The sequence below is a fragment of the Loxodonta africana genome, chromosome 16, assembly GCF_030014295.1.
Source record: "Loxodonta africana isolate mLoxAfr1 chromosome 16, mLoxAfr1.hap2, whole genome shotgun sequence".
NCBI lineage: Eukaryota > Metazoa > Chordata > Mammalia > Proboscidea > Elephantidae > Loxodonta > Loxodonta africana.
Window position 1 is genome coordinate 82,630,998 of NC_087357.1, and position 144,179 is coordinate 82,775,176.

Consider the following 144,179-nt stretch of genomic DNA (forward strand, 5'->3'; position numbering starts at 1 on the left):
CAGGTCGGCAGTTCCAATCCATCAGCCACTCCTTGGAAACCCTATGGGACAGTTCTACTCTGTCCTTAGGGTCACAATGTGTTGGAATCCACTGTACAACAACGGGGTTTTTTTTGGTACCAAATCTGCTTCCCAACCCCTTTTTCCTATTGTCCGACTTCAAGCTTCTAAATGAGGAAGGCGTTTACCTATCCAGGCCCCAAATATCCTTCCTCCAGCCACCTCCACGCCTATAGGACTTTGTGGCTCCTGCTCATGTATAATTCACCTTCTTGAGCTGCCCGGTGGTTCAGCCACCATCCATCACGGGTTTAGTGTTTCCTCTGATAAAGCTCAACCTCTCGCCTCTGTTCTGAACCTACGTAGAGACACTATTTCTTCAAATGCTCCAAATTAAAGTTCTCACCTGGTTCAAAATGTTCCCTACCTCTGAGAGCTGAGGACAGAAATTAAATGATTGATACAATTCATTTATGTAGGCCCACCATAGGCACCTCGTGGGTGAAGGCGGAGCGCGGGCCCACGTATAGATAAAACGTCTCCCTATTCTTCGCCCATTGACGGATGTGCCAGGTGTCCAAGAGAGGTGATAACTCCTACTGCACGTGACTCTTGAAATATGCGGCACTTAATAGAATTAGCTCCCCTTCTCAAGCTTATTTTCTCTTTATACTTCATGGCTAATTGTAAGCATTTACATTTGCAGGGTCTTTTTTAATTCTTATAACCGCCTTATTAGCGAGGTATTTCTACCAGCCTAACCCAAAGCCACACAACTAGTCAGTACACCCTATATTCCCACCAGATCCGCAGATAAAGGGCTCTTTTCTTCCAACTACCTGGCTTCACAGCCGGTTGCAAACACCCCCGCACACCTGCGCATGCGCCACCCGGCTTCGTCCCCGGAAGCCCGAGTCGGCGTCCCTGCTGGGGGCGGTGCTTCCGGCGGACCGGACGGCGCATGCGCCTCGGCGATCCCGTCTTGCTCCGCGGCTTCTGGCGGCGGCGACGGCCGAGCTGCGCGGCTCTGAGGTGAGTAACCGCGCAGCCGACTGAATGTCGGGCGGGCGGTGTCTGGGCCCCTGCTTGGTCTCCCCGGGCGGCCGCGGACCCCGTCCCGGGCCCCGGGCTCTGCCACCTCGGTGTAGCCATCGGCGCGGACGATCGGGAGCGGCCCTGGGCGCGGCGCGCGCCTTCGGCTCGTCTCACCTGCAGCCGGAAGTGACGTCGCCGCGCGCTCACCTGGGCGGCTGGGGGCCCGGCGGGCCGGCGAGTTAGCAGAGCTGACCCTTTTTCCGTTCTTATCAGCTTCTGCGCCTTGGTGTCAGGCCCTCGGGGCAGCATAGCCCGGGCGTGTTTGATCTCGGTTGGAGTTGTGATTGAAGGAGAACGGGGAATGCCGTTGGAGTCACGTCGGAGCTGTGGCCCTCTCACCCGGCCCCGTTCACCCCGATGTCCACTCTCACCTCCGGAATGGTTTCCTCCAGTCTGTTCTCCGTGGACTAGCCCAGCTGATCCCTTTCAGCACAGATTAGTCATGCCATCGTCGCCCTGCTTAAAACTCTGCGGAGTCACTCCATTGCACTTGAAGTAAAATTGACGCTCATGTTTTCCCAGCCCGGTGCCATCTGGCCTTGTCTGCCCCTCCATCTGCACCGCCTTGCCCTCCCCTAGAGCTGTGCACTTAACACAGCCAAGCCCTGCTCACCAGAATGCAGCTCGCCCCTGGCCACGGACGCCCCGGTGCTCGAGGGAGAGGATTGTTGGTGTTGCGCCATCCGTACAATCGTTGTTACGCTTGAGCTCACTGTTGCAGCCACTGTGTCAGTCCACCTCGTTGAGGGTCTTCCCCTTTTCCGCTGACCCTGTACTCTGCCAAGCATGATGTCCTTCTCCAGGGACTGATCCCTCCTGACAACACGTACAAAGTATGTAAGATGCAGTCTCGCCATCCTTGCTTCTAAGGAGCATTCTGGTTGTACTTCTTCTAAGACAGATTTGTTTATTCTTTTGGCAGTCCATGGTATATTCAATATTCTTTGCCAACACCACAATTCAAAGGTGTCAGTTCTTCTTCGGTCTTCCTTATTCATTGTCCAGCTTTCACGTGCATATGACACGATTGAAAATACAGTGGCTTGGGTCAGATGCACCTTTGTCTTCAAGGTGACGTCTTTGCTTTTCAAGGGAGAGGATAGGAAGACTGTTATTTGCTCTGATAGTTAAGCTTAGCAGACCATTAGAAGATATTCTGTAGGGTTTACACAATGAGTGGAGTCCTTATTAGCTTTTTTAACTCAAAGTTACTTGTGTAAGTTAAAAAAACTCACTGTGTTCCATCTTTCTTCCATTTTTCCGAATGCACCAGCTCTTTTCTAGTCTTATGAATTGCACATGTTGATTCTTTGCCTGCGAGATGTTCACACCACTTTTGACCTGATTAACTCCTGTTCATTCTTCAGATAATTGGCTTAAATGTCACATTATCAGAGAGAGGCCTCCGTGACCTCACACCTACCTCCACAATGTAAATGAGGTTCCTCTGTTACTTTGTGGTAAACAATCTTATACTTTTAGCAGTTACATTTGCATATGTATACATGTGACTTTTTTAATGTGTGTCTTTCTGGAGAGACTCTAAGCTCTATGGGGCCAGAAACTAGTTAACCTAGTGCATTAAATCCCAAACCAAACCCATTGGCATCAAGTCGATTCCGGCTCATAGCGACCCTATAGAACAGGGTAGAACTGCCCCATAGGGTTCCAAGGAACACCTGGTGGATTCAAACTGCCGACCTTTTGGTTAGCAGCCATAGCTTGCTGTAGCTCTTAACCTCTTTGCCAGTGGGGCCCCAACCTAGTACATTGCCTGCTGCAATTTACTTTCAATAAATATTTGTTGAGTGTATGATTTGTTTCACTTCTGAAACTCTAACTTTACCTTCTGATGACAGACACCTGGTTCCCAATTCTCACTCCCAGGATACTGGCCTTTCAGGCCACAGCCTGACTCCCAGTGGTCTTGACCTCTTCTTCTTTCTCCTGAGTCCAGTCCCCTTCTGGGTGCTTCTTCTTTAACCTGTCCAGCTTGGATCCAGATGTCAGTTACTTCATCTGCTTTTCTCAGCATCTTCAGCCCCATGGCCCTTTTGTCCTTCTGCCACTTCTAATCTGAAAAACCCCAAGTGACATTTCCTCCAAGACTGCTAATTACTAAGGAAGGAAATTGTACAGATTTCGTGATTGTTGGTGTATCTAGGTTTTTGGGATCCGACTTCAGGTGGGCCCATTGCACCTCACCCGTTTGTTCTCTATCAGCTCGCTTTTCTGCGTGACATTTATTCCCAACTGTCACTCTTCTCTAGCCCCCTTCCCAGCTTGGTTCCCTGACTCAGCAAATGCCCGAACTTCCTTCCATATGGGGTATTTTCTCTATAGTCCACTTTTCCTTTCCATCCACAAGTTTAGGTACATCAGGAGTCCCCCTGCTGGAGTCAGAGAAGGATATGTTGTGCCTTCTGTTCTTGATCTTTCCTGGCTCTTATCTCTTCTTGTACAACTTTCTGTATGTTGTCTCCCGATTTCTCTTCCAGTTACTACATTCTCTAGTTTTTGTGGCCTTAACTTCCCTCTATTGTCCCAACCCATTATAACCATTTCATTCCAGGTGTCTCTTGTACACAGCCAAGCCTCCATTTCCCCATCTCCTACTCACATCTTAATCCACTGCAGTCTGGGTTTTGTCCCGTTTGCTCCACTGAAGCATGTTTTACTAAGGTAACCACTGACCTGCTAGTTTCCCAATCCACTGGCCCCTTTCTGGCTTCCTTATGGTAACTTGCCATGTTATTTTCCAGTTTTGACCATTCTTTCTTGCCCCTTTTTTATTATTAGAAGTTTTCCCCAAATGTCATTGTTTTTTACCTTGCCTTTGTACTACAATACTATTAATATGTTTGGTTGAATTGATAGTTTTTTTTTTTTTAACTTTAAAAGGAATCCTTTTTCACATACAGATAAGAAAAACGAAAACAGAATTTTTAAATTCCAGCTAGGTACGAAGGCGTTAGTGGTTCAAGGGTGGAATTCTCACCTTCCATGCGGGAGACCCAGATTCACTTCTCAGCCAGTCCCCTCGTGTGAGCCACCACCCTTTTGCCAGTGGAGGTTTGCGTGCTGCTGTGATGCTAAACAGTCTTCAGTGGAGCTTATGGACTAAGACCAGGAGGAAAGGCCTGGTGATGTGCTTCTGAAAATCAGCCAGTGAAAACTCAGTGGATTGCAGCAGTGACCCCTAACCTATCAGGGAGATGGCACAGGACCAGGCAGTGTTTTGTTCACTTGTACATGGGGTAGCCATGAGTTGGGGACAACTCAAAAGCAGCTAGCAACAGCAACGTGAAGGATCTGAGCCAGAATCCTGCCCTCTCTGTTGAAAAGGTAGACTAGCTAATGATAGAACACCAGGCTGATCCTTTTTCCTGAAAATAGTCAAAAGGGCCTAAAAAGGAGTAACTTTCTCACTTGGTTGTTCACTTTTAGCCTTTTCAATGGTAGCCTCCTCTTACCATCTAAAACGATCTCTGGTACCTATTGTAGCCCTTGGAAACACTGAGGCTGCTCACTCTGTGATGACATCCAAGTCTAGTCGGGACCTTTCTCTGGAGCTCCAGATTGGCATTTCTGACTGCATACTGGGCATGTGACTGGCGGCTTACAGACTCCTCTCGCAGCCTACCATCATACTGGGCATGTGACTGGCGGCTTACAGACTCCTCTCGCAGCCTACCATCAGCTCTGTTTCAGAGATTTCCATTCTTGTGACTGAATTCACCTGTGACGCAGTTGCCCAGACCAGGTTTTTTTTTAGTTTATACTCCTCTGCCCCTTACTTCCCTTAAGTAAATACTAAGCACCTGCTGTGTATCAGACCCTGAGCCTGGCCTTCCACCCTTCCCTTCTCCGTGATGCTTCTTGAACCCTAGATACAATGCCTTGTTCCCTCCACTGTTCATGTGGTCTTTTGTCCAGGCCTCCACTGTGTTACTGACACGCTCTCCTCCATCCAGGGGCTGGAGCTGTCTTCATGGCATCTTTTTATTTATAGTGCTAGGATTGTTTTCTTTAAAGAGGAATAAACGGGCTCCATTGAGGGACCTTGTGGTCATTTCAGAGTATTTGGATGGTGCAAGTGATTAATGTGTTCGGCTGCCAACCAGAGGTTGAAGGTTCGAGTCCACTGAGAGGTACCTTGGAAGAAAGGCCTGGCAGTCTACTTCTGAAAAATCAGCCATTGAAGACAGCGTGGGGCACAGGTCTGCTCTGACGCAGATAAGGTCTCCGTGAATTGGAGTCAGCTCAACAGCAGCTGGTTTTTTAACTGGTGGTTGTTTCATAGAAATGAAATTTCAGTGGTGAAAGAAACCTTAGTTTTCATGGTTAAATACAAAGCAAAGCTGTCTCTTGGTTGCTTTGTTGATTTGTAACGCGTTTATTAGATAGCGGTTAAAAGCTACAGCAAGCTGCGGCTAGCTCTGCTAACCAAAAAATCAGCAGTTTGAATCCACCAGCTGCTCCTTGGAAACTCTGTGGGGCAGTTCTGCTCTGTCCTGTAGGGTCGCCGTGAGTCGGCATCGGCTCGACGGCAATGGGTTTGGCTTCGGGTTTTTTATCATCACACAGGTAATGCGGTGAGTGCGTTCCCATTCAGACACTTCCAGCGCATGTGTGGTAAAACGGGGACATTCCCCTTTATTCCTCGCTTTTCCTTTGGTGCCTGCTCATACCACCGTTGTTGTAGGTTCAGGATGCATCTTTCCAGATTTTTTCATACACGTATCTGCAGATACAAAATTTTTTAAACAAAAATGGGCCCCTACTATGTGACTTTTCATTTAACACGGCTTTTATATCAGTACTGTTGGAACTTTGTAATGGACCCATTAAACTATTAAAAGCATGCAAAGTAAGCATTCTTGTACACATGCGTGAGTATTTTTTGGAATAAATACCTGGACTTGGAATTTGGGGGGCAAAGGTCATGTGCATTTAAAATTTTGATAAATATTGCTAAATTGTCCTCTAAAATGGTTTTACTAACTTACATTCCCACCAGTAGTGTCTGTGAATGGGTTCTCCCCCTGGTCAGTACATGATATTATCAGACTTTACATTCTTGCCAAACCGATGGGTGAGAAATGATACTGCATACTGAAGTAGAGTTATTTTTGAGAATATTTTAATCTTTCTCAGATTCTGATTTGGGTAGTGTGATTATCTCTTGTTTAAAGTTTCTCTTTATTTGAGTAGATGTTAAAGAAGTTTCCAATGTCAGATTTGTACAGAAGTGCTTCACTTGCATCGCTAAGCCTGTACGTTACAGTTGACCATGATGCCACTGTAATACAGATCATTTGTGCCCTAACGCAGTGAAGTTGCCGAATTGGCTGACGGCAGCCAGGTGTCTTCAGCTGTTCTGGAGGCTCGGGGTGTCACTCAGGACTCTGGTTGCTGGCGTTGTTAGCGGGCTACCTGCATGTCCTTTGTGGATGACGCTGCATTTCTTCTTTTTTTGTTGATTTTTCCTATTTATTACCAGTACTTAAGAAAATATATAGTTTGTACCCTTGTAAGAAAATTTACGTGTAGAAACTTGAATTTATATAATTGGAGGGTTGTTACTTGATCTTTTGAGAAGTCAGTTTGCCTTAGTTATAAAATAGCTGAGAAACTGTATAAACATCAATTCTGTATAACCAGAAGGCTTATCATTTTTTTTTCCTTTCAGGTAGTCTGGAGTATGGCAAACGAGAGACTCCCCCACCTAGGTCGGACTCAGGAGCAAGGCTGTTTACAAAGTCAGCCTGTCAGCCAGGATGAAGAAATGGCAGTCCAGCAAGGAAATGGCGTGCCAGACACAGGGCTGGAGGAGAGCCTCCCGTCGTGCTCCTCTGGTGATGGGCTCTCAGCCTTGGCCCAGGGCCCGTTGGGCTCCTCCGGTGATGGGCTGTCCGCCTCGGCTGAGGGTGGTGCCCTGGGAGCTCCGAGGAGAGGGCCAGCCTTGTTGCAGATAGACAGGCACCAGATCCAGGCGGTGGAGCGGAGTGCCCAGGCCCTTGAACTGCGGGGTTTGGGTGTGGACGTCTATGACCAGGAAGTGCTGGAGCAGGGTGTGCTTCAGCAGGTGGATGACGCCATCCATGAAGCCAGCCGTGCGGCCCAGCTTGCCGACGCAGAGAAGGAGTATCGGTCGGTCCTGGACGACCTCACGTGAGTGTGTACCAGCATTTCTTTCTACAGTCTGTGAGAAACTTGGATAGTAGAAAGCTGTGGTATTCCAGAAATTTGGGAGATTTATAGAACTTCTTGTTTGGAGGGGATAAAAGTCTGTAAAGGCAGCCATCACCCCTGTGATTGAACACCCCCTCTTTCTCTCAGAGCAACGTCGTACACAGTAGTTAGGGCTCAGTGTGGCTCAAGAGCCTGTTTTACCATAATACCCTGAAGAAAAGTGCTGTTCGAAGAACTTAGCGGCACGTGCATAAAATGGTTCTGGAGAAGTGCATCTGAAGTTCTGATGTGTCCACTGAGTCGGGATTCCGGGAACACATCCCTGCCTACAAATCATTCTCTGTCCTGTGGCTTCTTTCCAGCCTCCTGTCCCTAAACGGGATATTCCGTCCTTTGACACTATTCATGTTTGAATTCCTACTAGTAAAGAGAAATAGCTGGAAAAAAAGAACTCCCTCCGTGTCCTTTCTTCCTTCCTACTTTGGCCTCCATAAGTAAACGGGAAGTTCCGTGCAGATGGTTAAGGCAGAAGTCAGACTATTTGTCATTTAGAGGAGAAATGGACTTGGGTTCTGTAAGCAGAACACATGGCGGGGGTGGGGAGACGCTCTGCCCTGGGCTAAAGTAGGGGTGAGGAAGCAGGGGCATGGAGGGTTCAGTGGGCCTCTGCATCAGTCACCCACATCCCCTTCCCACTCCCAGTTCCAAAGACAGTTGTTTGAGGTGCTCCTCGCAGTAGTAGCAGGTGTTCTTACACAGTTGAAGTCGGACCTTCAGGTGTGTTTAGGACCCCTACTCCTTGTGTCCATTTTGTACAGAGGTGGCAGGTAGGAGGGTGCTGCGGAGTCCACGGCCAGGTAGCCTTAGACGATGGTGACACGTGGGGCCCGAGGCAGCCAGTGACTTTCTTGGAAAACAAATTTTATTCCGAAATTCACAAAGGATACAAATAGCAAATTACACAAGTGTCAAGAAGATTGAATTTGTATTTTGAAAATTGGAAGCTATAATTCTGTGGTCTGTTTTGGGAGTAATTTCTCATAAATTGATTTTTTTTCCTTTTCACCACAAAGTATAATGCTACAGTCAATAAATCTTCCAGTTGTGTGAAATAAAAATATGGACCCAGATATCTAACTAACATAAGTAAATGTTTAAACATTTCTAGGACTTTTTCAAACTTTAGGAGGTTTCCATAATAGACTTTAAAAACCTGTGTGTGTGTTTCTTCATACAAAAGGGACAACTTAGTGCACATCGTCCTAGTACAGTGTCTTGAATAAATCAGGCACTTAAAGAAATGCTGACTGAGTGAATCAGCCTACAAGTGGTAATGAGCTGATTTAAATCAGCCAGAGGAATGAAGAACACTAGCCGTCAATCTCAAACTTCTGATGACCCTTCAGGTTATATTCATGATGACAAGAATATGCATTCTGCTTGAGTTTCTCTTATCTTTTAGTTAATAAGAAGGAAAGGGTTTTTTTTTTATGTTTTTACTAGTTCTCTTTTTATATTATAAAAATGTTACCAGAGTGGGAACAAGACAATTTCTCTTATTTTTCAGGTCATGCACAACATCGCTCAGGCAAATCAATAAAATTATTGAACAGCTTAGCCCTCAAGCTACCACCAGCAGAGACATCAACAGGAAACTAGATTCTGTGAAGCGACAGAAGTACAATAAGGTGATTTAAAATAACATACTGAGTTTTGTGTTTTTGAAAAAGCCATCGTCTAGGCTCATTAAATGATTTAGTAAGTATTCTGAAAGTACTTACAAGATTTGAAGCAAATATTTAAAATTGCAGTACAGAAATATTGAATAGCTTTTGTATGTGTAATTTTTTCAGCTGTTTCCCTTTAACATGTTCTGTTACACAGCTTTAAAAAAAATACACACACACCCCCCTATTTGCAAATGTGCTCCTGCTTTGGCTCTGCCTGTCTCCTCCCTCAGTGCACTTTCGCAGTTTTCCTGCTTCACCAGCTTCCTTCAGCCTGCGCAGGCTTCTGTGGGGTGTGCTGGCATCGGACTCAGTTTCTTTATTCTGTATGAACTTGCTTGTTGCCCTGCTTAGCTCCCGCTCACACTGATTATCTACACCACTCTGCTTCCTGCTGATACTCATGGTTGCTGGCCATAGGACCTGGCCCCCTCAGGGATCATCACCTGAGACCTTACAGTCATCACACGGCCACAGTGGGGCTGCACTTAGGGTTGTAGAATTTAAGGGTAGGGAATAGGTGTTACTTATGCCATTGTTTTTATGAGGTTTGAAACCTTTTTTTTTTTTTTAAGGAATTATATACACTTTTGTGAGTTTGAAGGATGTTTTAGGATTTATGTACAGCTTTGTGAGGTTTGAAGCATATTTCAGGATTTATGCAGCAGTTTATGAAAATACTTTGCAGTAGATAGGAATGACTAGTTTTGATCATTTCAGTTCTGCCGTCCACAATGACTAACACGTGTCTTTGGCTTGCGATTGATCCATTGCAGCAGGCGGAGTCCTTGAATCTTCTATTTACATTCTAGTAGTGGGGGTGTGTATACACCTTCGCACTTACCGACTCTCTCGTTACCTGACATTTCACATTTATGACAGTAGTAAAAAATCTACTGACTCTTTTGCACGTTTACGATGTATGTCTGGCAAGAGTAATGCTGGCTTCAGTGGTTAAAGTTATGTGTCAACTTGGCTGGGCCTTCGTTCTCAGTGGTTTGGCAGTTATGTAGTGATAACAGTCCTGCATTTTGTGATCTGATGTGATCATCCTCCATTTTTGCATGACACCGATTTCACGTAACAACCTAACCATGTCACTGAAGAGAGGATGTATAGACTTGATCTATAGACTGGGTAGTGGAAAGCAAAACTCCTTTTGCTTTCCACTATCCAGCCAATTATCTTCACTACCCCAACATCTTCTGCTCAGTCAACTCCACGTAGCAGCCCAAAGGTTAGAGGTGATTCTGTTCCCTCCCAGCGGGGACATCTGGCCTGTGTGGGAGCACGTGAGTTATGTGTACAGGCTCTCTCTAACCTTGGGCTTTTGATGGGCTGGGATTTCAAGGGGTGGGGAAGGTCAGATTTTAGGCCAGTTAGGTACTAGTCTGACATAATTACATATTTTTGTGTTACGTATTTGTATTTTTCTGTAGCAACTGTGTTTAGAGATAGACTAAAGGGAGAGGCCATTTTAAATGTGATGTTGCAGAGAGAGAGATTGCAAGGGAATGTGAATTGCCAGTTACTGCAGTGTAACGCTCTTGTTTGGGATTTCTCCTCCTCCCACGCTCCTGTTTGTAGGTTAGACGTTCTTGACCGTTGGGAAGAAGACCAAGTACCACAGGCCCAGTTAGTGGGGGAGGCTGTGGGAGTGGCCATATACCCATGAAGTAGGGTAAAATATATTTTTCTTTCTAAATTTTGTGATGGATTTGAATACTTTATAGTGAAACATAAATATGGTAGGTCATCAAAGGGGCTGCCTTTTTAAACCGTGTGAACATTTGTGCTTGTTTCTTATCCCTACAGCCCATAGGCCTCATAGCTCATTGACTGCTAAGATTAGAAATAGGTGTTTCCTAGTTTACCCAGTGTGTTAACGGGAAAAACAGAGGAGAACAGTGTCACCTCCCAAATCAGTGCGAGTCAGTATGTTTGTAATTCAGCGCTTGGGTGCATGTGAAGCTGTGAGCTGCTTCGGTCAGGGGAGCGTGTGGGGACCGCGGGCCCACCTGATGGGAATGCCTTGAGACCTGGTTGCTGCTGGGAAAGTGGCAGCTGCTCTAACAAGGCTCTTTGTAGTGTGAAAAGATACGAAATTTCTGTTTCGTTTCTATTTTACTCTTGATTAAAGTGTTTACGTTTGTAATGCTGTCTTTTGTATTTAGCAGTAACTTCATTGCTGTTTTCTGTATTTAATATTTGCCATTTAAGGAACAACAGCTAAAGAAGATCACGGCAAAACAAAAACGCCTTCAGGCCATCCTTGGGGGAGCAGAGGTGAATATTGAAATGGATCTTGCCAGTTTGGAGGAGGATGCAGGTGAGGGTTCTGTGAGCCGTTTCTCTGTGTTTCTGAATTCACACCGGATGCCTCTACCCAGTGGAGGGTATCTCTTCAGTCTCTGCTAGGTTTTGAGGAATATACATTTATTCGTCTTTACTGTCAAAATGAATTTAGGAAAATTTCAGTCTCCACACCTGCAGAAGCAAATCTTTTAAGTCATATGGGGTTTTTAGAGAATGAAAGTAAAATTTTAACTTAATTCACTAGAGGTTACTGGTGTACATTTAGTATTATGTTTAATAAATTAGAAATCTTAACATGTTTTATGCAGTTAATTTGATAAAGACAACTAACATCTTGATTGAATAACATACTGTAAGCCCAGCATCATCAGTCAGCTTTCATAGAATTGCCCTCACGTATCTTTGTGGGACATATTTAGCAGACTTTCCAACCACCCGTTTTGTTTTCTAAGAAAAGGCGTCTTCATTCCAGTTATACGATGTCCATACCGCCTGCCTGTGTCACTGCCTTGAATGGCTGTCTTTTGAAAAAACTTTTGGAAAAATATGTAGGCTCTGGAACTAAACATGTGTCGTCATTTCGTGTGTGTGTGTGTGTGTGTGTGTGTATGTGTGTGTGTGTAGACAGACTAGAGGTTATTTGTAGCTGCTTAGTTATTTACAGTTTGAAATATAGATTGTCTTCTTAGTATTAAGAGTTTCAAGCAGATATTTTCTACTTGCTCCAGACGTTTATTAAAATAAGACAAGAGAATTATGAAGAATTCATTGAGGCAATAGAAAAAATATTAGAGAGACACGCTTTTAAAGTTCAGAGTCTGAATTCACTAGGCCTGCGGCCAGTGCTTTCTGCTGCTGAGTGCTGTGTTCTCACTGGGAGCAGTTTTGTCTCCTCTCTGGCTGTTTTAAAAGCTTCTACTGTCTCTCACCTCATATTGCTGCTTTAGTCCAGCTTTGCCTTGGGTTAATAGTTACCTTCCCAAATCCAAACTCCCCTTTCACTTTTGTCCGTCTTGGCCTTCTACAGCACCTGACACTTCCTGAGCCCTTTGGATCCCTCTCTCCCCTGGTTTTCCTTTCAGTCTTCTGACTACTTCTGTTCAGTTATTTATGGCCAGCTGTTCTGGCCTTATTGAAATGTTGATGTTTGTCAGGGTTTCTTAGGAGCCGTCTTCTCGATCCTCTCCCTGAATAATCTCATCTGTTCACCGTGGCTTCTGTAGTCTCGGTGTTCTGGTACCTAACCAATCTGTAGACCTCTGGCCTGGACCTTTTTCTGAGCCCTGGTTACTAACATAGCTCTATCTGGACATGAGCAAACCCTTAAGATTTGTGGTGTCTCTCGTCACCCTCCCCCTATGCGCTCTCTCCTTCCATGGTGCTCTGAGCCCTGTGTGGGGAGGCTGTAGAACCTAGCGTCTAAGAGCCCAGGCTTTGTGTGCCCAGCTCTGCTCTTCCTAGGTATGGACCTTGGTGATGTTCCTTAAGCTCTCTGTTTTGTATCCATAAAATAGGCTTAAATGTGGCTGACCTTCACTACTCTGCTCTCACGCTTCCCTGAGGCTTCCTTTCCCCTGTTCTCTACATGGTGATCCATTTCAGGAGGTTGTTGTGAGGATTACCTAACAAGGAATCCTTTCCTAGAATTAGATCCAGTGAAGATAAATTGGAAAACAAGAAACTTTGTAAAAATTGGCTTTGCCTTCTGTGACATGGGATGAGACGGGTCTGGCACGAGACAGTTGTGGTCACCGTCACCCCTTCTGTTCAGCATTGTACTGGGTGTTCTTAGCCAACGTAGTGATGGAAGAAAAAGAAAGAAAAGGCATGTGGATTGAAAAAGAAGAAATAAAATCATCAGTATTTACAGACTACATGATTGTGTAGAAAATCTAAAAAAATCAACTAACGCTCTATTGGAGTTAATATGTAAATTTTACAATATCATTGAATACAAGGTCATCATATAAAAATGAGTTGTATTTCTGTGTACCAGCAAAAAAAAAAAATGAAATTTAATGAAGATGCCAAATACAATAAAAATTAAATACCTAGAAAGAAGTCTTAACAAAAAATGTAGTTTTCTGCAGTGCTTTCTACTTTGAGAGGTATAAAATGTCATTGAGAAAGGCCACCTAAAAAAATGGGAAGGTACGTTCTGGCCATGGAATGGAAGATACAATATTGTAAAGATGTCAGTTCTTCTATCAGTCTATGATTTCATTGCAACCCCAATAAAAATTTCAGGTTTTTTGGGGGGCGGGGGGGAGGGCAGTGGACTGGGGTGGAGGATTAGCAAGCTGATTCTAAAATTTACATGGAAATGCAACGGGCCAAAAATAGCCAAGGCAACCTTGAAGAAGAACAAAATATCAAAACCTGTTCTAAAGCTTTAGCAATGAAGGAGCCCTAGTGGCACAGTGGTTAAGAGCCATGACTGCTAACCAGAAGGTCGGCAGTTCAAATCCACCAGCTGCTCCTTGGAAACCCTATGGGGCAGTTCTGCTGTGTCCTATAGGGTTGCTCTGAGTTGGAATCAATTTGATGGCAACAGGTTTTGTAGTAATGAAGACAGTACAGTATTGGCAGAAGGATAGGCGGGAGACCAGTGGGACAGAAAAGAGTGTCCAGAAAAGAGAGCCACCCATAATGGCCATTTGATTTATGACAAGGGAGATAGTCTGGTGCAGTGAAGGAGAATGGAGAATGGTGTTTTTAATAAATGATGCTGGGTTAAACCATATGAAAATGAATTTTGACCCCTCACACTACGTACAAAAATAAATTCCAAATAAATTGTAGATCCAAATATGAGTGGTAAAACAAAGCTCTGAGCATACAGCATAGGAAGGCATTTTTGTGATCTTGGGGTAGGCAGAGACTGCTTGGACAGGATACAAAAATGCTCACTGTAAAGACAAGATTTGTTGAATGGACTGCATTGAAACAAAGAACATCTATTCATCAAAAGATAGCGTTGAGAGAGTGAAAGGGCAAGGTGCAGCATGGGAGAAGATATTAGCAATACATCTATCAGTTGAAGGACTTGTATCTAGAATGGGTAAAGAGCTCCTAGAAATCAATTTTTTTAGGAAGGCAGACAGCTAAAGAGAAAAGTGGGCAAAATATTTAAACATTTTCTTTGTGAAAGAAGCTATCGAAAACATCAATAAACCTGTGAAAAGGTATTCAAATTCATTAGTCATCAGAGAAATACAGATTAAAGCCACAGTTTGATACCACTACAAATGTACCAGAAGAGCTAAAATGGAGTGGCAAGAATGGAAACAATGGAACTCTCAGATACTGTTGGTGTAACTGAAAATTAATACAGCCACTTTAGAAAACCGTTTAACATATCAAAAGAATTGTGTACATCATTCCCAATGGACGTATACCAGAATATTCAGTAACACTGTTCTCCTTAGTAAAACCTGGAAACTACCCAAATGTCCATTAACAGTGGAATGGAAAAATTGTAATATGTTCATATAATAGAATGTTAGCAATGAGAACAATATCATTATCACATGCAAGCAAAATTTTGCTGAAGATCATTTAAAAACGGCTCCAGCAGTATATCAGCAGGGAACTGCCGGAAATTGAGGCCAGTTTCAGAAGAGAACGTGGAACCAGGGATATCATTGCTGATGTCAGATGGATCCTGGCTGAAAGCAGAGAATACCAGAAGGATGTTTACCTGTGTTTTATTGACTATGCAAAGGCATTCGACTGTGTGGATCATAACAAACTATGGATAACACCGTGAAGAATGGGAATTCCAGAACACTTAATTGTGCTCATGAGGAACCTTTACATAGATCAAGAGGCAGTTGTTCAGACAGAACAAGGGGATACTGATTGGTTTAACGTCAGGAGAGGTGTGCGTTAGGGTTGTATCCTTTCACCTCTATTCAGTCTGTATGCTGAGCAGATAATCTGGAAGCTGGACCATGTGAAGAAGAACGGGGCATCAGGATTGGAGGAAGACTCATTAACAGCCTACGTTATGCAGATGACACAACCTTGCTTGCTGAAAGTGAAAAGGACTTGAGGCACTTAATAAAGAAGATCAAAGACCACAGCCTTCAGTATGGCTTGCACCTCAACATAAAACAAAAATTCTCACAACTGGACCAGTGAGCAATAGCATGATAAATGGAGAAAAGATTGAAGTTGTCAAGGATTTCATTTTACTTGGATCCACAATCAACAGCCATGGAGGCAGCAGTCAGGAAATCAAATAACACATTGCATTGGGTAAATCTACTGCAAAGGACCTCTTTAAAGTGTTGAAAAGCAAAGATGTCACCTTGAAGACTAAGGAGCGCCTGACCCAAGCCATGGTATTTTCAGTCGCATCATATGCGTGTGAAAGCCGGACAACGAATAAGGGAGACCAAAGAAGAATTGACGCCTTTGAATTGTGGTGTTGGCGGAGAATGTTGAATATACCATAGACTGCCAAAAGAACGAACAAATCTGTCTTGGAGGAAGTACAACCAGAATGCTTCTTAGAAGCAAGGATGGTGAGACTGTGTCTTATATACTTTGGACATGTTGTCAGAAGGGATCAGTCCCTGGAGAAGGACATCATGCTTGGCGAAGTACAGAGTCAGTGGAAAAGAGGAAGACCGTCAACAAGGTGGATTGACATAGTGGCTGCAAGAATGAGCTCAAGCATAACAACGATTGTAAGGATGGCGCAGGACTGGGCAGTGTTGCATTCTGTTGTGCACAGGGTTGCTATGAGTCGGAACCAACTCAGCGGTACCTAACAACGACAACAACAACAGCAATGAGAATCAACTAACTCCAGTTACGTTCAACAAGTGTAATATTGCAAGTATAAGGTGAACAAAAGAAGCCAGATACAAAAGAGTACCAACATTTCTATTTACATAAAGTTAAAAGCCAGGCAGAAGTCATCTGTAGTGTTAGGAGCCGGGGTAGCCATGACTCTTGGGGTGAAGTAGTGACTTGAAGGGCCACAACAGGCATATCCGGGGGTGCTGGTAATTTCTGTCCCTTGGTCTGGAATGCTGGCGCGTGGGTATGCTCTCTCTGACAGTTCATTGAACTGTACTTTTAGGGTATAAGTTTTACTTCATTGCAAGTTTCATGAAAATCTGGTCTGTAAGAATCCTGCATTTTAGGGTATGGATTCCTTCTGATGAAGCCATTAGTTCTTTTGGTGTTTTGGCTGTATGGCGAACTAATTTTGCCAGAGATTAATCTCAGCCAGTGAAAGTGGGATTGTTTCTAGGTTGCTTTATACTTATTATGGCATAACTTTCAATTTGAATTCATTCCCTCAGTCAGCTTCTTACATCTAATACAGTGCTGCCCACTAGACCTTTCTGCAGGGGTGGACATGTTCTGTGTCAGTGTTGTCCAGTATGATGGCCACTAGCCACGTGTGGCTGTCAGGGACCGGAGATGCGGCCAGTACAGTTGAGGAACTGAATCTTTAAATAGCCACCTGTGAGTGGTGACAAGCATATTGAGCAGGGCAGAGCTGAAGTTAGGCTTTTCCTACTTGGGCGCATGGTGGTACTTTGGATGTCAGTTTTCGGTTTTGCCATCTCTTGAATTTGAGTCCATCTGAATGCTGGTATCGGCAATGACAGGGACATTTGGGAGACTGTTTCCTCATAGGCTACTTCTCATGGGTAAGGCAGCACATTGCTGAATTCATCTACTTATGTCTGTGTGTTATATATCCGTAGGTCTGTCTTTGGATGCACAGGGGAGTATGTTTATAAAGCAATATTTTGCAAAAAAAGGTATTGAGAAATCTTTTTGAACAGGAATACGTTAAGTGTACATGACAAATACTGTAATAAAGTGTACTTTTCTCCACATGTACTGTGGTTTGGTAGATCAGTGATTTTTTTTTTTAACGTGAGTTATTTGCAGGTGCCTGAACTGGGTAGTATATATTGGAAGGAGCCCTGGTGGCGCAGTGATTAAGTGCTTGGTGGCTAACGGAAAGGTCTGCAGTTCAAACCTACCAGCCATTCTGTGGGGGGAAGTTTTGGCAGCCTGCTCCTGTAAAGATTACAGCTGTGGAGACCCTATTGGGCAGTTCTACTCTGTCCTGTAGGGTTGCTATGAGTCAGAATCGACTCCACGGCAATAAGTTCAGTATACACTGAGTAAGTGACTCTTCTCGGTGTACTCCTGGGCAACCTGTGCTCACGCCCATGCATTGTCGTTGCTCTTGTAGAGCCGGGGCCATCTTGTCTGGGCAGCATGCTCATGCCTGCTCAGGAGACTGCGTGGGAGCAGCTCGTCCGCACTGGCCAGATGACGCCTTTTGGTACCCAGATCCCTCAGAAACAGGAGAAGAAGCCTAGAAGACTAATGCTCAATGAAGCATCAGGCTTTGAAAAGTATTTGGCAGATCAAGCAAAATTGTCTTTTGAAAGGAAGAAGCAAGCTTCTAATAAAAGAGTGAGGAGGAAAGCTCAGGCCTTGGCTACTTCTGAGTCGAATCCAACACAAAGTGAAAACAAACAAAATGAGAGAAGTGCAGTTCCCTCAAAAACGGAGAAGCGCTTGAAAAAGCATATCAGGAAACTCCAGAGGAGGGCTCTTCAATTCCAGGGGAAAGTAGGATTGCTGAAGAGAGCGAAACCAGTGGAAGCAGACGGCCAGATAGGAGATGGAGCCTCTGAGAGCGAAGAATCTGAGGACTTACCTGAGGCAGAGGAGGAAGACCAGGTGGCCGAGGCCAACCTGCCTGAAGGTGGCGCCGATTATGAACTGAAGCCTCTGCTCAAAGGTAGGAAACGGCAGAAGAAAGCCACGGTGCGGGAGCTTGATGAAGACTTTATCCCAAGTTCTGGAGAAGAAACTGAAGCAGGAGGAGCAGGCCGCAAGGCAGCGAGATGGCGAGACGATGGAAACGAAGATTATTACCAGCAGCGCCTAAGGTCAGTCTGCAGGGACCGCACACAGCTTGTACTGCTTGTTTTGTCTCGCAGCAGGTTTATTAAATTAGAATTCTAGATACAGTCTAATATATTATTCTCCCCACCCCCAAATTTATCCATACTTTGGACTTCCTGCAGCCTCAGCCTGCTGGAACCAGTGGACACCCTGGGACCTCCGCAGAGCTGATGCACACAAAGTGCTTGTACTTCTAGGTCTTCATTCAGAGTTGGGGGGCAAAGCTTAGGGGAAGAAAACCTCAGGGGAAGAGCTAGGGCAGGGGACGAGCAATGGCCTGAAGCCTGAGCTGAGCACCTTTACACTGAGGACGGTCATGCTGATCAAGGATCAGGAAAAGGAAACAGTTGACTTATGTTGTGTATATGTTTTTTTTTTTAATTTCAAAACAGGAAGGTGTTTAAATCATTTTCGAGGACTTTCTTTCAAAAAAGAGCTAAGTGTATGAAAGAAAAAGTTTACTTACTTAAGACCCTCCTGATCTGCAGAATTATAAACTACTGTAGTGCCAAAACTGTAGATAGGTGATGTAATATGCCCTTCCTTTTCACTGTGCTGCTTCTAGCGTACAGCGTGCTTCCTTTTCACTGCGGTTCTACTGTACGGCGCGCTTCCTCCTCCCTGTTCTGGTGTACGGCGCGCTTCCTCCTCCCTGTTCTGGTGTACGGCGCGCTTCCTCCTCCCTGTTCTGGTGTACGGCGCGCTTCCTCCTCCCTGTTGTGGTGTACGGCGCGCTTCCTCCTCCCTGTTGTGGTGTACGGCGCGCTTCCTCCTCCCTGTTGTGGTGTACGGCGCGCTTCCTCCTCCCTGTTCTGGTGTACGGCGCGCTTCCTCCTCCCTGTTGTGGTGTACGGCGCGCTTCCTCCTCCCTGTTGTGGTGTACGGCGCGCTTCCTCCTCCCTGTTGTGGTGTACGGCGCGCTTCCTCCTCCCTGTTCTGGTGTACGGCGCGCTTCCTCCTCCCTGTTCTGGTGTATGGTGTGCTTCCTCCTCCCTGTTCTGGTGTACAGCATGCTTCCTTCTCGCTGTTACAGTGTACGGCCTGCTTCCTTCTCGCTGTTCTAGTGTATAGCGCACTTCCTTTTCCCTGTTCTACTGTACGGCGCGCCCTGCCTTCTCACTGTCCGAGCGTACAGCACGCTTCCTTCTCACTGTTCAAGCATACAGAGCATTTGTTTCTCGCTATTCTAGTGAACAGCGCGCTTCCTTCTCGCTGTTCTAGTGTACAGTGTTTGCTTCTCACTGTTCTGGTTTATGGCGCTCTTCTCCCTGTTCTAGTTTACGGCAGGCTTCCTTCTCCCTGTTCTAGTGTACGGTGCGCTTCATTCTCGCTGTTCTACTGTATAAAGCATTTCCTTTTCACTGTTCTAGTGTACAGCGCGCTTCCTTTTTACTCTTCTAGCATACAGAGTGTTTACTTTTCACTGTTCTAGTGGACAGCACTCTTCCTTATCACTGTTCTAGTGTACGGCGTGCTTTATTCTCACTGTTCTAGTGTATAGAGCGTTTCCTTTTCATTGTTCTAGTGTACAGCGCGCTTCCTCCTCCCTGTTCTAGTGTACAATGTGCTTCCTTTTTACTCTTCTAGCATATGGAGTGTTTACTTTTCACTGTTCTAGTGTACGGCAAGCTTCCTTTTTACTGTTCTACTGAACAGCATGCTTCCTTTTCGTTGTGCTTCTAGTGTGCAGCTTGCTTCCATCTCGTGGTAATTTTTATCCGGAGGCTGGCCCTGCCTTTATTTCAGTGACTTGGTCGGGATATGATGCAGGTAACGCGTAAGAGAAGGTGAATGCACGTGTACCTGAGATCAAGACCGTGCGTCATACATGATGCAGGTAACGCGTAAGAGAAGGTGAATGCACGTGTGCCTGAGATCAAGACCGTGCGCTGCCACATGGTTTGTGAGCTGTGCGGAACAGCGTCTTGGAGGTTTCTCCAGTGTAACTTTGCACACTACACTGGTGCATGACTAGTCTTGCTTGCTTGCTAAGGACTCTAAGAAATTCAGGGTGAAGAAACAATCTGTTTAACTTTATTAGCAGATTATTCTTTTATATTTGCTCCTGGGATGACTTTTTCTCATTCCTCAGCAGTTTTTTCTTATTTCTTCATTTGTGGAGACCTAGTTCATTATATTTGTCATAGTGTTCTACTGTCCTCAGTGAATAAAGACTAGCCTCATACTTTTCCTGTTATTTAGAGCTGCTGATGGCCCCTGTTCAGTGATCCACACACATTCTATAACATTTTTGAAGTAGATGTTTTTAAAAGCCTTGTAGTAGACATACTGTTGTTGTTAGGTGCTGTCAAGTTGGTTCCGACTCATAGTGACAGAGTAGAGCAGCCCTGTATATCTATAAAAAGGGGCAGCTATAATACAGGTTTTCACAGGATTTTTGTCAAGAATAAATGAATTAATACAATAAAATACTTAACACGTTGCCTGGTACATGTTGTTAGGTGCTGTCGAGTCGGTTCCAACTCATCGTGACCTTGTATACAACAGAACGAAACACTTCCAGGTTCTGTGCCACCCTCACAGTCATTGTTAGGCTTGAGCCCATTGTCGCAGCCGCTGTGTCAGTCCATCTCCTTGAGGGTCTTCCTCTTTTTCACTGACCCTCTACTTTACCAAGCATGAGGTCCTTCTCCAGGGACTAGTGCCCTCTGATAACATGTCCAAAGTATGTGAGATGAATATATTAGGTCTTCAAATTATTTAAAAAAAAAAATACTGTGCTTTTAAAAGATAATTTAAAAAACCTAATGTATTTGCAGGAATGACCTGTGGCCTGAGTTCAGTTCTTCAGAGCTGATGGGTTCACATTCTGGCACTACCTCATGTAGTGATGTGAAGTCGAGGAGCCACTTGTATTTGTCATTTCTCCTTGTAACTTTGAAGTTATTTTGCACGTGTAATATTGGTGAAGTTGTCTGAGGAATATTGCTCACTCATGAACAGTGAAGAGTGTCAGCGTTTCTCTTAACTGTTGTAGAGAATTAATAAAAGGGTTCATCTCAAATTATTGATTATAGATGGAATGGTATATTCTTCCCATTGAATCGAGTAAATATTAAATATATTTTAAATATCTCGGTATTTTGATCAAGTGCAATTTATTTTGATTGAATTTTAAATAGGGGTTTATTTAAAATTCATGGCAGTTTTTCTTAACAATGTTAAGATTGTAAAATAACTTATTGTTTCCAAAACCATGCCCTAAGCCATTTTTTTGTTAAAGTTACAGTAAAATCTCAAATGAATTTTAGAAATACCAATAACTCTAATTATCACCAAAATACTATACCACTTAAAATTTTATGACTGCGGTATTAAGGCTTCTAAATTGCAGATATCCGTATTGAAATGTTTGTTCTAAATCTCCTGTGGTTCTTTTTGACTAGGGACATGTTACAAGAAAATAAAACCTTCAGGACTGAGAAGCATATTCAGAACGTTAGAACTGCCAGTCACTCTTCTGTATATTTTACTTGTTTTTCTTTGTAGACTGATGGGAATTAAAATGGTGTTCCCATGAATGAAGAAGACGACCTTTATGGCTATTGCTTAGCAAGGGTGTGGTGGTGGATGATCAGAATAAAGCCATATAGTTTACAACGTAGAAAATGAGTTTTCCTTACTGATCAGACTTTAGGACTATATACCCAGGCCAGGCACCTTATACTGAGCGTAACTCTTGGAAGTAAAGGCGGTGACTTTGAGTCATCTCACCGCTTGTTCTCTCACCTTTAGAGCCCTCAGCCTTTCCCTGGCTCTGAGTTAACCCTAACTAGGCGTCCTTAGCCGATGCACAGTGGGCGTCTCCTGCCGAGCCTTTCCTACAGGCCGAGCCTTCCCCACAGTTTAACCTTGTCTGGGACGGGGTAATAATGCTCGTGATTTTGCTGTCTCTGGTTAGCCTTTAAAGTCTTAAGCGTTTTTCAAACTTCCCCACGTTTTTAACCCTATTTTCTTTTGTGTACAAAATTGCATTTGGAGGCCGTCTCCTCAGTGGCAGTTTCCCTGGTTTTCATACCTCTGTGAACACACCAAGATGGACGTGCCATTTCTTAGAAATAAATACTCTTGTCAGTCCTTATTCGTGTCAATGGTATGCAGGTCTTAGAAGACTTTATGTGTGTGTGTGTGTGCGCGCGCGCGCGCGCATGTGTGCACGCTACTGAAGTTTCCATTAAGATAACGGCTCTCAATTGTGAGGTTTAGCTCATTCCTAAAATAATACTGCAGCTTTAGAAAGCAGAGCCTGGGAGCTTGAGGGGCCAAATAAGGACTTACTAAGGAATAACACACGTGTGGCGTTTGTGTGATGCGTGTCCCTGGTGGGCACTGATGTGTCCCGTGTCCAGCCCCCTCAGCCCAGATAGCCCGGAGTGGACCAGCAGAGCAGACATGTCCTGTGTGTACCTGCTGCTGCGAGGTGGTGGAGATCAGTGGTGCCTTGTTCTCGGTTCCTGTTCCCTCCTCACTGTTGGTAGTTTGACTCCTGTCCCAGTTGAGATGTGAGGCCAACTCCCATTGCTTCATATCTGCTTTCACTGCATGAATGCATATCTGCATTGTAGGACTGAGTCCTAAGGTTTCTGGCAAAGGATTAGGGGCTTGAGCACAAAGAGGGTCTAAACCAAGTGTGTAGGCAAACATAAATTCAGACCAAAGTAATTAGGGAAGTTGTCATGGGGGAAGCTGCATCCCAGCCTAGGGCCTTGTTTATTGAGTAGTTCAGATACATTGATGAGTGTAAATAAAAACGTTTCCACATTTGCTTAAAAACTGCAGAGGCATCATTGAAAAGGAAAGAACATGCTTTGCTTTGGAGGTGCATTCTTTCCTTAGGGGTCTCATGCCGTGGAGGTTGGTGTAGTGGCAGCAGCCTACAAGGAGCCCTGATTTCCTGATTTCTAATCTGTCAGTGTTGAGATGGGGTGGCGGGGCGGGGGCACGTGGACCTTTCCTTACCAGCCGGCTGGGTCCCATCTCTTGGTAGTGGTGGTCTGATCTGCTTTGTTCAGATGGAGACTGGGGCCCAGTTTGGGGTCCATGGGAAAGAGTGCCGTAACACATGTGTGATGTCTACCATGGGCACAGGAAGGGGCGGCAGCAGCGTTCCTGTTAGCTGTTTGCCAGCGTTGAGATACCAAAACCAACACACAGTGTCTCTAGCTCTTGCCTCTTAGCCCAGCAGCAGTCAGTCAGGATCAGTATTGCATGGGTCAGACTGGTGGCATAGGTCAGGATATGTTCTGAATGGGAGGGTCCACTTACAAAGAAGCCTTTGTCTCTGCTCACTGGCAGGACTAGGGCTAGCGTTTACCATTTGACTTAAATCCATACTCTGAAGCTCTTATTCTATTCTGTTTTCCAGCTATTATTGCATTGCTAACCTAACAGCCCATATTTCCTTGGCAATGAGCAGACTAAAACAAAGGTTCTGAACCCGCAGACTGATTTTGCCAGACCCTCTGGGAGCCCTGTCACTGGAGGCTCAGGTTCAGTAAGTCTAGCCTGGGGCTATCAGGCTTTTACAAAGCTTTCCCAGATGATGCTGTTTAGGACTGCTTGGTTTACATAAGCTGATTTTATGCATTCTTCCTGTCTAAGGACGTGGCTTTTGGCAGAATCAGTTTGTCATCAGTGTCTCTAGAACCCTGTTTGAGGTACCTGCACAGTTGTGTTTACGTGGGAGAAGGGCTGGAGGGGAATCTCAGGGTCAGTTCATTTATGCATTCTTCCTGTCTAAGGACATGGCTTTTGGCAGAATCAGTTTGTCGTCAGTGTCTCTAGACTCCTGTTTGAGGTACCTGCACAGTTGTGTTTACGCGGGACAAGGGCTGGAGGGGAATCTCAGGGTCAGTTCATCTGCCTAAATGCTGTACTTAGATCAGAATCATCTAAGGGGGACCTTTAGAACACAGGTTCCTGGGCACAGCCCGGAGGGTGTGAGGTGGCACATAGGTCAGGCTCGGTGGAGCTGGCACTGCCCTTGTGCTTTGACCTAGCTCTCAGAGTTTCTGAGTTGAGGTCTGTGACTTTCTTCATTTTCACAGACCCTTGTTTAGAAGGAGCCGTGATGGTACAGTGGTTAAGAGCTCAGCTGCTAGCCAAAAGCATGGCAGTTTGAATCCACCAGCCACTCTTTGGAAACCCAATGGGACAGTTCTACTCTGTCCTTTAGGGTTGCTATGAGTCGGAAACGACTGGATGGCAACGGGGTTGTTGAGAAAGAACTGTTTTGTTCCCTTTTAGGAGGCCTCTGAGGCATTTGGGAAGAATTGTTGATAAGGGTATTGGGGTTTGAGAATTTCCGTGCTTTTTTCTTTCCTCTAACCCAAAGTCAGCTTGGTATTGGTGCTGGGAGAAATCCCCATCCCCTCCTGCAGTCAGTTTTCAGAAGCAGCCTCTTCCGTAGGTGGTGCCTGAGTCTCCCCAGATGACCTGGTGCATCGGACTGCTGAGATCACAGCAGAAGTCGATTTGGAGTTTCCCCTCAAATGGTCTGAAGGCTTTCCATCCACCCAGCCCCTCACCTTTGAACACTTGCGATGTTTCCTTGTTTTTTTAATTGTAAAAATATGATAACAATATTAAGATGAAGAAAACTACCTCCTCCTGTACTGTTTTGGTTTTTCTATACTTCATTCCACCCTTTAACCCCATGCCTACATATCTTTGTATTGCTCTAGTAATAGTAGACTGTACATGCATTTTGTCATGATTCTTCAAAGTTAAATTCTCACAACAACCCTAGAAGATAAATATTATTTGTATGAGATATCTCAATTATGTGAGGCTTGGAGAAGTTAATCAACTTCCCCGGGGTTTGACTGTTGAGAGGTAGAGCTGGAATTTGAAGCCAGGACCCAGCTGTGTAAATGTCAGCTTTCTTCCATTTATTGAGTTGGGTGGAATGGGCAGTATCCAGGTGTGACCACCAGGTGGTGCCAGAAATCAGCACATGGCCACCTCCACCTCCGTGGACTGGAAACCAAGCCAAAGCCCAAGCCAGGGACCTGGGAGTTGGTTGAGGATTTGGGGAGATTGCTAGGAAGTCTAGAAGACCTGATGAGTGTGGTAAGAATGAGGACAGAATTTGCTTCATGGCCCTGTGTCGCCTGAATCTGTAATCATGATTCCTTTTGTTGTAACTGGTTTTTAATACATTTTTGATCCTAAATGTTTTTCTTCTGCTCCATATTTTACACGAATAACTTTGGCAGAAAGGTCTGATGAGGGCTCCATTTGTTGTAAATATTACAGTGTATCTACTCAGAGTCTACAAGGCTTATCCTCTGGCAAATAACAGTCTTCAGTGTCTTCCCACTTGAGCACGGGGACTTCTGTGGCCAGGGGTAAGCTGGATCCTGATGTTGTATACGTGCATAGTCTGAGGAGGGGGAGGCTGTCAGCGTTTTCAGACACTGCGAGGAGTCAAGCGAAGTAGGATAAATGTTAGAATCTAATGGATGTGGAAGTGTGGAGGCCTCGACGGGCTGAACAAGGCTGGCGTCTGTGAGATTGTGTAACAACCACCATCACACTGAGTGCTTACCATGTGGTGGTGCTTCACTTTATATTGATTATTTGGTTCAACCTTCACAGCCACCTAGGAAATAGGAACCAGAGCCCAGAGAGATTAAGTAACTTGCCCAAAATCTCGTAGCGAGTAAGTAGAGGGACCTCAAAAAGGGGAAGAGGTCTAAAGATGGTTTGGGTCAGGTGGGAATGAAGCCCACCAGCTTGGTCTGGTGCGATGGACTTGAAAGAGCATCACTGCCTCAGTGACTGGTTTCTACCATCGTTTGATGGGGACCAACTCCAGCATCTCTTGGGTTGCCTTCCTAGCCCCAACCAATGCTAAAGGCCATGTATCCAAAAACCACTGCTGTCCTAACCATCCTGTCTCCATTTTTATAGTCTTAATGGAGCCTCTTCCTCTTCCCTTTGCCTAGAGCTGGCTCCTGACCCTGTTTGCACTGGTATTGTCCCCCTCTGTCCTTGACTGTATCCTTGTTTCCACTCCGTGGAGATTCAGGACCTTGAGGCTATACGGAAGCAAAGGCCAAGGAAGCAAAGGCCAAATTACATCGCAGAGCTTGATTTGCATTACTCTTTTAAACCCAGACAAGTCCATCTCTGAACCTCTGAATTTCGTAAAAGTTTAAATCCAGATTTGATCCTGAAAAATACAATGATACGACGATTGTTCTAATCAGTTTCTGGGAGTTAATTTATTCCTTAAGAAATAAGCCTGTGTTTGTTTTTTTCTTCTTCTAGGACTCTATATTTTAAAGAAAGAAGGAAAAGTTACTCCCTTAAGGATGTTTTCGTAGAGAGCGCGTTGACTTCTTTTAAATGACAAAGCTAAGACACAGATGAAGACGGATTCTGTTTCCTGCTCTGCACACACCTTCCCCTCTCAGCTCGGTTGCATACTTGTCAGCAACAGTCTTAATTTACTCTGTGAGGCTGGGCCCTGACTGAGGGTGTTCCATCTGCTCAGATGTGCCAATTAAGCTCACCCAGATAGACCATAAAAAAGGCAGATAAGAAAAGTAAAACACTGAGTGTCTCAATTTAGCAAATTAGACTAATCTGTAAGGGATTCCTAACTGTCTGGAAGAGAAAAACCTATTGCACTAAGAATTGCAAGCCGTATTAAATACCCAGCTTGGTGCCTGAGTATATTTTAAAAAATCAGATTTTACTCGTTGTGTTTCTGATGTCGAATTTCTTTCACAGAAATTGCAATGAGTGGGGAACGATCTTGAGATTTAAATTTTACCCGATGTTAAGAGTGATTGAACTGGGATGATCTCTCGCTTTTTCCCTCACGGCCAGTGCTCTGAGGTCAGTGACCGCTGCAGCATGAACGACGCCAGTCTGATCGTCTTTTAATTTCAAGCAGCTCGAAATGGGACTGACGTTTTGGAGAGAGCATGTTCATTTTATTATTATAGGACCGGAGGCTGCTAATATTTGACAGCTCCCATTAATGTGTGTATTTTGTCTTTTTGTGGGTTGTTTAAGCATCTGTGTACATCGATTTCCCTGGTATTAAGTTTATCTTGTGTGAGTGCTCAGCCTGGATCATGTGTGGTCAAAAGACCTTCTAAACCGGTTTTGCTTTTACTTGGAAAAGTCCGCAGGTGGCTAGTGAAGAGTGGGTTTTGACTTAGCCCGCACAGTGCTGAGGTGGGAGGGAATCACTTTATTTCACAGAAATGAAGGTCATCTTTCCCCTCTTTAATCTTTGCACTGACCTTTTTTAAGACAGAATTTGAAGTTTTAGAATTTGGTTGGTTCTTTTACAGTTTTCACTGTGGGGCGATCAAGAGAGATAATTGTTGACCTTTTGACTGGCACTGTGAGAAAAGGGGTGGCTTCAGGGAGCTCAAAAAATACTTTTTTCTCCTCTCAACTGATTTATTATTACTGTGGTAAAATATGTATAACAAACCTTTTGCCATTTTAACCATTTTTAAGTGTACATTTCAGTGGCATTAATTACATTCACTGTGTTGTACAACCATCACCCGCCTTTCCCACAGTTTTTCATCACCCCAAACAGAAATTCAGTATCTTTCAAGCAATAATTTCTCGTCCCTCCCTGATAACCAGACCCTGGTAACCACTAACAACTTTTTGTCTCTGCGCATTTGCCTATTCTAGGTATTCTGTATCAGTAGGATCACACAACACCTGTCCTTTTCTGTTTGACTTACTTCACTCAGCATAATGTTTTCAAGGTTCATCCATGGTATAGCATGTATCAGAATTTTTCTCTTTATGGCTGAATAATACTCCATCGTATGTACGTACCACGTGTATTTATTTAGTCATTTCTTATGGCCATTGTCAGATACATGATTTCCAGTTATTTTCTCCCATCCTGTAGGTTGTCTGTTCACTTTCTTGATAATGTCTTTGGATGCACAAAAGTTTTTAATTTTGATGAAGTCCAATTTATCTACTCTGTCTTTTTTTGCTCTTGCTTTTGGTATCATATCTGAGACTCCACTGTCAAAAGCAAGGTCCTCAAGCTTCATCCCTAGGCTATTATTTCCTAGGAGTTCTAGTTCTTAAATTTAGGCAGTTCATCCATTTCGAGTTAAGTTTTCCATACGGTGTGAGGAGTGGGTCCGGCTCATGCCTTTGCGGTGGAGATCTAGTTGCCCCAGAGACTGTTGCTTCCTTGTTGAATGGACTTGGTGCCCTTGTTGAAAATCAGCTGGCCGTAGACGTGTGGACTTACTTCTGGGCGCTTAATTTCATTCCGCTGGTTGAAAATACTTTTTGGGAGTCGATGTTGTATAACAGTTGGGGGCTCAGATTCTGGAGCCGGATTATCTGGGTTCAGATTCTGACTTCACCACTGACTCCTTGCTGAACTGGGGCAGGCTGCTTTGCCTCTCCCTACCTGCGTTTCCTTAACTGAAAAACTGAGTGAGAAAGAGGGAAGGAGGGAGGGACCATTGCGGCTATAAGGATTGAAGGAATTAATACATGTGAAATACTTAAAAGGAGCCTTGATGGTACAGTGCTTAAGTGCTGGGCTGCTAATTGAAAGGCTGGTGGTTCGAACCCACCAGCTGCTCTGTGGGAGAAAGATGTGGCAGTCTGCTTCCATAAACCTTGGGAAACCTGGTGGGGCAGTCCTACTCTGTCCTTGAGGGTCGCTATGAGTCAGAAACAATTTGATGGCAATGAGTGTAAAATACTTAAAACAGCACCTGGCACACAGTGAGCATTTGTAACTGTTATTGTTTCTTAGTGTTTGTTTTCTGACTCTGAATTAAATGTATATGTGTGTAACATATGTGTATATGTATGATCTCAAAACAAAACTTGGCCAGAGCTGGCAGACTTTACTCACGGAGGCAGTGTATAGCATAAGGATTAAAAAGCGCAGGCCCAGGAACCAGAATGCCATGGCCTCACCTAGTGGTTATGGGGCCTCACTTAGTGGTTATGGGGCCTCACGCAGTGTACGTACTCTCTTCATCTCTAAAGTGGGGGTCGGTGTAGCACCTTCAAAGGATAATACGGGGGTTACAAAAGGGTACGTGTAAAACATTTGGTATATTTCAGGCACTCAGTAAATACAGCTACTCTTGTTATTCACATGCCCCCTAGCTAAAACAATTATTACAGAGATTTCATCAGGGCAGTAGCTGCTTGAAAAAAATGGGTACGTGAGAGCCACGAAGAAGAGCTTATAAGTATATATAAAGAGTAAAAGGCAGAGCAGCAGTTGGTGTTAGTATGCAGGCAAAGCATCAGCTGCTGTAAACTTAGTCTTGTTGGTGCTATGTTTTTCATACCTTGTGTACACTTCTTATATATAGAATTAAGGCCCACTTACGGTTTTTGGGTTTAGTGATAACATATCTATGTGAGCGAAAGTACAGCATTATTACTCTTTGTGTGGGGAGAGGTAGCACAGAGTTTGCAATCGACTGCTAGCCTGAAGGCTGACAATTTGAACTCACCCAGTGGCACTGTGGAAGAAAGGCCTGGCAATCTGCTTTCATCAAGATTAAAAAAAAAAAAGCCAAACCCATTGCCATCGAGTCAGTCCCGACTCATAGTGACCCTATAGGACAGAGTAGAACTGTGCCATAGAGTTTCCAAGGAGCACCTGGTGAATTTCAACTGCCAACCTTTTGGTTAGCAGCCATAGCACTTAACCACTACACCACCAGAGTTGCGTCAACAAGATTATAGCCAAGAAAACCCTGTGGAGCAGTTCTACTCTATAACACATGGTGTCCCCTTGAGCTGGAATCAACTTCATGTAAATGGATTTGGTTCATTTTGGGGGGTGTTGGGGGAGAAGTAAATTATTTCTCCTTTGAACACACTAGGGGGCACTAGACATCTGCCTAGGGGACAAAAACCTCACAGCCTACTCATGGGTTGTGAGTGTAGGTAGGTCAGGATTACATTTTGGTTGCTCACAGTTCTGTCCATTCTAAGGTAGGTGTTCCAGAGCCCTCTTGTGCCTCATATGACTGGCTTTCCCCACCTCTTGCTGTTCTGGACACGTGGGATGGCATACCTACTGACTAGTAGCAGGATGGAGTCCCAGGGCTGCCTTCTGCATCTTGGGGGCTGAATTAACTCATGCCTGCCCAGGGTTGCAGTAGATGTCTTGATCTTTCTTATTTATTCACATTTAACCTGTAACCAAAAAAACCCGGTGTTGTCGAGTAGATTCCAACTCATAGCAACCCTATAGGACAGAGTAGAACTGCCCCATAGAGTTTCCAAGGAGCGCCTGGCGGATTCGTACTGCTGACCCTTTGGTTAGCAGCCGTAGCACTTAACCACTATGCCACCAGGGTTTCCATTTAACCTGTAGTTAACTAAAATTTCTCAACTTAATTTTGTTACGTGATCTCTTGCCAGTAATTATAAATAGTATCTGATGTTTATCTAGTATAAAAAAGCTTCCAAAGTATATTGTAAATATTATCTCAATCAGTCCTCATAAGAAACTGTTATTTTATTTGGCTCATTTTGGGACTGAGGAAATTAGTGCAGCAACATCCGGTGACATTGATAAAGTTCGCTCCCCCCTCCCCCCGCTGTAATGCACCTTCTGCCTACCTCCAACTTTTACTTCTCAGTGGGTGTTTTAAATCTGTGTTTCCTACTGGGCTGTCTGCTAGGTGGCTGCCACCGCAGTCTGACAGGGACTGTAGGAGCTGAAAAACCTGCCAGTGAATAACACACTCACTTTGTTTTATTTGGGTTCCAGCTGTGATGATGACAAGTCTAGAGTAGAAGAATGTGAAGGTGGGAGCATAAGATGATTTACTTTCTAGTAACGTAAGTGTAGTTTACAGCTATTTCAGCTTCTTTTCTCTTTTGTCATAAGAGGAATTCTTTCACTAGAAGTTGAATTTTTTTTGTCCAAACAAACAAACAAACAAAAAAACCAAACCCACTGTCGTCGAGTTGATTCCGAGTCATAGCGACCCTATAGGACAGAGTAGAACTGCCCCATAGTTTCCAAGGAGCGCCTGGTGGACTCAAACTGCTGACCTCTTGGTTAGCAGCCATAGCACTTGACCACTACACCAAACCCTTGTGGCATAGTGGTTGGAAACCCTGTTGGCACAGTGGTTAAGTACTATGGCTGCTAACCAAGAGGTCAGCAGTTCAAATCCACCAGGCGCTCCTTGGAAATTCTGTGGAGTACTTTCTGTCATATAGAGTTACTATGAGTTTTTTTGTCCATTGATTCCTAATTAGCCCCTGGAGAAGCTTGTCCCAAACTAGGACTTCTTATTCTTTGACTTTGGGCAGACTATTTACAGTTGCCATTTCCAGTGGGTCATTCTTTGTGGTGAACCTTAACCATGTCTGTCCAGTAGATACAGCTAGCATTAAGTCATGTGGGTAGAGGAATAGGAAAATGCAGCAGTAAGTAAACTGTAAATAAGATAGATAGGAAATTTCCAGAACTCTGTTCTGGGTGGCCCACTTTGACCATTTTCAGGCCATGTTTTTCTGTCCCTGATGTCTTCCTTATCGCCACCTCAAATCTGAACTTCTTTCATTTATGCATTGTTTATCGTGTGGTTGCCATGAGGCAGGTATCATGGCGAATCTCTAGAGATACAAAATGATTGTCAGTCTTTTTCCTCAGGTGGCTCCCCACCTAACAGGGGAGACAGATAGGAATTTTACAGCATGCTAACACCTGGTAAGTGCTCTGGTAGGGGCACCAGGCATGCCCCAGGTGCCGTGAGGTGAGAGGGTGCTTGGAGAACAGGATACCTAACTCTCTGGGATAATCAGGGAAGGCTTCCTTGGGAGGCGCTGCTTGAATGGAGGCCTGAGGGCCCCGAGGTGTGTGGGTGGGGGACAGTACAGAACTGAAGCTGTATGGAGACGGGAAGGCCACAGATACGGATAATAGTGGCCAGCCATGTTTTTCTGCTTGTGTGTTTTGAATTTCTTTGGTATGCTGGAAATTACCCAAAGAGACAGTAGCTGTAAATGGCAGTAGCTGGCTCTCAGGTGTATCTTGGTGTTCCGCCGACAAGGTGCCCCAGTCAGTAGCTTACACCTGGAGGAAGGGTTCCTGGGGCAGTCGAGCTGGTTATGCTGCACGTATTGTTGGCTGTCTGGCCCCCAGACTCCGTAGCTTCTGACGGATCACTGTTGCAAAAGCAGCCCAGGCCCCAGAGCCCCGCCAGGCTGGTGTTCCTGCCGGATTGTGGGGAAGCCAGGGAGTGTTCTCTCTGCCCGCATCCGGTGTGAGTTCCAAGTTTATGTTTATTGCTGGCTTCTCTTCTAGTGGCTGCCAGTGGAGGCGCAGTGGCTGGATATGGGAGTTGTCAGAGGAGCTGGAACGCTTGCCAGTGAGCACCAGGCCCACTTTGTTTATTTGGTTGCAGCTGTGACTATTACATGTGTGGATTTTGTAAAATGAGAGGGTGGAGAACAATTAAAAAGTTTTTTTTTCTTTTCTAAAAACGTAAATACTGAACTGTTGGACTACTTACTGCCTCCCCACCTCCTCCACCCCCGCCTCTTGAAATCAGTTTTCTGGTTTATTTATTGAAATAACAGAGTTTAGACGTTTTAGGGCCATTTTTATTTTTGAAGATTTTTTTAATTACTTGGACACAGATCTTAACTTTGACCCCACACCTAACCAATTTTAAACCATTCTGTATCTAATTTTTGTTACTGACTGTGCTTCATTTTATGACAGTTTTTAAATTTTTGAAATTGCCGTATCCCAGCACGTACCTTCTGAAGGCTAGGTATCTTTATTCATATAGTGATCACACTCTTCACGTTAATAATTTATTGAGCATCAATTTGGTAAACTCTGAGAGTTTTGTTCTGATGTATATGCTCAGGTGGGTCCGACGGATGTTTCTGGTGCATTGCACCTCTGACATGGTGACAGTACTGGCTGCAGGGTTGTTGTGAGGATTTACTGACAATGTTAGTGACACATTCGTATATGATCACGTATAATGGTATGTTCATTCATTAAGCCCTTTGTGCTGAGTGCTTTACATGTGGCCCCTTATTTCATTCTCCCCAAACCCAGTCAGGTAGGTGCTGCTTTCCTCTTGCCTCACAGTTGAGGAAGCTGAGGCACTAAAGAGATCACATCATTTGCTGAGGGTTAAAATCTCCTAATTGGCAGTCGGGACTTGATTCCCAGACCGCCTGAGTGCAGGTGCCGTACTTCAGCCTTGTCTTTATTGCGTGCGTCAAACCCAGTTTACACCTGCCCCAGAATCTCCCTTCCACCAGCCTTGTCACAGGACAGGCCTGTGAGCACTCAGGAGAGCACCTTTATAGTCCTCGACTGAGCCTAGGACGGGAAGACATCATCTCTCCCAGCGTGCAGGTGTCCCCAGCGTGTCGGTCGCTTTTTGGTTGATCAGCACCTCTATGCAGAACCGCTTCTCTGCGCAGTGTTTGTAGACAGTCAGGTACGTTTTGGCCACAAGCCGCTTGAGGAATTATTACTTTCTATAACAGAAGAATCTCTCTTAGCCTGAGCCGCGTGTACGTGTGGTTTTATAACCCTGATGTCTTCTGTCCTTAATATGTGTGTATGGGCCTACTAGGGTGATTTGTCTTCGCAGTCATTCAGACGCTTGCAGACAGTAATGATTTTCCCTCCCCACCGCTAGTCAGCCTTTAGCTAAACTAAACAAACGTTTGGTTCTTCTTGTCTTTCTTCACGGAGCGGAAGGCTCTGGAAGGCAGTCGTTTTTGTAGTGGTTTATGTGGTTTCCTGGGTGCTGGCTTCTGTGGACAGCTCAGTGCTGGTGTATTTTAGAAGGGAGGGGAAGGAGGAAGCCGAAACCTTGTTGATGCAGAGTGATGTGTTGGGAAATTTAACAGCCACAATGATTTATTGGCTGAGTCTAAGTTTAATATGTGATATTTTTATGTGATATTTTTATGTGATTTTTAATATGTAAAATATTTAATGACCTTTCTGTGTCAGTCTCCTAAAGCCAATATCTTGTGGTATTTTTCCCCCTTGGAGAACTGTCTTTGAGTGATCACAAACTGAAGTATTTTTAGGTGGCTGTGATTGTTTTTGCTCTTCTTCCGAGTTTCCTGTTACCCACAAATTTGCGAGAACAAATATTCTTTGTCGTGCAGATCTGTTTGCTCCTGAATTCTGGTAGTCAGAATTTGGATTCCGAAAAACGATTAATATCTCATTACCTGAAACTGCAGGCCACCTGAATTTCAGCTAACCAGTAGCAAGAATTCAGATGTATACATCGGGGAAATGTATGTTCATTCTTTTTGGTTTCTAAGTTCCAATAGTAAGGGATAGCTGTATTTCTCAGCCTTGGCACTGTTGACATTTGAGGCTGGATAATTCTGTGGAGGGGGGAGGGCTGTCGTATGCATTGTAGGATGTTTAGCAGTACCTCTGGCCTCTATTCACTAGACACTAGTAGCATGTCCCCTCCTTCCAAAAATGTGACAGCCAAAAAATGTGTCCAGACATTGTCAAATGTCCTGTTTTGGGGAGAGGATGGGGGTGTCAGAATTGCTCCGGTTGAGAACCACATCTTTAAACCATTGTACCTAAGTAAAATTGTGGGTAGCATGAAACTCGGAACATTAGCAGAGACTGTCGTAGCCACCTAGAGGTACTACATTTCATCAATTGCGTGGAGATAATGTTCAAGGAAGAAAAATAATAGAGATAACAGATTGTCGTTAGAAGTTAAGTGCAAAGGATCATTAAAATTTTTATGTCAGAAAAGCCTTGTGTTTATATGGTAGCGGTTCCCTTAGACTCGGCCACGTGGTTCCTCTCTCATTTGTGCTCCGACTCTGGAAGTTGCCAGCGGGCTCAGTGACCTTACAAGCTCTCTTCCTGCCCTGGGGTACAATTTCAGATCATCGACTAGTCCTTCCTCATTGATCACAGTTAAGTCTCAGCTCTTCTTGTTTGTTGGTTTTATTTTGTTTTGTTACATTGCAGAGTTGAAATTTCCAACAGCGCAGGAATTTATCAGACTTCTGCTTCAAGGTCCTCCAGCAGGTACCTGGGTGGCACTGCCTGTCACACTTGTATTTTGCCTCGGTGCTGGTTTTGTAATTGATGCTGGAAAACATACCGTAGCTCCAGCTGGGTAGTGTGTGGTTTATTTCTACAATATTACCCTTTCACTTTGTCCTTTGCTTTCCCTTAGATGCGTCATTACTCTGGCGTAGCCAGTTCCAGATAAATGCCTTCCGGCATACCCTGCTGCTCTCGTTCCCCTCCTCTGAGCCTTTTATTTGGAAGGCATTTACTGTATTGCTTTATTCCATTTCTGCCACTCTGGAGAATGCAGAGTGTCAGTTGCATGCCTGCTAGAAGAAAGTCGCCTTCTTGTTTGATTTTGAAAGTGAGTAGAATGAGGCTATTGACCTTTGTGATTTTTTTTTTTTAATCATGATACCAGTGTTAATTGTAGTTACATGAATGCAAAATTACTCTGGTTAAATGGCTGTACTTTCTTAACAATGGACTTATTGCTAAGTCCTTCAAATCTTTAGACTACTGATAATTCTTTTGTTAAAAATACGTGGCGTCAGTCTTCTGAGATGTAAATGTTTCACCTTATTTTATATTTGAAAAGCATCACCTTGCTGGATTCATAACTTAGGCCTTTTTCACTGAACACATTTTTTCTAAGTGGTATAATTATTACGTTTGTATTGTGGGTCCCTCCCCCATTAAGTAATCAATATGTGAATCTGATCTATAGCAGTTTTGACCAAAATATTATGCTGTTTTGTGCTATGACTATCATATCGTTGGCACGGAAAAGGTAATTGTAAATAAAATCTATTTTTTGTTACACTCCATTGCCCGCTTTGGAGACGTTTAGTTACACCAAGACATCCGCCAGACCCCTTCCAGAACTCAGTCGTGCGCCTTAGGGGCCAGCAGAGGAAGCCGCCCTGAGGGTGGCCAGAGGAGAGGCAGGGAGCTTCACGAGTGAGTGCCGGGCCTTGCAGAAATACTTCTAGAGCAGCCGTAATGATTCCAGTAAGAACCGAATTGAGAAGGAAGGAAAGGAGAATTGGTTTTCTTTTGTGAATATCAGCATTTTGGTTAATTATGGCAGTAAAAACCTAAGACATTCTGCTTTGCCTATTTTTTCTTTACATTATCTAGTACTATGTGTTTTAGTCTTTTTGTGACCAAAATAATTGAAACCTAATTTTAATTTTCACGTAGGAGATGGAATAAACTGCGACTGCAGGACAAAGAGAAGTGTCTAACGCTGGAGGACAGTTCTGAGGACAGCGATGCTGAATTTGACGAAGGTTTTAAAGTGCCAGGTTTCCTGTTCAGAAAGCTCTTTAAGTATGTATTGTGTGCTGTGTCCTTTGTGTTCATCATCAAGCCATTATGTACAAATTAATATTTTAAAAATTACACAGCAGTTACCTGTGGGCCTTAAGGTACCTGCAGCAATTTATTGCAAATATAGGCACTGTCAAATGATGTTTTAGCCACATGCTGTTCATTAAAATTAGATGATAATAAATTGACTGAAGTGCATATTGGGTGTGTTTGTAAACTGATGAATCTATATGGGCCTATTTCAGCTGACTAAGAGCAACTCATTTAAAAGCCGTCTGTGTTAAATTTTGTTGTTGTTGTTCTTAGTAATTTTAAGGGACCAACCCCTAATTCCTTAAGTCAGGTTAATTTAATAGGATGAATTGAGTGTTAAAATCAAAATGGGGTGGGGGCTTTTACTTCTACGTGGAAATTAAAAAAAAAAAAAAACTGTTGAGATTATTTTCTAATTGTCTTCTACTGTACCTAAGGGTATAATACTTTTGAGCTGACCAAATGGGTATCTAAATATTTTGTGTAAATGTTCTCCCACCAGAAGAGGAGCATGTATAGTCAGACACCTTCAGGATTAAGTTGCTGTTTGAAACTACGTTTCTAACATAGAGTGGCAGGCACAGTGGAAACCGGATGCTGCCTGATAGATGGTGTGCCCCTCCTATACGAGGCCTGATGAGTCTCTGATGATGAGTATAAACACTGAGGAACGTTTTCAGTCTCCTCACTCCTGGGACTTACTTAACAACATACTTTAGGAAACCTTCTTAGATGCGTATAGGAAGTTAAACCATTAAGCAGCTTCTTTTCTGTCTCCTTGGTGTCATCACTTGGTAGTTGCGAGCAGGATCCAAGCTGCTTTGTCTTGAGCTTCAGCTGTCAGCCATGCCCTAAGCTGATGCAAGATGTCTATTTAAAAATAACATGCTTTTATACTTCGTCTCAAAGAGCTTATCTTATAGTTTAATTGTTCTGTGTGCAGAGCAAGGAGGTGCAGGAGGGTAGCTGTTTTATCCCACTAAGCATATAGGAAAGTTGAATCCTAAAGATGGGAAGTGACTTGGTTAGGTTGCTGTGACAAGGCAGGTGATCAAAACAAAAACCAAACCCGTTGCTGTCAAGTCAATTCCGACTCTTAGTGATTCTAGAGGATAGAGTAGAACTGCCTTGTAGAATTTCCAAGGAGTGGCTGGTGGATTTGAACTGCCGACCTTTTGGTTAGCAGCCGTATCACTTAACGATTGTGCCACCGGGGCTCCGACAAGGCGGAAAGCTGTCTAAAAGTTCAAATTTGAATCGCACTGCTAATTTTGCAGACTAATTGTTTTGTAGCCGTGAGAGGTGGCTACTTTGTTTATTGCTTCTCCCAGATGAAAATTAACTATGAAAGGTAAATAAAGACAACATTTACTGGCAACTCTTCATCTTCTCTAAAGTGGTTGCTTGTTAAGGAACAGTCCAAGTAGTGTGAGTGTGGTACTAGCAAAAGGGATACCCGAATTATAGATTAAATTGATTTAACAGAGACAGAGTACTTCTGCATTTGTAGGTAAGTGATTTGGCAGGTATCCTGAAGAGTCAAGTTGAATGTGTGTTTTTGTTTAAATGTCAGATTTTCTAGCATGGAAAATTCACTGTTACTAGAACCAGTCTTTGCTTACTGAAAGCAGACGGGATTCAGTGTCTTAACCCTCTAGTAGTTAATACAAATACATGTTTTTTTTTTTTTAATTAGTCTTAATTGCACATTCCTGGAAACTATTTTGTTGTTTTCTTTTCTATAAAAACAGTGTTTTAAATATTTATAAAGGTTATAAAACTTCTATTTCTTCTGTCATATCAAAAAATTAATAGGATTGTTAGAGTCTACGTTTCTCTTGTGATTAGGTTTTAACTTATTTAATTTTAAACTGTAGATGTATTTTTACTGTATTTACCACACTCTGTGGAATTAAATTAACAGAGCATAGTTGTCCCCAAGGGAGATAGAAGGTACAATTATCCATTTAAGTGCTATTTTCTGCAAGATAATGTTTAACTTCTAAAATTCTGTTTTGAAAGTTTGCCCCGCAAGTGCGTTCATCTGCATGATTAAGCAATCAGATGACCAACTTCTACCTTTTGACCTTACTTTCAGTTGCAGTAGCGAATGCCACCTTGGGTTAACATGACAGTGCCACGGGATACCAGTTAACGGTGGCTGTTTGGTGATAAGGCCATCTGATGGGGATAGCAGGGCACAGTAATTTTTTTTACTGTTGTAGAATAACTTGTAAAAGCCTTTTTTATCTGCTTCTCAAAGGTTCTGAAAACTAGATTTTAAAACCTACTTTAGTTTAAACTATATATTTGTTTTATTGTGTTTATTATTAGGAAATTAAAACGGTAAAATCAGTCAGTAAGTGGCACTGCTGGAGCCAGACCTCAGACTCCCTACCTGCTCATCCAGAGATTCGTAACTACCTGTGTGTGTGGCAACTTTAATGTGCAAGTAAAATTCCTTTAAACTGCAGCCTGAGAGTCTTCACTCATTGTGGGTGGGAAGAAGGGGCCATGCTTGCCCATGTTTGTGCAGTGTCCCTGGTTGTTGGGGATTTCCACTTAGTGAGGTGACTTACGGGGCTGCCCAGTAGATGTTTTAAGTCATTTCTTCAGTCCTAATCATCCTCCTGTAAACACACAATCGTGTGCTGTTCGAAAGTCCTTGGAGATGACATTTGTAGATGAGGAAACACACCCAGCAAACTGGTACTTTTTGTCCTGGGTCACATAGAGTCCAGATGTCCTGACTCCCTCCCAGACTCCTTCTAGATACCATACTAGTCCTGCATCTTATTCCCCTTATGATGTCTCAATACCTCTTCTCCCAGTCCTCGCTGTTTTAGTTAAGTTGATTGGATCCAAACACAGGGAAGTATTGGGCCTCATTGGCTGGAGGCGGTGTGGTGTAGTGGCCCAACACTGGGATGACCCCTGAGAGACCTTGGTCCCAGCTGTACCCCAAGGAGCTGGTCCCATCATTGTTCTGAACCTCAAGAACAGAGGTCAGTTGGCTAGAATTTAGTGACTCTGGAGACTACGTCAAAACCATTTGGAGCGCTTGTTTTTAGAATGTATATTTTTCCAAAGCAGAGATTATTCCAGTGTACCTGCTCAGTGAGCTTGCATTTGTTCCAGGTCAGGGCTTCCCAGCCTCAGCATGTTTGACATTTTAGGCAGGTAAGTCCTTGTTGTGGGAACATCCTTGCGCCTTGTAGGATGTTGAACAGCATCTCTGGCCTCTACTTGTTAGGTGACAATTATACTTTCCCACTTGTAACAACCAAAAACGTCTCCAGGCATTGCCAGGTGTTCTCTGGGGAGCAGAATTTCCCCTGATTGAGAACCAGTGGCCTAGATTATCTCCAAAGTAAACTTTGGAACCAGGTGGTTCTGGATTTGAATTCTGGCTTGCCCATTTTTTCTGACCTTTGACAAGTTACTTAACCTCTTCGAGCCTTTGTTTTCTCAACTATAATATGGGCGGATAATCTCTGTTTGGAGTTGTTGTGAGGCTGTGAGCCAAAGCACTTGGCCTAGTGCCTCCTGGCCGTAGGCTCCTAAGTGGTAGCCATTATTCTCTGGCTGCACACCATGTATTGATAGAACCTACCCTTCCTGAGTTAAATGATCTTATAGTCATACTAGACTTCATTTTGTTTTCACTTTACACTGTGTATGTACTATACTTAGCAAATTTGTCGTTGTTGTTGTTAGGTGCCGTCGGGTCGGTCCTGGCTTATAGTGATCCTTTCCCAACAGAATGAAATGAAACACTGCCTGGTCCTGCACCATCCTTAGAAACCTTGTTGTGCTTGAGCTCATTGTTGCAGCCACTATGTCAGTCCATCTCGTTGAGGGTCTTCCTCTTTTCCGCTGACCCTGTACCTTGCCAAGCATGATGTCCTTCTCCAGGGACTAATCCCTCCTGACAACATGTCCAAAATATGTAAGACGCAGTCTCGCCATCCTTGCTTCTAAGGAGCATTCTGGTTGTACTTCTTCCAAGACAGATTTGTTCATTCTTTTTGTAGTCCATGGTATATTCAATATTGTTCCGCAACACTGCAGTTCAAGGACATCGTACATGAAGAAAGCAAGAGGTCATTGAAAAGACAGGAAGGAAAGAAAAGACCAAGATGGATGTCAGAGGAGACTCTGAAACTTGCTCACGAATGTCAAGCAGCTAAAGCAAAAGGAAGAAATGATGAAGTAAAAGAGCTGAACAGAAAATTTCAAAGGGCTGCTCAAGTAGACAAAGTAAAGTATTATAATGACATGTGGAAAGAGCTGGAGATGGAAAACCAAAAGAGAAGAACATGCTCGGCGTTTCTCAAGCTGAAAGAACTGAAGAAAAAATTCAGGCCTTGAGTAGCAATAGTGAAGGATTCCATGGGGAAAATATTAAATGACGCAGGAAGCATCAGAAGAAGATGAAAGGAATACACAATCATTATACCAAAAAGAATTAGTCGATATTCAACCATTTCAAGAGGTGGGATGTGATCAGGAACCGATGGTGCTAAAGGAAGAAGTCCAAGCTTCCCTGAAGGCATTGGCGAAAAACAAGGCTCCAGGAATTGATGGAATATCAATTGAGATGTTTCAACAAACGGATGTGGCACTGGAAGTGCTCGCTTGTCTATGCCAAGAAATATGGAAGAGAGCTTCCTGGTCAGCTGATTGGAGGAGATCCATATTTATGCCTATTCCCAAGAAAGGTGATCCAACCGAATGTGGAAATTATGGAACAATTATAGCAAATTTAATAAGCAGTGAATTCTTATTCACTGTTTTCTTTATATGATAGATAATAATAACAATAGTTAGAGTCAGACTTTCAGAACTGATTTCCAAAATACTGTGGGGTGATGGGGGGCGTTAAATATGGCATCTTTACTGAGAGAAGGTCAAGTCAAACTAGTTCGCCGTGAACTGAAATCCGAAGTGAGACTTCAGCTGGACAGATCAGGCGGCAGATGACGTGTGTTTGGGCAGTAAAACGGCAACGACAGCAAATTTTTTTCTTTAAATGTGGGCGCTAATTAGCCTTGTTGTCTTAGTTTTCATTGCCTTTTAACTTAAGTATATTTTGTTTTTTTACATGGGTCACAGTCTTCATATCATTCCATAATGTTAAATCTTCCTTTTGCTCCTAAAAATTTTTTTTGCAGTATTCCTTTTATTTCTTTTAGGGGGTATAGATTAAAGATGCTGTTGATGGAGAAGGGAAAATACCAGCTCCTATGCTATTTATTTATCTGTTTGTTTATTTTGGACAGGGGAATGTATTATTTCCCCTTGACCTACGGTCCTTATTTAAAATGCTAATAGCTTTGATCTTTTTGTATCTATGATAAAATCCCTGAATCAAGTTTTATTTTAAAATATTAAAAAGGCCTTTTCCAAGTTAGCCTGTCAAAGACCTTCTATAGCCTTTATTTCATTTTGTATTGTTGAGTCTTCAAACTGTTCTTTTTTGTATCTGCTTGTAATATAACGATCGTCTGTTACGTGCTAATTTTGAGAGTAGCCTATTATTCAGACTTGTTTATGACCTTAAAATTTAATTTAATTTTTCATATGAAAGAATAATACGATTACCAAGTGACTTCTCAACAGTATAAGCTGTAAATTGTAATGTCCTCTCTCTTGCTCTTTTGATGCTAGTCAGATTGCAAAAATAAACATTAGTGCCCCTTTTTTTGTGGAAAAATTAATGGAACTTTGTAAACTAAAAATACTTGTTTTTTTTTTTTCCAGAAAGATGGTGAATAAAAGATAATAAGTTTATGCTTGTTTACCAAGCTATTTCTAATGTTGAAAAAGAAATGAAATAGCCCCTAATTACCCCATCTATCAGTTTAATTAGAAATGTGTTAATGTTCTATAAAGAAAAATTTGTGATTTTATGCCTAGGTGATCAAAAATGTATGACCTTATAAATATAATACTCATGTAAAACACACATCCGGCATGTTGCTGTGACTAGTACTAGAACCTAGCCAAATGATTAATTCATGAATACTTTCTGTTACGATCTGTATTATCCAACATTTGCTATTTTCTTTTTCCGTGTTGGTGTTTGTTGTTGTAGGTACCAGCAGACAGGTGTTAGGTGGCTGTGGGAATTGCACTGCCAGCAGGCAGGAGGAATTCTGGGAGACGAAATGGGATTGGGCAAGACCATCCAGATAATTGCCTTCTTGGCAGGTCTGAGCTACAGCAAGATCAGGACTCGTGGTTCAAATTACAGGCAAGTGCTCCTCTGCAGACTGTCAGTCTGTGGAGCTCAATTAATATTTCATCAGATGTATTGCTGTGGAGGAGGGTCTGGTGAATTATTGATGACATTTCAATTACAATATTCCTTTAATTCTTTTAGTGGGGGACATCAAAGGAAAATTTTTACGAGACAATAGAGCTGTAGGGCAGGAGAAATTAAACATGTAACACTTGTAATGAATTCCAGGCATTGATGCTTCATTTTGCAGATGAGCCCCACTAGATATTTTGGGTCAATACGATGTCTAAGGTTAGCTTCTACAAATGGACTGTTTACAAACTCAATTATGTTAATATCAATAGTTTACACAATATGGAATTTTAAATTAGACGTAATAACTTTAGTTCCATTTATTAAATTTTACATTAAAATATTTGTTCTGGCAGGAGACCAGGTGAGCATTACAGTAAGTACAAAGTCTGTTCATGGGGGAAGTCGGAGAAGCTGGCTTTGGAGAAACCATTCTCCTGAATGTCCTTTATAATCAGGATGGGTTACAGCATTTATAGATAGCTCTTTTTTCTGTTTAAAATGAGGTTACTTTCTAAAATAGTCTGCTCAGTATGATTTTTACTCCCCTCCCCAATCTTTGAGAATATTACATAAATTCTAAGCCCAAAGCCTAAATGGCTATCCAAAAACAAAGAAAACTATGTTTAGATTTTAATCTTTATTTTCTTTAAAAACCCATTGCCATTGAGTCAATTCCAACTCATAGCAACTCTGTGTAGGACAGAGTGGAACTGCCCTGTAGGGCTTCCAAGGAGCAGCTGGTGGATTCGAACTGCTGACCTTTTGGTTAGCAGCCATAGTTCTCAACCACTGCACCACCAGGGCTCCTTATTTTCTTAAGAAGTTTAAATAAACTATTGGGGTTTTAGTATTCTGAAATAATAAGCATTTAATCTGTGTTAAGTATGGTGGGACTGAAATACTTTTATCTTGAAGTGCTGTGAGAATCTCCGTATTTTAAGGTGTAAATTCCTTTGTGTAAATCAGTTTAGGTAAACATGTTACTGGATAAATTATGTAGAGTATTTATTCTTGAGCCCAGATGATCCAAGAGCCCTTGGGTTTTAGTAGGCTTATCCAGTAAGTAACAGCGAGATACTTATCAGATTGTTGGGTTGTTGAAGCCTTGGCCACTCACTAGACCTGGCTTGGAGACAACTTTAAAATAGTGGTGACGTGCCTGAAGTCGAGGCAGCAGTGAGGTCCTGCTCTTTGGGTTCATCAGCAGATAGCCAGATGTAAACTGTCAAGTATTGAGTCAGGAACAGTGTTTTAGTTTGCAGAGTTTAGTACTTTGTTTTTGTTCCTTACCCTTTCATTAATTTCGCAGATCAACACTTTTGTGAGAGGACTTTGATGTTGTACAATGTTTTAAAGAAACCCAGTTGTATTTACATAGATGTAAGGGGAGAAAGTATTTGGAGAAGTTTAAATGCTGAATGTTTTGTTGTTGTTTATAAAGGAGTTGTACAGAAGCGGGGCATTTTCTTCACATATTAGAATTCTCTCATGTTTTGCCTGGAAATACATGAAAACTTTCCAACCCAAAGGAAAAGTCAAAGTTGAAAATGGGCATTTAGTGTTTTCTTAGCCGTGGCTGTCATTAGTTTAGTATTTTAAAAATATTTGCTATATTCTTAATAAGTCTTCGGTGTCTGTGACTCTTTACCAAGTTTTTTTTTTTTTTGGCAACCAAAATGCCCCAAGCCACCCCAGATGGTTTCTAGGACTGTCTTTCTTTCCTTAAATGGTTCTGGGATTTTCTTATTTCCTGTCTCTTTTCTTCCCTCCCCTTCCCTTCATGTTATCATGAAGCTTGTGTGGGCTCTAATACTCTGGGCCTAGGAAACCTAAAGTCATCCCAGCAGGGTAGTTTTTTGATCTAAAAATTAAAACGTACTCTCTTGAGTAGTGACAGTCCTACTAGGAGTGAAGTCAGGGCTAATAATGAGCAGCAGCTGTAATCAATTAACTATCAATGCCCATCTCCTCTTCTCCATAATGAAATAGTATGGCATGTTGGATTATAGCCCAGATCTCTTTATTAAAATAGTATTTGTAGAAATGGCTTCCCAGAATGTGGTTATATATCAGCCAAACAACTGGGCTATTTATGAATAGGGGTGTGCTAAGGACCGTAGTGCCTCTCCTTAAATGTGCCAGAGTGAATTTTATAACATGTTCATAACTATTTTATGACATGTCCTGTGACACTAAGTGATTTTGGAGTTCTCTGTGTGTGTCCTAAAGAAAAATTGTCAGCCCTTGATATCAAATGAAGTTCTGTGTAAGCTAACATTGCTTTTATTGACTACGTGCATTTTCCCTGAAGTCTTGCCAGCTGTAGATATTTGGGGCCCAATTTGAGCAATTTTAAGGATCATGAACACTAGGGTAGTGCGTCTGGTGGAAAAAGAAGTGCTTTCTGTGTTTTGTATGTGTCTTTGTTTTAAAGGAGACAGAAGCACACTAAATACCAAACCAGCTGCTGTTGAGTCAGTTCTGACTGATAACAACCCCGTGTGTGTCAGAGTAGAACTGGATCCACAGGGTTTTCAGTGGCTGAGTTTTTGGAAGTAGGTCACCGGGACTGTCTTTCAGGGTGGATGGGTGGGTGGACTCGAACCACCAGCCTTTTCAGTTAGCAGCAAAGTGGTTAGCCATTTGTACCACCCAGGGACCCCCAGAAGTATGTTATGTAGGTTAATGCTCCTGGTTCGTAATATGCTACCTTGTTTTCACTTTTTCATTCATATTATTCTGATGCTGTTGTTGAGCTGTCAATGGATTTCAACTCATAGTGACCTTATATGACAAAGTAGAAATGTCCGTAGGGCTTCCTAGGCTGTAAGCTTTATGGGAGCAGATCATCGGGTCATTTTTCTCTCAAAACAGCTAGTGGGTTCAAACCACTGTGCCATCAGGGCTTCCTTATTATATTGACAGTTTCCCTGAATCTTATGATGGAGAGGAAATAAATTATTTGCCTTTCAGACTTCAGTTTGGGTTTTAACATCTTGGATGTCATTTAGTAAATTCCTAAATATGAGTAAGTGGCCTGAAAAAGTTCATAAACTTTCAAAGGTGAATGTTTTATTTGTAATTCCTGCTACATTCTAGACTCTGAGTAGTGGATTTCCATCCTGCCAGCTGAAATCTTTGACCGTGGAGATACTGGCTTGTCCTAAATTCATTAGATAATCAGTGATAGTCAAAGATGAAAGGAATTGTAGCCAGTTTAGTAATTGATGCTAATTACTCTAGTACATTTAGCCATTGCTTATGCTCATCTCACTGGTATTGAAGGTTGGAAAAGAGTACTTCAGTTTATGAGGCAGTTAATGGACTTTATTACCCCTGCTGTGGCTCAGGAGCCATCTAGGGCCGCGCCTAGAATTCAGCTCCATATAAAAATCCCCGTGTTCTTATATCAGTGGGAGAACAGCGTAAGTTAAAGGGCGTAATGATGCCCATAGATGTTTAGCCAGAATAAAATACTGACCATGAATGACAAATTGTGAATCCTCACTGTGGCAGTTTACAGAAGGTGTGTTAAAAAGAAAAAATGTTGTATAACCGGGAAAAAAGTATTTATGCTTATTTGAGTGTGAGTTTGTTTTCATATTTTTAGACAGCCTTTCGTTGGTTGTTTCCTAATCCCTGCTAAGTACATACTGAGATCACACGCTTTTATTCCCCTTGGAGAGCGTAGAGGAGCTAGTCCATTTAATTCTTTTTAGCATTGTCACATAAGGGGCAGGGCTGAGTCACTGCTCTTCCAGGGAACTTGGAGGTGGTACCTGCACAGAACCACTTTAGTGTATTCCCCGCCCCTTGGTGAGAATGATGGCTTGGAATTTCTACAAGAAGATGTAATAACCTGCTGTAGCCTCTGGCTTTTTGTCTTTTGGACCCTTCCTACTAAGTCCCCGCTAAGCAGGGTGAATGGCCGTGATTGTAGGGGAGAGGTAGAGAGGAAATAAAAGTGGATGGAGGCATTGTCTCACACTGGAGTCACCAAGGGCGTGGGGTAGCATCCTTTTGGACATAGTGCAAGGGTAAACTTTATCTAAGATACGGCTTGACTAAAATTTCCCTGTTTTTCTGTTAGGATTACAGATTATCTTTCGGGTATGTGCAAGGTGATTTTTAATATTTCAGGCACGGTGGATTAGGCATTGCCATCACAAAAGAGGCTGTCTCTGCCTTCATGGAGCTCAGAAGGAATATAAACAATTAGAATGGGGGTGCTAAGTCATGTGATGGGGCTGCTGTAGGGTACTAGATATCATAGATGCACCAGGAAGGGTCCTTAGCCCACCTGAAGAGAAAAGGACAGTGAAGGCTTTGTGGAGGAGGTGACATCCCCACGGAGATCTGAAGGGTGAACAGAGCTTACTTAGGATAAGAGGCTAAGCAGGAGCAACACAGAGAGGAGAAGCTAAAGAAGTACACATCTTCTAGGAACTGAAGAAAGTTGGAGTTGGCGGGATGCTGAATCGTGGGTACGAGTGGTGGGGTTAGGGAAGTGTCTTAGTTATCCAGTGCTGCTGTAACAGAAGTACCACAAGTAGATGGCTTTAACAAACAAATTTATTTTCTGACAGTTTAGGAGGCTAGAAGTCCAAATTCAGAGCTCCGGCTCTGGGGGAATCCTTTCTCTCACTGTCGGCTCTGGAGGAAGGCCCTTATCTCTTCAGCTTCTCCTTCCTGGGTTATCTTTATGTGGCTTGGCATCTCTCTATCTCTCCTTCTTTCAATTGCTTGTTTAATCTTTTATATCTCAAAAGAGGTTGATGTAAGACACTCTCTATACTAACCCTGTCTCATTAACATAACAAAGACAACCCATTCCCAAATGGAATTATAACCATAGGCGTAGAAGTTAGAATTTACAGCACATATTTTGGTGGGGACACAATTTAATCCATAACCAAAAGTGAGAGAGATAAGGCTAGAGGGGTGAGCGGAAGTCAGATGCTCATGGTCTCATAGTTCAGGTTCAGAGGGTTAGACTCTGTCCTGAGAGCAGTGGGTGACCATTGAAGGCTTTTAGGCAAAGGGATGAGACATTCAGATTTTTTCTTTTTTCTTTTGGTAGTGATCATGCTGGAAGTTGCAGTAATCCAGGTGAGAGATGGTAGTAGCCTGAACTGGAGTAGTGACAGTTAGGAGGAGAGACATGGATGACTGTGAGTGGGATTTAGGAGGTAGAAGTGGCATGATCTAGGTGTGGGTTGGATGCGGTAGAGAACAAGAGGGAGTGATAAGGATGAGGCCCCAATTTCCGATTGGAGTGCCTGGAGAATGAGTGACGATTCTGTTCATTGGACTAGGAACACAGGGCGAGGGTCTGGGGGGTGATGTGTGTTGCCTTTTAGCTGGCTGTTGGATAGAGAGATGGGTGGTTGGCTGGAAGTTCAGGTGGACTAGGAACACAGGGCGAGGGTCTGGGGGGTGATGTGTGTTGCCCTTTAGCTGGCTGTTGGATAGAGAGACGGGTGGTTAGTGGAAAGTTCAGGTGGACTAGGAACACAGGGTGAGGGTCTGGGGGGTGATGTGTGTTGCCCTTTAGCTGGCTGTTGGATAGAGAGACGGGTGGTTAGTGGGAAGTTCAGGTGGACTAGGAACACAGGGCAAGGGTCTGGGGGGTGATGCGTGTTGCCTTTTAGCTGGCTGTTGGATAGAGAGACGGGTGGTGGGCTGGAAGTTCAGGAAGGCAATCTGGGCTGGAGACGTAGATGGAGCCATCAGCAGATGCACAGGACTGGTCGCGTCATACATAAGGTTGCTGTGAGTTGGAGTTGGCTCGATGGCACCTGATAACAGTGTATAGACAGGAGTTGAAACTTTGGGAGTTAATGAGACAGTACAGGGAAGGTGTGGACATTGTAGTAATATACACACATTTCACATATTCAGCATACTTGTTGGCCAGAAAAGGCAGGGGAGGGGGAGTGTGACAATTTAAACAGTGCGGGTGGCTGCTCCTGAATGGGGGAGAGACAGGCTGTGGGAGATATGGCTGCCTCAGTCAGCCTTGGCTCCCAGTTGCCTTCTGTAGCGTGAGCTGAGTGAGTCAGCTCACAGCTCCCACCGATGGTTTTGACTTCTGCTTCATTTTCTTCTGTGCACGACTAGCATCCAACCCTCAGCAAGCTTGAAGACAAAGTGGCTACAGGGCACGGGAACACTGATGTAGTGGAGATGTGGTTTCAGGAGCCTAGGTAATGGTATTGGCCTCAGACAAGAAAAGGAGCTTGCTCCATTAGAACAGGAGGGAAGGAGGCAGGGTGAGTGGAGACTTAGACAGCTCTCTGTGGTGTATAATGTGTTAGGATACCTTGGCTGCAGGTGAATAAAACTTGGCCTCACACTGGGTTAAACGAAATTTATGATATACCTGGAAACCTTCAGAAAGGGTGGGCTGTAGAGGCAACAGGATCAGCAGCTCAGTGATGTCATCAGGGGCCCAGGTACTTGATCTCCTCCTGAGGCCAGTTCTCCTTGAGATCTCCTTGGCACCATAGCTCCATTGCCCAGTGACCATTGAGCTGTAGGCCTCCTCGTTCACAGGCAGCAGGATAAAGCAAGAGGTGAGACTCCCCTAACTTAGAGTATAAGTCCTCCCCCTTAGCTTTGCTGATTGGTGATTATTGCCGGGAAAGTGCCTGTCCCTAGAAGGCTTCAGATGGACCCTTATACCTGCTTCTCCCCTCCTCCCCGTCGCCAGACAGTGGTTAGAGTCCCATAAAGCATGTGTCTACAGGAAGGAAGTGGGGTGCTGCACAGATGTGTGACTCTGGTAGGAAAGAAAGAGGTGACGTGAATGTTGAGAGAGTGGCCGTGAAAGTCTCCCGCTCTACCTGCATGTCTGTGAATTGGGGTGATTCCGTAAATCTTTGTTCTTGTTTTTTTCAACTTATGCGCATTTCTCCGTATCATCAATTATTCTTCAGAAACCGTTTTTAATGGTTATGTGATATTCCATCTTATTTAACAAACCCTTACATGGTATTTACTATATGCCAGGCACTGTTGTAAGCACTTCATAGATATTAAAGGATGTAATCTTCATAATAATCTGATAATAAAAAAAAAAATAGGTGCTGTTATTATCCTCTTTTTAAGATGAGAAGGGAGGTCCAGAGAGGTTAAACGATGTGCCTGACATCACATGGCGAGCATATACAGAAGCTGGGATCTGACCAGGGCAGTGCTCCTGACTACTCACCTGTGCTATCTGAAAGCATTATCAGCCCTTTCTCCCATGTGTCTGTCAGTTTGTTGTATTGTGGGGGCTTGTGTGTTGCTGTGATGCCGGAAGCTATGCCACCGGTATTCAGATACCAGCAGGGTCACCCATGGAGGATGGGTTTCAGCGGAGCTTCCAGACTGACAGACTGGGAAGAAGGACCCGACGGTCTACTTCTGAAAAGCATTAGCCAGTGAAAACCTTATGAATAGCAGCAGAACATTGTCTGATATAGCGCTGGAAGATGAGCCCCCCAGGTTGGAAGGCACTCAAAAGATGACTGGGGAAGAGCTGCCTCCTCAAAGTAGAAAAAAACCCAGTGCCGTTGAGTCGATTCCGACTCACAGCGACCCTATAGGTCAGAGTAGAACTGCCCCATAGAGTTTCCAAGGAGACCCTGGTGGATTCGAACTGCCGACTCTTTGGTTAGCAGCCATAGCACTTAGCCACTGTGCCAAAGTAGAGTTGACCTTAATGATGCGGATGGAGTAAAGCTTTCGGGACCTTCATTTGCTGGTGTGGCATGACTCAAAATGGGAAGAAACAGCTGCAAACATCCATTAATAATCAGAACGTGGAATGTACGAAGTATGAATCTAGGAAAATTGGAAATCGTCAAAGATGAAACGGAACACACAAACATCGATATCCTAGGCATTGGTGAGCTGAAATGGACTGGTATTGGCCATTTGGAATCGGACACTCGTATGGTCTACTGTGCTGGGAATGACAACTTGAAGAGGAATGGTGTTGCATTCATCGTCAAAAAGAACGTTTCAAGATCTGTGCTGAAGTACAGTGCTGTCAGTGATAGGATAATATCCATACGCCTACAAGGAAGACCAGTTAATACGACTGCTATTCAAATTTACTTACCAACCACTAGGGCCAAAGATGAAGAAATAGAAGATTTTTATCAGCTGCTGCAGTCTGAAATTGATTGAACATGCAGTCAAGATGCATTGATAATTACTGGCGATTGGAATGTGAAAGTTGGAAACAAAGAAGGATCAGTAGTTGGAAAATAGGGCCTTGGTGATAGAAACAATGCTGGAGATCAAATGATAGAATTTTGCAAGACCAACGACTTCTTCATTGCAAATACCTTCTTTCGCCAACATAAACAGCGACTATACACATGGACCTTGCCAGATGGAACACACAGAAATCAAATTGACTACATCTGTGGAAAGAGAAGATGGAAAAGCTCAATATTGGCCAGAACAAGGCCAGGGGCCGACTGTGGAACAGACCATCAATTCCTTATATGCAAGTTCAAGTTGAAACTGAAGAAAATCAGAGCAAGTCCATGAGAGCCAAAATATGACCTTGAGTGTATCCCACCTGAATTTGGAGACCACCTGAAGAACAGATTTGATGCATTGAACACTAGTGACCACAGACCAGACAAGTTGTGGAATGACATCAAGGACGTCATCCATGAAGAAAGCAAGAGGTCACTGAAAAGACAGGAAAGAAAGAAAAGACCAAGATGGATGTTAGAGGAGACTCTGAAACTTGCACTTGAGCGTCGAGCATCTAAAGCAAAAGGAAGAATTGATGAAGTAAAAGAACTGAACAGGAGATTTCAAAGGGCTTCTTGAGAAGACAATGTAAAGTATAATAATGACATGTGGAAAGAGCTGGAGATGGAAAACCAAAAGGGAAGAACACACTTGGCGTTTCTTAAGCTGATAGAACTGAAGAAAAAATTCAAGCCTCGAGTTGCAATAGCAAAGGATTCTATGGGGAAAATATTAAATGACGCAGGAAGCATCAAAAGAAGATGAATACACAGAGTCATTATACCAAAAAGAATTAGTCGATGTTCAACCATTTCAAGAGGTGGCATATGATCAGGAACTGATGATACTGAAGGAAGAAGTCCAAGCTGCTCTCAAGGCATTGGCGAAAGACAAGGCTTCAGGAATTGATGGAATATCAATTGAGATGTTTCAACAAACATATGCAGCGCTGGAGGTGCTCGCTCATCTATGCCAAGAAATATGGAAGACAGCTTCCTGGCCAGCTGACTGGAAGAGATCCATATTTATGCGTATTCCCAAGAAAGGTGATCCAACCGAATATGGAAATTATAAAACAATATCATTAATATTCACACGCAAGCAAAATTTTGCTGAAGATCATTCAAAAATGGCTACAGCAGTATATCAACAGGGAACTGCCAGAAATTCAGGCCGGTTTCAGAAGAGGATGTGGAACCAGGGATCTCATTGCTGATGTCAGATGGATACTGGCTGAGAGCAGAGAATACCAGAAGGATGTTTACCTGTGTTTTATTGACTATGCAAAGGCATTTGACTGTGTGGAGCATAACAAACTATGGATAACACTGCGAAGAATGGGAATTCCGGAACACTTAATTGTGCTCACGAGGAGCCTTTACAGAGATCAAGAGGCAGTTGTTCAGACAGAACAAGGGGATACTGATTGGTTTAAAGTCAGGAAAGGTGTGTGTCAGGGTTGTATTCTTTCACCATACCTATTTAATCTGTATGCTGAACAAACAATCTGAGAAGCTGGACTATATGAAGAAGAACGGGGCATCAGGATTGGAGGAAGACTCGTTAACAACCTGCGTTATGCAGATGACACAACCTTGCGTGCCGAAAGTGAAGAGGACCTGAAGCACATACTAATGAAGATCAAAGACCATAGCCTGCAGTATGGATTACATCTCAACGTAAAGGAAACAAAAATCCTCACAACCGGACCAGTGAGCAACATCATGATAAACAGAGAAAAGATTGAAGTTGTCAAGGATTTCATTTTACTTGGACCCACAATCAACAGCCGTGGAAGCAGCAGTCAAGAAATCAAATGATGCATTGCATTGGGCAAATCTGCTGCAAAGGACCTCTTCAAAGTGTTGAAGAGCAAAGATGTCACCCTGAAGTCTAAGGTGCGCCTGAGCCAAGCCGTGGTATTTTCAATCACATCATATGCATGTGAGAGCTGGACAATGAACAAGGCAGACCGAAGAAGAGTTGACGCCTTTCAGTTGTGGTGTTGGCGAAGAATATTGAACATACCGTGGACTGCCAAAAGAAGGAACAAATCTGTCTTGGAAGAAGTACAGCCAGAATGCTCCTTAGAGGCAAGTATGGTGAGACTGCATCTTACATACTTTGGACATGTTGTCAGGAGGGATGAGTCTGTGGAGAAGGACATCATGCTTGGCAGAGTACAGAGTCAGCGGAGAAGAGGAAGACCCTCAACAAGGTGGACTGACACAGTGGCTGCAACAATGAGCTCAAGCCTAACAGCGATTGTAAGGATGGCGCAGGACCAGGTAGTGTTTCGTTCTGTTGTGCATGGGGCCGCTGTGAGTCGGGGCCGCTGTGAGTCGGAACCGACTCGACAGCACCTAACAACGACAACAACATCACTGTCCACTTTTTCTACAGTATAGATAATGCTGCAATGTGTATGCCGTACCTAAGTCTTTGCATTGGGCTTTCTGGGTCACCCTGTGACTATTTTTGAGGCTCTTGCACTGTACGGATAAGCCACTCTCCATGGGAGCATTGCTAGTCAGCACTCTCAGTATGGACTTTGCAGCAGGCAGCAGTATTGTGGTGTCCGTCCCGTGGGCCTTAACATGTGGAGCAGGAGCAGCGGCAGAAGCACGGTGTAGCTCTGGTGGTTGCTCACCACCTGTAGCCACGGTGCCTTGGGCATGCTGCCCTTCAGAGCCCCCCCCCCCCCGTCCCTGGAGGTAGTCCTAGCCTGCCACTTCCCAGCGCTGTGAAGATTGAGTTCTGTGGGTGAGTCTCGGGGTAGACTGTAAAGCTTCAGACACATTTATGATGCTCTGCTGTTCCCTTAGGTTGAGATAACACTGTCTGATAACTTCCCGGACGTGGACTAGAAGGGAAGAGAAAGCAATTTTTGTTACGTAGTTTTGGTTTTCCTTACCATAGATGTTATCTTGTAATGCCTTGCAGCTTTCTCTGAACACCTGCATCCATTATTGATTGTAGAGAGTTCACTTACTGGGTTTTAACCTCAAAAGTTTTCTCTTTCCAGGAAATACCAGTAAATTTCCATAGCTAGCATTTTCTTTTTTGAACTGTTAAGATTTTTTAGGGGGGAAGGGTTGGGTGGGAGAAGGGCATGATCACTCAGTATACTACTGTCTTTCATGATTGTATTTTCTTCTTGAATATTTTGGGTGCAGGTTCGAGGGGTTAGGTCCAACTGTAATTGTCTGTCCAACGACAGTGATGCATCAGTGGGTGAAAGAATTTCACACGTGGTGGCCTCCGTTCAGAGTGGCAATACTGCATGATACCGGTTCCTATACCCACAAAAAGGTAACGTTTATAATGATACAGTACCTTTTTGTTTTGTTTAAAGCCCTCCATTTTATAATTTGTTTTTTCTTTGATCCATGACTTTTTCAGAGGTACGTTCCTGTGTTTCTTTTATGCATTTTTTAAAATCACTCTATTGTTACTGGCTAAATTTAGAAATCTGTATTTTCAAAGCAATGATGAGTATATTTATTGTTCTAACAGCACTTTGTGGTGTTGTGACATGTTTGTTGTCCACAGTCACAAAACTGGACACCGACAGGGCGCCACCACCTAACAAAGTAAATCGGAGTAGAAACCAGGCGGCTTACGTAGCAGCTCCTGGCTGGACTGGGGGCATTAGCAGCTTTAAACAGCTTTAAGAATGTGAATATAAAAAGTAAAATAATAAGTTTAATTAGTAAATGCATTTGTTAATATTCCTTTAGAACATCTTTTATTGAACAAAAGAAGCAACATGCCATTTTGAGAATGTTAAATAATTTGTATTGTTGCTTTTTAATTAAGTTGCTTTTTCTCTGAATCCTTGATTATCCTGTAACTACAATCACTATATTTGTATAGTGTATTTGAAAGTTGTATTTCCTCACTTATTTACAGTTTTGTTATCAAAAAGGAGGTTTATCTGTGCGTCTATGGGCAGAACTTACTATGTTGCATTGTGGTTTTTTCCATTGTTTTTTCTGTCTCACCATCTAGACTGTGAGCTCTGAGTAGGGGCTGTATCTTACTTGTTTAAGTATCCCTAGTGCCCTGTAAACATTTGCTGAGCAAATACTAATTACACATCGTTGTGGATTGAATTGTGTCCCCCAAAAATGTGTATCAACTTGGCTAGACCATGATTCCCGGTATTGTGTGGTTGTCCACCATTTTGTGATCTGATGTGATTGTCCTGTGTGTTGCAAGTCCTAACCTCTATGATGTTAACGAGGCAGGATTAGAGGCAGTTACACTGATGAGTCAGGATGCCATCCACGGGATTAGGTTGTATCTTGAGTCAATTTGTTTTGAGATATAAAAGGGGGAAGTAGGCAGAGAGAGGAGTGGGACCTCCTACCGCCAAGAAAGCAGAGACGGGAGCAGGGCACGTCCCTTGGACCTGGGGTCCCTGTTCTGAGACACACCTAGACCAGGGGAAGATTGATGAGAAGGACCTTGCTCCAGACCTGACAGAGACAGAAAGCCTTCCCCTGGAGCTGATTCCCTAAATTTGGACTTCTAGCCTCCTAGACTGTAAGGGAATAAATTTCTGTTTGTTAAAACCGTCCACTTGGTATTTCTGTTATAGCAGCACTAGGTAACTAAGACACACATTTTCACTGTGGATGTGCAGGTTACATTATTGACAAAGAGTATGCGTTTGTTTTGAGTTCTTTCTTTTCTGAGTCTTTTGAACTCCTGAGTGAGCTCTCGTGGACCCTCGTGAAAAGAGTGCTGGGTGCAAAGAACTGTTGAATGTTTGCCTCATTGAGGTGGACACGTGAGACTCTGAACTCCATCCATAGATTTGCTGATACTCCTTTTCCTGCAAATTTTTATTTTGTCCATGATCCCTGGCTAAGCGGAACTTTTTTTGATAGAAGTGCATCAGAAATGTCTCTAATGTGGAAGCTCCAGTTAGGTGAGATGGAATCTTGCTTATAGGGGCTGTTGTTAAGCTGACTGACTTTGTCCTGAATTTTAAATGAAAGGTGGAAAACAGACCGAGTTAAGGTCATTAGTGAAGTAGGGTACGTGCTGTGATAGGAAACCAGGGCATCAGGAAAATAATAAAAGAATTTTGATTTTTTTTTTTCTAGTTAAACTCTAAATTATTGTAACCCTTATTAACAACAATTTAATTCCTTTTTTGGTTTCCATTGTCCATTGGCATTTCTGTATTTTGTATTACAAAAGCCTTTAGCAGGATTCAGTAGTTTGTCTGAAAAAAGCAAAATTTTCATATGTTCCTCTTTATTTTTTAATTCTCTTTTGTGTTAGTGAAGTGTGTATTTCACACCTTTACCTAAATCATGGCTTACCTTCCTTCCCTGTGTTACTGAAACATGAAGAACTACCTTCAGGTAAGTGGGCTCTGAGATCAATCGACTCATGAGTGGAAGTAGAGTTGGCAGTGAAGCCGCTGGTGAGACTTGGCTTCCTTAGCTTGTTTGGAGGGCAAAACCTTCAACAGCAGGTATTTCACTTGTGGTTACCATTGTTCCATCTTCTGAGATTGTTTTGCATTTATAGATACAGGCACACGGATGATTGTTCCTTCAGGTTTTTTTACAGTTTACCTAAGGACTTTAACTCGAAGTTTCTTAACTTTTCAGGAAAAGCCATATTCTTGCACAAAGGAACTGTTAACACGGCCTCGGTGTGTCATCATCACAGATGATGAATTGCCGTGTTTGCTCTGCATAGGACTTATCAGTGACACTTCCAAGGTTCCAGCTTTGGCTTCTGGATTAAATTGCCCAAGTGCATCCTCTGCTTCTTCCTTTCTGATTTGTGTGTACGGACCTTTGCGCACCACCCCGCACACACTTCCTGGCTTACGTCTGTGTGTTACGTTTGCTGTAGGGTTTACATTTGTCATTTGTGTTTCAAATATTCTCCCCAGGCCGTTCTGTTCTGCTAACCTGGAATGTAATGCCTGGCTTCCTTTCCATCCTTACAGCTGAGATGTCTTCTCCCCACGGGTCAGCTGTCTGTACCCACTCACTGTCCTCTCTGAATTTAAAACCGATGCTCAGACACAGGCCATTCGATGCTAGAGGGAGAAGGGAAGAGAAGAAAATTTCACTCTAGAAATACTTGGAAGAGTAATATCAGAGTTGTTTTGTTCATCATTCAAGTAGATTTTTTTCCTAATGAATTGTGACTAGTGTGACTTAGCATTTTATAAAATTTTTATTTAAAGAGTAGACACCAAATGATCAAAGAATTTCTAACTAGAGCACATTTATCGTCCTTTTCCCCCAGATTGCCTTTGAGCCTTCTGTCTCTCTCACCATTTGATCCCATGTTACCTTTGTTAGTATTTTTTTAATTGGCATCATAATTTAAAATTACCAGGTGAACACCCAGCAGTCGTGAGAAATTATCCAGCTGATATTTTCAACCAGTCAAATCGGATAAGAAAACTTGCGGGCTTCTGAGTCTTCCTAACGGTTAACTGAATATCATTTATTAGGATGTAAGATTTCCTTTTTCTGGTTTTTATGATCTCTTTTCTCTAACATAGAGAAATTATTGTAAGAGCCAATTAATATTTGTTCAGATATTTTTGTTGAGTGACTATAAACACCATATTCCAGTGTTTGATGCTGTTTGTGTTCAAAAAAATGGATATGACGTTGTTGAGTGGCCTTGAAAAGCTAGCAGTATTGCAATGAAAAGATGCTAAGAGACAACAGTTTTGTGATAACTTACGTAGTTCATAGTGGATGGCAGCACTTTAGCACTATGTTTTAAAGTTTATTTAGTGCTTAAGGGTCCTTTTTTCCAGTTTATTAAAAGATGTGTAATTAGAAATCTCTTGCTTATATAATTATCACTTTCTCTCTCCCAGACCTATTTCTGCTATGTAGAATCTAGAAATACTGTGAAATGTCTTTGGTAATTCATTTTTTAAATCTCATTCTGGTCATGCCAGTTAGAATCATAAGTAGGAAAAACAACTAAAGTATGAAATTTTAAAAGCATAGCTTTTACAATTACCAGACCAAGGCTTGGATTTTGGTTCTGCCATTTCATAGCTTTGTGATGTTGGGCAAGTCACTTAGCTTCCCTGAACCCAGTTTCGTCACTTGTGAAATGGGGTAACAGTACTGGACTTCTTGTGAGAAATTATTGCGTTAGTATGCGTGTATGAGGAGCTTAGTGTGGTCCCCAGCATGTAATATTTACTCAGGTAGTTCTTACTGTTGTTAAAAACAAAGAATATTATAGGCTCTTCATCTCAGGGATTGAGGAGAGATGCTGGAAGAGGCGGCTCTGAACGATTCAATGTAAATCTATCCAAGAGAGAAGGTTCACACCTGCTTTGCCAAAAATATTCATGAATGACCACTTCAGTCAACATCTAGACTTTTTTTCTCACGTCTAGATATATTTGGCCCCAGATGGAAACAATGAAATAGAATATTAAAATTCTTTTTAGGAATGCAGTGTGTGGTTAAAAAACAGACCACACAAAAATGTGACCATTTGATGAAAATACCATTGTATGCTCTTTAAAAAGGCCTGTTTTTTGAAACACTAGTGCACACAGACTTGGCTTTCTAAAAAACTGGGAGAGTCAAGTAAAAAACATACATAAAGGTAGAAAAGGGCCACATGGTCCCCCAAGCATCCTAAATGTCCCAACCACCTTCCAAGTATACAGACTATAACACAAAATGGTATAATTCCTGTTAACTTTAGAGACGGTGTGTACACCTGATGCAAGAAATGATAGATGTTAGGCTTGTTCTGTGCGGTATATTGTAAAATTATGTTGCCGGGTCCTTTTTTTCTTCATTGTCAGCACAAATCCTTGTTTATTAAAGATTTAGCTTGAAGGAAATTTTAATTAATTACAGGTGCAGTAACTCCTGCCCAGGAAGCTGCGGTGCTGTGTTTACCGTGAATGGCCTTCATGTGCCTGTGCTCCGCAGCTCTCCCCGCCTGACAGTGTGATTTATGGCTGCTGTTTTCTACCAGTCCACTGTTTGCCCTCTAGGAGGGATTGGTCTCCTGAGCCTCCGTAATAACAGCGGCACTTGCACAGACAGTTTTTAATGACAGCAGCACTGCGTTCAGTAAGTCAGGCTAATTGCAGATGTACCCTATTAATTGCAAAAACTAGGAGAGGTTACATACTTTACAAGCTTTTAATTTGAAACCGCCCGAGATGATTTGTCTTAAGCGTTTGGATAGAGATGTCCATAATATTCAACAATTCACCGTTACTGAAACTCCAGTTCAGGCAGTTACAGAATTCTGAGATCGCATAGGGTGCAAAGAAGCAGTCTGAGGTGTGTTTCTACTCGGTGGCTGATAAGTAGAGGTTGTATTTTTAATGAGGACGTTTTAAAAAAAAATTTCTTGTTCTTTTTTTTTTTTAAAGCGTCTTATTAGTTTTTGTTAGTGTTTGTTTTGAGTTCTTTCTGAACATGGTATAAATTCTGTGTTTCTATAGCCTAACATTACAGAATTTTCCCCAAATAAACTTGAATCCTTAAACAAGCAAAAAAAGCTAAACATTTTCTGGCATTATGTATTCGAGAGTCTTGATAGCTGATTTGTTCACGTGTAGTTCAGCTTCCCAGCTGCGCCCTGAGTGGTGTCCAAAATTCAGGGCAGCGTTGTATCCTGTAGAGGCTGATGGCAAGTCGTGTAGCCAGCAGTTAGGAGTTGTGGGGTCTGCGAGCAAGTTCAGTCAGCCGGTCTGCAGGGTCGGGCTCTAACACAGTGGACGTTTTACAGAAGGGAGCGGTGATTCAGCTTCTGCTGCATTTCAGGTGTAGTTTTCACCTCTCTTTTATCTCTGCCTACACACGTGGCTCTGGAGTCCGGTGTGGTGTATTCCCGTTTCATGTTGCTGTCACCTCACCCCCACCTGCTGTCGTGGGCTGACAGTCACTGCCCTCCTGGAGGCGAGAGTGGGAATCGAGTTGGCGTAGGTGCCTACCCAGCGTCCGGGTGGACAGTTTAGATATGGAGGAACATGAAATCGGCTCTGGCTCTAAAAGTCGCCACAGGCCTGGCTGGGTGACGCGGGAGGTGGCCCAGTGAGCTTCTGGTCAGCCTGCCCTTTTCACCAGGCTCACCGGTTGAGACAGGGCTGGTGGCGATGGAGTTGCCGTGGAGTGAGGGAGCAGTGGGCTTGACTACCAGTCCTGAGAAAAGATATGTGTATATGGTGAGGCGGTGTGCCCTGAGGTGCTTACTGTGCCATCATCGTAAGGTAAAAAATAATAAAATGTTTAAATCAGGTGTGGCCTTCAGTGCAGTATTGTGCAGTCATTGAAAATTATAAGTGGGAAGATGGCAAAATAATAATAACAACATAGTTATCATCTGTTGAATCTTTAATAGTACCAAGTATTGTAGTTATTTTCCAACACAGTTGTATTAAGTTTCTAGTATATTAAGACATAGGGAGAGGATAATTTCCCCCTCTTTATATTTTTCCTTCAAAATTTTCTTGGGTCTTGTACCATTTGATACTCTATTGATTTAAGAAAAAGTCAAATCCTAGTTTATTAAGTAATACTAGTGTAATTATTTTTGAAGATGTTAAATTTATAAAATTGTTAAGATTGTGATACACAAATAATGTTATTAGGTTTTTTAATAGTCAGCTCTTCCTGTGTTCATGCGATAAGCCTTCTTAGACTTATGGTTTTGCCAGGTTTTATCTGTAAAGTAACGGGGATGTATAGGCATATGCGGGATGCTGCATCCGTCCACTGTGAAAACCAGGCTCTGAGTCTTACAGCAGCGATCTGGGGTGCATTCCGTCTGTCTGTGGGTGGGAACAGTTGGATAACAGGAACCGTCTCTCCCTTTTCCCTCATGAGACCATTTGGGTCTGGTACACTTCCGGTGGGCTGAGAGTAACATCCTTTTCAAGTTCTTTGTTCATCTGTTCGGTTTGTCTAACTTTCCTTGAGTTCATTTTGTTATTTTGCTTTTTGAAAATTGTCTTTCATCAAACTGTTTGGATTTGTGCACCATTAAGTCACACTTGGTACTTGGCTGACATTCGTGTTCTCTGTATCTGAACTCGTCCTTCTGATCCTTCTAATGCTGTGTATCTGAGTCTTGTCTTTGGTCCTGCTTTTTCACAGGTTTGTCTATTTTGTTCGGTCTTTCAGTTTTTTGCTTTATCAGTGTTACCAGTTTTTTTCTTTAAGAACAACTAATTTTTGTTTTTATCCTGTTCTCTCTTTTTTAGCAGCTTGAGTTGACTGCATTAGTTTAAGTCTTTCTTAATAGAGTATTGAAGCAGAATGAGTATTTTTTGTGTGATCTAGAACTCTTATGACAGCTATTAAAAGGAGCTCGCCGATGGTGATATCCAAATCCTTCATACCCTAATTTTTAAACTTTTAACTTTCTTTAGTCTTCATTTGTCTCTTCTGATCCGTCAGATTCTGAGAGAGGCTGTCTTTGGGCCTCCCAGCAGGGTTTGGCCACGTGGCTTTGTCCATACACTTCTAGAGTTTGCTTTTCTGTTGTGTTGTGGTGCTTTTTGATAGGTGGAGGGTCATGACTCTCCTCTGTCAGCATGTTGTCTCCTTTAAAATATGAAGCAGTCTCTCTATTCTCTTGAGTTCTTCTTGTCTGCTATTTACATTGTCAATCCTGCCCTTTTTGTTTGCATTTCCTTAGTATGTCATTGATAATTCCCTTATTTTCAGCCATCAGTGCAAGTCTGTTGAACGTCTTGCTTGCTATTGGGAGGTCTTGTTATAACCCACTCTCACAGGCGACACCCCAATATGGCTAATATTAAACCTACTCTCTCTATTATATTTTCTTTTCCTGATTTTTGCTGTTTTCTGCTACTTTTTCCTCTTACTGGTTTAATAGTTCTACATTCTATTTCTTTTCTAACATAGGTAGTCCCTGACTTATAGCAGGATTCCCTTCCAACGACTGTCATAAGTCAGTTCTGAAGTAAGCTGAATCTCTTTTTTTTTTTTTTCATTATTATTACCAGGATCTTTATAAATCATAATATTGAACATTTGTGAGTGAACATCTGAGAATGATAACAGCAGCAAATTACATGCTGCAACACTGTACATAGTACATATTACTGATGATAAGATGTACCAAAAAGAAGAAAAACAGATGGTCGTAAGTGCAGTTCATCATAACGTGAATACACCGTAAGCCAGGGACTACCTTTAGTGAGCCCTGGTGGTGCAGGGTTGTGCAGTGGCTAAGGAGGAAGACCTGGCAGTCTGTTCCTGTGAATATTGTAGCCTAGAAAACCATGTGAGGCAGTTCTGCTCTGTCACAGGGGGTTGCTTTGAGTTGAAAATGGACTTGACAGTATCTAACAACAATACATGCTGAAATGCAACTGTTAGTCAGTAGATAGGCTTAATATTTTTTTTAGAAATGTATTTGAACATATATTTCTATCGAGTTTAAGAATTAAACAGTATATATTAACCCCATTTCCATCCTTGCATAATATGAGTTTTTTGTACACTTTTATTTTCCCCTAATCTTACTCTAACCTTTGTTAAACTAAACTGAAATTATAGTATCACTTAAAAATATATACCTTTTTATGCTGACTAACAGTGAGCTCCTTGTATCAGGTGGACCCTTGAGACTGTATTGGCATGTCCTCTCTGGAGGGGAGATGGGAGGGTAGAAAGGGTTAGAAACTGACAAGACGGTCCCGAAAGGAGAGGCTGAAGGAGGGAGCGGGCTGACTCATTGGGGGGAGAGTAAGTGGGAGTATGGAGTAAGGTGTGTATAAGCTTATATGTGACAGACTGACTTGATTTGTAAACATTCACTTAAAGCTCAATAAAAATTATTAAAAAAAAAAAAAATATATATATATATACCTTTTTGTATTTTAGAATCCTTTCTTAACCAAGCCCATTACCGTTGAGACAATCCTGACTCACAGCCACCCTTAGGACAGACTAGAACTGCTCCATAGGGTTTCCAAGGAGCAGCTGGTGGACTCAAACTGCTGACCTTTTGGTTAGTAACCAAATTCTTAACTGCTGTGTCACCAGGGCTCCCTTTTCGTAACAAGTTGCGTTAATATTTAAAACAATGTTTTAGTATTCATTTAGGCTTAACTATTATGTTTTGATTTATTTTAAGAAATAATTGTATATTAAATACAATTTCCCCTTTTAAACTTTTTTCTTTTATGGTTTAATAAGCGGCAGTGTAGCCTAATATTTGGCAGTGCTGGCTCTGGAGCTGACTGCCTTTCTGCATTCAAATCTGACTCCACCGCTGACAGCAGCACGACCTGGTACCCTATTTACGATCTCTGAGCCAGTTTCCTCATCTTCACAGTGACGGTTCGTCACACAGTGCCGATGTCCTTTCTCAAAGAGGTGCTATGAGAAATGTATCTCGTAGGATGTACAGGAAGTCCCCAACTTAGAACGGAATTCCGTCGACACTGTTGCAAGTCAGTTCTGATATAAATCAAACACCTCTTTTTTTTTTTTTAACTTATTCATTATTATTGCCTTTTATTACCAGTACCTTTATAAATCCCATCTTTTTGTCTTTGGGGTTGGAAACATTACGTATAAACTTGCAAATATGTTTTAATATATACTTACATACATATTACTGATGATTCCCACCCATTGCCATTGAGTTGATTAAGACTCACAGCCACCTACCCTGTAGGACAGGGTAGAACGCCCCCGTAGGGCTTCCAAGGCTGTAAATCTTTATGGAAGCAGACTGCCACATCTTTCTTCTATGGAGTGACTGGCGGGTCTGAACCGCTGACCTTTCATTTAACCACTGTGTCACCAGGACTCCATTACTAAAGATAAAATATACCCCCCCCCCAAAAAAAAAACAATTGTAAGTGCGTTTTAAAATAGCTCAAATATGTCCTGAGTCGGGGACTACCTCTGGAGCGCTCAGGGCTGTGAACCACCACAGTGTGCTGTTCTGCGGGGTGCCGTTTCCACTTACGGCATCCTGCATCCTCCTTTTCAGTCCATGTAAAGCTATCTTGGTCTTTTAATGACTCCACCGCCCCATTGTCTGGATATAATCAGTTGCTGTCAAGGTAATTCTAACTGGTGGCAACCCCATGTGTGTCAGAATAGAACAGTGCTCCATAGGGTTTTCAGTGGCTGTTTTTTTGGAAGTAGATCACCAGACCTTTCCTCTGAGGTATCTCTGGGTCTTCTGTTAGCCAAGAACGTTAACTCTCTGCACCACCAATCTCTAGGCAGTTTACTTTTGAGTCCTGTTGTGTCTGGGGTCACTATGAGTTGGAATCAACTCGACAGCAGTGGGTTTTGTTTTGGGTCATGTCTGGAAGTGGAATTTATATATTTACGTTTCTGTCAAGTATGACTGCTAGTTGGTTAGATACGGAATTCCAGGGGCCACCCTTTTCCCCCCTTAGAATTACGTAAAGATATTCTGTCTTAGTTATCCAGTGCTTCTATAACAGAAATACCACAATTGGGTGGCTTTAACAAACAGAAATTCATTCTCTCACAATTTAGGAGGCTGTAAGTCTGAATTCCGGCACCGGATCTAGGGGAAGGCTTTCTTTCTCTGTCAGCTCTGGGGGAAGCCCTTGTCTCTTTAGCTTCTGTTTTTGGAGATCTCTCTGTGGCTTGGCCTCAGTCTTCTCCTATCTCTGCTTGCTTGTCCTGATTTGCTCTTTTGATATTCTGTAAGAGATTGACTCAAGACACTCCTGTCTCATTAACATTACAAAGACAACCCATTCCCAAATGGGATTGTAACCACAGGCATAGAGGTTAGGGCTTACTAAATTTATTTGAGGGGAACACAGTTCAATCCATAGCATTCCCTTGGCTTTCTGACACTTCTAGTGTTACAGAAAAGATGCCCAGTCCAGGCAGATTCTTTTTCCTCTGTAGGGAACCTTCCTTTTCCTGTTTTGTTCTGACTAGAAGCTATGGCATTTTCTCTTTATTTTTCTGTATCTTTGGACTCAGATATTTAAGTAGGATATGCCTAGGTGTATGTCTTTTTTCCATGTTTCTTCCTGGCACTCTGTGGGGTGTTTTGCTCTATAGACTCAAGTCTGTCCTCATTTTATGGAATTTTTCTTCTATCGTTTAAAAAAAATTACTGCTTCTATATCCTTTCCACTCTGTCCTGGAATTCATGCTAAACATCGTTAGAACTCCTAGATTAATCTTCTTGTCCTCTGGGCTTTTCTTTCGTTTTTGTTCTTTTGCTTTAAAATATTAAATCCCTTTCCATTTACCTTGTTTTAAGTTTAATAAGGATGGACACAACGAATGTTTTAGAAAAATAAAAATAGGTAAGTATTTACATGTTGTAACTCTTACTAGTCTTATTCTGAGGGCTCCTACATCAGTGGATATGTGTTAGTCAGTGTTAACCAGTTGGCGAATTAACTGTAAACTTCCAGTGCTGACAGTGTAATTATGATTATACTTCTTATGTTCATATTTGTATGTGTTTACAAAATGCTTTGGATTGAATTATGATGAAAAGTCATCACTTTAAGAGTCACACTTATTTAACTTATTTAAAATTGACTTTATCATTTTATTGTGGTTTTAGGAGAAACTAATTCGAGATATTGCTCGTTATCATGGAATCTTGATCACTTCCTACTCCTACATTCGACTGATGCAGGATGACATTAGCAGGCACGACTGGCATTACGTGATCTTGGATGAAGGACACAAAATTCGAAACCCAAATGCTGCCATTACCCTTGCTTGCAAACAGGTACGGCCTCTTCTAACGGGGATTTCCCGCTGGTTAAACCGTCTGCTTTTAGTAACATAGTGACTGAATCTTGGGCCTTTGCGTTGAAACCCTAGTGGCATAGTGGTTAAGTGCTACGGCTGTTAACCAAGAGGTTGGCAGTTCAGATCCGCCAGGCGCTCCTTGGAAACTCGATGGGGCAGTTCTACTCTGTCCTATAGGGTCGCTAGGAGTCGCAAGCGACTTGAGGGCAGTGGGTTTGGTTTTTTTTGGTTTGGTGCCTTTGCGTAAGAAATTTAAAATACACATTTTAAAAAAATATTAATAATAAATAAAATACACATTGTTGTCATAATGTAAAAAATTCCTTATTATTGCACTTATTTTTTTCACTCTAACTGCTCACATTACTTAATGTCTCTTATCGCAGCCGATTGTTAGAATGTTATCAGATCCAACCCTATTCCTTATTACTCGCCTTGAACATGAAGAAAACGCTTTTCCCCGTTTTTTCATCTGTATGTAATTGAAGAATTATAATTACAGAAATGTCTGTCTTTTGGAGAGGACCAAAGTGACATAAAAACTGAAGTGACACAAATGTGTTCAACAACAGTAGCGTGCAGGAGTGTCTGGGATAGGAACGATGGTTCTCTGCTGAAAGGTGAATTTAATTGTTACGGTATTTTCTTTCCCCACATAGTTCCGCACCCCTCATCGCATCATCTTGTCGGGCTCACCGATGCAGAATAACCTCCGAGAGCTGTGGTCGCTCTTTGACTTTGTCTTCCCGGGAAAGTTAGGAACGTTGCCGGTATTCATGGAGCAGTTCTCTGTCCCCATCACCATGGGGGGGTATTCAAACGCTTCCCCAGTGCAGGTAACTACTAGGCAGGTAATACTTTTGGCATCTTAATATTTAAAATGTTTCTACTAAATAGCCTTGTAGCTGAGTCATCCAGGATCTAAGGGGAATAGTCAGGTTTGTAAACTGGTGTCTGCTAAAATCACAAGGGTTTCCTGATGAGGTTTTTAAAATCACGTAAAATATTCACTTAGAATAAAATATAAAAAATAGAATTAAATGATTTGGTGTTGATTGTTCCTGGAGCTGTCAGAAATTATAAATCAGTAATGAATCAGTCCTGGACAGTATATAGCAGTGCAAATCCGGGTAGTGCATCTTATAAGGTGGTGTGAAGCTTAGAAAGTAGGACACCAGGGAGGACTGGATTCTTCTGGGAACACTTAGGAGCTGTGCATACTTTAACTTGATTCTTGGAAAATGGGCCAAGAGGAGAAAGGGCATTCTGGATGAGGGACAGATGTGACCGCAGCCATGCTCTGTGGCCGTGGGCAGTGACGAGACCACTCCTTTGGGGTGGAGGTGCTTATGGGAGAGCCATGGGAAGGCTGTGGATGCTGCTGACAGAGCTTGGAAGGGAGGCAGAGGCAGAGGCGCTGAGTGAGGAGCCACTGAAGGTTTGAGCCGGAGGCGGGGGGTAGCGCTATCCTAGGAGGGTTACTCAGGGTGCAGGGCACGTACAGGAGGGGACCTGCAGGAATTGATGAGGGTAAGGGTGATGGGGACTGGGACCTAGACTTGGAGGATGGTCCTGAGAAAGAAGAGGAAGAGAAGAGGCCCAGGTGGCATTTTTTAGGCAGAGCAATCAGGATGTGGAGACCAGTAAAGGAAATTCGGGAGATGGGAGGCTGCTGCAGCAGACCCGTGGCTTTAGGCCCAGGTGACTGGTAGAATGGGTTTGCACCGGAACCGCCATCAGGAGGTGATGCTGATGGGAGGGCAGTTTTGGGCATTTGCACTTCGGATTGGTAGTAAAGTACTAAGAAAGGATGTCTACTAAGCTTGAGGGGGTTCCAGCCATGATGAGGGTGGGGCCTCTGCGAAGCCCTACTCAGGTGGGGCCTGCACCTGACAGGTTGTGGTCAAGCTAGAAGGGAAGCGTTCCACCTAGAGAAAAGTTCCAATGTTTTGGAAAGTATAATTAGAAAAAGAATCTTAGAAACAGAGATACCGTATGATCCAGCAGTCCCACTCCTAGGAATATATCCTAGAGAAATAAGAGTGGTGAAATGAATGGATGTATACACACTCATGCACTCATGTTTATTGCAACTATGTCCGCAGTAGCAAAAAGATAGAAACGAACTAAGTGCCCATCAGTGAATGAATGGGTAAACAAATTATAGCACATAGACACAATGGAATACTACACAACATTAAAGAATAACAATGAATTGCAAAACATCTCACAACATGGACAAACCAGGAGGACATCATGCTGAGTGAAATAAGTCAATCACAGAAGGACAGATATTATATGAGAAAAGATTTACACACAGAAAGAAACATTCTTTGATGATAACCAGGGATGGGATGGGGAGGAAGGGAAAATCACTAACTGGATCCCAAACCCATTACCATGGAGTCAATTCCAACTCACGGTGACCCTATAGGACAGATCAGAACTGCCTCATACAGTTTCCAAGGAGCACTTGGTGGATTCAAACTGCCAGCCCTTTGGTTAGCAGCTGTAGCTCTTAACCACTACACCACCAGGGTTTCCACTAACTAGACAGTAGACATGTATTCACTTGGGTGAAGAGATAGGCAATACACAGTAAGGAGGATGGCAGCACAACATGACCAAGGTAAAGGAAGACACTGGGAGGAACACAAGAGTAAAAGGAAACAATGGTAAATACTGTTACATATACAGTCCTGCAATAACAGTAGTAATAAACGATTTATGAGTGGATACATAGGTAGATATGTGAGCTAAATAGGTATAGGAGGACGTATGGGAGTATACCTGCAAGCATATATAGGTTGGGCAGAGGATATTTCTATATACGTTTTTGTATGTTTTACAAATATATCCCTGTATATAATAGAGCACACGGGGCACAGTTATGAAAACTCCTTAGCCATAACCAAACACCTTGAGAGACTGGGATACTGGGCTTGAGGGCTTAGGACCATAGTCTCAGGGGACATCTAGGTCATGTGGCATAACATACTCCATAAAGATAGGGTTCTATATCCTACTTTGGCAAGTAGCGACTGGGGCCTTAAAAGTTTGTTAGTGGCCATCTAAGATACAGCTAGTGGTCTTTTCCCATCTGGAGCAAAGAAGAATGAAGAAAATCAAAGACTCAAAAGAAATAATTAGTCCAGAGGACTAATGGACCACACGAGTCACAGCCTCCACTAGACCAGAACTAAATGGTACCCAGATACCACTACCATTCTCATTGGGATCACAATAGAAGGTCCTGGACAGAGTGGGAGAAAAATACAGAACAAAATTCAAATTAATAAAAAAGAGCAGACTTACTGGACTGATAGAGACTGTTGGAACCCCCAGAACTATGACACTCATCATATCTGGAACTAAACCCACTCCCGGAGATGGCCTTTCAGCCAAACGAGAGACAGGCCCGTAAGTGAACAGTGACACCCATGGGGAACGTGCTTCTCAGAACAATCAACCTCACAAGACCAAAAGGGCGGCATTTGCCCACAAACAAAGCTCAGAAGGCAGGAAGGGGCAGGAAAGATGAGAGGATGGAAACGGGGAACCCAGGGAGGAAGTGGGTAGAGCGTGCGGTCACAGTGAGGGGATTGCAACTGATGTCACGGAACAAAATGTGTACAAATTGTTGAATGGGAAACTAATGTGCTCTGTAAACTTTCACCCAAACCACAATAAAATGTTCAAAAATAATAATTTTAGGCCTCTAAAATTAAAGAAGTGGCAACAACTATTCTTAATTAACTTTTTGATTTTTAATTAACTTTGTGAGTAAGGGCCCTCTCTTCCTTCTCTGAGTCCCTGTTGTCTTTCGTTTATAACATTCCTTTTTTTTAAACTTTTTATTTTGAAGTAATTTCAAACTTAACAGAAAGTTGAGAGAATTGTAAAACAAAAAAACTCCCGTGGATTTACCAGTTGTTGGCATTTTGCTAACATTTTGCCACGTTTACTTTACCATTCTCCTCTGCCTCTCTATTTTTGTACACAAATTAATGCTAATTTTTTCTCTGAATCATTGGAAAGTTACAGACATCATACCCCTGATTCCTACACATGCTTCAGTGTGTACAATGGTCCCCCCTTATTGGCGGGGGATACGTTCCAAGACCCCTTGTGGATGCCTGAAGGCTCGGCTAGTACTGAGCCGTATATTTACTGTTTTTCCTATCCATACATACCTATGATAAAGTTTAATGTGTAAATTAGGCACAGTGAGAGATTAACAACAGTAACTAATAATAAAATGGCACAGTTAAAACAATATTCCACAATAAAAGTTACATGAATGACGGAGTAGGACGGTGTGAGATTTCGTCATGCTACGGACTTGTTTAACATTTTCGAGCCACAGTTGACCATGGGTAACAAAACCTCAGATAAGAGGGGGAACTATTCTATTTCCTAAGAACAAGGACATTCTCGTACATAACCACAGCCTAAATATCAAAATGAGGACATTTAACACTGTTAAGATTCTGTTACCTAATCTGTAGACATTCAGATTTTGCCAGTTGTTCCAGTAGCTTCCACGTCTCTTTAGTCTCCTTTAATCTGGAATGGTTCCTTTAGTTGTTTTTTTTTGCCTTTCATGACCTTGGCATATTTTAAGATGATAGGCCAGTTATTTTGTAGAATATACCTTAATTTGGGTTTGTCTTATGTTTTTCGTGATTAGATTCAGGTTAACTCAGTTCTGGCAGGACTTTCACGGAAGTGATGTGTCTTGGGGCATCAAATCCAGAGGCACATGCTGCCAGTGTGTGCCATGGCTGGTGGTGGTTAACTCTGATTACTTGGGTAAGGTGGTGTTTGCCAGATTTCTAAACTGTGAAGTTACTGTTTTTCCTTTGGAATTAATAAGTAAATTGTGGGAAGATACTTAGAGACCATGCAGATATGGTCTGTTTCTTTGTTGAAGTCGTTGTGCCATGAGTTTGTGTCATTACCTTTTTTCCATTCTAGGTCGTAAGGTCCTTGGGAGCAGAGGTAACATGTCCCACACAGAACCTTTTTTTAAAGTAGGCAATAGACTTATTTCGAAAAACTATGGCTTGTTGCGTGTATTTGCTCCTTTTTGTTTAAGAGCGTGGTTCCCTTGCATTGTTGAATCACAAGAAGGTAGTCATTTGGCAGATATTGTGTCAGGCTGGGGCTAAAAGGAGTCTAGTGAGGGGTGGGCAGTGGGGAGTGTGACAAAGAAAAGATAACTACAGTACAGTTGTCATAGATTTAATTGTGTCCCCCAGAAATATGTGTCAACCTGGTTAAGCCATGATTCCCAGTATTGTGTGATTGTCCACCATTTTGTCATTTGATGAGATTTTCATACATGTTATAAATCCTGTCACTATGATGTTAATAAGATGGATTGGCAGCAGTTATGTTGATGAGGTCTACAAGATTAGATGGTGTCTTAAGCCAGTCTCTCTGAGACATAAAAGAGAAAAGTGAGCAGAGAGACATGGGACCTCATACCACCAAGAAAGCAGTGCTGGGAGCAGAGTACGTCCTTTGGACCCGAAATTCCTGCACTGAGATGCTCCCAGACCAAGGGAAGACTAATGACAAGGACCTTCCTCCAGAGCTGACAGAGAGAGAAAGCCTTCGCCCGGAGCCAGTGCCCTGAGTTCAGACTTCTGGCCTACTGGAGAGAATAAACTTTTCTTTGTTTCAGCCATCCACTTGTGGTATTTCTGTTAATAGCAGCACTAGATGACTAAGACAGCAGTGTAGTGAGGACTTTGATCAGGAGAGCTGCAGTAATCAGAGCTTGTGGGGGTCAAGAAAGATTTTCTGGACAGCAGATGAAGGTGAGGGGGAAGAGTATTACCAGCTAAAAATATGGGTTGCTTCTGGAATTTGTATGTTAACTGTGTGCAAGGAACTTAAGAACTAAAAAGAACCAGAGGAGCCACCTAGTTGAACCTCTTCATTTCATGCTGAAAGTTATTGAGACTTACTTCTTACGAGTCTCGCCTGAGGTTATTCAGCTCTTGAGGAGGCAGAGCTGGGGCTGTACCTACCCCAGCGTGGGCACACTCAACTAGGTGCCAGGTGCACAGCGCGGGGAGGAGGAGTGATTGGGGGTGATTGTTACAGACATTCAGCTGCATCTGCCATCATGTGTTTTTGACTAACAGACAGACACAGGAGCCAGGTGGGAATGAAACAAAGGATCAACTTCGTTGCCCTGGTGTCACAGTGGTTATGAGCTCAGCTGCTAACCAAAAGGTTGGCAGTTCAAATCCACCAGTTGCTCCTTGGAAACCCTCTGGGGCAGTTCTACTCTGTCCAGTAGGGTTGCGGAAGAACAAGGCTGAAATAGGGCTTCCTATTTTGTTCCTCAAGGAGCCCTGGTGGTGCAGTGGTTAAAGAGCTCAGCTGCTAAGTGAAAGGTCAGCAGTTTATACCCACTAGCTGCTCTTCGGGACAAAGATGTGGCAGTCTGCTTCCATAAAGATCACAGCCTTGGAAACTATATGGGACAGTTTTGCTCTGTCCTGCAGGGTCGCTACGAGTCGCAGTCGACTCGGCAGCAGTGGGTATTCTGTTCCTGGAGTCCTTGGGTGGTGGAAACGCTTAACGTGATCGGCAGTGACTGGAAGGTTGGCAGTTAATGTCCACCCACAGGCACCTCAGAAGAGAGGACTGGTGATATACTTCTGAAACTTATGGAAAATCAGCCACTGAAAACCGTATGAAGCATAGTTCTCCGCTGCCACACCTGAGGCCAAATGAGTCAGAGTCGTCTGACAGCAGCTGGTTATTCTGTTCTTATTCCTGTTCTTCCCTGCTCCCCCGGCCCACCCTAGTCTGGATCTTAAGATCTTCCTTGGGAGAGTTAGGTGTGGAAAGCAGACCAGCCTCCAGCCACTGGGCTGTGACCGTTGTGAGTTCACCACCATGGTCCAGGAGCAGAGGAGGGAGAGGGCAGAGGAACAGCTCTTCACAGGGTGGACACGCAGGACAGAGCAAGAGCCAAGAGGCCGGCTGCTTGTGAGCACACACCTAGTTTACCCAGCGTCACTGACCAGCTCACTCCTTCTGGAGGAGAGAAATGTTGGCTGGAGTTGGGAGTCTATAGAGAGAGGCAAGAACTTTTTTAACACACTGCATATATTTATAAGAATTTAAACAATATATTTTCTTTTTTGGTAGGGCTGTGATGTTAAATTCTGAAATTTAATAATCTCTGCATTATAAATCATAACATCTGCCTTATCATCTTAAAGGAAATTTTTATCCATGTCTGAACGACACATTTAAGAGGTTACATAATAGCTAAAGGTTGTTGATTTAGTTGAACTTCTTTGTTATTACGTGTTAATTCAAGCAAAACGTTTTTTTTTATTTACGTACACACAACCCACACACATACATGCATACGGACTCAAGTGAGGTGTTCTTGGGATCTTATAAAAATTTTTTTAACATGAATTTTTCTGTATTGTGGCCAAGCTTTTTTTGTTTTTTATTATTTTGCAGCTAATTTTCTTAAACTTTGGGTAGACTTTTTCTTGTTTCATTAAATAGTAATTTACTAAATTGTTAAGCCTATGTAGGTTTTTTTTTAAGTATCAATAATTTATTGAATTCTTTGTTTGCCTTTAAGTGAATTGCAAAGGGAGTGGTTTTCCTGGGTTGTGGGCCTTTGTACAGTTAAAACCCATCTCATGTGGCCGTGCTCCATTACAGAACCATATGCTTTGTTTTAGGCCAGTGTGACCTTCCATTTCTGGGATCATAGGGATTTTATTGAACTTACTCTCGTCAGTCTCCAGTGGGCAGTAATCTCTGCTTATTATCTGGTGGCTCCCAGTACTGTCCTTTGCCCTGGAGTTAGCTTTTGATCTTCAGTCTTGTAGATTAGCCGTTCCTTTGTAGCTTTTGGAGAATACAAGATTATAAACAGAGATTCATTTTAAAGCATTTTTCCCCTAGAGAGTGGTCAAGAACCAAATGAATCTTTACTTTAGGGCTTAACTATGTAATAATAACTAAAGCAAACAAGAAGAGAAATAAGGCACAAAAATTACCAGTTTTCCATTTTGTTGTTCTGTTTCGTTTCGGTTAACGTGAGGAATCTCTTTACTAATGATAATAACATGAAAGCTACCACCCATTGGAGCGTATGGAACTTATGCTGGCTCTTCCAGCTGTGTCAACCAATTTTCTACAACCTTTGGTCTTTTTTTTTTTTTTTTTAAGCAGTGGAAATCAGCTGGGAGGTAAGAACAAATGTATTACTAAAACAGTGATTTTTTTTCCCCTTATTCTCTTATTAAAGGTTAAAACTGCATATAAGTGTGCATGTGTCTTACGAGATACCATAAATCCATACCTGCTGCGGAGAATGAAGTCAGATGTCAAAATGAGCCTTTCTTTACCAGATAAAAATGAACAGGTCAGTAAATCCAGGAGTTAACAAAAATTCTTAAAGCACAGGCGTACCTGCTCGTTCATTCTGATTTTCACGTGTGTGACAAGGTTAAGGAGTGTGGTCACAGTTCTGCGAGGCTGTGGCCCCTGGTCAGGTGTGTGGAAGTGGCTGTGGTGAGGGCCTTTGAGAAATGGAGAGGGCTGGTGAGGGGAGTGGCCTTGTCTCTGTTCAGCTATAAAACGTATAACCAGTTTTTTGGTTTTGTTTTTTTTAATTATAGGCACATTGTTAAAATTGCAAACAACGTGCTTTTTTGATGAGGACTTTTTTTTTGCTATTTTAATCAGAAATTTTTTTGGAAATTATAGTTTGTTTGTTTTTCCCCCCGTAGGTTTTATTTTGCCGTCTCACAGATGAACAGCATGAAGTCTATCAGAATTTCATTGATTCCAAAGAAGTTTACAGGATTCTTAACGGAGAGATGCAGGTCAGCCAAAGAGCAGATTCCGGCCATCTGAAGATGTGAATTGTGCTCCAAGAGAAGTGGTTAGGAGAGGAAGCTAACCTTTAAGTACCTAGAATGTTCTAGGCTTTTCATATAATGTTATCTCAGTTCATTCACCGGCAGTTCGTGTAATAGATATCAAGCCACAGCTTGAAAACATTAAGGTTCAGAGACGTTATGTAACTGGTCCCAGGTTGCACAGTGAATAAGCTGTGGAGCTAGAATTCAGACTTAAGTTTGACTATGAAGCCCATGTATTTTTTCTTACTCCAGAAGTTTCTTATTTGATAAATGAGTAGGCATTGGGTATGTCGTTGGGTTTTCACAGAAATTATGACCAAAATTATATATTCCGGGGAGATTTATAACTTTCATCAGCTTCTTAAAGGAACTGCATATCCCAGTAAAAGTTTTTGAACCACTATGATATTAGAAACCAGATATAATCTCTAGTTCTAATATCACCAGTGTGGAATGAGGGATGATGTGGTATTTTCAGTCGCCTCATATGCATGCAAAAGCTGGGCAATGAATAAGGAAGACCAAAGAAGGATTGATGCATTGAAGTACAGTGTTGGTCAAAAATATTGAGTATACCGTGGACTGCCAAAAGTATGAACAAATCCGTCTTGGAAGAAGTACAGCCCGAATGCTCTTAGAAGCAAGGATGGCAAGACTTTGTCTCATGTACTTTGACAAAACCAGAGGGTCAGTGAAAGAGAGGAAAACCCTCAGTGAGATGGATTGACACAGTGGCTACAGCAGTGAGCTTAAACATAGCAGCAATTGTGAGGATGGTGCTGGACCGGGCAGTGTTTCATTTTGTTGTACATGGGGTTGCTATGAGTTGGAACCGACTCAACGGCACCTAACAGCAACAACAACAATATCCCCAAATCGCACTGACCCAGCGTGTAAAAGGAGTTCCTGTATGGTCCCTCTTTCTGATACTGAGAAAGCTTGCTTTCTATTGCCCAGAATTCAGAAGTTACTAGGTAGTATCCTCTCGGAAAAGCCCCATTGTAAAAATAATAGGGAGTGTAATAGAATTTGGCTTTCTAGAACACTTTTCCTACACCACAGTATCCCAAAGCACTGTAAATAAGAATGAGTTGGTTGGAATACAGTCATCCCTTGGTGTCCGTGGGGGATTGGTTCCAGGAGCGCCCGCGGATGCCAAAATCCGTGGATACTCAAGTCCCTTATATACAATGGCGTAGTGTTTGCATGTAACCTATGCACATCCTCCTGTGTACTTTAAGTCGTCTCTGAATTACAGTACCTGACACACCATAAATGCCGTGTAGATGTTCATTATACAGCACCATACCGTTCCGGGAACAGTGGCAAGACACAAGGCAAACAATGCGGAAACAAGAAGTGCTGGAGAGAGACTGAGGGTCTGTGAGATGGTGGAAGGCTACAGCAGTACCTGACACACCATAAATGCTGTGTAGATGTTTGTTATAGAGCACCATCCCGTTCCAGGAACAATGGCAAGACACAAGGCAAACAATGCGGAAACAAGGAGTGCTGGAGAGAGACTGAGGATCTGTGAGATGGTGGGAGGCTACAGCAGGGGATGCTGACACATCCCTTCATTCACTTGGATTCAGCATGGTGCTCACTGCACGGCAAATTCGTTTTGCTTTTTTGAACTTTTTTTTTTCCTGAATAATTTTGATCCACAGTGGTTGAATCCACAGGTGCGGATGCAGAGAGCTGACTGTACACAGAGGACCTAAGTCTTGTGGGCGGGGCCAAGGCTGTCTGCTGGAACCTGGGCATTAGTTTTACACAGATGCATGTGCTGGCCACTAGGTCAGAGACTCTGTTACCCTCTTGAAATACTTCAGTGAGAACCTTAACTTAATCTGGAGCCCTTCCAGAAGTAAGAGACATGGTTCAGTTTCCACACCCCACGCTGTGTGGTCTAGTGGAAGGACATCACTAACGGGTCAGTGAGTCCTGCGGGGATTGGTGATCCTATACAGGATATAGGGAAAACAGCCCTGCACTCTTGGGGTTAGCAGGTACATGAGGAAGAATTATTTTTATAAAATTTTCTGTAGGTAAATGACAGCATTATAGCTGTTGGCAGTACTCAGTAATACCTGTGGGTGTAGTCTGTTCAGTAAGTATGTTGTTGTTGTCAGGTGCCGTTGAGTCGATTCCGACTCATAGCAACCCTGTGCACAACAGAACAAAACACTGCCCGGCCCTGCGCCATCCTTACATCCTTATGCGTGAGCTCATTGTTGCAGCCACTGTGTCCAATCCAGCTCGTTGAGGGTCTTCCTCTTTTCCACTGACCTGGTACTCTGCCAAGCATGATGTCCTTCTCCAGGGACTGATCCCTCCTGACAACCTGTCCAAAGTATGTAAGACACAGTCTCGCCATACTTGCCTCTGAGGAGCATTCTGGCCGCACTTCTTCCAAGACAGATTTGTTCCTTCTTTTGGCAGTCCATGGTATATTCAATATTGTTTGCTAGCACCACAATTGAAAGGCGTCAACTCTTCATCGGTCCTCCTTATTCATCGTCCAGCTTTCACATGCATATGATGTGATTGAAAATACCATAGCTTGGGTCAGGCGCACCTTAGTCTTCAAGGTGACATCTTTGCTCTTCAACACTTTGAAGAGGTCCTTTGCAGCAGATTTACCCAATGCAATGCATCGTTTGATTTCTTGACTACTGCTTCCATGGCTGTTGATTGTGGATCCAAGTAAAATGAAATCCTTGACAATTTCAGTCTTCTCCCCATTTATCATGATGTTGCTCATTGGTCCAGTTGTGAGGATTTTTGTTTTCTTTATGTTGAGATGTAATCCATACTGAAGGCTGTGGTCTTTCATCTTCATTAGTAAGTGCTTCAAGTCCTCTTCACTATCAGCAAGCAAGATTGTGTCATCTGCATAACGCAGGTTGTTAACGAGTCTTCCTCCAATCCTGATGCCCCGTTCTTCTTCATATAGTCCCAGCTTCTCGTATTATTTGTTCAGCTTACAGATTAAATAGGTATGGTGAAAGAATACAACCCTGACACACACCTTTCCTGACTTTAAACCAATCAGTATCCCCTTGTTCTGTCTGAACAACTGCCTCTTGATCTCAGTGAAGGTTCCTCATGAGCACAATTAAATGTTCTGGAATTCCAATTTTTTGCAGCGTTATCCATAGTTTGTTGTGATCCACACAGTCGAATGCCTTTGCATAGTCAATAAAACACAGGTAAACATCCTTCTGGTATTCTCTGCCTTCAGCCGGGATCCATCTGACATCAGCAATGAGATCCCTGGTTCCACATCCTCTTTGGAAACCAGCTTGAATTTCTGGCAGTTCCCTGTCGATATACTGCTGCAGCCGTTTTTGAATGACCTTCAGCAAAATTTTGCTTGCGTGTGGTATTGATGATATTGTTCTATAATTTCCACATTCGGTTGGATCACCTTTCTTGGGAATAGGCATAAATATGGATCTCTTTCAGTGAGTTGACCAGGAAGCTGTCTTCCATATTTCTTGGCAAAGACGAGTGAGCACTCCAGCGCTGCATCTGTTTGTTGAAACATCTCAATTGATATTCCATCAATTCCTGGAGCCTTGTTTTTCGCCAATGCCTTGAGAGCAGCTTGGACTTCTTCCTTCAGTACCATTGGTTCCTGATCATATGTCACCTCTTGAAATGGTTGAACATAGACTAATTCTTTTTGGTATAATGACTCTGTGTATTCCTTCCATCTTCTTCTGATGCTTCCTGTGTTGTTTAATATTTTCCCCATGGAATCCTTCACTATTGCAACTCGAGGCTTGAATTTTTTCTTCAGTTCTTTCAGCTTGAGAAACGCCAAGCGTGTTCTTCCCTTTTGGTTTTCCATCTCCAGCTCTTTCCACATGTCATTATAATACTTTACTTTGTCTTCTCGAGAGGCCCTTTGAAATCTTCTGTTCAGCTCTTTCACTTCATCAATTCTTCCTTTTGCTTTAGCTGCTCGGTGCTCAAGAGCAAGTTTCAGAGTCTCTTCTAACATCCATCTTGGTCTTTTCTTTCTTTCCTGTCTTTTCAGTGACCTCTTGCTTTCTTCATGGATGATGTCCTTGATGTCATTCCACAACTCGTCTGGTCTTCAGTCAGTAGTGTTCAATGTGTCAAATCTGTTCTTGAGATGGTCCCTAAATTCAGGTGGGATATACTCAAGGTCATATTCTGGCTCTCCTGGGCTTGCTCGGATTTTCTTCAGTTTTACCTTGAACTTGCATATGAGCAATTGATGGTCTGTTCCACAGTCGGCCTGTGGCCTTGTTCTGACTTACGATATTGAGCTTTTCCATCATCTCTTTCCACAGATGTAGTCAATTTGATTTTTGTGTGTTCCATCTGGTGAGGTCCATGTGTATAGTCACCGTTTATGTTGGTGCAAGGAGGTATTTGCAATGAAGAAGTCGTTTGTCTTGCAAAATTCTATCATTTGATCTCTGGCATTGTTTCTGTCACCAAGGCCATATTTTCCAACTACTGATCCTTCTTCTTTGTTTCCAACTTTTGCATTCCAATCGCCAGTAATTATCAATGCATCTTGATTGCATATTCGATCAATTTCAGACTGCAGCCGCTGATAAAAATCTTCTATTTCTTCATCTTTGGCCCTAGTGGTTGGTGGGTAAATTTGAATAACAGTTATATTAACTGGTCTTCCTTTTAGGTGTATGGATATTATCCTATCACTGACAGCATTGTACTTCAGGATAGATCTTGAAGTGTTCTTTTTGACAATGAATGCAACACCATTCCTCTTTGAGTTGTCATTCCCAGCATAGTAGACTATATGATTGTCCAGTTCAGAGTGACCAATACCAGTCCATTTCAGCTCACTAATGCCTAGGATATCAATGTTTATGCGTTCCATTTCATTTTTGACGTTTTCCAATTTTCCTGGATTCATACTTTGTACATTCCAGGTTCTGATTATTAATGGGTGTTTGCAGCTATTTCTTCTCATTTTGAGTCGTGCCACATCAGCAAATGAAGGTCCAGAAAGCGTTACTCCATCCACATCATTAAGGTCAGCTCTACTTTGAGGAGGCAGCTCCTCACCAGTCATCTTTTGAGTGCCTTCCAACCTGGGGGGCTCATCTTCCAGCTGTCTTTCAGACAGTGTTCCGCTGCTATTCATAAGGTTTTCACTGGCTAGTGGTTTTCAGAAGTAGACTGCCGGGTCCTTCTTCCTAGTCTGTCTTAGTCTGGAAGTTCAGCTGAAACCTGTCCTTCATGGGTGACCCTGCTGGTATCTGAATATTGGTGGCATAGCTTCCAGCATCAAAGCAACACACAGGCCTCCACAGTACGACAAACTGACAGGCACGTATGGTAATGCAGCCAGGCTCTCCTTGCTGTCGTCGAGGTAGAATTGTTTCTGAGAGATCCTTTCAGAATTGGCCTTTGAAGTGCAGTCTGCTGTGGATAGGTCCTTCTGTCAGCGGGCTCATCCTCACGTGTTCTTTAAGGTTGGTCCTGTGGCCCAGGGTCATTTGTCCCCCCTGGGGGCAGTGCACCATGTCCTTTGCACACTGTCTGCCTTACGTGCTTTCAGGTGGACAAAGGGATGAATGGTGACATTTCTGTAGAATCTGGATGCTTTTTTTCCCCAGATTAAGTAATTTCCGTTCTTTTAACCATCTCTCACTATTTTGTCTGTCATTGGTATCTCTGGGAGGTTCGTAAACAATGGCATCTGTTCATCTCTCCGAAATCTGTCACCCCTTAATTTCTTCATGTGCCTCAGAGTTGGGAAGCTTAGATGGATCTAGGTCAGCACTGTCCAATAGATGCTGAATGGAAGCCACACAGGTAACTTTATGTTTTTGGTAATCATGTTAAAAAAGGTAAAATGACAACAGGTGAAATTAATTTTGATAAAGTATTCTATTTAACCCAATATAATCAAAATATCAATTTATTATGTAATCAAAATAAAAAATTATTAATGAAATATTTTTTAAAATGCTTGTACTAAGTCCTTCAAAGTGGGACTGTATTTTGCATTTACAGTGAGCACTTCTCAGTTTGGGCTAGCCACAGTTCATGGGCTCCATTGCCCTGTGGTGGTGGGCACTGTACTGATAGGACTAGCCACAGTTCATGGGCTCCGTTGCCCTGTGGTGGTGGGCACTGTACTGATAGGACTAGCCACAGTTCACGGGCTCCATTGCCCTGTGCTGGTGGGCACTGTACTGATAGGACTAGCCATAGTTCACGGGCTCCTTCACCCTGTGGTGATGGGCACCATACAAATAGGACTAGCCACAGTTCACAGGCTCCGTCGCCCTGTGGTGGTGGGCACTGTACTGATAGGACTAGCCACGGTTCATGGGCTCCGTTGCCCTGTAGTGGTGGGCACTATACTGAACAGCACAGGCCAAGAGGAGGAAAAGCAACTTAGAGATGGCTGGATGGGGAGTTTGACGTGCTCCTGACGTATTCAGATCCTTTATTGTTAACTGTGGTTTACCACTTAAAACTAGCAAACCCTTTGATGATTGGCTTAATCTGTGATTTATGTTCCTGCTTGAGCTTTACTGGTGGCTTAGTTTGAGCCGTCCTCTGAAAGCTGTGAAAGAGCCTTCGGTTAAAGTTTCCCTCATGCCCTGCTGGGGCTGGCACCACGCCTGGCCTCCTGTGCCCTTCTGCTGTTGACGCCATCCTCCACAGCATTCCCATTATTGCATTTTTCGTGCAAATACGTTTTCTGATGTAATAAAAGCATAAAGCTAAATGACACTTCAGTCTCTGACTTATATACTAAGCTACAGAACTTGTAGTGAGGTACTTGAGAATGTAATATTAAGTGTGTTTGATGAAGTTACATGACTGATGTCTCCAAATCTAACTTGGTGTATTTTTGATGTATGATGTGTGAAAGATGAGTCAGTTTTTTATATCAAATTTATAATGGTATGAACTGCATAACCTTTTTTCTAGTGAGGAAAAATAAATTTTCAGCATTCGAGTATGGCCCCTATAGACATGCTTGGTCCAAAAGAATTCTTTTTCCAGAGAACTTGTCCTGATGGGAAAAGAAAGTGGAGGTTGATCTCTTCCAACTCTTAGTATGCTATGATTGGGGCATCAGCTGAGAAGCTGGTGAAGACTTATCTTGTGTTACACATTGACCAGCCTCCTTCCCTTCCTTCCTAAGTGAATACTGCCTGACACGGGGTAATCTGAGTTCATGTGTTCTTTTACACCATAGATTTTCTCTGGACTTGTAGCCCTAAGGAAAATATGCAACCACCCAGATCTGTTTTCTGGGGGTCCCAGGCATCTCACAGGCCTTCCGGATGGTGAATCAGAGGAAGATCAGTTTGGGTACTGGAAACGCTCTGGGAAAATGATAGTCGTTGAGTCCTTGTTGAAAATATGGCACAAGCAGGGCCAGCGAGTATTGCTGTTTTCTCAGTCAAGACAGGTGAGTGAACAGACGTCATACAAGGAATGAGTCGGTTCTTTATAACTTATATCTCTTAATTCTAAAGATGGGTGGCAGCCTGCAGATCTCTTTGGGAGCTCAGATTGTTCTCTAGAGATGGTCCCAGAAGTTGGTTTCTTAAAGATTAACCATGTGATGGTTAGTGGGTAGGTCAGTTTGGACCAGAACAAAATCAATGCCAGATTATTCACAGAACTTGGAAGAATTAACAGTAGGGAAATACCAGCTATACTCTTATACCAGTTATCTTTATCTGCCTTAAAGCAAGAAACCCCTTAGAACTGAAGTTGTTCTGGTGAAGGTGTGACTCTGTTGACGCAAATGTAGAAGCAGTCTCTGGGGCTGTTTATGGGATTCGTAAACTCTTCTCTCTCATTCCACCCCAAACAGATGCTGGACATACTTGAAGTATTCCTAAGAGCCCGAAAGTATTCCTACCTCAAGATGGACGGTACCACTACAATAGCTTCAAGACAACCGCTGATTACACGGTACAATGAGGTAACGAGTAAATGTGAAGCCAAATAATGCTGCTCCGCCCAGAGGGGTCATCCCTGGGGGGCACACAGTTAACGTCTGCTGCTGCAACCGAAAGAGCAGAAGTCCAAGTCCACACAGACGCCTCGAAAGGAAGGCCTGGCAGTCAACTTCCAAAAAACTAGCCGTTGAAAACCCTGTGGAGCACAGTTCTACTCTGACACACGTGGGGTTGCCATGAGTCGGGGTTGACTCACCAGCGTGTTTTTTTTAGTGCAGAGGAAAAGGAATGAGAGCGTTCACACCAAACTGAGTGGTGTTTATACCTGCGATTCAACAGGCCATGAAAGGGATTTTTTGCTTTTAACTCTGTCCATTTCTGAATCTTCTGGACTATTGGGCATGTGGGTGTGCACGTGAGCATATGCATATTTAAGCAGAGAATGTGTATTCCTTCTTTAAAACCAAATTTTTAAGTATTGATAAGATTAGCGACACTGGAAGAGAGGGCTGTGAGATGGGATCTTGATTCTCCAGAGCTCTCTAGTGTAACTGATCCCTTATACTGGGAGGACTACCGTGCTTAGAATAGGTGAACCCAGAGGCCAGGAGCTGTCGCATGTCCTCAGTGTGCATACCGCGTGTCGTGTCTTACCTCTAGGACACATCCATATTCGTGTTTCTTCTGACCACACGCGTGGGCGGCATAGGAGTCAACCTGACGGGAGCAAACAGAGTCATCATCTATGACCCCGACTGGAATCCAAGCACAGACACACAGGTATGTTTGTTTGTTAGTGTACCGGTAGAAATAGGATTTAACTGATAGCGCTTGATTGTCTTTTGATGTTCTAGTTAGCTTCAGCACACGGCTTGTGTCTTTGGTTTTTTTCCTAGTCTTCATTGTGATGAAAAGCACCCTCCAGAATCACAGAGAGACTTCAGCAGTTTATCCATAGCATTCATTGCTAGATTTGGGGTAAAAAGGGAATATGTGAAGTTACAAACACCCATTTTTTTTCAAGTGAAGATGTCTCGGTCCTACCTTTGTTGCCTGGCTGATAGCCTACTTAATAGACTCCTTCGATGTGCTCAGCCTCATTAGCCAAAATTCTAACTTTGAGAGTGAAAGGAATCCCCTGGCTCATCGTTGTTCCGCTCAGTCCTTTCAGTCCTGCTCTGTGGAAGGGCGTTTGCTGAGCTGTGTCTCTTTGCTGTAGGCCCGGGAGCGAGCATGGAGAATAGGCCAGAAGAAGCAGGTGACTGTGTACAGGCTTCTAACTGCAGGCACCATTGAAGAGAAGATTTACCACCGGTCAGTACTCACCTCTGCTCTCCTGGCTGCAGCACGTGGAGGATATGGAAATTAGGCCACCAGGGCTTTGAGCCAGGGATTTTTTAGAAGTGTTTTTGTTCAAGTGTTGAACCGAAGTATCTTAGAGCAATAGTTGATATAACGTAAGGGATGTGAGTTCTTTTTTTTTTTCCTTTAAATAAGCTTAGGTGGCTTTTGTGTGTTTTTTTTTTTTAATTTCTTCAAACTTGATCATTTTTACCTTAAACTTTGAGGACCACTTACGTGTAAACTTGATATTGTTATTTGAGAGAAACGTTCCTACCTAGTATAGCATGCGTCCTTTTTCAGAAAATGTCTTAAAGTGACAAACTTGAAATGCTGATGTGTTGGTATTTTCACATGTGGTATACTTGATGTGTGTGCCCTGGCGGTTCCACTGTCCCTTGGAGAGAGGCTGACCAGGTGGCACCCCTATTCGTTGCCCCGGCTCCCTGTGTAATGACTAGGGCATTTTAGACAACGGTAAGTTCAGCAGTAAAGTCAAGATACTGCTAGCTTCTCACCCTCCCCCACAAAGATTTTATTTTGGGGCTCTACCTCAGCTCCTCACTTGGGGGACCTGGGGGTGCAATCCACACATGCAGCCAAGCCACTCCTGGAATGATGCATGTTCTTCGAGGACCCTTGTTGAGAGAGGGCTGGAGACAAGTTGAGTCATGTTGAGAGAAGAGCATCCTCTTAGAGATCCATGCTTTAGCCTGAAGAAGAAGCAACTGGGAGGGGCTGGGCTGCTCTGTGGAGGTATCTGTGCAAGACCGATGATGGTGTGGTGCCTCCGCACAGAGGCTGGCTCAGCAGGGGGAGCTGGGTCATAGGGAAATCTTCGAAAGCACAGGAAATAGTTTCCTGAGCCCATCATAAGGTGTTCCCAAGTAGGGCTGGGCAGGGGGCCCCAGGTCCCCAAGTCAGGGGGACTCAGCCCTTCCAGCTCAGAGGCTGAGAGTCATGTGAGTGCTGTGTAAAACGGTGCTTCTTGAAATGTGGTGACTCTTGGAGGTTGAAAACGCTCATTGGATGTAAATAAGGTGTTATTTCCCATTTAAATTCTCTAACTTTGCATTACCAACCCACCTGAAGTACTGTGTAATTCCTGAATTGTGATTTTTAAAGGCTAAAAGTTTGGGGGATTATTTAGACATTTATGCACCTGCAGTTAACATATTTCTTCTATATTGTTTTATAACTCAGATTTTGGGGTAGAGCTAAACATTGTTTAATACCAGTTTATTTTTTATCTTTTTAGTCAAATCTTCAAGCAATTTTTAACCAATAGAGTGCTAAAAGATCCCAAACAAAGGCGATTTTTCAAATCCAACGACCTTTATGAGCTGTTCACCCTGACCAGCCCTGACCCATCCCAGAGCACTGAGACAAGTGCTATTTTTGCAGGTATTACATAAAATCACTTAATTTAAAGCCATAAACCTTACAGCTTTGCAAGAGAAAACCATTAACTGTGTTCTTCCCCTTTAAAGGAACTGGTTCAGATGTTCAGACACCCAAACGCCATTTAAAAAGAAAAATGCCACCGGCCTTTGGGATAGACCGTGACGTTCCGAAATGTCAAAGATTTCCAGATTCTAATATATCTGCAAATGATGCCACGTCACCTGAAGAAAAACCTAAGTCTGTAGAAGCGGAAGCACATGTGGCAACTTCTAAGTACGGCGATCCTGTGAAAGGTGACCCTCAAACAGGCAATGCTCTAACTAGCAGCGATTCACTTTTAGAAGAGAAATATTTGCAGGTAGATACAGTTCCCAGACTCGAGGAGCCATTGATGGTTAGTGGAAACAGGGAATGTTCAGATTCTCCAAGAGTCAGTAAAACATGTGGGACACGTGCTGAGGAAAGCACTGGTGAACAGCAAGGTCTGCCCCGTACCGGAGAAAGCCGCCAGGTTCAGACAGAGCCTCTTGCGGAGAACGGACAAGTGGGGAATCATTTTTATAAGCACAAGTCAAAAACAAAACATCACGATGTGGTAGAAGAGGAGACCCTGGAGAAAAGTCTGAGACGGGAGGAGAAGCCTAAGCGCTCTAAGCATTGCAGAGACGCCAAGTTTGAAGGAACTCGAATTCCACACTTGGTGAAGAAAAGGCAGTACCAGAAGCAAGACATTGCAAACGAGAGTGAGGTGAAGGACCGGAACAATGATGATTATGTTTTGGAAAAGCTTTTCAAAAAAGCAGGTAATCCTTTTGATGCATTTTCCATAGGTGAGCTAGAAATAGAGCGAGTATTTCTAGAAGTTGCTGCCTTTAATGATGGTAGAGTGGGCTCTAAACCTAAAACAGTTTTCCTTTTAAAATTCCTGTTTTAGATGCATTGGCATTTTGAAAATTCCAAAAGCCCTCTTTTCTGAAGACTTAGAGGAGAATTTGAAACTTAAAACAGTAGTGCTTATAACTGCTGATAGGGGAGCTACAGGCTTCAAACTGATCTGTACTACCTGAATGTCAATAGCCAGTTTCTCTACATGCCATTTTAACAAAAATAATATAAATAATTCTGGGCTTTTTGCTATTTATTATAAAACTTAAAATTTATAAGTGATTATGGTATGTAAATTTAGTTATTAATTTTTTTCCCCGTCAGCCTACAGTGTCCACTCACTTGGAGGTCCCTTACAACAGCACAGCTGTCTGAGCAGCAGAGGAAGAAACTAAAATCCAAGCCAAAAACAAAAGAGCCCCGAGGAGCTGACGTAGATACCTGCGCTTTTAGGCCTGTGCATTTGACGGGCAGACGACGCAGTCAGGCTTTCAGTGAAAGCCTAGTTTAACAGCTTTCCTGAGGAGCTTTGTTACCTGACTTGCCAGTCATAATAGATTCAAGTAACAGACCATGGGGAGTAACAGATGAGTGAAAATCACTGACCCTGCCAGTCTTTTTGATGAGGATGTGAAGCAGTAGGAATTCACATACACTCCTGGTGGGAATGTAAGAGGGTGCAACCGTTTTTTAAAACAGCTTAGCAGTTTCTTAAAAATTAAAAATACACCTGCTATATGGTCTAGGCTTTACACTTCTAAGTATATATTTACCCAAGAGAAGTGGAAACACATGTCCAAAGACTTGTATGTGAATGTTTGTAGGAGTAGTCAACAATTGGAAGCAACCCACTGTCCATCAGCCCATGAATGGTTAAGCTAACCCTGGTGTAGCCCTACAGTGGAATAATACTCAGCACAAAAAAGAAGTGAACTATTGACATACGCTGCAACATGGGTGAATCTCAATAATTATACTGAGTAAAAGAAGCCAGACAAAAAAAAAATACACTCTGTGATTTCACTTATATAAAAATTCCAAAAACTTACAAACTAGTCTGTAGTGACAGAAAGCAGATCAGTAGTCACCTGGAAATAGAGGGATTGGCGTGGAGTGGGAGAATGGGATTTCAAAGGCCACAAGGAAACTTGGGGCCACAGATGTGCTCATTATCTTGATTGTAGTAAGATTTCCCAGACATGTACATATGTTAAAACTTACCAAATTAATATACTTTAAATAGGTGTATGATACCTCAGTAAAACTCTGGGGAAGAGTAACGAAAACCATGAGTTCATACTGTTAGCTCTTAATTTTAGTTCAACACCATAAGACCCTTTCTGTATTTATAGCACTTCTCCAAAAATGAGAAACTTGTTGGCCATTATTCTCAATTTATTGATTTATATAGGGTGCACAGATAGTAGTTCTAAAATTATTAACCCATACCACTGCAAAAGGAGTCCCTAGATGGTACGAATAGTTAAGCACTTGACTACTAACTGAAAGGTTGATGGTTGGAACCACCCAGAGATGCCCCAGAAGACAGGCCTGGTGATCCATCTCCTTCCGAAAGGTCACAGCCTTATAACCATATGGAGCAGTTCAGCTCTGCACACAAGGGGTAGCTATGAATTGAAATTAACTCAGTGACAACTAACAACAACCACTGCAAAAAAAAAAAAAAAATACTAACTAGAGTTCAATATTTGTTTACATTTCTTTTCATGTTTACCATAAAAGTGTTGTTAGGTGTCGTGAAGTCGCTTCAGATTCATAGCAACCCTGTGCACAACAGAATGAAACACTACCCTGTCCTGTGCCATCCTCACAATTGTTGCTATGTTTGAGCCCATTGATGCAGCCGCTATGTCAGTCCATTTTGTTGAGGATCCCCCTCTTTTTCACTGACCCTTTACTTTACCGAGCATGATATTCTTCTCATGGGACTGGGTCCTCCTGATGACATGTCCAAAGTGCATGAGACTAAGTCTTAATCATCCTTGCTTACAAGGAGCACTCTGACTGTACTTCTTCCGAGACAAACTTGCTCGTTTTTCTGGCAGTCCATGGTATGGTCAGTATTCTTCGCCAGCACCGTAATTCAGACGCATCAGTTATTCTTTGGTCTTCCTTATTCATTGTCCAGCTTTCACACGCATATAAGCAGATTGAAAATACCACGGCTAGGGTCAGTCACACCTTAGTCCTCAAAGTGACATATTTGCTTTTTAACACTTTAAAGAGGTCTTTTGCTTCAGATTTGCCCAAGCAATACGTCCTTTGATTTCTTGACTGCTACTTCCATGGGTGTTGATTGTGGATCCAAGTAAAATGAAATCCTTGACAACTTCCATCTTTTCTCCATTTATCATATTGGGTATTGGTCCTGTTGTGAGGATTTCTGTTTTATGTTCAGATATAATCCGTACTAAAGGCTGAAGTCTTTGATCTCCATCAATAAGTGCTTCAAGTTCTCTTCACTTTCAGTAAGCAAGGTTGTGTCATCTGCACATCGCAGGTTGTTAATGAGTCTTCTGCCAATTCTTCATATAGTCCAATTTCTCAGATTATTTGCTCAGCATACAGATTGAGTAAGTATAGTGAAAGGATACAACCTGAGGCACACATTTCCTGTTTTTAAACCATGCACTGTCCCCTTGTTCTGTTTAAACAACTGCCTCTTGGTCTGTGTACTGGTTCTGCATGAGTACAATTAAGTTATTTGGAATTCCCATTCTTTGCAGTGTTATCCATAATTCGTTGTCATTCACACAGTCAAATGCGTTTGCATAGTCGATAAAACACAGGTAAACATCTTTCTGGTATTCTGTGCTTTCAGCCAGGATCTGCCTGACGTCAGCAATGATACCCCTCGTTCCATGCCCTTTTCTCAATCTGGCTTGACTTTCTGGTAGTTTCCTGTCGATGTACTACTGCAACTGTTTTTTAATTATCTTTAGCAAAATTTTAGTTCCATGTGGTGGTAATGATGTTGTTTGATAGTTTCTGCTTTCTTTTGGATCACCTTTCTTTGGAATAGGCACAAATATGGATCTCTTGCAGTCAGCTGGCCAGGTAGCTGTCTCCCAAGTTTCTTGGCATAGAAATTGGAATTCCTTGTTTTTCACCAAGGCCTTCAGTGCATCTTGGACTTCTTCCTTCGATACTATTCGTTCTTTTTTTTTTTTTTTTTTTTTAGTTTTTATTGTGCTTTAAGTGAAAGTTTACAAATCAAGTCAGTCTCTCACACAAAAACTTATATACACCTTGCTACATACTCCCAGTTGCTCTCCCCCCAATAAGACAGTCCGCTCCCTCCCTCTATTCTCTCTTTTCGTGTCCATTTCGCCAGCTTCTAACCCCCTCTACCCTCTCATCTCCCCTCCAGGCAGGAGATGCCAATGTAGTCTTAAGTGTCCACCTGATCCAAGAAGCTCACTCCTCACCAGCATCTCTCTCCAACCCATTGTCCAGTCCAATCCCTGTCTGAAGAGTTGCCTTTGGGAATGGTTCCTGTCCCGAGCCAACAGAAGGTCTGGGCGCCATGACCACTGGGGTCCTTCTAGTTTCAGTCAGACCATTAAGTCTGGTCTTTTTGCGAGAATTTGGGGTCTGCATCCCACTGCTCTCCTGCTCCCTCACGGGTTCTCTGTTGTGTTCCCTGTCAGGGCAGTCATCAGTTATAGCCGGGTACCACCTAGTTCTCCTGGTCTCAGGATGATGTAGTCTCTGGTTTATATGGCCCTTTGTGTCTCTTGGGCTCATAATTACCTTGTGTCCTTGCTGTTCTTCATTCTCCTTTGATCCAGGTGGGTTCAGACCAATTGATGCATCTTAGATGGCTGTTCGCTAGCGTTTAAGACCCCAGACGCCACTCTCCAAAGTGGGATGCAGAATGTTTTGTTAATAGATTTTTTTTTGCCAGTTGACTTAGATGTCCCCTGAAACCATGGTCCCCAAACCCCCATCCCTGCTACGCTGGCCTTAGAAACATTCAGTTTATTCTGGAAACTTCTTTGCTTTTGGCTTAGTCCCGTTGTGCTGACCTATATTGTGTGTTGTCTTTCCCTTCACCTAAAATAGTTCTTATCTACTATCTAATTAGTGAATACCCCTCTCCCTCCTTCCCTCCCTTCCTCCCCACTCTGGTAACCATCAAAGAATATATTCTTTTCTGTTTTAACTATTTCTCAAGTTCTTATAATAGTGGTCTTATACACTATTTCTCCTTTTGCAGCTGACTAATTTCACTCAGCATAATGCCTTCCAGGTTCTTCCATGTTATGAAATATTTCACAGATTCATCATGGTTCTTTATCAATGCATAATATTCCATTGTGTGACTATACCATAATTTATCCATTCATCCGTTGATGGGCACCTTGGTTGCTTCCATCTTTTTGCTATTGTAAACAGTGCTGCAGTGAACACAGGTGTACATATATCCGTTCATGTAAAGGCTCTTATTTCTCTAGGATGTATTCCAAGGAGTGAGATTGCTGGATCATATGGTAGTTTTATTTCTAGCTTTTTTAAGGAAGCACCAAATCAATTTACAAAGTGGTTGCACAGTTTTAAATTCCCACCAGCAGTGTATAAGTGTTCCAGTCTCTCCCCAGCCTCTTTAACATTTATCGATTTTTGTTTTTTGGATTAATGCCAGCCTTGTTGGAGTGAGATAAAATCTCATTGTAGTTTTGATTTGCATTTCTCTAATGGCTCATGATCATGAGCATTTCGTCATGTCGATACTACTGGTTCTTGATCATATGCAACCTCCTGAAATGGTTGAACATCAACCAATTCTTCTTGCTACAGTGACTCTGTGTATTCCTTCCACCTTCTTTGATGCTTCCCGCGTCATTCAATGTTTTGCTCGTAGATTCTTTCAAAATTGCAACTCAAGGCTTGGATTTTTTCTTCACTTCCTTCAGCTTGAGAAATGCCGAGCGTGTTTTTCCCATAGGCTTTCTATCTCCAGGTCTTTGCGCATGTCATCATAATACTGTATCTTCTCGAGCTGCCCTTTGAAACCTTCTGTGCAGCTCTTTTACTTCATCGTTTTTTCCTTTCACTTTAGCTGCTCGACGTTCAAGAGCAAGTTTCAGGGTCTCCTCTGACATCCATTTTGGTTTTTTCTTTCTTTGCTGTGTTTTTAATGACCTTTTGCTTTATGTGTGATATCTTTTATGTCATTCCATAGCTCGACTGGTCTTCAGTCATTAGTGTTTAGTGTATCACATCTTTTTCTTGAGATGGTCGCCAAATTCAGGTGGTATGTACTCAAAATCATATTTTGGCTCTCATGGACTGGTTTTAGTTTTCTTAAGCTTCAGTTTGAACTTGCATATGAACAATTGATGATCTGTTCTGCAGTCAGTGCCTGGCCTTGTTCTGACTTAATGATTTTAAGCTTTTCCATCATCTCTTTCCATGGATGTGATCAATTTGATTCTTGTGTTTTCCAGCCAGTGAGGTCCATGTGTATAGTCACCACTTAATGTTGTCAAGAAAATGTATTTGCAGTAAGACATTGGTCTTGTAAAATTCCATCATGTGATCTCTGGTGTTGTTTCTATCACCAAGGCCATATTATCCAACTACTGATCCTTCTTCCTTGTTTCCAACTGTTGTGTTCCAGTTGCCAGTAGTTATTGGTGCATCATGATTGCATGTTTGACCAATTTCAGACTACAGAAGTTCTTAAAAAATTCAGTGTTCTCATCTTTGGCATTAGTGGTTGGTGTGTAAATTTGAATAATCATATTAACTGGTCTTTCTTATAAGGGAGTGGCTATTATCCTATTACTGACATTATCGTACTTCAGGAAAGATCTTGAAATGTTATTTTTCACAATGCATATGACACCATTCCTCTTTAATTTGTCATTCCTGGCATGGTAGACCATATTGATTGTCCAATTCAAAATGACCAATACCAGTCCATTTCAGCTCACTAAATGCCTAGGATATTGATGTTTATGTGGTATATATCAGTTTTGTTGACTTCCAATTTTCCTAGATTCCTACTTCGTACAGTCCACATTCTGATTATTAAATGGATGTCCGCAGCTGTTTCTTCTCATTTTGAGTCGTGCCATATCAGCAAATGAAGGTCCTGAAAGCTTGACTCCATCCACGTCATTAAGATTCACCCGACTTTGAGGACGCAGCTCTTCCCCAGTCACCGTTTGAGTGCCTTCCGATACGAGGAACTCACCTTCTGACACTATATCAAACAGTGTTCTGCTGCTATTCATAAGGTGTGCAGTGGCCAGTTTTTTCAGTAGACCGCTGAGACCTTTTTCCTAGTCTGCCTTTGTCTGGAAGCTCCCCTAAAACCTGTACATGATGGTATTTGATGTATCAGTGGCATAGCTTCCAGTATCACAGCAATACCCAAGCCATCGCAGTACAGCAAACTGACGAATTTGTGGTGGAGTGTCTAGTCAAAATACTCTGTTCAAGGGTTGTTTGGGTGGATTCTGTTCCCCCTTTGTTGTGGTGTGTTATCCATTAAACTATGGTTAGGTTCATTTGTTTCTGTGTATGTTACTTTAGGAGCCCACCCCATCCTTGTTGATTTTGTTTTATTTGGGGGACATATGTGAGGCGTTAACATAGTCAGAAAAGTAAAAACTATACATAACATATTCTCAGAGATGTGTAACTCTCGCAGCCCAACCCCATCCTTCCCAGTCCCACCTCCCAACCCCCAGGGATAATCATTCTCAGTAGTTTCAGGTTTATTCTTTCTGTGGTTTTGGCGTGTGTGTGTGAAAATGATAAACGTGTATTTTCCTTTCTTACACAAAAGGTAGCATAATATATACTCTTCTATGCCTTTTTAAAAACATACATATATATTCTGGAAATCACCATATTAGTTCACAGAGAGCTTTCTCATTCTTTTTTATAGCTAGAGCAGTGTACTATGGTTTATTAACATAAGGCCGTTTAGCTCATTTATGGCTTTTTCAGTTACAAGCCACGCTACAATAAACAGTCTTCTGCTTGTGAAAGAATATCTTCATGAAAAATGCCTAGAAGATAAAAGGTGAACACTTACGTGGTTTTCTTTTTTTTTTAAGATAATGGTAAACTCTCTTCTGTAAGGTTTATATCATATTATCACTAGCAGTATGCGAGAGTACCTGTTACCCACAGCCTTGCCAGAAGAGTGTGTTATACTTTTTAATTTTTGCCAATCTGCTAGGTGAGAAATATGGTTTTGATTTGCATTTATTTTATTATAAGTGAAACTGAATACCTTTTAGGGCCTTTTTTTTTTTTCCAGTAAACCAGGATTTGGATTTATTAGATCCATGGTTGCTTTTTTTCTCTGCCTCATTAATTTTTACATTTATCTTTATCACTTTCTTCGTTGGGTTTTTTTTTTTCTTTTTATAGTTTTCAGTTGAAAACTTAATTGATTTTTTTTCTCTCATTTTTATCAACATAATTGTTTACAGCTATGAATTTTCCTCTGATCACTGCATTAAATGTATCCCGTGGATTATGATACGGTGTTTTTTTGTGTGTGTGTGTGCTTTAAGTTTACAAATGAAGTCAGTCTTTCATACAAAAATTTATATGCTCCTAATTGCTCTCCACGTAATGAGACAGCACACTCCTTCCTGCCACTCTCTCTTTTCGCATCTATTCGGCCAGCTTCTGACCGCCTCTGCCCTCTCATCTCCCCCTCAGACAGGAAATGCCAGCATGGTCCCATGTGTCTACTTGATCTAAGAAGCTCATTCTTCACCAGTATCATCATCTTCCCATTGTCCGGTCCAATCCCTGTCTGAAGAGTTGGCTTTGGGAATGGTTCCCGTCTTGGGCTAACAGAAGGTCTGGGAACCATGACCACTGGGGTCCTTCTAATCTCAGTCAGACCATTAAGTCTGGTCTTTTTATGTGAATTTGGGGTCTGCATCCCACTGCTCTCCTGCTCCCTTAGGGGCTCTCTGTTGTGTTCCCTGTCAGGGCAGTCATTGGTTGTAGCTGGGCACCATCTAGTTCTTCTGGTCTCAGGCTGATGTAGTCTCTGCTTTATGTGGCCCTTTCTGTCTCCTCGGCTCATAATTACCTTGTATCTTTGGTGTTCTTCATTCTCCTTTGCTCCAGGTGGGTTGAGACCAGTTGATGCATCTTAGATTGCCATTTGCTAGCATTTAAGACGCCAGACGCCACTTTCCGAAGTGGGATGCAGAATGTTCTCTTAATAGATTTTATTATGCCAGTTGACTTAGATGTCCCCCAAAACCATGGTCCCTAAACCCCCACCCCTGCCACACTGGCCTTTGAAACGTTCAGTTTATTCAGGAAACTTCCTTGCTTTTGGTTTAGTCCAGTTGTACTGACCTCTCCTATATTGTGTGTTGTCTTTCCCTTCACCTAAAATAGTTCTTATCTACTATCTAATTAGTTAATACCCCTCTCCCTCCCTCCCCGAATATATTCTCCTCTGTTTTAACTGTTTCTCAAGTTCTTATAATAGTAGTCTTATACAATATTTGTCCTTTTGCAACTGACTAATTTCACTCAGCATAATGCCTTCCAGATTCCTCCATGTTATATGTTTCACAGATTCATCATGGTTCTTTATCAATGCGTAGTATTCCACTATGTGACTGTACCATATTTTATCCATTCATCCGTTGTTGGGCACCTTGGTTACTTCCATCTTTTTGCTAAACAGTGCTGCAGTGAACGTAGATGTTCATATAGCTGTTTGTGTAAAGGTTCTTATTTCTCTAGAATATGTTCCAGGGAGTGTGATTACTGGATCATATGGTAGTTGTATTTCTAGCTTTTTAAGGAAGCGCCAAATCGATTTCCCAAGTGGTTGTGTCATTTTACATTCCCACCAGCAGTATATAAGTGTTCCAGTCTGTCCACAACCTCTCCAACATTTATTATTTTGTGTTTTTGGGATTAATGCAAGCTCTTTTTGGATTGTTGTTTGCTTGGTATATTTTTTCCCATCCTTTGAGTTTTAGTTTGTGTCTCTAAGTCTAAGGTGTGTCTCTTGTAGACAGCATACAGATGGATCGTGTTTTTTTTTATCCATTGTGCCATTCTTTGTCTCTTTATTGGTGTATTTAGTCCATTTACATTGAGTGTAATTATGGATAGGTATGAATTTAGTGCTGTCATTTTGATGTCTTTGTGTGTTGTTGACAGTTTCTTTTTCCCACTTAATTTTTTGTGCTAAGTAAGTAGTTTATATATTGTCTTTTCCTCTTATTTGTTTTTGTTGATTTTGTTTCTGCTGAGCATCTATTTTTTTTCTTCTTCTTCTATTTTATTTTGATGTGTAGGATAGTTTGTCTCCTTTGTGGTTACCTTAATGTTTGCCCCTATTTTTCTAAATTGAGATCTAACTTATTTCTTTCTATTGCCTTGTCTTCCTCTCCATGTGAAAGATCTATGACTGCATTTCTTAGTCCCTCTTTATTGTTTTAATGTTGTCTTCTTTTACATAATAACATTGCTGTTTCCCTCTTGTAAGCATTTTTTTATCTTGATATATTTTCGTGATTTCCCTGTTTGGGTTGACATCTGATTGCTCTGTCCAGTGTTCTAGTGTTGGGTTGATACCTGATATTATTGATTTTCCAACCAAAGAACTCCCTTAAGTATTTCTTGCAGTTTTGGTTTGGTTTTTATGAATTCTCTAAACTTCTGTTTATATGGAAATGTCCTGATTTCACCATATTTGAGAGACAGTTTTGCTGGATATATGATTTTTGGCTGGCAGTTTGTTTCCTTCAGTGCTTTATATAAATCATCCCATTGCTTTCTTGCATGGTAGCATGGTTTCTGCCAAGTAGCCCAAGCTTGTTCTTATTGACTCTCCTTTGTAGGTGACTTTTCATTTATCCCTAGCTGCTCTTAAAATTCTCTTTATCTTTGGTTTTGGTAAGTTTGATTATAATATGTCTTGATGAGTTTCTTTTCACATCTACCTTATGTGGAGTTTGATGAACATCTTGGATAGATATCTTCTCATCTTTCACGATATCAAGGAAGTTTGCTGCCAACAAATCTTCAACAATTATCTCTGTATTTTCTGTTACCCTCCTTGTTCTGGTACTCCAGTCACTCGTAGGTTATTTCTCTTGATAGAGTCCCACATGATTCTTAAGCTTTTTTCATTTTTTTTTAATTCTTTTATCTGATTTTTCCTCAAATATATTGGTGCCAAGTGCTTTATCTTCAGGTTCACCAGTTCTGCCTTCCACTTGCTCAGTTCTGCTCCTCTGACTTCCTATTCAGTTGTCTACTTCTGTAATTTTATTGTTAATCTTCTGACTTCCTGATTGCTGTCTGTCTATGGATTCTTTAAGCTTATTTAATTTTTCATTATGTTCCTGAATACCTTTTTTAATTTCTTCGACTGGTTTATCTGTGTGTTCCTTGGCTTGGTCTGCATATCGCCTGATCTCCTTCCCGATGTCTTGAAGGGGTCTATATATTAATCTTTTGTATTCTGCATCTGGTAATTCCAGGAAGGCACTTTCATGTAGAAGATCCCTTGATTTTTTGTTTTGAGAGTTTGTTGAAGTGCAATCATGGTCTTTTTCTTTATGTGATTGGGTATTGACTGTTGTCTCCAAGCCATCTATAAGTTATTGTATTAGCTTGTCTTATGTTTTATTACTGTATCCTAGCTTCTTGCTTTGTTTCATTTTGATACGCCCGAATGGGTTGCTTGAGTCAGCTAGCTTGATTACTTTCACCTTTGAAGCTCTGACACCCTGTCCCCAGCTGGCTAGAGCTGTTATCAGGTATATCAGTCTCGGAGTCCATTCACTTTTCTTGTATGAATTCAGCTGAGTTGTCCAGGTAGCTGATCATCAAGTGTGTGGTACAGGCTCTGTCCTACAGTCTTAGAGGGGCGGGGACAATTGGTGTAGGTACCGGTATCTGGTTGCAGCGGGGGGTCACACACTGAACAAGGCAGGGGGCTGAGAATCATCTCCCAAGTGTCTCTGAGGAAGGTTCGTCCCTCTTCCATAGCGGGTACAGGTGGGTAGGTTCTGCAGACGGACCATGGGCACCCAGCGTTTTTGGTTGTAGGGACTGGAAGGTTCCAGTTATCCTTGGACCCCTGTCGCAGGTGACCTGGGTGACCTGGATGGAGCCACCAGTCCTTAGGCCCCTGATGGGGGTAGATGAGGACCCTCTTTAATAGGCAAAGCGGTATCAAACATCAAACACCCACCTCTCCACTGCACAGCTGAAACAGTTGTAGTCTGCCAACATGGACTTATTCTCCTGAAATAGGCCCACACAGCTCCATGCAGGGGGGAAAGGTATTCAAAGTCCACGGACTGTTTATGCCTGGACAGGAGCCACTTCTGTCCAGAGCTCCACATGTTAGTGGAGCTGGCAAATTATCTTTTCCCCCAATTGTGAATTTATTCCTTCTCCAAGGCAGGGAGGATGGCTCTAGGTGCTCGACAGGGCCTATCTCAAACCCAGGGAAACCAATAGCTGCTGAAGTCGGCTTGGTGGCAGCAGGGCGCGGTAAAATATACAGAAGTGTTTAGCTTTTGCCGAGAGCGCTGTTATTCTCTGGTTCCGGAGGTGTGAGTAGGCTGTGTGGCTGGCTGATTCTCCCTGAGGAAACTGCAGCTGAACGCTAGTACCGGCCTGCCACACCTGCTCCAGGAATGGTGCCTGAGGTCTCCTGGTGATTCAGGTCTGGTAACTCCTCTCTGCGTCTCAACTGTCTCTAACTCCCCGCTCAGTCCGTTTTGTAACTTTGCCCTTGATGTTTAGGGCTCCTAGCTTGTCATAAATATAATTGTTTCAGTTTTTTTTTTTTTTTTTTTTGGGTCTTTGTTCTAAGAGGGCTCACTCACTGGAAGCATCTGTCTGTTCCGCCGTCTTGCCCCCACCTCCTGGTGTGTTCTTATGATCACTATGTTTTAGAAATTCGGGAATTCCAGTTTGCAGTTCTCTCTTAACTCAAGAGATTGCTAATAGAAGATTTTAAGAATTTCCAGGTAGCGGCAGGAAAGAGGCTAAATGTTAAAGTTGTGATTAAAGCCTTAGGTTTCAATTATAGTATTTGGAAAATTCTTTTATGTGGAAAAACACTGAGGGTACACAGGCTTTGAGCCAGCAGTGGGTTTGAATCCTAACTTTGCCACCTTTGAACCAAGGGACCCTGGCAGATTCACTGTACACTGGTCTTTAATGCAGGGATAGTAATAATCTCCACTTTGTAGGGTGTGGTGGAGCTAACAGAAACAACATCTGTAAAGTCCCTGTGTCACACAGTCACTCAGTAAATAGCAGCTAAAAGTATTCGTTCTTCTGTCTCCATCACGATAGAGTACGACAGAGCAGTATGCTGGTGTTTATAAAAACGCAAGGGTCACTTGTGCTGTTGCCTTTCTTGTTAGTCGGCGTGCACAGTGTCGTGAAGCATGATGCCATCGTGGATGGGACCAGTGCTGACTACGTGCTGGTGGAGGCAGAGGCCGCACGAGTGGCCCAGGACGCCTTGAAAGCACTGAGGCTGTCTCGTCAGCGGTGTCTGGGAGCACTGTCTGGAGTGCCCACCTGGACAGGCCAGCAGGGGATTTCTGGTGCTCCGGCAGGAATGAAGTAAGAGATTGCTGCCCCGTTGCTCGTGAGGAGGCCCGGTGTTCATGCCCGAGATAGAGTCAAGGCAGGTGTGGCTGCCTACCCTTGAGTATCTGGAGCCGAGGAAAACCCTCCGGGAGGGTTGTGAGCTGAGCTGTAATCAGCCAGATTTGGGTGAGCCAGGGAAGTAGAAGATGGTGTCGTTAAAAACAGAATAATCATTAAACTTTAATAAGACAATTAGCCAGTTTACAACAATCAGTAATTACTCTAGTTTTCAGTATGCTCTTTGAGAATAATTTTCCTACCTAGAATTGGAGGGTGGTTTCCATCGCATGTTGAAGGAGGATATTGAGCAGTTGTTGCTCCCCAGGATGCAGCAAGGAGAGTACAGAGGAGGGATCTAGGCAGCCGGAGCAGAAAGCCCATGACTGGGAAAGGATAACCTTGTGGATGAGAATTTTTCCGGGTGTGGTTTAGTTGTTCATCTTTTAAGTCACAGAAGTACACACGTGTGTTGTATCTACTGTAATTCTCCGTATGTAGGAGCAGATTTGGTCAGAAGAGGAATTCTAACTTCCCTGTGCAGCATCCTTCTTCAATATCTCCAAAAGAGAAATGCCAGGTAAGATGATGCCCATGTGCGTTTTCCCGAGTGAGACCTGCTTGATTGAAATGCCTTGAAATTTGACCTGATTGTGATGTAACAGGAGCATGGTTACCACTGGCGTGATGACGCCCTGATGTATTGGTGTCGTGAGCTCTCAGTTAGGAAGCGCTTCCATGGGAACCTAAGAGGGCCTGCTAACTTCCTAGAAGACAAAGTCTTTAATCCAGGACATGTAGTAATATTTCAGAGGTTCAGCACAGGGATCGGGGATGTGTGTGTCACTGCCGATGCAGCATGTCATGACCAGAGGTGAAGGGCCAGCATCAGAGACCATGTTCTCTAAAATGAAGACCCAGAAAACTGCCTGGAGTGTTGTCACCCATAATTTCATCATAGCTGGAGCAGCGCCTCCCTCTGTTCTGCAGCATCCTGCACACCGTCAGTTCTCCATGGAGGGTCAGTGCTTGGGCGAGCAGCAGTGCTCCATCAAGGGTGAGCGCTCAGGTGAGCGGCAGTGCTCCAGCAAGGGTCAGTGCTCCAGTGAACGGCAGTGCTCCATCGAGGGTTAGTGCTCCATCGAGGGTCAGAGCTCCATTGAGGGTCAGAGCTCTGGCAAGGGTCAGAGCTCTGGCAAAGGTTAGTGCTCTGGTGAGTAGCAGTGCTCCATCAAGGGTCAGTTCTCCATCAAGGGTCAGAGCTCCATCGAGGGTCAGAGCTCCATCGAGGGTCAGTGCTCCATCAAGAATGAGTGCTCCATCAAGGCTCAGAGTTCCATCGAGGGTCAGTGCTCCATCGAGGGACAGAGCTCCATCGTGGGTCTGTGCTCCTGCAAGTAGCAGTGCTCCATCAAGGGTCAGTGCTCCGGCGAGCGGCAGTGCTCCATTGAGAGTCTGTGCTCCGGAGAGCGGCAGTGCTCCATCGAGGGTCAGAGCTCCATCGTGGGTCTCTGCTCTGGCAAGCGGGAGTGCTCCATCGAGGTTCACTGCTCCGGCGAGCAGCAGTGCGTCATCGAGATTCAGTGCTCAGGCAAGCAGCAGTGCTCCTGAACCTAGCCAACTAGGCCAAAGCCTATCATTAAAGAGCCTCCCTGGTCTCTTCTGCCTAGGAGTTACGTTAGTGATTTAAAAAAAGCCACCAGAACCTAACTTTAGATCAATATGAGCACATCTAGGAAGAGAGAACCTCTTTGACTTTCTATATTCTTTTAGGAGAAGGGATTGAGAGCTTTTCAAAGTCAGATTTGTGTTGTTTTAAGGAAACATATGAAGCATATTGTAAGAAAGTGAGAAGACTTAAAGGTGAAGTAAAGTAGGTACACCCAGACTACTGTTCCGTATCCACAGTGCCTAGGTCAGGGCAACGTTGGGGTGAGGACGGAGAAGAGCTCAGAAGCAGAAGGGAGTCGTGCTTCTGGGGAAGTCGGACCTCCCAGGACCCTTGCTTAGCCAGGCCTTCCTGCTTATCTGTCCTCCCTCTACTCTTTACTCTTCAAAATGATGAGGAAGTAAATGTTATAGCTTTTCCTTCTTTTTTGTTTTTGAGGTAAATGTTCTTTTATAACGAGTCGATTTTGATTCTTAGCTCTCCTTCTTCCCTTTTATTAGCTGGATTCTCATTCCTTTCTCTGTTAGCTTCACTACCCTGGCCACGTGTGTATATTTTATGGCATCTCAGAGCCTTTTGGGAAGTAATTGGGGCATAAATTAGAAATTAAACATATAAATACCACTGTCTTCTTTCTCCAGGATGGTGCTATGAAGAAAGAGAAGAAAGATAAGGCTCCCGAACATTTTAGTGGAAAAGCAGAGGATGCAGACTCTCTGTCCAGGGCTCCCACTTCGTCGTCGCTCTTGGCTAAGATGAGAGCTAGAAACCACCTGATTTTGCCAGAGTGTTTGGAAAGTGAAAATGTGCCTCTTCTCGAGGCTTCTGCCCCTCCGCCTCCCACCACAGAACATGATGACCTCCTAGTAGAAATAAGAAACTTCATTGCGTTTCAGGCGCGTGTTGACGGCCAGGCCAGCACCCAGGAGATCCTGCAGGGGTTTGAGGCCAAGTTGTCGGCATCACAGTCTTGTGTGTTCCGGGAGCTATTGAGAAATCTCTGCACTTTTCATAGAACTTCAGGTGGTGAAGGGATTTGGAAGCTGAAGCCAGAGTACTGCTAATTAACATTCCCTCGTAAAACTTCTAGTTGACTTTTTATAATGGAAGTTTCGGCTTATTAATCTTGTGATTAATCATCACGTTTTGTCGACAGAAGTTGGCTGCACTTGGTGTTTCCTTTGAATGACGACTACCTCATAATTACAGCTTCAAGGAAGAAGAAACTCTCCCCCAGAACTTAAAATGTTTAATAACGCTGAGTAAAGTGGAAAATTCTTGGATTTCTTTCTTTTTTTTCCCCCCACTATGAATTATGTCAGAAAAGGATCTAATAATTACCCCTTAGAACACATTTGTTCTTTACCTAAAACAAGTGATCAGGGAGCACGTTACTGCTCGTTTAGAAGTTTGTAGAAGTCTCAGAATTTTTTTTATATTGGCGCTAAAGGACCAGTCGGGTGTGGGGTGGGCTGAGGGGGAGTTGCTGCATGGGTGTCTGTGCTGTGATTGGAGGGTTTGGGATTTGCTTTCTCTGCTCTGAGATTTTATTAGTTTGTGCCACGAATCACTCCCTTTAGACAAGATACGGCCTAGTGAGGCGTCAGGATTCCCACCAGAATATTCCGTTTCTTTTTTTGGATTCTGGCTTTTTTTCTGTTTTACTTTGATTCATTGAATATTAAGGAAGTTATTTTTCTCTATCCTTCCATCATTATCTAGAAGTCATGGAAGGGATTTTTTTTTTTTAATAATTTTATTTATTTTGTTGTTGAGAATATACATAGCAAAACATAACGCCAATTCAGCAGTTTCTACCTGTATACCGTAATTTAGTGACATTGATGACATTCTTCATTGTATAACTGTCCTCACCCTCCTTTTCTGAGTTGTTCCTCTTGCGTTAACAATTCACTGCCCCCTAAGGTGCCTGTCTGACCTTTCAAATCACTGATACCAATTTGGTTCCATATAAGTGGTTTTTAAAAGCACATAATGCTCAGGGCAGACATTTTTCACTAGTTAAGCTAAACTATCATTTGGTTTTAAGATTTCAGGGAATATTTTTGGTTTAAGTTTTAGAAAGAGCATCTCAGGGCAGTAGTTTCAGGGGTTCATCAACGTTCATGGCTCCAAGAAGTCTGGAGTCTATGAAAATTTGACATTCTGTTCTTCATTTTCCCCCTTTTGATCAGACTCTTCTAACGGTAGGGATTTTTTAACAAGTCAATAAATCCTAAATGTGAGTACTCAGCTCAGGGGGCACTCAAAAGTAATAACTGGTTTGTTTCTAGGAAGTTGTATTTTTTTTTTTTTTTGTAATCATTAGCCTATAAGAAAATTGTATCCCCCTGTTCTTGGGGTGAAATACTGATCCAGCTCACCGCTGTGAAGTGTTCTATTATTATTATTCTATTACATCATATCCAATTATTATTCTATATTATCTAAAATCTAAATGATATTGAACTAGAGAAGTTGAAGCCTTCTCCTGATAAATACTGTCAGAAGTTATGATGCAGGAAGAGCAGGTGGTCCTGATCACAGTTCTTGACTCAGCTCTGCCACTGACATGCCATGACCTTGGGTAGATCACTGCTCTGCTTGTGTCTCCATGTGCATATCTATAAATATTGTCATCACTCCTCCCTGGTTGAGGGACTTAATGAAAAATACTTTCATGTTTTTAGCAATGTAGCATAACTTACACTTAGATAAAATTAGTTTTTGGAATTTTAAAAGCTGTGTACAGTGTAGATAGATTTAATGTATTTAATATCTCTATAAGTATTAGGCTACAAATAAAAAATTTTTTAAATATACTACATCTTTTCAATTTGTTAATTCATGAATATATCATTACTGTAAAAAATTTCAAACAATACTGTGTCTCCCCACACTAATCTCCTGTTCTAGCACTAGTACTATTTGGTGTGTATTCTTGCAGGCTATTTTCTGGACATTTACAAGCATCAGTACATAAGGCAGAGACTACTGCCATAATGTCTGTTTCCCCTTCTCCGTTTACTAGTGAAATGGTGAGTTTTCCCTGGACACACGGCTGCTGAGCTAGACTCATTCCCCCCTTTCTTGAGTTAGTTGTGACTACTTGACTAAGTTTTAGGCAATGGAATGTGGGAAAAACTTCCAGACTGGTCCTTTAAATAAGGAACTGAGGGTATACTCCACTCGACATTTTCCATCTTGCTGACTGGGATGCCAATGAAAGTGTGATAGAAATCAGGTGCTCTGGATGTACAAATTGCCAGACCAGTCTTCAGCTGCTTTCTGCTGATCGGTTACTTGAGCATGAAATAAATTTCTGACTCATTTAAACCACTGTCTTTTGGAGCCTTTATTACAGCAGCTGATTTTATATGTGTGTTACATGAATGGGATTATCCCATCCTTATTATTTTGCCTAACTGAAAGGCGGGCAGTTTGAGTCCACACAGAGGTGCCTTGGAAGAAAGGCCTGGCACATCTGCTGAAAGATAGCCATTGAAAAGCCTATGGAGCAAAAGTTCTGCTCTGACACATGGAGTCACTAGGAGTTGTAGTCAACTTGAGGACAACTGGTTCTGGTATTATTTTGCAACTAACTTTTCACTTAATATTATATGTGAGATCTTTTCAATCCTGTATTACAGCTTTGCCTTTATGGAATAGCTGAATTAAAATTAGGTAGATTTAAATTTTTAGTGGATGTAATGATTTTGCGTCCTTCGATTTACACTCCATAGAAGGATCCATTTCTCAAACTTCTAGAGCTAATAGAGGAGTTCAGCGAAGTTGCAGGGCACACGGTCAACAAACAAAAATCAGTTGGGTTTCTGTACAACAGCAATGAGAAATTTGAAAGGGAAATTAGGGAAACAATCCCATTTACAATAGCATCTAAGAGAATAAAATACTTAGAAATAAATCTAGCCAGGGATATGAAGAACTTGTGCAATGAAAACTATAAAACACTCCTAAAAGATATTAAGTAGATGTTCCATGTTCATGGGTTGGAAGACAATATCGTCAAGATGTCAATACTATCCAAAGCAATATAGATTGAATGGAATCAAAATTCCAACAACCAACTTTCTTAAAAAATAGAAAAATCAATCCTTGACTTTGTATGGAATGGCAAGAGGCCCTGAATAGCTAAAAAATGTTGAAAAAGGAGGTCTCACACTTGCTGACTTTAAAACATACTATACAGCTTCAGTAATCAAAGCAGCCTGGTACAGAAGATGGCGGGGTAGTCAGATGATTCCTGTGGTCCCTTTTACAACAAAGACCTGAAAAGTGAACTGATTATGTATGACAGTCTAGGAACCCTGAACAGCAAAGGCAAAGTTGAGGAATTGGACTGAGCTGCAGTGGGGCGGGGGGGGGGAGATGGTTTAGAAGCAGCGAAGAGTTGCCAGACCTGACCCAGCGGGGTTTGGCACCCTGCAGGCTGGATTGGCTGGCATATGTGGTGAAGCAAGCAGCGGTTCTCAGGACACGTTTTCCACATTGGGAGAGACCGAGTGACGGAGAGTCTACTCAAGCCTCCACAACCAGTGAAAAGTGGTGCTCATTTGGCAAAAGACAAGTGTTTTAAGTCTAACCTGCACGGAACAAAAAACACCCCCTTTGGGAAGAAACTTTGTCCCATTTACTTGACCCTTCCCTGCTCTGCACTGGGTCCTGGGACCTTCAGCGATTGTCGCATCTCCTGGCCTGGAAGTAGGACTTGTCACATGCCCTGAGCCATTCTCCTGGCTTTGGAGAGGGAACAGATAAACAGGAAAAAATAATCTGCCACCTCCCCTAAGCTGGGAACTCAGCAGGCACAGCCCCTTTGCTTAGGCACAGACAAAAGGGGTCCACAGACTTTGAATGCATTCCATCTCTGCATAGACCTGTGTGGGCCCATTTCAACAGCATAGGCCCTCATTAGCATGGTACAACAGGGTATATACCTGAAGCCTATTTTCAACTGTATCAGCTATAAGGTGGAGTGGTAGGTTCATGACATTTGACACCACTGTGCCCATTAAGAAGGGTTCTCATCTACCTATATCAGGGGTCTGAGGCCTGGTGGCTCTACCCATGACACCTAGCCACCTGCAACAGGGGTCCAAGAATAAGTGGTGCCTCCCAGTCCTTACAGCCAACAGCATTGGGTGCCCACAGTCTGGCTGCAAAACCCACCCTCCTACACACTATAGGGAAGAGGGACACACTTTCCCCCCAGACAGTCAGCCGTCAGCTGCCTGCCTTGCTCAGCACGTGACCCCACTACTGCAGCAAGATACTGTGCCTACTCCAGTCACCCCTGCCTGTCTAGGACTGTAGGTGAGAACCTGCACCACATACTTCATGACTGACTACCTGGACACCTAAGCTAAATCAGTAAAAGTAAATGGACTCCTGGGCTGACATACCTAGTAACAGCTTGAACCACCTGGTGACAGGATGTTAGAGCTTCAAATGTGCCAATAATCAAACTAGCTCACACAACTGGCCTATTTGGGCATATCAAAACAAAACAAGAAGCTAGAACACAGTAAGCAAACATATAATAAATAGAATTACTTATTGATGGCTCAGTCAATATAAAATCACATTAAGAGGCAGACCATGATGGCTTCAGCAAGCCACCAAAACAAAGATTCAAGAAGCCTACCAGAGGAAGAGAATTTATTGGAATTACCGAAGGTAGAATTCAAAAGATTAATATACAGAGCTCTTCAAGAGATCAGGCAAAATGCAGAACAAGCCAAGGAAAACACAGACAAAGCAATAGAGGAACTTAAGGAGGTTATACAAGAGCATAATGACAAAATTAACAGGCTGCAAGAATCCATAGAGAGACAGTAAATAGAAATCCAAAAAGATTAACAATAAGATTTCAGCATTAGACAACTCAATAGAAAGTCATAGAAGCAGAATTGAAGCAATGGAAGACAGAAATAGATTGAAAATAAACCACTTGACACCAACTTACTTAAGGAAAAATTAGGTAAGAGAATTTAAAAAAATGAAGAAACCGTAAGATATGTGGGCCTCTATCAGGAGTGATTGGGACTCACCAACGAGTGACTGGAGTACCAGAACAGGGGGGATAACATAAAATACAGAGAGAATTGTTGATTTGTTGACAGAAAATTTCCCTGATACCATGAAAGATGAGAAGATATCTGTCCAAGAAGCTCATCGAACCCCACAAAGGGTAGACCCAAAAGAAAATCACCAAGACATATTATAATCAAACTTGCCAAAACCAAAGAGAATTTTAAGAGTCGCTAGGGATAAGTGAAAAGTCATCTACGAAGGAGAGTCAATAAGACTAAGCTCAGACTACTCAGCAGAAACCATGCAGGCAAGAAGGCAATGGGATGACATCTATAAAGCCTCAAAGGAAAAATATTGCCAACCAAGAATTACATATCTAGCAAAACTGTCTCTCAAATATGGTGGTGAAATCAGGGCATATCCAGATAAACAGAAGTTCAGAGAATTTGTAAAACCAAACCAAAATGATGAGAAATACTAAAGAGAGTCCTCTGGTTAGAAAATAATATCAAGGAACAACCCAAGACCAGAACACAGGATAGAACAACCAGATATCAACCCAGATAGGGAAGTCACAAAAATAAAGCTAAAATACTGAAAATAGGGAAACAGAGATGTCAACATGTAAAAGATGACAACATTAAAACAAACAAACAAAAAGATTAATGTAGTCATAGATCTTTCACATGGAGAGGGAGTCAAGATGATATAAAGAAATAAAAGATTGGTTTAAACAGAAAAACCATGGTAAATATTAAGGTAACCGCAAAGGAAGCAACAATTCTACACATCAAAATAAAAACAAGAAAAACATACTCAGTAAATGCAAAATCAACAACAATGAAAAGAAAATATGTAAAGAAAAACAGCTCAGCACAGAAAATTAAGTGGAATAAAAAAACTGTCAACATCACACACACAAAATACATCAAAATGACAGCACTAAACTCATATCAATAATTACGCTGAATGTAAATGGACTAAATGCACCAATAAAGAGATATTGTCCAAATGGATACAAAAAAAAAAATGATCCATCTATATGCTGCCTACAAGAGATGCACCTTAGACTTAAAAGACACAAACTCAAAGGACAGAAAAAATATATCAAGCAAACAACAATCAATAAAAAGCAGGAGTGGCAATATTAATCTCTGACAAAATAGACTTTAAAGCAAAATCCACCAGAAAGGATAAGGACACTACATAATGGTTCAAGGGTCAATACACCAGAAGGACATAACCATAATAAATATTTACACACCCAACAACAGGGCTCCAAAATACATAAACTCTAACAGCATTGAAAAGAGAGATACATAGCTCCACAATAATTGTATGAGATTTAAATACACCACTTTTGGTGAAGGAGACTGGAAAAACTAGATGGTGCCCAGCTACCACTGATGACTGCCCTGACAGAACACAACAGAGAATCCCTGATGGGGCAGGAGAACAGTGGGATGCAGATCTCAAAATTCTAGTAAAAAGACCAGACAATGATCTGATTGAGACTAGAGGGACCCCAGAGGTCATGGCCCCTGGACTTTTTAAATTTTTATTGTGGTTTAAGTGAAAGTTTACAAATCAAGTCAGTCTTTTGTACAAAAATATATATACACCTTGCTGTACACTCCAAATTGCTCTCTCCCTAATGAGACAGCACACTCCGTCCCTCCACTCTGCCTTTTCCTGTCCATTCCGCCAGCTTCTGACCCCATCTGCCCTCTCATCTCCCCTCTAAATAGGAGATGCCAACATAGTCTCATGTGTCTACTTGATCCAAGAAGCTCATTCTTCACCAGCATCATTTTCTACGCCACTGCCCAGTCCAATCCCTGTTTGAGCAGTTGGCTTTGGGAATGGTTCCTGCCTTGGGCTAACAGAAGGTCTGGGGACCATGACTTCCGGGGTCCTTCTAGTCTCAGTCAGACCATTAAGTCTGATCTTTTTATGAGAATTTGGGGTCTGCATCCCACTGCTCTCCTGCTGCCTCAGGGATTCTCTGTTGTGTTCCCTGTCAGGGCAGTCATTGGTTGTAGCCGGGCACCAACTAGTTCTTCTGGTCTCAGGCTGATGTAGTCTCTGGTTTATGTGGCCCTTTCTGTCCTTTGCGTCCTTGATGTTCTTCATTCTCCTTTGCTCCAGGTGGGTGGAGACCAATTGATGCATCTTAGATGGCCACTTGCTAGTGTTTAAGACACCAGGCACTGCTCTCCAAAGTGGGATGCAGAATGTTTTCTTAATAGATTTTATTATGCCAATTGACTTAGATGTCCCCTGAGACCATGGTCCCCAAACCCCCACTCCTGCTAAACTAGCCTTCGAAGCATTCAGTTTATTGAGGAAACTTCTTTGCTTTTGGTTTAGTCCTGTTGTGCTGACCTCTCCTGTATTGTATGTTGTCTTTCCCTTCACCTAAAGTAGTTCTTATCTACTGTCTAATTAGTGAATGGGTTGGGTAATTAGTGAATACTCCTCTCCCTCCCTCCCTCCCTCCCCCTCTGGTAACCATCAAAGAATATATTCTTTTCTGTTTAAACTATTTCTCGAGTTCTTGTAATAGTGGTCTTATATAATATTTGTCCTTTTGCAACTGACTAATTTCACTCAGCATCATGCCTTCCAGATTCCTCCATGTTATGAAATGTTTCACAGATTTCATCAGTGTTCTTTATCGATATGTAGTATTCCATTGTTTGAATATACCATAATTTATTTATCCATTCATCCATTGATGGATACCTTGGTTGCTTCTGACCCCCAGACCTTTTGTTAGCCCAAGACTGGAACTATTCCCAAAGCCAACTCTTCAGACAGGGATTGGACAGGACTATAAGACGGAAAATGATACTGGTGAGGAGTTAGCTTCTTGGCTCAAGTAGAGACATGAGACTTTGTGGGCAACTCCTGTCTGGAGGCAAGATGAGAAGGCTGGACATGGGGGATACAGGGTAGAGAGGAGGAGTGTGCTGTCTTATTAGCGGGAGAGCAGCAAGAAGTACATAGCAAGATGTGTATAAGTTTTTGTATGAGAGACTGACTTGATTTGTAAACTTTCACATAAAGCCCACACAAAACCCAACAAAAAAAAGAAAATCCCTGGCCCTGACAGCTTCACTGGAGAATGCTACCAAACTTTCAGAGACGAGTTAACACCACTACTACTAAAGGTATTTCACAGCATACAAAAGGATGGAATACTCCCAAACTCATTGTATGAAGCCAGCATAACCCTATACCAAAACCAGGTAAAGACACCACAAAAAAAAGAAATCAGAGACTAATATCCCTCTTGAACATAGACACAAAAACCCTCAACAAAATGCTAGCCAATAGAATTCAACAACATATCAAAAAAAAATAATTCACCATAACCAAGTGGGATTCATACCAGGTATGCAGGAATGGTTCAACATTAGAAAAACAATCAATGTAATCCACCACAAAAATAAAACAAAAGACAAGAACCACCTGGTCTTATCAGTTGAAGCAGAAAAGGCATTTGAAAAAGTCCAGCACCCATTCATGATAAAAATTCTTAGCAAAATAGGAATAGAAGGAAAATTCCTCAACATAATTAAGGGCATTTATACAAAGCCAACAGCCAACATCATCCTAAATGGAGAGAGTCTGAAAGCATTCCCCTTGAGATTGGGAACCAGCCAAGGATGCCCTTTATCACTATTCTTATTCAACATTGTGCTGGAGGTCCTAGCCAGAGCAATTAGGCTACAAAAAGAAATAAAAGGCATCCAAATCGGTAAGGCAGAAGTAAAAGCATCTCTATTTGCAGATGATATGACCTTATACACAGAAAACCCCAAAGAATTCACAAGAAAACTACTGGGACTGGTAGAAGATTTCAGCAAAGTTCAGGACACAAGATGGATTTCTCTACACCAACAAAGAGAACTTTGAAAAGGAAATCACCAAAACTTCAACAACAAAAACACAAATAACCCAATCAAGAAATGCACAAAGGATATGATTTGGCACTTCATCAAAGAAGACATTCAGGCAGCTAACAGATACATGAGGAAATGCTCATGATCAATAACCATTAGAGAAATGCAAATAAAAACTACGAAGAGATACCAGCTCACTCCAAGAAGGCTAGCATTAATCAAAAAGACAAAATAATAAATGCTGGAGAGGTTTTGGAGAGACTGGACTACTTATACACTGTTGGTGGGAATGTAAAATGGTACAACCACTTTGGAAATCGATTTGGCACTTCTTTAAAAAGCTAGAAATAGACATTCCATACGCTCCAGCAATCGCACTCCTTGAAATATATCCTAGAGAAATAAGAGCCCTCACAAGAATAGACACAGGCAAACCCATGTTCATTGCAGCACTGTCCACAATAGCAAAAAGATGGAAACAACCTAGGTGTCCATCAGTGGATGAATGGATAAACAAATTATGGTATATTCACACGATGGAATACTATGCAACAATAAAGAACGACGATGGATCTGTGAAACATCTCATAACATGGATGAATCTGGAAGGCACTATGCTGAGTGAAATTAGTTACAAAAGGACAAATATTGTATGAGACCACTATTATAAGAACTGAAGAAAATGTTTAAACACACTAGAAACCATTCTTTGATGGTAAAGAGGGTAAGGAGGGAGGGAGAGGTGTATTCACTAACTAGGTAGAAAAGGAATTATCTTAGGTGAATGGAAGGACAACACACAATACAGGGGAAGTCAGCACCGCTGGACTAAACCAAAAGCTAAGAAGTCTCCTGAATACAACCAAACACTTTGAGGGACAGAGTAGCAGGGGCAGGGTTTTGGGGACCATGGTTTCAGGGGACTTCTAGGTCAATTGGCATAACAAAGTTTATTAAGAAAATGTTCTGCATCCCACTTTGGTGAGTGGCATCTGGGGTCTGAAAAGCTAGCAAGCATCCATCTAAGATGCATCAATTAGTCTCAACCCATCCAGAGCAAAGAATGAAGAACATCAAAGACAGAAGGAAAATATGAGCCCAAGAGACAGAAAGGGCCACATAAATCAGAGACTCCATTAGCTTGAGACTGGAAGAACTAGATAGTGCCTGGCTATCACCAATGACTGTTCTGGCAGGGAACACAACAGAGTCCCTGATGGAGCAGGAGAAAATTGGGGTGCAGAACTCAAACTCTAGTAAAAAGACCAGACTTAATGGTCTGACCAAGACTGGAGGAACCCTGGAAGACATGGACCCTGAACTCTCTGTTAACCCAAAACTAAAACCATTCCTAACACCAACTCTTCCAACAAAGATTAGACTGGACTCTAAGACATAAAATGATACTCATAAAGAGGGTGCTTCTTAGCTTAAGTAGACACATGAGAGTAAATGGGCAGCTTCTATCTGGAAGCAAGATGAGAAGACAGAAAGGGACAGGAGCTGGTTGAATGGACATGGGAAATCTGGTGTTCAAAGCAACTAGGGTCTCATAACAATGCGTGTATAAATTTTTGGTAAGAGAAACTAACTTGAACTGTAAACTTTCACTTAAAACACAACAAAAAACAAAACAAAACAAACGAAGAAAGAAAAACAGCCTGGTACTGGTATAACAATAGACACATAGACCAATGGAATAGAATTGAGAGTCTGGATAATAAATTCCACAGATTTATGGTTAACTGATTTTTGACAAAGGTCCATTTGATGGGGGAAAGAAGAACTTCTTCAACAAATGGTGCTGGGAAAATTGGATTTCCACATGCAGAGAAATGAAACAGGATCTGTGCCTCACACCATACACACAAAAAATACAAAATGGATTAAGGACCTAAATGTGCAAGTTAAAACCATAAAATTCTTAGAACCAGCAGGAGCAATTTGGCCTAGCTTTCAACAATGGATTATCTAATAACAAAAGCACAGACAGCAAAAGACAAAATCAATAAATGGGACCTTGTAAGAAATAAAAACTTTTGGTGCTCACTTCAACAGCGCAATACTAAAATTGGAAGGATATGGAGAAGGTTAGCATGGCCCTTGTGCAAGGATGATGTGCAAATTCATGAAGCGTTCCATACTTTTTTAAAAATTAAACACAAGCTCATCAAAACTCTTCACCAACAGAGTAAAAAAGAACCTACAGACAGGGGAAAAAAATTTGGCTATGATGTATCTGACAAAGGTCTACTCTCTAAAATCTATAGGAAAATCCAAAGCCTCTACAATAAAAAGACAAATAATCCACTTAAAAAATGGGCAAAGAATATTAACAGATACTTCATCAAAGAAGATACATGAGGAAATCCTCACAATCACTAGCCATTAGAGAAATGCAAATCAAAACTACGATGAGATACCATCTCACCCTGACATTACTGGCACGAATCAAAGAAACAGTAAATAACAAATGTTGGACAGATTGCTGGGAGATTGGAACACTTTTGCACTGCTGGTGGGAATGCAAAATGGAACAACCATTTTGGAAAATGATATGGCGCTTCCTTAAAAAGCTAGAAATAGAAATACCATGAATTTTTTTTTTTTTTTTTTTATACCATAGGATCCAACAATTCCACTCCTAGGAATATATCCAAGAGAAATGGGAGCCTTCACACAAATAGACATATGCACGCCCATGTTCATTGCAGCACAATTCACAATAGCAAAATGATGGAAACAACTGAAATGCCTACTAATGGATGATTGGATAAACAAACTATGGTACACACATACAATGAAATACTACTCAAAGATAAAGAACAATGATGAACCTGCAAAACATCTCACAACATGGATGAATCTGGAGGACATTATGCTGTGTGAAATAAGTCAATCACAAAAGGACAAAGATTGTATGAGACCACTATTATGAAAATGTTTCCACACAGAAAGAAACAATCTTTGGTAGTTACAAGGAAGGGGAATTGTACAGAGGGAAAAACACGAACTAGATTGTAGATAAGTGATAACTTTGGTGAAGTGTGAGACAGTACACAATACTGGGGAAATCAGTACAACTTGACCAGGGCAAAGTCACAGAAGCTTCATAGACTTATCAAAACACCCTGAGAGACTGAGCTACTGAGCTGAGTACTGGGGACCATGGTCTTGGGGGACATCTAGCTCAATTGGCATAACATAGTGTATAAAGAAAATGTTTTACACACTGTGGTGAGTAGTGACTGGGGTCTTAAAAGCCTGTGAGCTGCCATCTAAGATACATCTACTGGTCCCATCCCAGCTGGAGCAAAGGAGAATGAAGAAGACCAAAGACACAAGGGAAAGATTAGTCCACAGGACTAATGGACCATGGCTACCACATCCTCTACCAGACTGAGCCTAGAATGACTAGATAGTGCCTGGTTACCACCACTGACTGCTCTGGCAGGGAACACAATAGAGAGTCCCAGCCAGACAGAGTGGGAGAAAAATGTGGAACGAAATTCAAATTCACACACACACATGCAAAAGACCAGGCTTGCTGGTCTCACAGAGACTGAAGAAACCCTGAGAGTATGGCCCCTGGACACCCTTTTAACTTAGTACTGAAGTCACTCCTGAGGTTCATCCTTCAGGTCTATAGAGCCAAAAATAACACGTGTGTAGGACGTGCTTCATAGTTCAATAACATACAGGAGATTAATGGGCACACCAGCCCAAAAGCAAAGACAAGAAGGCAGGAAGGGACAGGAAAATTGGATGAATGGAAACATGGAAGCTGGGGGGTGGAGAAGGGGAGAGTGTTGACAACCAGTGTCACAAAAAAATTTGTGTGCTAACTATTTAAAGAGAAACTTATTTGCTCTTTAAATTTTCACCTAAATTACAGTAAAAAAAAAAAAAGAAGCAATGCAAAAAAAAATTCAGTTTTGTTCATCAAAAGAATTTACCAAAAAAGTGAAAAGACTAGCTACTGATTGGGAGAATATCTTCAGAAACCATATGTTCAACAAAAATCTAATAACCAAATATATGTAAAACTTTGACAATTGAACAACAAAAAGACAACCCTATCATAAAATGGGCAAAGGACTTGAACAGACAGTTTACCAAAGATAGCATTCAAATGGCTGCCAAACACATGAAAAGATGCTCATCATCATTAGCCATCAGCAAGATGCAAATCAAAACCACAATGGGATATATTGCCACTCCTACTAGGATGGCTAAGATTTAAAAAAAAAAAAAGGAAGAAAGAAACAAAATAACAAATGTTGGTGAGGATGTGGGGAAATTGGAACCGTTATCCACTGATCCATTGCTGGGGGAATAGAAAATGGTACAGCTGTTGTGTTGTGGAAAACAGTGTAGCAGTTCTTCAAAAAACTAAATATAGAGCTACCATATGACCCAGCAATTCCACTCCTATGTATATACCCAAAAGACTTGAAAGCAAAGGCTCAAAAAGAGAGTTTTACACGAGTGTTCATCGCAGCACTATTCACAATAGCCAAAAGGTGGAAATAACCTAAATACGCATCAACAGATGAATGTATAAACAAAATGTGGTACATACATACAATGGAATACTGCTGTCTTAGGTTGGGTTCCTAGAAAGAGAGAGAGATTTATCTCAAGGAAATGGCTCATGTGGTTGTAGAGGCTGGCAAGTCCCAAGCCCATGGGTCAGGTGTGAGGCTAGAGGCTTCTCCTGACTCACGTTAATTGCAGGGGCTGACAAGCCCAAGATCAGCAGGTCAGATGGCAGGTTGCTGGCTCACGGGCAGTGGAGGCCAATGAACTCAAGACTGGCAGATAAGATGGCAGGCTGCTGGCTCACAGACTGCGGAGGCCGACAAATCCCAAGATAGGCAGTTAATACAGCAGGCCATGGATCAAGTCCCAAGAACCAGAGGTCAGATGATGACGAGCCAAATGCAGCATCCAGAGCAGAGCAAAAGCCAGCAAGTTTTGACAAAATGTCCATATATATTGGATACAGGCCACAGCCCCGAGGAAACTCCCCTTACAACTGATTGTCTGATCACATCAGATCACATCATGGAGATGATTATATTATATCACAAAATGGAGGGTAACTACATCATTACATAACTGCCAAACCACTGAGAATCATGGCCCAGTCAAGCTGGCACACAACCTTAACCATCAGGGTCCACCCCTTGTCAACTTGGCACGTATACACATCTCCTTAAACCATACACAATCTCTAAATAAAAACAATTACAAAGTCATACTTATGCCTAACATGATACAACTAACATGTGTACAACCAAAAACGCAGTAGCTCTGTTTACATTTTAGATTTTTATAAGTGAAGAAAACAAAATATTTGATGCACACAGACAAGGAAGAAAAACTCAACAGTTACAGTACTCATTTCTGCAATAGATGCTAGCTGATGTTTACAGCTGCTTTCTTCCACCACACATTCCGAATTCCTTTTGCCCTCAGCAAGAACCTCAGCTGGTCATGGTTCTTTTCCTGGTGTGGTGACCCAAACCTTCATTCCTGAAAGGTCTGGGACATTAGTAGTCATGTCAGAATAGGGTTGCTGCAGTTTTCTATTGACTTTAATCACAGGGTGTGGTGGTACTAAGAGACATCTTAAGGGATCTTCTTTATTCCAGACATATTCTTCTTTACCTCCATTATGTAATATCAATTCATTTTCCCCTTGGTAATCAGGATCAATCACACTAGCCAATATAGTAACTCTCTTCTTTGCCTGTTGATCCAGAGGCACAAGAAGGCCAAAGTGGCTGGGTGACATTTGTAATTTTCAGTTCAATGGAATCAGTGTTGTGACTCCTGGTGGGAGCATTCCTCCCTTTCAAAATAAGACCTCTAGACCTGCAGAGTATAGGGTTGCAGGGACAGGAGGCAAAAATCTTACAAGTGGGTTACTGGAGGTAATAATGGTGCCACTCCCATTTCCACCCCTTGATTCCTGGACTCATGAGTTCTGGCTATGGGAGAAACAACACCATATACTGGATGCTGTTTAGAGTATATACAGCCTTCTGAAAAGCATTGCCCCAACACTGTAAAGTATTGTCACCTAAACCAAACCCATTGCCGTTGAGTCAATTCCGACTCTTAGCAACACTTTAGGACAGAGTAAAACTGTCGCATAGGGTTTCCAAGGAGCGGCTGGTGGATTTGAATTGCCAACCTTTTGGAAAGCAGTCAAGCACTTAACCATTGTGTCACCAGGATTCCATTGTCACCTAGCTGTTATCATAATTACGTCTTTAGAAGGGTATTCCATCGTTCTATCGAGGCAGCTGCTTGAGGATGATGGGGAATGTGGTAAGGCCAGAGAATCCTATGAGCGTGGGCCCGTTGCTCCATTTCGTTTGCTGTGAAGTGAGCTCCTTGATCTGAGGTGATGCTGTGTGGGATGACATTACAGTGGATAAAGCGTTCTGTAAGTCCACGATTGGTAGTTTTGGTAAAAGCATGGCTTGCAGGGAAGGGAAATCTGTATTCAGAGTAAGTGTCTATCCCAGGAAGAACAAAATTCTACACTTTTCATGATGGAAGTATGCCAGTGTAATCAACCTGTCACTAGGTTGCTGGCTGTTCACCTCGAGAAATGGTACCTTATCCAGGACTCACTGTCGGTCTCTGTTGCTGGCAGATTGAACACTCAGCAGTGGCTGTAGCCAAGTTGTCCTTGCAGAATGGAAGTTCAGGTTACTGGGCCCATGCATAACCTCCACCCCTGCCACCATGACTGCTTTGTTCATGAGCCCATTGGGCAATGATGGGAGCGGAAGGGGAAAGAGGATGACTTGCTTCCACAGAACATGCCATCCTATCCACTTGGTTGTTAAAATTCTCCTCTGCTAAGGTCAAACTTTGGTGAACATTCACACGAAACACAAATATCTTCACTTCTTTGACTCATTCAGAGAGGTCTAGCCACATAGCTCTTCCTCATACCTCCTTGTCTCCAGTTTTCTAATTATTTTCCTTCCAAGTCCCTGACCATCCAGCCAAACCATTGAACAAAACACCTTGAATCAGTATACAATCACAATCTGGCCATTTCTCCTTCCAAGCAAAATGAATAACCAGGTGCACTGCTTGAGGTTCTGCCCATTAGGAAGATTTCCCTTGATCAGTGTCCTTCAGGGCAGTTCCAGAAAGGGGCTGTAGTGCTGCCGCTGCCTGCTTTCAAGTGGTGCCTTCATATTGCACAGAACTATCTGTAAACCAGGCACGAATTTTCTCCCCCTTAGTCAACTGATTATAAGGAGCTCCCCATGAGGCCATATGTGCAGACTTGGAGAGGGCAGCTACTGTGACAGCAGTGGAGACCATGGGCATTTGGGCCACTTCCTCATGCAACTTACTTATGCCTTCGGGTCCTGTTTATGCCTGACCTCATATATACCGTTTCCGTTTAATGATGGAGTGCTGCTGCGCACGTCTGACTTTATGGCTCTGTGGGTCAGACAACACCCAGTTCATGATGGGCAGCTTAGGCTGCGAGGTGGCTTGATGGCCCATGGTTAAGGATTTAGTCTCCATTAAGGCCCAGTAACAAGACAAAAAGTTTCTCAAAAGTACAATTGTTATCTGTAGTGGATGGCAGGGCTTTGCTCCAAACTCCTAAGGGTCTGAGCTGTGATTCACCAATAGAGACCTGCCAAAGACTCCAAACGGCATCTCTATCTGCCACTGATAGTTCAAGCACTGTTGAATCAGCTGGATAATATGGCCCAAGTGGCAGAGTGGCTTGCACAGCAGCAGGAACCTGTTGCAGAGCCTTCTCTTGTTCTGGGCCACACTCAAAACTAGCAGCTTTTTGAGTCACTTGATAAATAAGCCAGAGCTGCAAAAGACCTGGTTAAAGTGTTAAAAAGCAAAGATGTCACCTTGAAGACTAAGGTGTGACTGACCCAAGCCATGGTGTTTTCAATAGCCTCATATGCATGTGAAAGCTGGACAATAAATAAGGAAGATCAAAGAAGAATTGATGCCTTTGAATTGTGGTGTTGGTGAAGAATATTGAATATACCATGAATTGCTAGAAGAATGAACAAATCTGTCTTGAAAGAAGTACAACCAAAATGATCCTTAGAGGCAAGGATGTTGAGACTACGTCTCATATACTTTGGACATGTTATCAGGAGGAATCAGTCCCTGGAGAAGAACATCATGCTTGGTAAAGTATAGGGTCAGCAAAAAAGAGGAAGACCCTCAGTGAGATGGGTTGACACAGTGGCTGCAACAATGTGCTGAAACATAACAAGTATTGTGAGGATGGCACAGGACCAGGCAGTGTTTCATTCTGTTGGACATAAGGTCGCTATGAGTTGGAACTGAATTGATGGCACCTAACAACAACAGCACACCCAGATGCAGGATATGTTGCCTCCAAAATCCAAAGAGGCCCACCAGATGTTGCCTCCTCTTCAGTTGTGGGAGGCACCAGATGCAATAACTTATCCTTCACTTTAGAAGGAATATCTCAACAAGCCCCACACCACTGAATCCCTAGAAATTTTCATTCAAGCGGAAGGTGCCTGAATTTTTGTTGGATAAATTTCCTACCTCTAGCATGCAAATGTTTTACCGGTAAGTCCAGAGTCACTAACACTTCTTTCTTACTAGGTCCAATCAGCATAATGTCATCAATGTAACGGACCAGCGGTATGTCTTGTGGAAGGGACAGGCAGCCAAGATCCCCGCAGACTAAATTATCATATAGGGCTGGAGAGTTGATACTGATATAGCCCTGAGGTTGGACAGTGAAGGTATATGCTGCGCTTGCCAGCTGAAGGCAAACTGCTTCTGGTGTTCCTTCGAAACCTGAACTGAGAAAAAGGCATTGCCCAGTTGAGTAACTGTGTTTCAGGTACCAGCAGGTGTATTAATTTGCTCAAGCAATGAAACCACACCTGGAACAGCAGCTGCAATTGTAGTCACTACCTGGTTAAGTTTTCAATAATCCACTGGCATTCTCCAAAATCCACCTTTTTTTTGCACAGGCCAAAGAGGTGAGTTGAATGTGGATGTGGTGGGAATCACCACCCCTGTATCCTTCAAGTCCTTGGTGGTGGCAGTAATCTCTGCAATCCCTCCAGGAATACAGCATTGTTTTTGGTTTACTATTTTCTTAGGTAGGCGCAGCCCTAATGGCTTCCAATTGGCTTTTCCTACCATAATAGCCCTTTCTCCACCTGTCCAGGATCCAGTGTGGAGATTCTGCCAGTTGCTGAGTGTATCTGTTCCAATTATGTGTTCTGGAACTCAGAAAATCAACACAGCATGGGTTTGGGGACCCACTGGACCCACAGTGAGACAAACCTGAGCCAAGACTCCATTAATAACCTGACTCCACATGCCCCACTCTGACTGGTGGGCCACAGTGACATTTTGGTTTTTCTGGAATTAGCGTCAGTTCAGAGCCAGTATCCAGTACTCCCCCAAACTCTGATTATTTCCTTTTCCCATTGAACAGTCACTCTTGTAAATGCCGTAGACCCCTTTGGGGAAGGGTGGAAGAAAGACTAACTGTATAAATTTTTGGCAGTGTAGTTGGGCCCTTCTTCTAGGGGGCCTGGTCTTCCCTTCATTCAAGGGGTTGTGGGCCTGTAAACTGGCTCATCTGGGAATTGACTGAGAGGCTGTGACTCTATTCTGGTGATTCAAGTCAGACTGCTGTTCACTTGGCCTAGAATTCCTCTGCTTGTACAGATCAAGTAGATATTTGGTAGATTTCCCATCTATTTCACTCCTAGGGACACCATGACTGGCTAGTCACTGCTCTAAGTCCATAGGAATCAGAATATTCCGATTGCTGCTTTGACTGTGCTGTCCATTACAGTAACCATGCCCACTGTCAATCGAGTCTGCCACTTGGCCCCTACCACCACAGGGCCCAATCAGCCCCATTGTAGTTGTCTTAATTCAATTAGGGCAGTTCCCACTGTCAAATCTGACTTACATAAAATAGCAATCACAGCAGTCTCCACGGATGCTGGAGCTCCCTTCAGAAATTTGTTCCTTACTATTGTGGTAAAAGATGTGTTCTCTGGTCATGTGTGGGTCTGTGGGCCTAACCTGATAAATCCATTCTGCCATGCCAATTTCCCTAAGCCTTTGAATATCTTCTTCTACAGTATACCAAGACAGGTTTGGTTCTTCAGCTTGATTTAGCGTAGGCCGCCGCGTAATGCATGCCTCAGAGCAATTAAATAAGCTATTAGATCCTTTCCTAACCTCTCCGGTTGAAACACTGAATGAAGAATCTGTGCTATTAATAAGCTCAGCCTGATTCAACTTTATGTTCCTTGCACCATTATCCCACATCCTAAATAGCCATCCCCGCACATATTCCCCAGGTTTCTGTTTGTGCATATCAGAAAAGTCAGGCAGTTCTTTCAGAGTGTAGCGTACCTCCTCCTGGGTTACACTTTGTACTTCACCTTTTGGGGCTCACCAGGACTTAAGTCTAGTTATAGGTCTAGAAGCCAAAATCAGTGGGGAAATGTTTTGAGAACCATTCAGCAATGTCTTTTAAGGCGTCTGCCTGGGGTGATGCTCCAGGCAATGACTCAGATGCCTTCAAAGGCAATGACTCAGACAAAGTCCCTTCAGACACAGCTGGGTTAGTCTCATCGGATGGGGTTGAAGGGGTTCATGGTTTTACTGGGAAGGGTGGCTTAGGAGACAAAGATGGAGGGATCTTTTCAGACGGGAGTAAGAAGGCTGGTTCTGTTGGCAGGAGTGAGTCAATGGAATTTAGGGGCTCAGTCTTCCAAGCTTCCTGATTATCTGTACATATGCCCCCATCCCAAGTTTCAGGATCCCATTTCTTCCCAATCAATGCTCTCACATTAACTTCAGACACCATTCAAGGTTGGGAAATCAATTGGCGTTGTGATTCAGCCACTCTTACGATAAGACTCCGGGTTTGGTTTTCGGCAATATTAGCTCTATTATTATAAGAAGTAAGGCTCTTTTTCAGGGCACAAGTGGTAAATTTGAAGTCATTTATGCAGTGCTTGAGCTGTGACTCTGAAACCCGGAAGCCATTGGTTTCTTTCACTACTTTGTCTAGTGAAAGTAGGACCAACCAACTTTCTTGTACTTCTCTTTCTGACGAAATTATAGGAAAGTATCAAACTTGTGGTCATTCAGAGCCTCACCTCTCACCAATACTTTATGTATTGGTAGTGATATCTTGCATATTTCTATTGCCACCTCATGCCACATATTAGCAGTGCCTTCTTTACTACTAGAAGCAGAGTCATCAATATCTTTAAGACTAACCAGACTTGAGAATCAATTTAGAAAACTCATCCCATCCTTACAATTTTGTTTCTCTAGAATCACTCTCAGTTTTAGGCTGTGTTCTCTAGAGAAGCAAAATCAGTAAAGTTTATATATATACCCAGAGACAGAGAGAGATATTTATATCAAGAAATGGCTCACGACTTCACTAAAGAAGACATTCAGGTAGCTAATAGATATATGAGGAAATGCTCACCATCATTAGTCATTAGAGAAATGCAAATCAAAACTACAGTGACATTCCATCTCACTCCAACAAGGCTGGCATTAATCCAAAAAACACAAAATAATAAATGTTGAAGAAGTTGTGGAGAGATTGAACACTTATACACTGCTGGTGGGAATGTAAAATGGTACCACTTTGGAAATTGATTTGGCGCTTCCTTAAAAAGCTAGAAATAGAACTACCATATGATCCGGGAATCCCACTCCTTGGAATATATCCTAGATAAATAAAAGCCTTCACATGAGCAGATATATGCACACTCATGTTCATTGCGGCACTATTTACAATAGCAAAAAGATGAAAGCAACCAAAGCGCCCATCAGTGGATAAACGGATAAATAAATTACAGTGTATTCACACAGTGGAATACTACACATCCATAAAGAACAATGATGAATCCATGAAACATTTCATAACATCAATGAATCCGGAAGGCATTATGCTGAGTGAAATTAGCTGCAAAAGGACAAATATTGTGTGAGACCACTATTATAAGAACTCAAGAAATAGTTTAAACACAGAAGAAAACATACTTTCATGGTTATGAGAGTAGGGAGGGAGAGGGATATTCACTAATTAGTCGACAAGAACTATTTTAGGTGAAGGGAAAGACAACACACAATACAGAAGAGGTCAGCACACTGGACTAAACCAAAAGCAAAAAAGTTTCCTGAATAAAGTGAATGCTTCAAAGGCCAGAGTAGTGTGTGTGTGGTGGGGAGGGGTGGAGTCTGGGGATCAAGGTTTCAGGGGACATCTAAGTCAATTGGCATAATAAAATCTATTAAGAAAACATTCTGCATTCCACTTTGTTGAGTGGTGTCTGGGGTCTTAAATGCTAGCAAGCGGCCATCTAAGATGCATCGATTGGTCTCAACCCACCTGGAGCAAAGGAGAATGAAGAACACCAAAGACACAAGGTAATTATGAGCCCAAGAGACAGAAAGGGCCACATAAACCAGAGACCACATCAGCCTGAGACCAGAAGAACTAGATGGTGCCCAGCTACAACCGATGACTGCCCTGAGAGGGAACACAAGAGAGAATCCCTGATGGAGCAGGAGAGCAGTGGGATATAGCCTCAAATTCTCAAAAAAAGACCAGACTTAATGGTCTGACTGAGACTAGAAGGACCCCGGAAGTCATGGTCCCCAGACCTTGTGTTAGCCCAAGGCTGGAACCATTCCCAAAACCAACTCTTCAGACAGGGATTGGGCTGGAGTATAAGATAGAAAATGATACTGGTGAGGAGTGAGCTTCTTCGCTCAAGTGGCACGTGAGACTACTTGGGCTGCTCCTGTCTGGAGAGGAGATAAGAAGGCAGAGGAGGACAGGACCTGGGTGAATGGACACAGAAATACAGGGTAGAGAGGAGTGCACTGTCTCCTTAGGGGGAGAGCAACTACGAGTATACAGCAAGGTGTATACAAATTTTTGTATGAGAGACTGACTTGATTTGTAAACTTTCAATTAAAGTAAACACGCACACACACAAAACTTGTAGAGGCTGTTGTTAATTTGATCCCATATAGATAGGTCTTAACAGGGCATAATGCTAAAGCAAACCTTTTTTACAATAGTTTAGCTTAACTAGTAAAAAATGTCTGCCTTGAGCAACTGGAAAAATTAGATATGAACTTTAGGGTGCACTGAATTTATGTTAATGAGGGAAGAACAACTCAGAAAAGGAGTGTGAGAATTGTCGCACAACTCGAAGAATGTAATCAATGTCACCACATTGTGCACGCAGAGCTATTGAATTGGTGTATGTTTTTCTGTGTGTGCTCTCAACAATAACAAAATAAAATTAAAAAAGACCCATTTTTCCTTACCCTTGCCAACACTGGGTAGAATTAATTTTGGTAGTTTTTTTTCCCCCATAAATGTTTGAAAATAACTTGTTTTAACTTGAAATTCCCTGACTATTAATAAAATCAAGCATTTTCATATTTATTGGCCACATGTAGATCCTCCACTGTGTCTTATTTGCCTGATTTTCCTAAGGGTTATCTATCTTTTAGGATTCTCTCCAGACAAAAGTGGAAAGGCAGTTGTCCCAACTAAAACTGAATACTCCATTCTTTCCCTGCCAACTTGAAATGCCAATGCTAAGTTCTTTATTTCTGGGCAATGGATCTTTTTTTCCCCCGCTATCATTTGGCTTTGTACTATGTTTTGCTATCTATGGAGCAATTATTCTTTCTTTTTTTTTCTTCTCCTCATTGTTTGTCTTATTCTTGTGTATTTTCTGTTCCAGATAGATCTTAGAATCTGTTTAAGTTCCACCAAAATTGTGTTGCCCTTTTGCCTGAGTTTACATTAGTTTATATTTAATTTGAAGATAATATACTTTCCAATTAAAATAATTTTCACATTAGTATCATGGCAGGTCTCAACCTATTAAAGTATTTTATATTCTTGGATTTTTTTGTGGTAAAATTTATATAACAAAAATTTTGCCATTTTAAACAATTTGAAGTGTACAGTATATTAACATTGATTATATTCACTGTGTTGTACAACCATCAGCACTATTTCCAAAAGTTTTTTATAAGCCCAAAGAGAAACTCCGTGCCCCTTAGCAATACCTGCTTATTTCCCCTCCTCCTCTGGTAACCAGTAATAACGTTTTGTCTCTATGCATTTGCCGAGTCTAGGTATTTCATGATAAATGGAGAAAGATTGAAGTTGTCAAGGATTTCATTTTACTTGGAATCAAAATCAACATCCACGGAAGCAGCAATCAAGAAATCAAAAGACGCGCTGCATTGGGCAAACCTGCTGCAAAAGACCTCTTTAAAGCATTAAAAAGCAGAGATGTCACCTTGGAGACCAAGGGGTGCCTGCCCCAAGCCAGGGTGTTTTCAGTCACCTCCTATGCATGCGAGAGCTGGACAGTGAGTAAGGAAGACCGAAGGAGAGTTGACGCCTTTGAATTGTGGTGTTGGCGAAGAATATTGAATAAACCATGAATTGCTAAAAGAATGAACAAATCTGTCTTGGAAGAAGCACAACCTTAGTATGCCCCTTAGAAGCAAGGATGGTGAGACTTCGCCTTACATGCTTTGGACATGTTGTCAGGAGGGATCAGTCGTCTCTGGAGAAGAACATCAGGCTTGGTAAAGCAGAGGGTCAGGAGTAGCAGAAAGAACCTCAACGAGCTAGACTGACACAGTGGCTGCAACAAAGCGCTCAACCATAACAAGAACTGTGAAGGTGGCACAGGACAGGGCAGTGTTTCATTCTGTTGTACACTGGGTCACTATGAGTTGGAACTGACTTGAGGGCACCTAAGAACAACAACAACAACAGGTATTTCTTATGAGTGGGATCATGCAATAATATTTGTGTCTGCCTTAATTTCACTTAGGGTAATGTTTTCAAGGTTCATCCATGTCTTAGCATGTATGAAAACTTTATTCCTTTTTATGGCTGAATAATATTCCATTGTATATGCCACATTTTGTTTATCCATTCATCTGTTGATAGACACATGAATAGTTTTCACTTTTTGGCTCTTGTGAATAAGACTGTAAGGAACCATGGTACACACGTGTCTGAGTCCCTGCTTTCAATTTTTTTGAGTACATATCTAGGAGTGAAATTGCTAGATCAAATGGTAATTCTATGTTTAACTTTTTGGGGAACTGCCGAACTGTTTTCCACAGCATTGTACTATTTCACACCCCCATGAGCAACAGATGAGGGGTCCAATTTCTTCACATCTTCAACAACACTTGCTATTTTTCATTTTACCTAATAGCCACCATAGTGGGTGTGAAGTGGTATCTCATTGTGGTTTTGATTTGCATTTTCCTAATGCCTAATAATAATGAACACCTTTTTTTCACGTGCTTGTTGGTTATTTGCATATCTTCTTTGTAAAAGTGTCTATTCAAGTCCTTTGGCTATTTATTAATTGGATTATTTGTCTTTTTTGTTGTTGAGTTGTAGAAGTTTTTACATAATCTTGTTATTAAACCCTTATCAGATATATGGTTTCCAAATATTTTCTCCAATTCTGTAGGTCGTTTTTTCACTTTCTTGGTAATATCTTTTGATGCACAGGAGAAGTTTTTGGTTTTGATGAAGTCCAATATATCTATTTGGTTTTTTGTTGTTAATCCTTTTGATATCATATCTAAAAATCTGTTTCCAAATACAAGTTTCTGAAGCCTTGCTCCTAAGTTTTCTTCTGAAAATTTTGTGGTTTTAATTCTTATATTTAGGGCATTGATTTATTTTGAGTTAATTTTTGTATATGGTGTGAGTTATGAGTCCACCTTTATTTACTCTTTTACATGTGAAAATCCAATTGTCCTAGCAGTATTTCTTGACAAGACTCTTATTTCCCCATTGAGTGGACTTGGCACCCTTGTCAAAAAGCAATTGGTCATAGATATGGGTTTATTTTTGGGCTGTCAATTCTATTCCATTGGCCTATATGTCTATCTTTATACCAGTATCATACTATTCTGATTACTATAGCTTGAAATTCCACATAAATTTGAGCATTGGCTTTTCCATTTCTGCAAAAAATGATATTGGAATTTTGATAAAGATTGTGAGAATCTGTAGGCCCTTTTGGGTAGTGTTGACTTTCTTAACAATATTAAGTCTTCCAGCCCTTTAACACAGATGTCTTTCCATTATTTAGGCCTTCTTTAATTTCTTCCAACAACGGTTTATAGTTTTCAGTGTACAAGTCTTTCGTCTTCTGGTTAAACATGTTCCTAGATATTTTGGTCTTTTTTAGATAATTGTTTTCTTAATTTTCTTCTCTAATGGCTCATTTCTAGTATATAGAAACACAACTGATTTTTCTGTGCTGATCTTGCTCCCTGAAAATTTGCTGATTTTTTAAATTAACTCTAGTAACTTTCTTGTGGAATCTTTGAGATTTTCCGTATCTAGGATCATGTCATCTGTGCATAGAGATAGTTTTACCTCTTCCTTTTTTATTTAGATGCTCTTTTCTTCTTTTTCTTGCCTAATTACTCTGGCTAGAACTTTCAGTGCAATGCGATTAGCAGAAGTGAGAGCAGTGCTCCTTGTGTTGTTCCTGATCTTGGGGGGAAAGCTTTCAGTCTCACCATTGAGTATGATGTAGTCGCTGTGGGTTTTTCATTAATGCCTTTTATCGTGTTGCGGAATTCCCCTTCTGCTCCTTCTAATAATGAGTACTTTATCATGAAAGGATGTTGGATTTTGTCAAATGCCTTTTCTGCATCAATGATCATGTGGTACTTTTTCTTTATTCTATTATTGTGAAGTATTACATTGGTCGATGTTCTTATGTTGAACCAACCTTATATTCTTGGGATAAATCCCACTTGGTTATGGTGAGATGCAATATGCTGTTGGATTTCATTTGCCAGTATTTTGTTGAGGATTTTTACATATGTATTCATAAGCATCTGTAGTTTTCTTATCTTACGGTGTCTTTATGTGGCTTTGGTAACAGGGTAATGTTGGACTTATAGAATGAGTTAGAACGTCTTCCCTCCTCTTCTATTTTTTTAGGAAGAATTTGGAAAAATATTGACGTTAGTTGTTCTTTAAATGTTTGGTAGACTTCCCCAGTGATGCCATCTGATCCCGGACTTTTCTTAGGAGGTTTTTGATTATTGATTCAATCTCTTCTCTTGCTATTGGTCTGTTGAGATTTTCTACTTCTTCTTTGGTCAATTTAGGTAATTTGTGTGTTTAAGATGTTTAATATACTTTATGGCTCTTTGTTCGCTCCTTCCCTTTCTCCCTCCCTCTCTCCCTCTGTCCCTTCCCATCCTATCCAGGACCACTCATTGTATGTGGTTGTCAGGTCTCTTTAGTCTCCTTCAGGCTAGATCAGTCCCTCAACATTTCCATGACTTTCGTGACCCTGACCTTTTTGAAGATGACAGGTCAGTTACTTTGTAGACAATCCTCAATTTGGGTTTGTCTTGTTTCCTCATGATTAGATTCAGGTGGTACACTCTCGATAGGAATCCCGTGAAGAGGTGCTGTGTCCTCCTCATTGCATCATATCAAGAGGCACATGATGCCTGTTTGTCCCATTACTGGTGATGTCCTGTTTAATTGTTTGGTAAAGATGGTGCTGTGGGGCAGTGATGGTTCAAGGGTACAATTCTCACCTTGCATGTGGGAGACGTGGTTCAATTCCTGGCCGGCGTACCTTCTGCACAGCTACCACCCATCTGTCGGTGGAGGCTTGCATGTTTCTATGAAACTGAACAGATTTCCGTGGAGTTTCCTGACTGAAATGGACTGGGGAAAAAGGGAAGGCAATATTCTTCTGAAAATCAGCCAGTGAAAACCCTATGGGTCACAAGGGTCCAATCCCATTGTGTGTGGGGTCACTGTGAGTTGGGGGCTGACTAGAGGGCAGCTAACAACAATAATAAGAGTGACAATAATTAACATTTACTGATCACAAAGCACATTTCAGAAAGAGCGCTAAGTCCCTGATGTGCATGGTGAGAAAGACTGGGGGAAAATGACAGATTTTTGAGATTTATTAACAGCCCAGAGTCATTAAAAAAAAAAAAAATTATTGTGCTTTAGGTGAAAGTTTATAGCTCAAGTTCATTTCTCATTCAAAAATTTATACAGATATTATTTTGTGATATTGGTTGCAATCCCTACAATGGCAGCATACTCCTCTTTTCCACCCCGAGTTGACTGTGTACATTCATCCAGTTCCTGTCCCTTCCTGCCTTCTTGTCTTGCTTTTGGGCAGGAGTTGCCCATAGGTCTTGTATATTTGATTGAACTAATAAGCACCTTCCTCAGATGTGTTATTGTTTGTCTTATAGTGCTGTGTTATCTTTGTCTGAAGAGTGGGCTTTGGGGGTGAGTTAGGAGTTCTGGATTAGCAGAGTGTCCAGGGGACATAGACTCGGGGTTCCTCCAGTCTCTGTCAGATCAGTAAGTTTGGCCTTCTCCTGTGAATTTGAATTTCGTTCTACATTTTTCCCTCACTCTGTCTGGGACTTTCTGTTGCGATCCCTGCCAGAGCAGTAAGTGGCGGTAGCAAGATGCCATCTAGTTCTTCCGGGGTCAGGCTGGTGGAAGCTCTGGCTTATGTGGTCCTTTAGTCCTTTGGGCTAATATATGTCTTGTGTCTTTGGTTTTCATCATTCTCCTGTACCCAGGACAGGATGGGACCAGTAGATGTATCTTAGATGGCCACTCTCACACTTTTAAGACCCCAGATGCTACTCACCAAAGTGGGCTATAGAATGAACTATGTTATTTCAGTTGACCTAGATGACCCCAAGAATGTGGTCTCCAGCCCCACCCCCAGCAACTCAGTCCCTCCAGGTGTTTGGATGTGTCTAGGAAACTTTTATGCCTTTGCTTTGGTCAAGCCATGCTGACCTCCCCTATATTGTGTTGTCTTTCCCTTCACAAAGTTGATACTTGTCTACCATCTAATTAGTGATTTTCCCTTCCCTTACCTCCCCACCTTCTTAACCATCAGAGAATTTGTATTTTCTGTATGTAAACCTTTTCTTGAGTTCTTATAATAGTGGTCTCATACAATATTTGTCCTTTTGTGATTGACTTATTTCAATGAATGTAATGCCCTCCAGATTTATCCATGTTGTGAATCTGTTCTACAGATTCATCATTGTTCTTTATCATTGCATAGTATTCCATTGTGTATGTACCATAATTTGTATAACTATTCACCTATTGGTGGACATTTAGGCTGTTTCCATCTTTTTGCTATGCTGAATAGTGCTGCAGTGAACCTGGGTATGCACATGTCTATTTGTGTGACAGTTCTTATTTCTCTAGGGTATATTCCTAGGAGTCGGATTTCTATTTCTAACTTTTTAAGGAAGCGTCATATCATTTGCCAATGTGGTTGTACCATTTTACATTCCCACTAGTAGTGCATAAGAGTTTGAATCTCCCTGAGAACTCTCCAACATTTGTTATTTTGAATTTTTTTGGACTAGTGCCAGTATTGCTGGGTGAGGTAGTATCTCATTGTGGTTTTGACTTGCTTTTCTCTAATGGCTAATGATCATGAGGATATCCTTTTTTTCAGGCTGGCTGCCTGAATATCTTCTTTGTTGAAATGTCCGTTCATGTTCTTTGCCCATTTTTCAATTCAATTATTTGTCTTTTTGTTATTGAGGAGTTGAAGTGTTTTATAGGTTTTAGAGATTAGACTCTTATCGGATATGTCATAACCAAAACTTTTTCCAGTTTGTCGGCTCTCTTTTTACTCTTTTGGTGAAGGCTTTTGATGAGCATAAGTGTTCAGTTTTTAGGCATTCCCAGTTATCTAGTTTATCTTCTGGTGTTTGTGCATTGTTAGTTATGGTTTGTATACTATTTATGCCATGTTTAGGGCCCCTAGAGTTGTCCCTATTTTTTCTTCCATAATCTTCATAATTTTAAAATTTTATTTAGGTCTTTGATCCATTTTGAATTAGTTTTTGTGTATGGTGTGAGATATGGGTCCTGTTTCATGCATGTCCAGTTATGCCATTATCATTTGTTAAAGAGAATATCTTTTCCCCTTTTAATGGGCTTTGGCCCTTTGTCAAATACCAGCTGCTCATTGATGAGTGGATTAATGTCTGAGTTCTCAATTCTGTCCCATTGGTCTATGTGTCTGTTGTTGTACCAGTACCAGGCCATTTTGACTACCATGGCCGTATAGTAGATTCTAAGATCAGGTAGTGTGAGGCCTCCCACTTTGTTCTTCTTCTTCTTCAATAATGCTTTACTTATCTGGGGCCTCTTGCCTTTTCATACAAAGTTGGTGATTTATTTCTCCATCTCATAGAGAGTGCCGTTGGAATTTCGATCAGGATTGTATTGTATCAGTAGATTGCTTTGGGTAGTATTGGTATTTTCACAATGTTGAGTCTTCCTATTTATGAGCACTGTATGCTTTTCCGCTTACGTGGGTCTCTTTTGGTTTCTTGCAGAAGTGTTTTGTAGTTTTCTTTGTATAGGTCTTTTATGTCCCTGGTTAGAGTTATTCCTAAATATTTTATCTTCTTGGGGCTATTGTAAATTGTATTGATTTGCTAATTTCCTTTTCGTAGTTCTCTTTGTTGGTGTAGAGGAATACAACTGATTTTTGTATGTTAATCTTGTATCCTGCTACTTTTCTCCAATCTTCTATTAGTTCCAGTAGTTGTCATTGGATTCCTTGCAGTTTTATTGTATAAGATCATATTGTCTGCAAATAGGAATAGTTTTACCTCTCCCATGCCAATTTGGGTGCTCTTTATTTCTTTTCTTTTTTTTGCCTTATTGCTCTAGCTAGGACTTCCAACCCGATATTGAATAAGAGTGGTGATAAAGGGTATCCTTCTCTAGTTCCTATTCTCAGGAGGAATGCTTTCAGTCTCCATTTACAATGATGTTGGCTGTTGGTTTTGGGGGAAAAAAACCTAAGGACTATGTGTGATACAATCAAGAGCAAAAATATGCGTGTGATCAAAGTTCCAGAACAGAGGTGAAATTGAAAACACAGAGAGGATCATTAAAGATTTGCTGACAGAAAACTTCCCTAATCTCAAAAAAAAAATTTTTTTTTTGAAAAGCTGACCATCCAAGAGGCTCAACAAACCTCATATAGGATAGACCCCCAAAAGAAGGTCATCAAGATATATCATAATTACACTCGCCAAAAACAAAGAAAGAATTTGGAAAGCAGCTTGAGATAAATGAAAATTCACATACAAAGGGGAAACAATAAGACTAAACTCTGATTACTAGGCAGAAACCATGCAGGAAAAAAGGCAGTGGGATGACATATAAAACTTGAAAGAAAAACATTCCCAGCCAAGAAAAAGATACCCTGCAATACTCTTACTCAAATATGATGGTGAAATTAAGGGAATATGTAAAAACCAAAACAAATTTACGAGATTTATTAAAGGGAGTCCTTCGCATATAGAAACTTCAACATCAGACAACAACCTGAATCTAGGACACAGGACAGCATCAGCCAGATACCGTCCTAGGTAATGAACATTCAAGGATTAAAAAAAACTAAAAGATTTACATCAGGGAACCGGAGATGTCAATCTGTAAATGACAACAACATCAGAACAATAAAAGGGGAGTAAATGGTGTACATATAGAGTGATCAAATGGAGATAAAATCAAGGTGATAGTAAGTAATAAAACCTCGTTCAAACTTAGGAAGATAGGGGTAAATTTCAAAGTAACCACAAAGAGAGTTAATGAACCTACTCACTAAAATAAAGAAGAAAAACACAAAGTCTCAGTAAACTCAAAATCTACACCAACTAATGAAAAGAAATTCCACAAACAACAGGAACTCAGAATGGGAGAGTAAGCAGAACAAAGAAAACGCCAGCACCACAAAAAAAGTACTACAAAATGACAGCAATAAACTCACACCTATTGATAATCACGCTGAACATAAATGGCTTAAATACACCAGTAAAAAGACAGAGAATGACAAATTGGATAAAAAAACATGAACCATCAATATGATGTCTACAAGAGACATACCTTAGAACCAAACACATAAATATATTAAAATTCAAAGGATGGAAAAAACATATCAAGCAAACAGCAAATAAAAAAGAGCAGGAGTGGAGATACTAATCTCAGATAAAATAGACTTTAAGGCAAAATCCATCATAAAAGACAAGGATGGACATTATATAAGAATCAAACGGAGTATTCACCATACTTAACCACTATGCCACCAGGGTTTCCGAATAATGTCATAATCATAATAAATATCTATGCATCCATAACAGGTCTCCAAAATACATAACACAAACTCTAATAGCACTGAAAAGAGATACAAACAGTTCCACAATAATAGGAGACTTCAACACAGCACTCTCAGTAAAGGGCAGAACATCTAGAAAGAAACTCAACAAAGATACAGAAGATCTAAAGGCCATGATCAACAAACTTGACCCTATAGGCATATATGGAACACCCCACCCAACAGCAGCAAATATACATTCTTTTCTAATACACATGGAACATTCTGCAGAATAGAATGCATCTTTGGGCACAAAACAGACCTCAACAAAATCCAAAACAATGAGATAATACAAAGCATCTCCTCTGATTGCAACACCATAAAAGTAGAAATTAATAACAAGAAGAGCAAGGAAAAAAAAAAAAAACATGGAAACTGAATAACATCTTGCTTAAAAACCACTGGGTAATGGAATAAATCAAAGATGGAATAAAAAAAATTCCTAGAATCAAATGAGAATGAAAACATATCATACCAAAACCTTTGGGACACAGCAAAGGCAGTACTCAGGGGTCAATTTATAGCAATAGATGTACACATCAAAAAAGAAAAGCGATAAAATCAAAATGTTAGCTTTATAACTCAAACAATTAGGGAGTGAACAGCAAAAGAAGCCCATAGCCACCAAATGAAAGGAAATAATAAATATCAGAGCAGAAATAAATGAAATAGAGAATAGAAAAACAATAGAATCAATAAAACCAAAAGTTGGTTCTTTGAAAGGATAAAAAAAACCCGATAAACTCTTGTCAAAGTGACAAAAGAAAAACAGAAGAGAAAGCAAATAACCCAAATAAGAAATGAAATGGGGGACATTACAACAAACTCAAATGAAATAAAAAGGATCATAACAGAGTATTATAAAAAACTATACTCCAAAAAATTGAAAACCTAGAGGAAATGGACAAATTTCTAGAAACATGCTACCTACCTAAACTAACACATACAGAGGTAGAAAATCTGAACAGAACCATAACAAGAGAAGAGATTGAAAAGGTAATTAAAAAAACTTCCAACAAAAAAATGCCCTGGCCCAGATGGCTTCACCAGAGAATTCTACCAAACATTCAGGGAAGAACTCACACAGTACTACTCAAACTATTTCAGAACGCAGAAAAAGTAGGGATACTTCCAAATTCATTCTATGAAGCCAGCATAACCCTGATACCAAGACAAGGCAAAGACACCACAAAAAAGAGAAAAGTACAGATCAATATCTCTCATGGATATAGATGCAAAAATTCTCAACAAAATTCTACCCAATAGAATTCAGTATCATATCATAAAAATAATACACCATGACCAAGTGGAATTCATGCCAGGTGTGCAAGAATGGTTCAACATTAGAAAATCAATCAACATAATCCACCACATAAATCAATAGATGCAGAAAAGGCATCGACAAAGCCCTACACTCATTCTCAATAAAAATTCTCTACAAAATAGGAATAGAAGGGAAATTCCTCAGCAAGATAAAGGGCATCTATACAAAACAAACAGGCACCATCACTTTCAATGGAGAGAAGCTGAAAGCATTCCCCCTAAGAACAGAAAAAGACAATGATGCCCTTTATCACCACTCCTGTTTAACATTGTGCTGGAAGTCCTAGCTAGACCAATAAGGCAAGAAAAAGAAATAAACGGCAACCAAATTGGTAAGGAGGAAATAAAACTATCTCTATTCATAGAAGATATGATACTATACATACAGAACTCTAAAGGCTCCCTGGTAAAACTACTGAAACTAATAGAAAGAGTCAGCAGAGTGACAGGATATAAAATAAACATAAAAAAATCAGTTGGATTCCTATACGCCAATAGTGAGAACTACAAAAATGAAATCAGGAAAACAATACCACTTATAATAGCCCCTAAAAAAATACGATACTCAGGAATAACTCTAACCACGGACATAAAAGACCTACACAAAGAAAACTACAAAACACTATTGCAAGAAACCAAAAGAGAGCTACATGAATGGAAAAACAAATTCTGCTCATGTGTAGGTAGACTCAACACTGTGAAAATTTCAATTTTACCCAAAGAAATCTACAAACACAATCCAACCCAATCCAAATACCTACAGCATTCTTCAATGAGATGGAAAAACTAATCATCAACTTTATATGGAAAGGAAAGAGGACCTGGATAAGTAAGGCATTATTGAAGAAAAAGAACAAAGTAGGAGGCCTCTGACTACCTGACTTCAGAACCTACTATACAGCTACGGTTGTCAAAACAGCCTGGTACTGGTACAACGACAGAAACATTGACCAATGGAACATAATCAAGAACCACGATGTAAAACCATCCATCTATGGTCACCTGACCTTTGGCAAATGCCCAAATTTCATTAATTGGGGAAAAGACACCTTTTTTAACAAATGGCGCTGGCCAAACTGGATGTTGAGTTGCAAAAAAATGAAAGAGAACTCATTTCTCACACCATACACAAAAACTAATTCCAAATGGATCAAAGACCTAAATATAAAACCAAAATCTATAAAGATCATGGAAATAAACATAGGGTCAATGCTAGAGGCCCTAATCTATGGCATAAATAGGAACCAAATCATAACTAAAAATACAAAAACAGCAGGAAATAAGCCAGCACAACTTGACCAAGGCAAGGTCAACGAAGCTCCATAGACTCATCCAAGCTCCCTGAGGGACTGAATTACTGGGCTGAGGGCTGGGGACCATGGTCTTGGGGAATATCTAGCTCAACTGGCATAACAGAATTTATAAAGAAAATGTTCTACATCCTACTTTGGTGAGTAGCATCTTGGGTCTTAAAAGCTTGTCAGCAGCCATCTCAGATATTCCACTGTTCTCACCCATCTAGAGCAAGGGAGAATGAAGAAAATCAAAGACACACTGAAAAGATTAGTCCAAAGGACTAATGGACCACAACTACTACAGCCTCCACCAGATTGAGTCCAGCACAACAAGATGGTGCCCAGCTACCACCACCGACTGCTCTGACAGGGATCACAATAGAGGGTGCTGGACAGAGCTGGAGATAAATGTAGAAAAAAATTCTAACCCAGAAAAAAAGACCAGATTTACTGGTCTGATGGAGACTGGAGAAACCCCAAGAGTATGGCACCCGGATACCCTTTTAGCTCAGTAATGAAGTCACTCCTGAGGTTTACCCTTCAACCAAAGATTAGACAGGCCCACAAAACAAAATGAGGCTAAATGGGCACACCAACCCAGGGGCAAGTATGAGAAGGCAGGAGGGGACAGGGAAGCTGATAATGGGGACCCCAAGGTCAAGAAGAGGAGAGTGTTGACATGGCACGGGGTTGGCAACTAATATCACAAAACTGTGTGTGTATTAATTATTTAATAAGAAACTAATTTGCTCTGTAAACCTTCATCTAAAGCACAGTTTTAAAAAAGCATATAATTGGGGAGGGGGGAGAGGTATTCCTTAGGTAGTAGTCGCTTTTTCTTTGTAGAAATGGGAAGGACGGCACTGAATATGGGTGAAATTTGCACAGCATGACTGATGTAACTAATGTCAGTAATCTGTACCTAAGGAAAAGGGATGAATGGGCAAATGCTAGGTTGTATACAGTTTCTCAAGAATAACAACAACCACTAAAAAGAGGGGGGTTACAGATGCTGATACTAATTAGATATAACCAATCTCCTCATGTTACTTCTCTTGGTTTGGGAGGCTTAGGGCCATGGTCTTGTGGGGACACTCCAGTCAATGGGCATAATATAGTTCGACCTCCCAGTATGGTGTTTTCTGGGGACTTAAAAGCTTATGAGTGGGCATCTAAGATGCAGCTATTGGTCTTTATTCATCTGGAACAAAAGAGAAGGAAACTCATGCATCAGAGGAGGAACTGGACTATAGGACTAATTGTCTATATGAACCACTGCCTCCTCCACCTTGAGGCTAGAAGAACTAGATGGTACCCAGCTACCACTACTGAATGTTCTGATCAAGAATATAATAGAGAACTCTTGGTAAAGGGAGAAAAATAAGGAATAGAACTCTAACTCTTAAAGAATCCAAACTTACTGGACCTACTGAGTCTGAAGGAGTCCCTGAAACTATGGCCATGAGCTGTTCTTCAAACCTGGAGTTGAAACTATTCCCTGAAGTCCTCTTTAAAATTAGTAATATTTTAGCTCAAAGAGTAAAGATTGTCACCCTTGAGTGTTGTGTTACTTAATATATATATATGTAAGACTACAGCTATTTTAAAGCACAGAGAGAAGGTTGGGAGGCAGGGAGGTTAAGTAAACTGAAGTGAAACAACTAGAAGAGAAATAGTGAGAATGTTGACACAATGTGAAAAATTAACAAATGTCACTGATTATTATGTCTAGAAACTGTGGAATGGGAATAGGTTTGTTGCGTATATTTTTACCAAAATTAATTAATTAATTAATTATAAGCCAGATATATATATACGTATAGTGAAAAAATTATTAAGGGAATAAAAATGTTTCAATAAAAAGTACTTAATGCAAAAGAAAGCAATAAAGGAGGAATAGAAGAAAAGACATGAGACATAGAAAACAAAAGTAAATTGGCAGATGTAAGTCCAATTATAGGGCCACTATAGGGTCGCTATGAGTTGCAATCGACTCAATGGCAGTGGGTGGTTTTTAAGTCCAACTATATCAACAATAACAATAAAGGTGAACGGATTAAACAATACAATTAAAAGGCAGAGAGTGTCAGATTCAAAGATACAAATATGTTGAAAGTAAACGATGGGAAAAAAGATATATCACGCAAACACAATATAGACTTTAAAACAAAAAGCTATTAGAGATAAAGAGAGATGTTTCATGATGACAAAAGAGTTGACCATCGGGAAGACTTAACAATTCTAAACACATATACACCTAACTCCAGAATCCCAAAATTTATGAAGCAAAAACTTACAGAATTGAAGAACTGATGAACTACTATTAAATAATATTAGTTGGAGACTTCAATAATCCACTTTTAATAATGAATAGAACAACCAGGTAAAAGATCAACAATGAAATAGAAGTCTTGAACAACACTATAAACAAACTAGACCTAACAGATACATATAGAACAATTCTCCCAACAGCAGCAGAATACACATCTTCTCAAGTGCATTATTATGGATTAAATTGTGTCCCCAAAAGACTTAAATGTGGAAGTCCTAACCCCTTTACCTGTAAATATGACCTTGTTTAGAAATAGGGGTTTTTCTTTTGTTATATTAATGATGTCATACTGGAGTAGGGTGGGTACGAAGTTTAATTTCTACTGAGTGATGTCTTATAAAAAGATGTGCCATGTGATGACAGGCAGATGCACCTACAGGCAGCAAAGAATGCCAAGGATTATGGCAGTCGCCAGAAACTAGAGAGAACCACAGAAGAAATCGACACAGCTGAGACCCTGATTTGGACTTACAGCCTCCAGAACTGTGAGAAAATAAATTTATGTCCTTTAAAGCCACGCACTTGTGGTATTTTTGTTGTTGTTACAGTAGCACACATGCACATAAAAAGGTCTCCAGAATAGACTGTTAAAAACCAAACCCATTCCCATCGCATTGATTCTGACTTATAGCCGCCTATGTATTACAGAGTAGAACTGCTCCATAGGGTTTCTTAGCTGTAATCTTTACAGAAGCAGATTGGTAGACTTTTCTTCACGAAGTTATTGGGGGCGGGGGGTTCAAACTCCCAACCTTTAGATTAGTAGTCAATCACAAATCATTTATCCCACCAGGTCATAAAATAGGCCACAATAATTTTAAAGAATAAAATAATACAAAGTATGTTCTTTGACCACAATAAAATGAAATTAGAAATTAATAACAAAAAGAAATGTGGGAAATTAACAACTATGTAGAAATGAAACAACACACTCCTATATAACTAATAGATCAAGGAAGAAATCACAGGGAAATTAGAGAAATTAGAAAATATTTTGAGATCCATGAAAATGGAGACATAGCATACTGAAGCGTATGAAATGCAGCTAAAGCAGTATTTAGCAGGAAATTTATAGCTGTAAATACCTACATTTAAAAAAGAAGATCCCAAATCAATAACCTAACTTTTCACCTTAGGACACTGGAAAACAATACCAAACTAAACCCAAAGCAAGTAGAAGATAGGAAATAATGATTAGAGCATAAACTAATGAAATAGAGACTAGAAAAACAGTAGAGGAAATCAATGAAGTCAAAAGTTGGTTCCTTGAAAAGATAACAAAATTGAAAAAACTTTAGCTAGACTGAACAAAAATAAAAAGAAGATTCATATTACTAAAATCAGGAATGAAAGAGGGAACATTACTACAGACCTTACAGAAATAAAAAGGAATATAAGAACACATTATGAATAAATGTATACTAACAAATTAGATAATCTAGATGAAACGGATAAGTTCCTGGAACAACACAAACTACCCAAACTTACTGGAGAATAGGAAATCTGATTATATTCACAATAAGAGATTAAATTAGTAATAGTGAAAAAAGGAACTGCCCAAAAACAAAAGCTCAAGCCCAGATGCCCTCACTGGTGACTGTTTCAAACGCTTAAAAAGAAAAAGAATCGTAGTAATGCCAATTCTTTACAAATTATTCAAAAAAAAAAAAGAGAGACAAGGGAACAGGGGTCAATTCATTCTATGAGACCCTAATACCAAAATCAGACAAAGGCATCAAAGGAAAAGAATAGTGTAGACCAATATTCTTTGTGAACATAAACACAAAAATACCCAATAAATACTAGCAAACTAAATCCAGCAACATGTATAAAGGATTATACTCCGTGACAAATTGGATTTCACTCAGAAATGGTTGGTCTAACATCTGAACAGAAGTCAATGTAATATACCGTGCCAGTAGGATAAGGGCCAAAAACCACGTGGTCAACTCAATAGACAAGAAGCATTTGACAAAATTCAACACCCCTTCATAATACCATTCAACATGGTAGGAGTAGAACAGAACTTGCTCATTGTGATGAAAGCCATCCACACGAAACTCATAGCTAACATTATACTTCATGGTGAAAGACTGAATGCTTTCTTCCTAAGATCAGGCACAAGAGAAAGATGTCTACTCTCACCACTTCTCTTGAACATTGTATTGGAGGTTCTAGCCTAGGCAATTGGGTGAGAATATAAGCAAAAGTGTGCAGATAGGAAAGAAGTAAAACTATCTCTATTTGGAGATATGTTGTTGTAAATAGGAAATCCAAAGGAAACAGTTAAAAATTGTTGTTGTTTGTTGCTGTCAAGTTGATTCTGACTTATGGTGACCCCGTGTGTGCAGAGTAGAATTGCTCCATAGGGTTTTCAAGGCTGTGACCTTTCGGGAAAAGATCTCCAGGCCTGTAGAGAGCAGGCTCAAGAGACATGTTGGGACATGTCTGGACAAGTGTGGAGAGCAGGCTCAAGAGATAAAAGGACATTGTGGGCTGGACTGAGGAAGATAGTCATATCAGGACAACCAGAGAGACTGACAGACTTTATCAAGAAGAAACCCACATAACGTCCTTGGACTTTATCAATATCAACCAGATGAGCTCAAAGAGCTCCAACAAGTATAAAAGAAGCAACAGAAGGAGACGACAGTGCCCGGGGCCTCCCAGAGCCACTCCGTCATACGTTGAGAACTTAGGAAGCAGTGGGCAGCCGCAGCTCTTCCTGGGCTACTCCTAAATTCATGTTGCTCTTGGTCGTATGTTGAGAACTAGGAAGCAGCGAGCAGCGGCAGCTCGTCCCAGACTTACTCGTAGACCTTCCTACTATCTGGCTCTTGATCATATGCTGAGAACTTAAGAAGCAGTGGGCAGCGGCAGCTCATCCCGGGCTACTCCTAAGTTCAAGAGACGTTGAACAGAGTGGTCACGAGGGTTACTCATGGACCCTCCTAATACCAGGCTCACAAGCCCGCAGGAAGCTACACGTGATTCAGAGACCATCGCTAACCATTGAGACTGGAGATCATTGCCAGCCATCGAACGGCGTCATCAAACTGCACCATCGAATTGCTGTCCTCGCTTGCCTTAAGCTTGTCCTGTCTCTTTCATTTCCCGTCCCCCCTCCCCTCCACTTTGGTGATCTGAGATCTCTGGCATTGGGGAAAGCCAAGAACCTGCTAATATGTGTTTGTGCTTAATGAATTGATGACATTAATGCAAAATCTAAAAACAAACCATTTAATAAAGACGTTGTGGAAAGACACAAATCGTGTGGAGTAGTCTGTAAGACTCTTCCTCAGGACAAGGCCTGTCTTCCAAAGCGCTTCTGGGTGGGTTCAAACCACCAACCTTTTGGCTGGTAGCCAAGCATGTAGCCGTTTTCGACACCCAGAGGTAAAACTATTAGAACTAGTAAACGAGTCCAGCAAGTTTGCAGTATACAAAATCCATATGCTAACATCAATTGTATTTCTAAACGCTTCCAATAAAAAATCCAAAACTGGAATAAGAAATAAATGATAAGCATTGGCAGAGATGGGGAGAAACCAGAACTCACATACACGGCTGGTGGGAAAGTAAAACTGCTAGCCGTTGTTGAAAACAACCTGGTAGCCTCCTTCAGCAGGTGGAGAAAGCTGTGCTGAGCTGCTGAGGAGGAAGGAGCTCCAGAAGCCAGTCTCAGTGTGTGGGGGCTCCTGTTTCTCCTAGCTGCTTCCAGCCACTAGGGTCATGGCAAAGCCTTTCTGTCCAAGTGCTCGAGCTAAGGGCCCGTGGTGGGGATGGGCAAGGGCCACTGCTTTGCAAAGGTGAGGGTGAGAGGGCCCAATCTCTGGCTGATTTTAACACAATTACCTGTTGCTCCTGGAACGGCTGCTTAGCACACCTCTCCTCCCAGGTACTCCCACCTGGGCCACCATCATCTGCTGCATCTGTGGTTTCTGACATTATATAACCCACTGTGTCTGTCTTCAGGAACTCTAAAATTTCTGATTTACCAATGGTATTCCTTTTCTTGTCTTCCAACACTAATGCATGTATGTAAATCAGACAATTATATACAAACACTTATATATATACATATTTATTTTGAGACAGTGGTGGTTCAGTGGTGGGATTCTCACCTTCCGTGGGGGAGACCTGGGTTTGATTCCCAGACAATGCACCTCAGCGAACTTTCCAGACTAAGAAAAACTAGGAAGAAAGGCCTGGCGATCTGCTTCTGAAAATCAGCCATTTAAAACCCTGTGGGTCACAGTAGTCCTATCTGCAACCAATCACAGGGATGATGAAGAACTGGGTAGAGCTTTGTTCCATTTTGCATGGAGTTGCCATGAGTTGGGGGCCAACCTGATGGCAGCTAATAGCAACGTATTTTTTTTTATTTTTCTGTCGTCTCGGGTTTTTTTGGAAGGAGAGTTGAGCATTTATGCTCAGTCTACCACTTGATCCAATCTTTATATAATGATGCTAATTTACCTCCAAATGTTAAACATTTAATTCAGGCAAGGTCATTTTGGAACATACTTTTTTTTTTTTTTTTAAATCTGAATCTTACTTTCTGGCTCAAATGGCAAATTGTTCTTTCAGAAGTTACATTTCGTTTTCCCGTTCAATGTCTTCTGGGAAACAGCTGGGAACATCATTTGTGAAAAGGGAGAAGGGGAAGTAACCTCTTGCCAACCAAATCACACCCAGGGTACATTTTATATCCCCACTGGCACGAATGTCAGAAATGAATGAAAACATCTAGAGACCAAAAAAAAAAAAAGGAAATTACACTCTAACATTTTCAGTCTACTGAATATATTTTAATTCTCAAGTCCTCAAATAGCTGGAGAATTTTGAAATTGTCTTATCTGGAGAGTAACAATTACATCTTGCTGAGTAAGCAACCTGAAAATAAAATGGAAAAATATCTTTCACTAGAAATAGGAGGAAAATTAGGGAGGGGGAAGAATCTAAAGAACTATATACCAAGGGTGACAGGAAAGTAGTCTCAGTCCATTCTAACGGAGAAATTCTTCCTAGTTCTACGATCACACCACCTGCCACGTTTGAGGTTCAAGCAGGAGAGGCTGTGGAAGGGAGCCCTTTCCCGAAACCTTTTGTTCCAGTTTCCTTCACGTGTACTGGGGTTTCAGATCAGAAAACCTTTTGTTTTGCTCGTTTCCCCGACAGGTATTGTGGATTTCAGATTAAAAAAAAACTGGAACCACTTCAACTGAGATTATCGCTTTGGTTAATTTCTGGATTTAAGACGCAGTAAAATTCGACTACAGCACCTCACTAGCGTCCTCACTATCAAAAGTATTTCTCAATTGCTTTGTTGTAGTTCCCTTGGAGGCAGAGAAAGGGCGGCTCTTTAGCTTTGAACCTTGTTTGAAGAAGCCGTGTATCTTAATATTGGCCACCACCATTTATCATTTTTTCTTCACAGCGAATTTGGTACCCTCTGCCTTCAAATTGAGGAGCCCTGATGGCGCAGTGGTTAAGAGCTGAGCTGCTAACCAAAAGGTCGGCTGTTGGAATCCACCAGCCGCGCCTTGGAAAAGCTGTGGGGCAGTTCTAGTTGGTCCTTTCTGTGTACTGGATTTGGGTGGCCTTCGGATTACTGCATAAGGAAGCCTACAACTTCACTTTGTTTTTCAGGACAATCCATGTAAACTAGGAGACCGGGTATCAGGGCCCGGGTCTCACAGTCTGTGTCCAGACCCCATGCCCAGGCCAGAGTCAGAGAGGCGTGGCCCACATTCTCTGGAAGCCCTGGCTTAAACTCGGGGTAACTCTAATTTGGAGGACAGTGATGCAAATTAGGGAAACCAGGCATTTGCTTAACCCCCGTGCCTGGTGGGGAAAAAGTCATACTTTTGGAACTCAGAGATTCAGTTTGTTTTTCTCTGGTTTGGGAAAAACCCACCAGGCGGAAGTTTTGTTTGGATACAAATGCCCAGGGTGGGTGCAAGGGAAAGCGGAAAAGAAGGTTGTTGAAAAAGGAAAAGAAGGCTGTGGAGGAAGGAAGAGAG

General features: G+C 41.9%; 1 protein-coding gene and 1 non-coding gene across 8 annotated transcripts; both read left to right on the forward strand.

Annotated features, from left to right (window-relative positions):
- Nucleotides 1-958: 958 nt before the first annotated feature.
- Nucleotides 959-103,717, forward strand: ERCC6 (ERCC excision repair 6, chromatin remodeling factor). Of its 7 annotated transcripts, XM_064269848.1 has the most exons (22): nt 968-1,032; nt 1,309-1,928; nt 6,788-7,269; nt 8,858-8,978; nt 11,238-11,346; nt 17,563-18,271; nt 36,550-36,678; nt 42,809-42,967; nt 54,466-54,601; nt 65,885-66,055; nt 66,738-66,914; nt 74,381-74,497; nt 74,865-74,960; nt 82,231-82,446; nt 82,858-82,968; nt 83,606-83,725; nt 84,165-84,259; nt 85,545-85,690; nt 85,777-86,493; nt 98,998-99,202; nt 99,728-99,806; nt 101,537-103,717. In XM_064269848.1, exons 3-22 carry the CDS (start codon nt 6,800-6,802, stop codon nt 101,957-101,959), a joined length of 4,506 nt encoding a protein of 1,501 aa, XP_064125918.1. In that variant the 5' UTR covers nt 968-1,032; nt 1,309-1,928; nt 6,788-6,799; the 3' UTR covers nt 101,960-103,717. The 7 variants fall into 7 exon arrangements, 6 of the variants coding, with proteins under 6 accessions (XP_003409139.2, XP_023402939.2, XP_023402942.2 ...); XM_003409091.4 differs by lacking the exon at nt 1,309-1,928 and having other exon boundaries at nt 959-1,032; XR_002785509.2 differs by lacking the exons at nt 1,309-1,928; nt 99,728-99,806; nt 101,537-103,717 and adding an exon at nt 86,900-87,244 and having other exon boundaries at nt 959-1,032; nt 98,998-99,106.
- Nucleotides 103,718-112,900: 9,183 nt separating this feature from the next.
- Nucleotides 112,901-113,005, forward strand: LOC111750376 (U6 spliceosomal RNA). Its single transcript, XR_002785520.1, has one exon. It is a non-coding gene; the product is annotated as a U6 spliceosomal RNA (small nuclear RNA).
- The last annotated feature ends 31,174 nt before the right edge of the window (nt 113,006-144,179 follow it).

Bases quoted from the DNA above. Each gene is read 5' to 3' on its own strand.
- ERCC6 (XM_003409091.4), top strand. From the start codon at position 6,800: ATGGCAAACGAGAGACTCCCCCACCTAGGTCGGACTCAGGAGCAAGGC. The intron at 36,679-42,808 runs GTATGTATTGTG...TTGTTGTTGTAG, and splicing joins CTGTTCAGAAAGCTCTTTAA to GTACCAGCAGACAGGTGTTA. The intron at 74,961-82,230 runs GTCAGCCAAAGA...TTTACACCATAG, and splicing joins TTCTTAACGGAGAGATGCAG to ATTTTCTCTGGACTTGTAGC.